Below are 144,179 nucleotides of genomic sequence, written 5' to 3'. Positions count from 1 at the left end.
AACACCTTAAACAGCAGTAGGGAATTAGCTCGCCAGTGGGACACGCACACAGCTTCAATTCACATGATAGTATTCAATCGAAGTATTCTGTTGGTATCAGTATCACTCTAAGGGTACTGGCATTAAAATGTCATTAAATAACGTTACATAGCCCTATGCTCGAGTTTGTTTTTAGAAATGAGTTTAAGATAAATGTGCCTCATCAACGCAATATAAAGTTAAATATTAAAGATCCTAAATCTAGATATTAAACTGGGACCCCTTTGTAATAAGACCTGCATGAAATGGTTGCCTTCAGGTCTGCATCACTAAGATGTATAATGTGCTTCCCTAGTAAATATATATATATACTAAAACATTTGAAATGAATGGTTGGTAATCCAGCTTTGCATCGCAGTGTGGAGAAATCTTTGAAATGTCATTTGGACCTCGATGTTTGGAAATAAAATGTAAATAAATATTGTGAAATGAGAAAAAGAAAATACAAAAAAAAGGTTATTCAGTTTTTTTTCAGGTCCATAATTCAAAAAGTTTCTTGGAAAGAATAATGAGGTTGTTTATATTGTAATTGAGAATTTCCTCGCGGAAACTTAATTATTGTATTGTCTGTACACCATGTTAAGGTGACCTGCTGTCCACTAACTAAAATACTTTCTAACTATTGATACGAATTGATGAATTCAGAGTGAACCAACTGAACACACTCTCTCACTTCTTTAGTATCAGAAGTACCAAAGTCCTTCCAGGAAACTTTCAGACCTGTAATATTAACTAAAAAGGAAAACTAAAGCAAAAATGTTATTTTCAGGTCCAAATATTGTTCATTAAGGGTGTGCACCTCAGTATTTCTACACCCCTGCCTGTGAACATCATGCAGTTTGAGCAGATAATTATATAATAATATATAACATTCTTGACAGCACCCTCTGCAGAAGTGATGTGCATCAAAGCAGACTTATATTTGAAAGCATCTAATATGAAGCTACCCATCAGGTGGAGGCTCAGAACTCTGTCTTGTCTTCCTTCCTCTCCAAAGAGGGGCAGTCTGCAGAGTCCTCGTAGCCCTCGTTGTGGTACGCCGTGGATCTGCCCCACGTCACCCGGCTGGCCTTGCGTCCAGGTGCGTCCACCTGTCCGGCCTCCTTCACCTCCTCCTCATCCTCCACGTACTTCAGCCGGGCCTCCGACTTCAGCTTCTGGCTGAGCCTCTCCGTCAGCTTCCTCGCCAGGCGCGCCACGCCGCTGCTCCCCTTGCTCATCCAGCCGTCTTCCTCTTCCGACACCCGGACGTTGCCCACGTACCACATGATCCAGAAGGCCAGGCTGGTGAAGACCACCAGGGAGCCCGTGTAGATCAAGAAGTCTCCATAGAAGCGGCCGCCGATGCGCACGTCGGCGAAGATGCCCACGAAGAGGAGGATGACACCGAGGAGGTCGAACAGGACGGCGGCGAGGAACAGCGGCACACATCCTCCTATGAACTTTAACCGGTCCATGGCGGGGACATTACAGCCGCTTAGAGCTGGTGTAACGGGGAGGATGGCGAGCCGAGAGCCGTGCAGCTACACCTGGAGAGAAACGCCACACCTTAAAAGTGAAGATAAACAAGGCATGTCCCCAGGCGGGTTCAGTGTACACACCACTTAAACACACACACACACACACACACACACACACACACACACACACACACACACACACACACACACACACACACACACACACACACACACACACAGACACAGACACACACACACTCGTTTCCTTATTGCGTTGTTCTTCAATAAAAACACATCTAAATGTCGTCTTATTTGCCATTGATGCAAAAGGACTTGCAGGACTTTTTAACATGTCATTTGACATTCAAATTGACATTCAGGGGTTAATGCATCCTGACTCGGGCCTTGGGGTCATTCCATTTTTATTACACATAACTTAATTTCTGAACTTATTTGTTTGGTTTTATTTGTATGTATGGATTACTTGGGTTGTTACCGACATCTGGTGAAAATTTCACGTCAATAGCATCTTTAGAAATATATTTACTGAGAAAAATGGTGACGTGTTCAATACTTATTTTACCCGCTGTATTTACTTTGTTTGTGCAGGATCATAAACCACTTTATCATTAAAGGGCCAGTGTGCAGCATTTATGTGGATGTGTTAGCAGAAATGTAATATAATATTCATAGCTATATTTTCATTAGTGCGTAACTGTATTGCTTTGTAATTGTTCATATCTACATAAGGAGCAGTTTGTCCTTAGTTGAGTTGCAGCGCCATGTTTTCTACAGTAGCCAAGAACGTGTGTTACTTTAGAGGCCACCGTAGTTCTCTGACACACTTGTGAAACTGTGGTTTTGTGAGCTGCATAATCGTGGTACCATTGCTGCTAAAATAGTTTCATTTTGGTGAGGATGGCATCTGAGGGAGGTAAGCAACACATTACAGGGGTTTTGCACTCGACGGCTTGGTTACCACAGTCTTGAAAATGTAGGAGTGAGCGGAGGATATTCAGTTGGTTGCAATCTAGATGCCACTAAATCCTACACACTGTCGGTTTATTTGATTAATATTTGGGCCATGAAATATTGGACCTCAACCAATTTTTTTATTTATTTAATTTTTTATTATGAGGCTATTTAAACTTTTGTCTTTTTTTGCATTTTTTGCATTTCGACTATTATGGGAAGTTTGACTGAGCAAATGTCTTAAAGACAAAACATTTTTTTTAACAATTAAAGGCTGTAAACTCAAGATTATTTTCATTATTAATTAATTGGTTGATTATTCTAACGAGATTAAGTTTGGTTTTAGGTTTAACATGACCATACCATTACAATAAAGGCATTTAAAGGTTTTTTTTATACTTTTCTTGTATCTTGTTTCTTCTTATCCTAAGAGCACCTAAAACAAACTCTTTTTGATGGCCACATTTAGTTAACCCAACTCAAACTTTACTTATTCGATACGCAAATTCTGTTGTTAAGTAATGTCACTTCTTTAGTTATTTAAACCCAAAAGTTTACTTATTTGTAATGTAACTTCCGTACTTAAGTAACACCAATAACATAGTTATTTTGACCAAACCCACGATCTTTTCCAAACCTGACCATGTCATTTTTTTGCCCAAATATTTGTAGGGAAAATAAAAAAGTGACTTTGGTAAGTTATATCACTCGTTGTAAGAGGATACTTTGAATACTGTCACATTTTCACCTTATAAGTTGATGACAGTTGCCTTATTATACATAAGGCAGATAGGGAGCAACATTTTCATTAACTTGTCATCATGCTTGTGTCCAACTGATAAATGTTATTTCAGTATTTTCTTATCTTTTAGATCTCTTTGGGTCCTTGTTCAACTCACATTATCTGACTTTTTAGCTGCTAAATGCTTCACTATGTTCACTAGCTAGTTGCTTACTTTGAAGTAGTCATGTGATCCATTACATATTGATTTTAGCTGCTTAAATACAAACAGTTTAGTTACTCGTCCAAAGTCTAATTTAAAGTGCATTTTCAATGGCATTGAATATTTCCTGAATATGATGGACGCTGGGTCAGAAAGGGTTGAATACAATTTCAAATTTAAATCTTATGAAAATGTGCTTTCAGGTCACAGCAGTCAAATATTTATCCTTTACATATATTTCAGGATGAATGCACACAGACTGAGGACGTCAGTGGATGCAACAAGACACAGTAAACCGGGAAGTGACAATTATAAGCTCTCATAACTTTAATTATTCATGAATCGGCATATTCTGTACCACACAGCAATAAGAAATCCCCCTTGTCCACTCTTCCCTCATGAATATTCATGGTGACAGTTTGCTTTCTAGTATCCTTCTCGCTAAATTGCGCGTGAACAATTGCATTTTGTACAGCACGTCGTCGTCCTTTCGCTTTCACCTTCTCTTTTTTTTTTTTGCCCACAGCCATGGTTATTAATGCAAAACGTTTTCATGCACACTCAAGATAAGCGCTTAGTGTTGTCAATCCCAGAGAAATAAAACATAAATGTCACCAAGCGGAGCCTTTTTAATTATGAGTTTCCACGGAGGCTCCCATGCTGGAAGAAAGGTTTATTTTGATCCAGCGTGTTCTGACAGTTTCACGCTTAAAACAGCGTTCAAGCGTGAAACTTTGTGACCGTCACAGGTTGAACACTGGAGGCCTGTAGTAACTGAGGGGCTTCTTCGTGCTCTTCCTTTTCCTGTTCTCCTTGGTGATGGGGATCAGAACCAGGCCCACTACGAACACCATCAGCCCAATGGACAGCAGGGCCGGTCCCAGGATGTTGGTCACCTTCTTGCAGTGGCCGGCGAACCACAGGCCGCTGATGATGATGCCGCACGCCAGGAAGCTGCCCCCGGTGGACATGAGGTGGAAGGCGTACCAGAACTCCTCACACTTGCTGCGGGAGGCCTCGGCGGTCCAGATGGACTCGCTGCGCGACAGGCTGAACACGGTGCTCTCGGTGCGGCTCGGGGGCGTCAGCTGGTCCCGGGACTGGGAGAGGGTGCACACTCCCAGGGGGATGTTCTCTGGGCTGCCTTGCATGGCCTCCTGGGTGACTCTGTGGAAGAAACGCAGAACAAGAACCACAACTGAGGTCTCCGTTTCTGATACAGAAAGTTATGACTATATAAGTAGAATCCTTTCTGTAAACGACATTACTTATTTTAAGGGTGTTTTTCATCATAAAAAGTGCAGATAACTGATCAGGAAGCCACTTTTGAGCACTTAAATCATACAAAAAATAGCATTCCTTAAGACCTTTACACATTGGGGGCATATAAACGAACAAAAAATGCAAAATACTCGGCTTCAAATATTTCGCAACAAAACTCTGCAGCGCTGCAAATTTACGGTGGTTGCAGCCCTTTTTCAATAAAAGCTTCAAATACATTTGTGCAAGCTGAGCAACGTCTGTCAGTCTGTGTGATGTAAACTGTAGTACAACTTAAAGCTACCTTAAGATATTCTATCGAGTTTCTTTTTAGCGAAATTGCTCTGAGTGAATTTAAGTTCCCACTGGTAAACAGTTACGCAGTTTATATGCTTTTATTGTGAAAGGTATTACACACCCTTTTGTTTTGGACTACACAGCATCCGTATTGTTTCCCATTGTAGTTTAGAGGCAATGTGATTGGTTGATGTAGCTATTAGTGGTTTGAAAGCTTAAAAAGACCCAACCCTTATTCCGTAAAAAATATGGCGACTTTTTGCCGCATAATAAAGTAAATAAGTAAAGTACTCTTGACAAAAACAGCAGTAATATATAAATATAGTGATAAATAATCTAATTGCACCAAGAGAGAAATACTCCCACTGTTAAAAGGCCTTTAATTGTTAAAATGTTGACTTTTCCCCCCAAATCAGCATTATGGATTAACACATATTCTATCTAATAAACTCACTTAGCTCCAACAGTTCAAAGCAGACAAAAAGAAGTAACCAAGTAGACAAACACCCACCTTTAGCTCTGGATCAAGCTTTCTTTGTCTGTTTTTTTTGAAGAATCAACAATAATTTTTAAATCTCTTAACTATCATAAGTATCCAGAAATGTGAAGGAGACGCTGACAAACCCCCCAAAAATGTCCGCCCACCGTTGCGACCATGACAAACCAGTAAAAACACGCACTGCTACAGATTCCCACTAAAAACAACCCATCCACCCACCCTTCCCTCGCTATCTCCACCTCCTCAAGAGGAATGCTGTGACCACCAACATCCCCTTACCATCATCTACCATCGCAGGCGGTCAGTCCATGATGGTGCATCCAGTGCGAGGAGCTCTCCGGTCCCCTGAGGATATCCATAGACCCCAAACCACTCAGGCTGACGCCTCCGTTGGTCCGTTAAAAAACGATTTCACAAACTTCTACCAAGCAGCTCGGATGTTTCTTTTTTTTTGTAGTTTAAGAAGTCAGAAAAGGACAATGAGAGGAAAAATATCTGCCTCAATTGGCTGGTTTACTCTTTCCACACAAAGAGGAGCAGGGTAGGGCAGCGACTACAGGAAATGGCTCTCGTAGACGGATTGATGGAGCAAGCAATCACCCATACAGAGACTTTCCAATACAGCCTGATATGTTGGCACAGTATTGATTCCAAAGTACCCTGAGGCAATTATCTGCAAGTTGTAGTTTTGTTCCACCAAACATGAGATCGATGACGTCAGTTTGGCATAATTAACTCTCAGAAAAAACGCAGGAAGTCATATAGAATTTTGGTCAAATTAAGCTTTCTTTTTTTTTTTTACCATCTTGTTATTCACCTTCTAAAATGTCTTGCTTCAGATTCACAGAGGTGGAGAACACAACAGGGATGTTCCTACAATATGACACCCCGGCTTCCATTAAACAGCCCTTATTTTACATTTGTGCCTTTGTGTGCTCTTTGGGGAAGACAAGTGTCCGTGTGTGTCGCCATTGATCTGAACACGATCCCTCCCTTTAACACAGTTAGGCTCCACAGAGAGCTGTAAACCGGCTCTTCAGGTCTGCTCCTTAATAAAACGCTGACGCTCTCCTGCATGAACTCCTTGAATTACTGCTGTGATGGGTTTAGAATGCACCACTGTACCATCCTGTGGTGCGACACTGATATGATGGATCCTGTCAATACATGCAATGAGCTGCTCGATCCAACAGAGGGCAGTACCTGCATGTGTGTTGAGTTAAGATTGATTTCAGTCTTGTGTCATTAACTTTTAGTGAAATAATTCATTGCAGGATTAGTTAATTAATCGGTTTAATCAGGGGAAACAACACAGATGAAAACATTAAACTCATAGATATCACTATGAAACTTATAGGTATTAAAATGTTGTATAAATCAGGCTATGAATGATGTAAAAACCTTCAGAATAGAGAGAGGAATGAAACTGTAAAGTTTGGTGTATGTAAGAGCTACTGAAGTGGAGATTTCTGGATCAGAGTCTGAGAAAAAACTAATTTGGAGAAAACTCCTTTAAAGATATGTTTTGTTAAATTACATACATTTTGAAGACACTACAGGTGAATAGGGTAATTTTTTAAAATAATAGATATCAACATGAAACTTCCCCACTTTATTATTGACAAAAATATTAATACTTTTTGTATTACAAGTTTTCTGAAATGTTAAGTTTAAATATGCAAATGAGACATTATCTAATGTTAACTTTTGCTGAATTTAGGAGAAATCTACAGACGCAAAAAGACAAAGTTGTAAAATAAATAACTAAATGTGTATTTTGGATGTTTTCTTTCCACTAGTCTGAAAGAAAAACTTATGGAAGCAAAACTGACCAGTGCATGAAAAACAATGTGTTTGTTTATAGTGTCTCATCCTTAATTCAGTATTTTTGTAATTACTTTATAGCCTCCATTTCCTTCTTACACACCTTATGGATCCAATTCTTTTTTTATTATGCAGCCACTCATGAGAAATTAATTAGCCATTCCATGTAATGTGCTACAGTATCTTGCGATTATGAGGTGGCTAATTCTCTTTAATGGTCCGTTTAAGTGGCTTGGATCCCATTCACTTGATCATTGTCATCTGAGGCTGTTGAGTAAACCTGCTGAAAGAATGAGATGGAGACCTCCATGTATACGCGTGGTTGATGATGATTACACATGAGATATGTGGTTAACACATCAGGGGGAAGGCTTGTTAACCTTTAAGCATTTGACAACTCAATTGTAAAGATTTGATGCATTTGTCTCCTTTATAGAATAATAAATTCAATACTTTCAAGTTTTGGACAGTTTGTCCAACAAGGCAAATATGTTTTTTAAGGCAAAAAAAGCAAAATTATTCAACTCTACTGTGGTGAAACACATCAATGTTGCTGGTAATATGGACATTTCTTAGCTAATTTATATGAACTTCTTGGTTGAAAATAGCTCAAACAGAGTGAAGCCAATGCAGAAGAGTCTTAAAACTTGCATTCTCTCTACTACTGGATACTGTATAAATAAAGTTTATAATTATTATACTATACATAACATTGGGTTTAAGGAAATTGTGACAAAAATCCAACAATTGCCAAAGCAATATCAAATGAATCGATAATAAAGAAAAACGTTATTGCAGCCTGAATTAGAAGACTATTATTGCATTGTTCATTGCATTCATGCTGGTCGCAGAAATCCGTAACAAGCACAAAGAAGGTTATGGTATGGACGGTTAAGGGTTTATAAAGCATCTATTACAAACTACTAAATGGTCGGGAACAATTTAAAATACATTAGGATGCTAAGAAAATATTTATTTTCGAATAACTTTGTTAAAACAATGTAAAAACGATGTTCAGTTCAAATATAATGACCCAGATAGTTTCCCAGATGTATGTTCCTATAGTCAAAGAGAACCCGTCGTATCACAGGAGGATTATTTGACTTGTTGGTGTTACTGAGTTAAAAGTTGAGCCAATATATTGGTAAACCTACATACAGGTATCCGTCTAATCCTATTTGATAATACAAACACAGAGGGTTGCAGGGGATTAGAGCTAATAAGCCTCGTCTTGAGTCAGCACGTGGAGTTTGTCGGGTTTAGGACTGGATTCAAATGAACTGTGGACTTTGAGGTGCACACGCTCACCCTCCGGTTAAAGCCACCAGAACTAAGATGCTCTAACAACTCAAACCATTGCGGTTTTTCGAGGCTGTGGATTAAACATAAATACTTTTTTTTGCCAAATGGAGCCTTGCACTGAGCCTCGTTAACTCCTGAGCAAATATCAATGCAATCCGTGCAGCAGCTCGTCTGAAGATATCCACCCGTCTGCAGACAAATCTCATATTAACGCATGGAGCCCTCTTCTGTACAGGTGACCTTGGGAAACTAATTAATCTGCTTTGCATATTTGCAGCTTTTTGTTGAATAATCCCAGGGGAAGAGGCATGCAAACAACCGTAGCATAAAGGTTCTTTCACCCATGGAAACACAGAGAGATGTGTGAAATTCATAGTTCTCTTCCAGCCATTAAACTAACTCTAAATGGAAAACATCAATACGTTTACTCTTGATATCATTGCTCTGTAAATGCTTTAGGTTCGTCTTGAAGTAAGAATCTACTTTGTATATGTTAAGGCGTTTCCACTTTCCCATACCTTTCTTCGCAATTTACTGTGTTTTCACTGGATTTGCTGATCATTTAATAAGAGACATCATCTTCTTTTCAAAGGGAATGGTGGCATTGTCTTGCCACTGTAGGTTTGGCAGGATGTCAATTCATTTCAATGGCAGAAACCCCCCAAAACTCTGCAACAATATGCTGATTCTGGCTCAGAATTTGCTGCAAGTGATCCAGCATTTCCCACGCCAACACATTTCTGATGTGACCTTTCAGACTGCCAACGATCAGTTGTAAGTTGTCATCAAGTCTTTTTTTTTGTGGCCCAGACTTAAACCCTCCTGGACTTTTGTATCATGTGTGCACCAACAGCAAAGTTAAAATATGCTTCTAGGCCCTGTTCACACATGAGTCTTGGTTGATTCGATCACAAGTTGGCAGATTTAAGTACAGGTGTGAACCCACCCAAAACACATTGAGGATGCCTTGACATCAGATCGCTCAGACCACATTGAGAGGTGGTTTGGGTATTTTCAAATATCAAAAACAATAATGCGAATTTCGTGCATGTAGTTTGGAGTGAATCAACTCAGTAACAGCCGTTTGGTCAGAAGTTGGCGCTATAGGCTAGTCTGTAAACTGCCATTAAACAGAGTAGAAGGAGTAGAGGTTGAGAACAGGAAACAAAACCATGTATGAAAGGAAAACAGAGAGGTCTTTTGGGATTTTTTCTTTTTTTTTTTTAAATGGGCAAGTTTAAATTGTTCTTTCATGTCAGCTTGTATTGCCCATGTTTCATGTCTAGAGAGGAAGACATTATAAATATATCCAGGAAGACTCTGACAGTAGAAACAGCTGATCAGTCAGGTGAGTTTAAGGTTCACTACATCATTCATGCACAAGGACCAGATTAACTGTGTTCAGTGTCTGTAATGAAAATACGGCCAGCTGTGAACTGACGTATTTAAAGATCTGATCGGCCAGTGATTGACTGGTTGAGAACGGGTTGACCAGGTGAGAACAGGGCCACAGTTTCAAACCTCTGAGCTTTAGTGAGTCGCAGCTACTGAGTCTAATTCCCTGCCGATGCTGAGTCTTTGCTTGTGCACACAGAGGAGATTATGCCTTTCAGAATAATCACATGAAGCCTTTGTTTTTCTGATTAATTCCTATTGGGTGGCAAAATACTGCATTTTAACAAACTCTCAGCATTTGTAATAACTTAAAGTGACTTTCATGGGGCTATATTATCAACATTAAGTTATGGTAAATTGTGTTAGTGTTTCTTGGTTTTTGACTTCGCCATCTCGGTTTTTGACATCACCATCTTGGTTTGTGATGTCACCATCTTGGTTTTTGACCGAAGTGTCACGAGAGCGTTAATCTAAGTACATCGGAACGCTGAATAAGACATTTTTAGGCGACTAAAATGTTACAATTAACTTTCATTAACTGAAAACACGTTGTAAGGAAAAAGGAAAAAACACGGACAACTCCCAGACCGGAAAACGCTGTGGTAGCGACCTGTCAATCACAAGATAGCCCTTAACTCTTAATGGACCACATTTACTAAATGAACATCATGTTGTATTGAAGAAGACTTGAAACTAGAGATTGAGACCATAAACTCATGTTTACAATGTTTACTGAGGGAATAAATCAAGAGAGAAGTAGAGTCATTTTCTCATAGACTTCTATACAACCAGAGGAGTCGCCCCCTGATGGACATTAGAGAGAATGCAGGTGTAAGACACTTCAGCTTCAGCTTCACTTTTCAGACCCAAAAGATGAAAATTAAAAGACAAAATAACGTAATTTTCCTTGTTGCTGAAACGTATAAATATTAGCACCCTGATTGTTAATTCTATAGTATTAAATAGTGTGTAAAAGGGAGATTATACATTTAAGACTAAGGCATCTCCTACTGCTTATAGATTTAAGTAAATATTGCCCAGTGTAGCTACAAAGGAAGGAGGCCGAGAACATATAATGAATAATGTTGCGTGAAAATGAGCCTTTCATGACGTACGAGAAATGTTGGTTTTAACGTATCTAGGTCATTGATTTGCCCAAGTGAGAGAATATTTTTCTGCAAATGATTCAAATATGTGTTCAAGCTGTTAAGGTGGATTTTGTTTCTAGGGAGGAAAAAGTGACGGCTCATGCATTTCCCCGCTTTGAAGATAATATATTAGCATACATGGCCACACTGGAATGAAAGTAGAGCATATAACACATGCAGTTTTAAAAGAAATGCTGATGACGGTATGGCTATGGCGACGTAAACGGCCTGCGCTGCTCCACCCTTGCTACAGCGAGTCAAAGACAGAGAAAAGGCAGTGCTAATAGATGCTGCTGGAGAGGAAAAGATGTGGGTTGTATAAACAGATCAATAGCTCAGCCACATCTCACTTCTGACAGATTTGCTTCCCCGGTCTGATAATTGGGTAAATAACAAAGTGTGCCACACTCCTGTTGATCTGATGGATTGTCTGGGCTCACTGCTGGATTTCTTTAGATAGACTTAAACTGACCAGGGGACAAACAGGTAGGGCTTTTAACAAATATTGCCCAGAATATATTGTATGGGGAACATATTTTTCTACACAGTTCTTCTCTCATACAGGCTGGCCACTTGCTAAATATGATTTTAGTCAAGCGGTTTCTCTGTGACATTTAGTCACAGAGAAACCACACAGTCGCTTCTTTTTCTCCCAAACTAAAGGATTTAAAAAATATATTATGCTCATAATTGTGTCCATTCTGACTGTGGGTCAAGCTAACTTTGCACTTGTCGCCTCCTCCGCAAAATCATCGTACATTAGGGGAAACTCTGTTCTTCGTCTTTCTTCCTTCCTTCTTGTTGTGAATCCTCATCTGTCTAATATGACTAGAATAAATATGGTCGCCCATCAAAGAGAAATGACTCACGATCGTCTCTTTAAAAGTCCACTGGATAACCAGCAGCTGCATTTCTTAAACTTTCTCTTCTTTTCTTTAACATCTCCATCATGTAGATATAAGTTTAATAGACCCGCAGCCTCTCTCATGTAAACTAAACCAATGTGTGCAGACAAACAGGCAGCTATATCTGACTCAAACACAAGCATCTTAAACTATTTAAGTAAAGTTGATTCGGAAAGGTTGAGAAGGTTGGTTTGGAGGAGTTTTGTTTATCACATGTCCGGAAGAGCATAGCAAGTTTAATGTTAGGATCCAGTTAGATTAGACACGTTTAGGACAATGAGACCCTGAAAATACAATCATCTCTTGGCCTATCACTTCTTGCTGTCTTGTCATCATTGTGGTCTGTGAGGTTGACGCGCAATTTGATGTCAGGAAGTTACTCCCACTCCTAAATGCATATTTTCCTATAAAACCGCAACTTCACGGTGATACTTTTGTGTTTTTGTACAGATTAAACATGTTAATTAATGATCTTCAGAGGTTTTGGTAGGTGGATTTTGTTGGACTAGTCTCACATAACCAATAATATTTCCATGGTAGCAACTTGATCTCATCCCTGCTTCAAATTTTGCCTTTTGGGAACTATATAATGATGCTGAATGCAGCCTTTTGTGTAGTATCTTGATGCAGAAGGCTCACGCATTAACATTGTGAAACTGAGGCAAAAGGTTTTTGCAATAATACTATTGTGTTGGGTTGTAGCCTTTTATTTACCACATAATGATATTTATCTTCTCATGTCACTCCCTGGAAGAAAGCTTATTTCCCAAAATCTCAGTCTTAAAGCTGGAGCAGTATCTAGAGGCCACACAACATGATTATTTTAGAAGAACTTGTAACATATATCTTGCAATCACCTGTGGCCTCTAAGGTGCAACAAAGCAGTGCGGCTTTTAAACAAAGGGCATTAACATTTTCCTCCATATCTGACCCACTGGACTGAGATATGATTGTTAATACTGAATGGATGCAGCGAGACATGAATCCTAATGCAAACCACAAAGAGGAAGCTTCAAATAATATATTTGTATTGAGCCAAGAGATTTTAGTAAAAAAACCCCAGGGATTTTCAAATAGCATAGTTAAAGGTAAACGTAGAGCAGGTGATCTGGAGGTGCTTTTAGGTGAGAAAGCAGCCAGAATGAACCGGCCTGTGATGACAGGGACTCAGAGTCTCAGTGGGTGAACCATGCTGGCCGGAAGAAGACACTCAAAGGGCGATTTTCACACTTAAAATGAATAATTTGATGGTTTCTCTACAACGTTACCTAATAATGAGTCTGTGATGAGTCATGTTTTTGGCCCATTTTGGAATAGAAAAACAGCACTGAAGAGAGGAGGCCAGCAGCCTTTTGACAGAAACACAACAGAGAGGAAAGCCTTGATTCAAGCCATGAGTAGTTGAGTGGGATCCAAAACCTTTTTGTAATTTTATTTTTGATGTTGGCAAGATTGATTTCTTCATATTACGATTTATGTAAAATGTAAGTGTATGAGGAAAGCTTGAGGAGGCTGGTGCTGCTCACCTGGTATCTATGTTTTATGCATTTATTAAAGGAGTTTTGTTTCCCAAATGTCCTGAAAAGGGTGGCAAGTTTAATAGACCCGGAAAATAAAATAATTTCTTGGCCTGTCACTTCCTGTCGGGCAATTTGACTGCAGGAAGTTGCTCCCACAGCTACAAAATACATAAATTCCTGTAAAACCACAATGTGACGTTTTTTACATTTCGGTACAGATTAAACAAGCAAGATATAATATGTTAATTAGTGATCTGCAGGGGTTTTTTTTGGTGGATTTTGTTATTTGATGCCTTTATTGAAGGTAAGTGTAGCTAAGGATGCTCAATGTGAACCAAACACCTTTTTGTAATTTTATTTTTGATGTTGTACAGCTTGATTTCTTAATTTTATAACTGCAGCCAACAGATCACTGAATGATAAAAAACTTTCAAAGAATAAAAGTTTTTTACGTTTCAATTCAGTCTTTAATATTAAACTTCATACAATTTTCATCAAAGAGCAGTAGAGGTGTTTTATGTTCTGAGGACCAGCACATACAGCATACTTATAGTGCTAGTCAGGAATATACAAAAGACTGTGTTGAGTATGGTGCACTTAAGGTGAATTAAGGGCTGTGTGAAAGGGTTTTCTGGTCCTCCTGTTAATATATACAGCCTGAACAATGTCTAAGAGAGTGCAAGTGTGGTATGAAATGTGTTGTTACTGTATGACGGCTTTAAACAGCCATACTGGAATATATATAAGAATCCCACTTGAAATTCCAAGTCTCAGAACTATCTACATTAAGGTAACACTTAACACTTGCACTTAAATGTGCAATCATGTACACTAAGTGACTAAAATATACCTAGAAATATATAAGATTTCAAAGCTGGCTGTTTTACAATTTTTTGTTCATTCTCAACACTCTCATGGTGTTGATGTTGGCCGCAGCAAGCAGCCGTTTTAAGTAAAGCATGTCAAAAATAACTGACTGTATTGTACCTTTCAGCAGCAAACAGCAATCAGACAAAGTTAGAGACTTACTGATGAACATTGTGGAGTATTAAGAAGCTAAAGAGAGATATTTCCCTCAGGTGGTGGTGGTGGAGACCAAAAACAGAGCTAAAGGGAGAGAATATTGGACTTTCATTCATCAGGTGACACAAACGCAAATACTCTTAACGAATGATGATGTTGTTTTGTAACTAAAACCTGTTTGCTTAGAAGTCGGTCATCCACTTAAAGATAATAAAATGTCAATGTTGTGTTCACACTGTTTATGCTTTCCAAATACATAATTTATTGATAGTTTAACTGAGCCTGTTTTCTATTTTCTATTCTTGCTCTTATTTTTATTTCATAATGTTACTCGGCATTGGTGTAAAATAAATGATCTACCTTGTAGACAAAAACAATACACTGTTTCACTAAAAGGCTATTATGTCTTTGTGATTGAACATCTGTGAAAGTACGTGTTTTAAATAAAAAATGTACATCTGTTTTTAACAGCAGGAAATTATGCGTTTTACATTTCAATGTTATTTGTAATATGAAAGTTTAGAATGAGGGAGACAGTAGTTGCACAGATTAAACATTGCGAATAAACGACACTAAATTGCAAAACACTCGCCTGTGAATATTATTGGTCTTGGGCTTTTACTATGAAAGGTAAGGAGTGGATCTGGTCGATACGGCTTTTTTCAAGGTTGAAAGGAGTATTTTGAAGTTTGCCAACTTGGTCTGAACTACATTACATTACATTACATTACAGTCATTTAGCAGACGCTTTTATCCAAGGCGACTTACAGGAAGTGTATTCAACATAGGTATTCAAGAGAACTACTAGTCACCAGAAGTCATAAGTGCATCTCCTTTCTTAAACAAGCATCTTAAAGCATAAACCAGAGCAAAAGTATAGTGCAGAGGCAAATTACTACGAAAACAATAATTGCAACAGACTAATACGAATATAATAAGTGCTACAAACTACTACGAATAGGATAAGTGCAGTAAACGAATACGAATTCAATAAGTGCAGCGAACTGATACGAATACAGTGAGTGCAACAACTAATACGAATACAATAAGTGCTACGAGGAAGGCTCCGGGTAGTGCTTCTTGAAGAGGTGAGTTTTCAGCCTGCGCCGAAAGATGGGCAGCGACTCTGCTGTCCTGACGTCAGTGGGGAGTTCATTCCACCACTGAGGGGCCAGGACAGAAAAAAGCTGTGACCGGGTGGATCGGCCGCAGGGACCTCTGAGCGACGGGGCAACCAATCGCCCCGAGGCAGCAGAGCGAAGTGGTCGGGCGGGGGTGTAGGGCTTGACCATGGCCTGGAGATAGGAAGGAGCTGTTCCTTTCACTGCCCTGTAGGCTAGCACCAGAGTCTTAAACTGGATGCGAGCTCTTACAAGGAGCCAGTGTAGAGAACGGAGAAGGGAAGTTGTGTGGGAGAACTTGGGGCGATTGAACACCAGACGTGCTGCAGCTTTCTGGACAAGATCCAGAGGTCTGATGGCCGACGCCGGGCTCCGGCAAGTAGTGAGTTGCAGTAGTCCAGGCGGGAGATGACCAGAGCCTGGATGAGCACCTGCGCCGTCTCCTCAGTGAGGAAGGGGCGAATCCTCCTGATGTTGTAGAGGAGGAATCTGCAGGAGCGTGTGACCGATGCAATGTTTGCTGAGAACGACAGTTGGTCGTCCAGGGTCACACCCAGATTCCTCACAGTCCGAGTTGGCGTCACCACGGCATCATCAATGGTGATGGACAGGTCTCGGTGCGGGCAGCCCTTCCCCGGGAGGAACAGTAGCTCGGTTTTGTCCAGGTTGAGCTTCAGGTGGTGTGTCGCCATCCACTTCGAGATGTCAGCCAAGCACGCAGCAATGCGTGCCTCCACTTGGGTGTCACCGGGAGGAAATGACAAGACCAGCTGGTGTCATCGGCATAACAATGGTAGGAGAAGTCATGCGAGCGAATAACAGAACCCAGAGATGTTGTGTAGAGCGAGAAGAGAAGGGGGCCCAGAACTGAACCTTGTGGAACCCCGTAGTCAGCATGCGTGGTTCCGACACGGCCCCCTCCATGTCACCTGGTAGGATCGGCCTGTCAGGTAGGATGCAAACAGGGAGAGTGCAGAGCCTGAGACGCCCATCCCCTCGAGGGTGGAGAGGAGGATCTGGTGGTTCACCGTGTCAAACGCCGCTGACAGGTCCAGGAGAATCAGGACAGAGGAGAGAGAGTTCGCTCTCGCGGCGTGAAGCGACTCTGTCACCGCAAGGAGGGCCGTCTCTGACGAGTGACCCACCTTGAACCCGGACTGGTGGGGGTCCAAGAGGTTGTTCTGGTGGAGGTAGGAAGACAGTTGTTTAGAGACAGCGCGTTCAAGTGTTTTGGATAGAAAGGGTAGAAGAGAAACCGGTCTGAAGTTCTTGACATCAGAGGGGTCAAGTGATGGTTTTTTCAGAAGGGGGGTGACTCTGGCAGTCTTGAAAGCCGAGGGAAAGCATCCCGAGACGAGAGATGTGTTGATGAGGTGGGTGAGGAAAGGAAGGAGTTCAGTGGCAATAGACTGAAGAAGAGGGGAGGGGATCGGGTCAAGAACTCACCAAGAGGGCCTGGTGGGCGACACACAACAGCAATGGCGAGCTTGACTGGATAAGTGACAGTAACAGCATGAAATTCAAAAGAGGAAGGGGAGAACTGTGGAACAGAGACAAGAGAGTATTTCCATTTTGGGGAAATTAGCAGGCCAGTGCCACCACCTCGCCTCGCAGCTCTGGGAGTGTGAGAGAAAGAGTTCACATCTGACAGAGCTGCGGGTGTGGTGGTGTTTTCTGGTGTGATCCAGGTCTCAGTTAGAGCAAGAAAGTTGAGGGAGAGCAAGGATGCGTAGCCTGAGATGAACTCAGCTTTCGGCACTGCCGACTGGCAGTTCCAAAGCCCCCCCGACACCACTTGTTCACCATGGGCTGAGAGAGTGGGATAGATGAGATTAGTGGGGTCACGGCACCTGGGAGTGACCCACTGTCTACGTGACCACCGGACAGAGGAACAGACAGAAATAGGATGCAGACACATGGTAGTCAATATAAACAAATTACTGACCCGTACAAGTACACGCTCGAGAAGTCATGCTTGACGAAGTCTGGCTTGAAAAAGTCGCCCTGTTGCCTTTGTTCGCCCTAGCCTTTCAAGTCTGGCTTGAAAAAGTCGCCCTGTTGCCTTTGTTCGCCCTAGCCTTTCAAGTCTGGCTTGAAAAAGTCGCCCTGTTGCCTTTGTTCGCCCTAGCCTTCGTTTGCCAGATGCTTGAAAGCTGACGCTTCCAGCCACCAGCAGTGGTTAAGGACCTACCTACTGATTGCTCATTGTCTGCCAGGAGTGTAAGCCACTCCCCCTAGCAGTTAAGAGGACAATTGACCTATTGAAACTAAAGCACACCTCTCAAAGCAGTTCCTGATTCCAGGAATGGCAGAAACAACAGAATCAGCATCAAACACTAACACTTTTAAGCAGGCTTGGTACAGTTAAGAGCAACTTAAGAAAGCAAAAACAATATACTTAGTCTATCCTAGCAGAATCAAGTAGTTCAGTATCCCTCCAGAAGTCAAATACACTGGAGTAAAGGTTTGTGTGGTCTGAGTATATATATCCTTGAGATGTGTAAGCCACTCCCCCTAGCAGTTAAGAGGACAATTGACCTATTGAAACTAAAGCACACCTCTCAAAGCAGTTCCTGATTACAGGAATGGCAGAACAACAGAATCAGCATCAAACACTAACACTTTTAAGCAGGCTTGGTACAGTTAAGAGCAAATTATGAAAGCAAGAACAATATACTTAGTCTATCCTAGCAGAATCAAGTAGTTCAGTATCCCTCCAGAAGTCAAATACACTGGGGAGCTTACATGGTGATTGATTTATAAATATAGACACAGCTTAACCTATTAAATGCAACAGGATTGGTGGATGCCAATTTTATTGCCCATGCAATAAAATATAGCAATAAAAAATAGACATTTTTCCAGATTTTTTTTGCTTTTTCGCCACGTCATATTCTTGTTGTGTGAAGGAACTCATGACAAAAAAAACCTGTAAGATGTCATGTAAAAGCCTCTGGAACAGCTGTAGCTCAATGGCTGACCAAGACAAAGTAGATGGGGTTAATGGATGAACAAGCTCCGCCCACATCAAGACAAATGTCCTGGAGAGTAAATCCAAGGACAGTGATGTCACAGGCCTGGACGGTAATCGATTGACAGAAGAGCTCGTTGAACTGGTGAGCCACCTTAGAGTATGTTAACAGTTTTAAATATGTATAGAAGACTGGATGTTTGTCAGAAATGAAAGAGAATGTCAGAGGACCTGTGAACCTGTGCTGTGAGAGACAAAGAAAGAAACTCCAGCTCTCAATCAAAAGTCTCAGAAACACTGATGAGATTAACCACCGTTTGCTGCTGTTCCAGCGATCCACCTCTCCGCTGCTGCACGATCCTCTCGGAAGCAATTAAACTCTAATGGTGTCGGCCCACAAAACAGAGTCGAGGTTACGAACCCGAGTGAAGCAATATAAGAGCGAGTTATGACTCTACTTCACAAGAGAGACTCTGACATCTAATTTCAGATATCAAGAGGGGCGCGGCTTCATGAACCATGGGAAATAAGAGCAATCTAGCCGGGGTCAAAAGTGATGAAGGCGTTGCAGCTATCCCTGCACAACCTGCACCTCCATAGTGCGGATGTATCCATGGCGACCATGCTGTTAAAGCTGCATTTTTTTTTTTTGGTCCAGTCAGTTTTTGCTGAAGCACAGAGTTCACAGGTCAAGGCTTAGACATGTTGATGGAGAAAACCCTCCGGTCGATGTCACTCATCAGTCGTGTCTGGAGTTCCTTTTGGAAAAATGCTAATTCCCCCTCAGAGCAGCGGGAAACAAAATCAATCATATTGATCCACACGGCCATCAGCAGAAAGGAGAGAGGATTCCCGCGGTCGTATGGATGAGTATTTTACATCCTCTATATTTCTGTGCGTACGCAGAGAGGACTCACCAGGAGTAACGTTCAATGACACTTTGATGGCTGATGCTGTGCAGATGTTCTGTGGCCTAATCAAGATGAATGGGAGCCTTTTGTCGAGTCGATACGGCGGTCCCGCTGAGCGATACCTGCAGCTCCCCGCGGAGCGCAGAGGCCTGGCAGACTTTAGATTACTCCGAGAGGAAAAACAGTTCGGGACTCTGGAAAGCAGACAGCAATTAGCAAGTTTCCCCCTCGACTGAACTCTGATTGTGCAGCTTCAGCTTAAAGCGCCTCGAAACTTTGGAGAGAGTTGAGGAGGCAATTCAACAACATATATTCACTCATAATTTAGATGTAACAATTGTTCATATGCAGATTTGTTCTTATTTTGTTAGAACCCATTGATTTCTGGGACTCACAAATGTTGTCTTTTTTTTCTTCTCTCTTAAAAGAGAACATTTTACAAGTTGGAGAGCAATCTTATCAAGAGTCAAAGTCCACATAATGTTTGTCCAATGCAAGGAAACATCATTTTAAATTTAAAGAACATGAATATCATTCAATCTAATTTTGTTTAGTAAATGATTAGAGTCATTAGATGATTGGATTATTAAAGATATTCTACTGGTCTTAACGTAACGAACTTAGATGATCCCTGCACCATGTCAGAATCTGTCTAACTTTTTGAGATTTCATACTAAATATATCCGATAACAGACTGTCTAGTTAGTACTTGTTGTCTAGTTGGTTAGTTCTGAGCATGAGTAAGTAAGTTTGGTATCAGGGTTAGCCAATCAGAGGCTGAATAGGGTGGGTTATGCCTATCCAAATTGGTGAAAAAACGCATTACAACGTACTAAAACGCACTACACTTATTTTGAAGTTTCTGTTGTTAAGGGTTTGTTTACAGCATTTATATGTGAAAAGAAAAGTGAAATGTGGTAGTATTCTTTCAAATTATTAATTTTAATATGATCAGCTTAGAAACTCAGACGTGCACATTTCTTTATCAGTTTGACGCCAAATATGTCAGTGGTTTACATGGTTAAAACAGTTATTGATTCCATTGGATAATAGCTGTAACCTTAAACTATGTTTATCAGCATCTTAGCCCCTGAGTTGGATGAAGAAACAGGATCTTTAGGACTCATGTTTCACAGAATATCACTGTATTCTGTGGTGTAAGATATCATTGCTGTTTGGGTTCATCTCACATATCGGGGATCACATTTGTTGGTGTGAACGCAAAGAAACCAGCTCTCACAAACACTCAGCGTGACGAGCGTCTCCAGCCTCTTGTGCCTTCATGAGGTCATCCCCTTAATTTCCCCACTCGGCCTGGAGACGGCCCAGCGGTGGATGAAGTTAGACCTCCCGTTCAACTCGCTCCAGTTATGTGTCAGTCTGAGGATAACACGCATTGATTTTATGCTCTTTTGCTGATTGTGTTGGTATTTCTGCATCACTTGTTATGCAAGGCAGCATTTAAACAAGGCAAAGAGATATTCAGTCACTTTGAGTGCTGCATCGTTGCATGATCATAATCACAAGTACTCTTATTTTTGCAACAATTTTCTCTCCAGAGAGGTTGTAAAGGGATGAGTTTATGAGATTTATATAAGCAGAGCTTTGCTTTAAATGTTAGTAGAGGACAAATGTATTGATTGTAATGTTATGCCGGCTTCTGAGAGTTCATTCTCGGCCTTAGATATAACATTCTTGGCAAAAAGAAGTGTCACTTAAAGTACAATATTTTATCGAACCCTGTCAGAGGAAGAAAAAATACTTTTTAGATCTTTTTTTTGAATTCATTAAGAGGAAAGCTCTGATAGAAAACTAGTAAGTGGACCTTGAGGTAATATTTTTGTCACAACTCAGAAAATGCAGGCTTGGACATGCACAATTCAAATTTGCTAAAGTGAAGGTATCTAAAGGGTTACATGCAGGTCCCAGAGACTCAAAAGAAACAACACAAAGTAAGAAAGCAACTTCCAGCAGCGAACAAATGGAACTGGGCCGGTAGATGAACTAAGAGGATGATGAGGGAACAAGATGCAGGTGGGGAAGGACGGGCAAGATGACTGAAGTGGGAACAGATGTGTGATGTCTGTAACTCTGCTGGGATTATGGTGTGTGTGTGTGTGTGTGTGTGTGTGTGTGTGTGTGTGTGTGTGTGTGTGTGTGTGTGTGTGTGTGTGTATTTTTACTTCCTAAACACTCACACACTCTGCTGGTAAACTGTTAAATTCAATAAAACTATTAATTTAGTTTCACTTTTCTTCTAATTTAAAACAAAACAAATTGCTGTCATTGTAAAAGTTTTGTCATCCATTTTGTCACAAATTATTATATGGCACCTGAACCATTAAAATAAATAATTTGCTGGACATGCTGCAAGTTTTTCTAATTTAAAAAGAACAACTTGATTTATAAAGCAATTTAAAAAAAAGAGTTTACAAAGTGCTTGACAGACAAAAGCAAAGCAATATGACGGAAAACAAAAGATACAATAAGAACAAACCAAAAAAGTGAGGTAAATAAATTAATAAACTAAACAGGTGTTAAAAAAGAGTTGGGGTCGTAAAACCGGCAAGTAACTCAATCTAATTTTACCCCTTTTTTTGGGGAATAGTTAGGTCAAATGCCTTCTTTTTTATAATAAAAACTAAAGAATAACAGAAGACTTATCCTTTAACATTTGTGTCCCGGTGTTTAAATGTCTTAACAAGACAGTCAATTGACTTTTGTCCACTTCTAAACCAACCAGAGCATGAGGTCGATGACCTTTGTGTCTTTTAAAACATAAAGCGGACCTCAATGTGAGCATTTTATCAATGAGCCGATCCACCTGATGATGCAATTTATCGATGAAATTCCTCCGTTATGATGGAACTCTCACTTCCTCCGTTTGAGCTTGAAAGATTTCATTCAGGTTTAAAGATTTTATTCAGCACTTCTCAGACGAACAAGCGGAGGAACACTAACTCCCTCAGATTACGTCGAAACAATTGATTTTTTTTTCTCTCCTTCATTTTCATCGAGACAGCCATTGATTTTTTTTTAGTTGCTTCATTTCAAAAGAGGAACAGGCACATAATTACAGCAACTTCTCTGTGTCTGAAGATTTCAAAACAAACCGGGTGAAAATGTTTTTCATGCAAAGTTACTCAAACTGTATCTCTGATTGTATTTGTCACCTCCTTTCTGCACGTTTGCGCTTCTTGTGTGTTTTGTAATTGACTGGAACATTGTCAGTATCAACACGTTCTTGGCAGCTTTACTTTCTTACACTCACAGTTCATTATAAAGCGGTGTTTGCTGAAAGACTAGCGCTTTGAATTATTCATGATTGTATACTCTTTTTCTCCCGAATCTGTTTTTTTGTTTGCTCCAAACTGTCATGCCGCATTTTAATTATTCTGCTGCCTCCTGAGTTCTAGAGGAAACACAAAGAGGTTTGACCTTAAAGGGGCAATCTTTTTGCCATTTGAGATCAAAACATTTATGAGTTTTTTTAACTTTTCTTTAGCAGACTACTCAGAGTGGACAGTGAAAGGCCAGATAAAGTGAATAAAAACAAAAAAACTAATTTCCTCACTGTTTCTTTCTCTCACCAAAGAGTTCTCACCAGTTAAGGTCAACAGTTTTTTTTTTATCAGGCTCAGTCAGCGCTGGCCCATAAATCCACATTTAAGAATTTCTTGATGTTATTCCTGCGCTCTCGTACGCTTAAAATCAATACATGTGAGTGTGAACGAAAGCCAGACAACCTGAGGCTCAAACTTGTGATAGAATCAGGTATAGGGCGCCTGGAACAGGTCCAGAGTCAGGGAATTAGAAAAGATAGTGGAGTTGAGTGGAGGAGTTATTTTCTTCAGATATAAGAGAAGAGCTGACAACGCAACTAAAGAATGAAGCAGAAGAAGTAAAAACCTGAAAAACAAAAAAACAACAGGTCACAAAGAGTCTATATAGACTTGATACTTGTAATTACCGCAGGATAAATTAACTACATAACACATCAGATGGCTATCATGTCAGGTGAGACGTTATGATTTCCCTTCAGCAGAACTAAGGGGGCTAACCATTTGGGTACATTTGGTCAGATAATGTAACTGCTGTCATTATATTGTTTAAGCTACACCATTTGCATGACTCATTTATTTGTTCCTAAAACCAATGTTGTCATAGAAAATGTTTTTAAGTTGCATTTCTTATTTACTCATTAATGAATTTAGTACCAATTGAATAGTGCTCTTATTTATTAAATCTCAGCTCAAGTGTCGTTAAGTTGCTCTTGCATGAGTTAGACTCGCAACGTCGGTGAGGAGGCTGCGAGACAGACTATTAAATACTCCGATTAAAGATTTATGCTGGTCGAATGGACTTTAAGTGGGTTTCAAGGACAAATAAGGAAGAAGCTTCAAATAAACAAGTTGCAGGAAAGCTACTTGTGTCTGCCTATGAGTGGATTATTATCAGCCCTGCCAGGAGATTATGTACTTGATTGTGTTTGTGCAAAACGGTCTCCGTCCAAACTTGTCAAATATCGACGCTAAGCTTTCCTTAGGTTCCACACTAGAATCAGTTTTGGACATTCCAGTTTCCACTCCTTACATGCATAGTGTCTTTTAATAATTATATTATAGGTTTACTAATGTACGACTCGCATCACAAAATAAGTCAATGAAACCATCCACTACGTCTCTAACTTGCCCATTAAGTGGACTGTCTCTCTCTTTATTCTACATCAGTTGATCTGAGTGTCTAATAATGACAGATCAATAATGGTTGAAAGCTCTGTGTTTTTGTATTAGAGGCCGAGGAGCACAGACCAACTGTCAGTATTTGAAGAGTTGTTAGTGATACTGGGTTGTTGTTATGTTTCGTCTGTCTGTCCAATCTAATCTCTCGTACTGCTGGAACCATTTATGCTCATTTATGACTGAATGCTCATTGACGGCTCTTGGTTGCTGTGATTTATACTTTTTGTAAACATATCTTTTTGAGACACATTTTATTCACTGTATTATAACCTCATTGACTCCTCACTCCTCTTAACCTGTCGGTAGGGGCCTCAAGTGTCTACTTGTCAGTAAGAAGAGAGCTAGTTAGCTGTTAGCAGCTGACGGGAGTCCTACAGTGTGTTTGGCTAAAAGAGCTAACGGCTAACGGAACTAAACACACAGCAGTACTTCTTCAGAGGAAGCTTTTAACTGTCAACAGGAAACATTAGCTTAATGTAGGCGCTGCAGACATCTGCATGGATTAAAATGAGTGCATGAGAAAAACGCTTCCGACACTATCTTGAATTTTTTTTATGCATTCAATGGAAATACACAGCTGTTGTTGTTGCAGACCCTCCATGGCGGACATCTAAACTCTAGTGTGTTTACTTTTCTAGACTGTGATTATAACTGTAAAAGCAACAAAACAAAAACTAGTTGAATCAACAAATCTCTGACAGTTTCAACATAAGTAGATGAAAAATGTTAGGATATACAAGACTGCTTACTGTTGCACAGGTGTTTAGTTTTGTGTTATTGTGTCCACCACTTTGAATCACAGTTATTATAACAAAATAAAATCCAGATTAATACTTAAAGACCTCTGAACCTCTGAATGAGCACACTGATCTGTAGAACTACTTGTGATTGTGAAACAGTCTTTTAAAGCTTTATGTTCTCAGTCCCTGGATTAAAAAATAAACTTTACACCCCTTAAATGGACTCTTATCTCCATCGTGCTTCTTTTTATCCAGACGCATCGTGCATCACCGGAGCATGTCAATAAACACGCAGAAGTTACTTGATAACAAACGGAGACACACTTTTTCTTTAGGTAGCTTGTGCAGCACTGGGTGAAATTAGCACTCCTCTGATTTGGCAAATCACAGGAGGGAAGACATGTTAATTAGGTTAGCAGTTAGCCTGGTTTCCCACAGCACAGGAATCAAATGTGGCACTTTTCATTTACAATTTCATGAAGTCATGATTTAGCACAGCTTTTATGGCATGTGACCCCGTTTTTAGGATCCAAAATCCTGATGACCCAAGCTGCAGGGATTTAAAGGAGGGTTGAGAAAGGCTTAACTTTAAGTATGTATCCTCTGTTGTTGTATGAAAACAGTTCCAACAACGTGTACCACAATAAAAAGAAGACAAAGAAGCTGTTCTGTAAGTTGGAAGCTAACTAAACAAGAAATGAATTACTTCCTCATGAGGAGTACGACAGGGATGTCCTGTTTTGCACTTCATTAATATCCAGGTCAATTAAAGACAGTGACTACTTTTACACGCTACAAATATTTCACTGTTTTTCCAAATATGACAATATTCCTAATTTTATATGGTTCATGTAAACATCATATACCGAAACTGGAGCATTTTCCGAAAAAGACGTGGGATAAGTTGATATAATTTGAGTTTTAGGAGCATTCTTTGGTCGGGAATACAGCTGATTCAAAATATGCGTCTCAATAAGGGATTTTTTGGCACTTTGTGACACACGGACTCTCTCCTGTTTACGACCAGCTCTGTGCTTCGAACACAAACCAACTAGCCAATAGTTTGTAAAGCTGGAATAGAGTTTCTCAGAATAAAAGCCCACATTCCTGGTTAGAAGGAGAAACACGACTACTTTTAAAAATTACGAAGGACTTGGATATCAAGCAAATATCACAACAACGACCTTTTCAAAAAGGTGGTTGAAGGAATGAAAGAGGTAGGCTGAGTTCTCATGGTTGAACAAGACCACCACCTAAGAAAAACATAATAAAAAAAGGTAAAAATCCTGCAATTCCACTTTTCAAGTGTTAAACTACATGTTAAGGCATCGACTCCGAATATGACAATATTCAGAATTTGATATGGTTCATGTAAATATCCATTTGGATATTCTGAAATAGGTATTTTTCCTAATGGAGCATTTTATGATTGAAACGTGTGTGATATGCCGATATTATTCTGCAGATTTGTACTGCAGTTTGCGACACTTGGCCTCTTTCCTGTTTTCAGAAAAAAGGAGCATGCATGCCCAAAAGAAAAGAAGGAGAAACAAACCTACTTTTAACCATTATGAAGGACTTGAAGGACTTTGATGTCTTGGACTTCCACGTTATAAACAACATGTTAGGGCATCGACTCGTCAAACACAGCCAATAACAGCATCAATGTTGGATTCACTGGGCCGAGTTATGAGGATGAGGCATGTTTTACGTTTATCAAAATATGCAGCGCTGCTTGTGAAAGGTAATGGGTGGTGGAATATTCATTTTCATTAGCCATGTAAACTGCTTATTAGGAATATTGTAATTTCCGGAGGGGCATAAACTGGAATATTTGTTTTATGTAAACGTAGTCAGTGTTAAAAATCTCTCCTCCCTCCTCAGCCTCCACACTAAAGTAGGCTGCACCCCCATCACACTGCTCAAACACAAGGTGCAGCTTCTCCTTTAGGCTTAAGGAAATAAAGGCGGTGCTCTGTAGGTTTCTCTCCTGGAGAAATCAAGGTCACACAGTGTCTTTTTAAATCTAGGACAGTTCTCCTCATGAGACAAGCTGTTCACCCACCTCACTTTAGGGCGGCAGAGTGATGTGGAAGTGAACACGAATGTGAGTCAAAAATGGCACTACAAGTGTATAAAATGAGTTGCGCAGGTTTATTTCACAGCTGTATAACTACTCACTTGAATCTTTTGTACTCATGTTTAGCACTAACAGGACCTGGTGATCCACTGGGAGTCACGTTGTGCTCTCTGCAGCGTCCGAGATGTTGATTGATGAATTTATGATGTGAACGGCCGACCTGCTGGAGGCCTCACAGAACTGTTTACTGCTGAGAAATTTACGGACCGTGGTGAGAATCTTCTTTTCCTTTTTTGTGCTGACTCTGGGCCCCTCCAGTAAATCCCTCTGGAGACTTCAGCCTAGTTGCCCAGATTAAATATCTCTGCCTGCAAGTGGTCGGTTTGAGCCGGCATGCAACTTTTTAGTGAACTAGAAGAGTGAGTTTGCCTCACTGCAAATAAATCTAAAGATGTTTTAAACCTCTCACTTACAAAGTCTAATGCATCCAACACTGGAAGAGTAGGAACTATAGTGTGATAAACACACCTTGACACGCTTCTACAGACAAATGAGCAAGTCGAACTCACACAAACACACCGCTGGTCTCTGTTGGTGGCTGCCTCTGTCAGATAGTTCTCAGCGGGACGCGGTCTGATCAGCAACATCTCGTCGCAAACATCCTCGTTTCATCATGTTCAAACAGTAGGAAGCCTCACACCTCACCTCAGCCCCCCACCCGCCGTCACACAGAGGAAACAGGAGGTACCCCATCATGTTCCTGTGCCGCCACCAGAAACCAGACTCCGACCAGTATAAGTATTCAAACATTAAGAAACACATGTTGTGCCATGAAGTTATAATATATACTTCACATTAAATATGCCATAAACTCACAACATTTTTAATTAGGTTCATAGCCTGCTAAATGTTTCTTTTGTTTTTCCAAGTCCTGGTGGTCTACGTTCTTGTACCTCACGGACAGTTGCAAGAAGTTGTCTGGGTGAATGATACGTGAACAATGTACAGAACTCTGTGGTTTGGGTCCTGAATCATGTTTAGGTCTCTCACAAAAGGGGGCGACTCCTCTGGTTGTATAGAAGTCTATGAGAAAATGACTCTACTTCTCTCTTGATTTATTCCTTCAGTAAACATTGTAAACATGAGTCTGTGGTCTCAATCTCTAGTTTCAAGTCTTCTTCAATACAGCATGATGTTCATTTAGTAAATTATGGTCTACAAACCAATGGGCAAAAAGCCTGTGACTTGGTCATGAAGAAAGTAAAATACATAAATGAAAAAGTCCCAAACCCACAATTGTAAGTAATATACTTTTGCGTTGTCAAGGTAATGTGATGCCTTTCTGCAAAGAGCCCCATGTTCCATTCCTACATTTCAAGCCCTTGCAGCCTGTCACACTCAGTTTACTCACTTTACCAGGTAACGTCAGTTAAGATTGTTAGGGTTTAGGCTTTAGGGTGAAGATTAGGTTTGGGCCATAAGAAGTTGTGATAGCTAACATTATCATCTCATCAGACTTGGAAACCCAATATTCTTCCTCCTTTTAGTTCTGCTTTTGTCTCCACCAGCTCCTAGAAATGATCTGTCTCGTCAGCTGCCACTTTCTTCACCTGCTAGTCTATGACTGTCCATCTGCTGTTTGCTGCTGAGCAGGTAAACACGTACAGTGGTTTTATCAGAGCTTGTTTTGCTGAAAACAGCTGCCTGCTGTGTCTGGAAACTGGGTTTTGAGAGCGGAAACTGAACCAAACTGCTGTAAAATCAAAACTAACGAGCTGCCGATTCGGTGATGATAAGTCATGAAAAACTTTTGTTCAGTTTAATTTCATCCCACAAGTTTTGCAGCATTCCCTCATCAGAGAAGTTGGAGTGAAAATTCAACAAGTTGACAGTTTTGTGCTGGCTTAACCTGAGAGGCAGATTGTCTGCTCAACATAGAGCTCATGTTGTTCCAGCCAGTAAACTGTGAGAAGTTGATAAACCCCTGAGCTCTTTCATTTTGTCACAAGTTGTTCTCTCAGATTGCTCTGTATATATATATATATATATATATATATATATATATATATATATATATATATATATATATATATATATATATTCTTCTTCTGGCATTTGATCAAATGGACACATGAGTTATATATGAGTTGGTCTCAGCCTCTGGAGACGGGCCTGATCTCTGGTTTGCTGCACATTGATCCGCTCTGTGGCTCAGACCCGTCTGAATTCTGGGATCTCTGCTCGGCTTCATTTCTTCAAGTCCAGACTGAGGGAAAGAGAGAAAAAAAGAAACCTCAAAGTGACATTGACCAGAAGACGAAAATACAACAAAGAAAAACCTCAAGGTGAAGAGAGGAAAGAATGAGGTGGAGAATGACAGAGAGGAGGAGGAAACCGGTGTGTGGAGAATGAAACAAACCACTGGCATTGTTATCTTGGCAGCAGATGGAGACTGAGTTGTGTGCATGTTCTGTGATTAATGAAGGAGCTATGTCAATAAGACGAAGCAGGCGGGATATTAATTCATCAGTCTGGCAGGAGGCTCTGGCTATAATCGAAGAATGTTTTCTCTGGATGTGGAGCACATAGAAATATAACTTTATATAGCTGGAAACAAAGCTGAGAGTTGTATTCAATGTCATAATGTGGAATAGTAGACTGTATTTGACATGAGAATCTTACCTCAAGCTCCATTGAGCAGCTTTCTATTGTACCACATGGTCTTCTGCTGTAGATGGAGTATGCATACTTACGCTTGGTCAAGAGTCTTGGCGCTCCACTACCGTCGCAGTAAAGGCGTTTTTAATGATGTGAATTCAAACAAAAACACTTGCTTAGGTTAAGGCAACGAATCCACTTAGTTAGGTTTGGGAAAAACATCATAGTCTGGCTTAAAATAAGTATTTAAACTATATGAAATGCTAACAACTTAACGTACGAATGTAAAATGCGTCCCAAACGTCACTAACGTAACTTCAAAATAAATGAACGAAACTTTGGGACACTAACACCGGTCTCCTGATTGAAAGTCCTGTGTTTGTTTGGGGTTAAACTTTTTTTTCTGAGCATTAAATCAAATATCTTAACTTCATTCTTTAAGATCCAATTATGGGTATATATCTGTTTTTATAAACATGCATAAAATATAGTTCTTCAATCATTTAACCAGTATCTTCAAGTGATTTATACATTACATTAATTTGGCAGATGCTTTTGACTCACATTTTGTTTTTACAATGTATTCATTTTGGGTAAACAATGGTACTTATGTCTTTATTATCCAATCAAACAGAATAGGTTTGAGGGCAAAAATTAAAGTTTTTATTGCAACTAAGAAATCCGCCAGTACACAGAGTAGAAGAAGAGGAGGTTGTGAACCCGGAACAAAAGAAGTCGCCATCTCACCATCTTCAACAGAAAAAAAGAGGTTTTCAGGAATTTGATTCAATTCTTTCATGTAAGCTATTATACGCCAATATGTTCCATGTTGTCTGGAGATGAAGAAGAGCGTTCAAACGTTATGGGAATATCTGAGAAGATGCTGACAGCAGAAACAGACGGAGTCATTTGAGTTAAATGTTGGCTAAGTCAGAATTTATTCAGCGAAGGTGTTTACATAATCCTTTTCAAACAAATGAGCGTAAAAACATTTTAGCGCAATTTAGGAAGATTTGTCATATCTTTCCATTCAGCTTATCTAATGCAATACTTCAAAAATGCGCATTAAAATATGTGAATAGAAACATGGCTAATGCTAAATGCTGATGTGATCATGTTAGCATGCTCAAATGAGCATTTAGCTCAAAGCACCACTCGTTAGTCTTGTTGCTTTATAAACAAACTAAAACAACTAAGTTCAAATTTGCTCAACTTGTACTTTACACTTTTACTTTTTTGTTTCAATTATTAATAGGCCTAACCTTTTTCCAGAATTTTCTGTGTAACTCATTCTTTTAATTATTATTTTTTTTTAATATAAAACCAGCGCTGCAGCCGCTGTAGTGAACATATCACTTCTTTTTGAACGCAGTGTTCCCTGATGAGGATGTTTTCATGATATTTGAGGAGGGATTTTAATAATGAATCCCATAATTGTTGTGATTGCAATTACGCTGCTAATCATCATCATCATTTTGCGGTCAGAGTCCTCGTCCCTGATGCTTCGGCGGCTCAGCGGGCTGGTAACTCCACTCGCCGGGTAAAACTGACCGAGCTGATGAAGCCTGAGATCATTCAGGGGGAAACGTCGGTGCTTCGCCGAGCCTCATTAGGAAAACTGCTCAAATCATATCCAAGTTGTGTATTATCACCTGCAGGTAGCCTCTTCATAGTCATTAACATCTTCATTTTTTAAAGATCTGAGTTATAAAAACAGGAGAGAGCTCATTGTTATTGTGAGGATACGGCCTCTGCAATTAGCCATTTTTAAAAAGAGTACAAATTGAAGTATTAATGTGAAGTTTTCTGTCCTAAACCTCCATCATCTGGTGGATGATGGAGGTTTAGGTAAGAAATCTCCTTGGAGGTTATGAGTTTATTGTTTCCAGTTGGAATAAAGTGAATCTGAAAGAATAAAAAGGCCTACTCCAATTTCAACTTTTTACCAGATTTAACAGATTGATTTCTCAATGTCAAGAGAACACACAACAATGCAAAATCTGATTTATTCTGGACATTTTCCTTTTGCCATTGATAAAAAAATGTTCAACCTGCAACAATATATATCACAACAATAAGAACACAATAAATGTAGATGAATATTCTTTCAAGGTCAAAGTCTTCCACTTTAAAACACTCATATAAAGTTTGAGGAGCTCATAAAACCAATAGGAGCATAAGAAGTCTTTCCTAAGAAAACGGACATTCAGATTGTCTGCGTTTACAGAATAGACACAGATATCGATTTTTTTGTGGATTTCTTTCCTCTTTAGGCTGTAGTTTTGATAAATCTTTCCTTCCTCATTCAACAACTATCCATTCCACTGCAGAGACACCCAGGGCCAGACAGCTCTGCTATTGACTGCTCTCATTTAAGCAGTGGTGAAGCAGTGTGTCGGGGGGGATCGATACCAGCCGCCTATGAGCACCATGTATGTGTGTGTGTGTGTGTGTGTGTGTGTGTGTTGTGCAATGTGAACACAGCCTTGGTCTATTAGCTGCATTCATCCTGTGGTGGCATGCATGGTCACCGGTGAACGCCCCGGTGTGAGGAACCGACTCTATTACCTCCCTGATTTTACATGATGCCCCCATCCATCGGCTTCTCCCCGGAGGCGAGGAGCTCGAGCTGCAGACCGTAACTAACAGGAAGTGGTCAATTTCTGCTCAGGTTGGATGCTGCTGGTTTAATTGCAGCTCAGTGAATTGTTTTCTATTTCTGCCCAGGTGGTTGGTCAGCAGTGGAAAGTAAACAAGGACATTTATTATTTGAGTAATTCCCTTTTAATGCAGAATGTTTTTCTACTTTTCAGTCCACTGAATTAATCTGAAAACTATAAGTTCTAGTTTATTTTATTATAGATTTTACATTCATGGGATCAGTTTGCAGTGTAGAATATCATGCATTTTATTGATTGATACTTTAAAGCCAGCGTTTAGTACATGTTATTTGTCTTCATATATTTCAATTATTTGATTATTTATAAATCATTTGAAATGATATAAAAATCAGGGAATATCAAATAAAAGTCTGACAATATTGAATCAAAAATATATGTAGATTTGATGAAATCTGAGGAGATGGAAGACAAATATGAGAAGACAGAATGAAAGACAGTATTAAATCAAAATATGAGCATACTGGCAAAAATCAAATAAATTCGGACTACAGGTGTAAACATTTGAGGAAATGTAACAAAGGTTTGAGTAAATTTAATGAAAAGCTGACATTAAACATTTAACAAATTAACATAAAACATAGTATAAGATAATGTGAGAACACTGAGTGAATACTTAAGAGTAATATTTAGTTTATATATGGTATATAATCAGTGGCGGCTCCTGACATTTTTTTCAGGTGGTGCAATTTCCCCCGTTATGTCCATAAGTACCATAAAAGTCCATAGGATTTGAGGAAATGTAACAAAGGTTTGAGTAAATTTAATGAAAAGCTGACATTAAACATTTAACAAATTAACATAAAACATAGTATAAGATAATGTGAGAACACTGAGTGAATACTTAAGAGTAATATTTAGTTTATATATGGTATATAATATAAACCTGAGGTTAATGCCCAATAAAACACAACTCCTTTTCTTATGTGTTTTCCTTTTTCTTCTTTTTTTTTTTTGCTGTTTATTGTATTGTGTTTACTATTCTATATTGTGTAACTCTTAAATGTCAATCAGTGTTGATGGATTATTGGATCAGGAAAACTTTGGGAGGAAAAACTGCACAGAAAGTTTGTCTGTTCCTTTGCAGCTCGATGCCCGGACCAGACGGAACCATTTAGACAGTAAATTGCGACTCTAAGTGTCTGTCCACTGTTTTCTGCTGAACAGGTTGTGAACATTAATTTCAATGTACACTGTGTTATTTGATTAACACTGTTAGAGTGAACCAAAACTTCCCATATGTAGGTGGTGAAACCAAAACAAGTATCTGATAGTATGAATATCTGAGGGGAAAAGCAGAGTCGGGTAATATTTCTCTGTGGGTTCATCACTACAATTTACCGCTGTCACATTACACATTTGATACTTTGTCAAAGTTAGCCTCCGACAGCTTTCCACGCTCAGTCCTGGTTCTGGTTCTCCTGTGCCTCCCTTCCCTCCAGCGGGCCCAGCCATATGGCATTGGTCTCCAGCAGCTTGATGTCGTTTTGGCTCCCAGGAAGCAGGAGGTGAGCTCCAGGTCCAGCAGCTGCAGACCGACCTTGCTGCCCTGATGCAGCGCTGCTTTGTTTGCCAGCCAGCGTCATACGCAATGGAATTTTCCGCCAAAATCAATGTGCAGGTCGTCTTGGACCACAAGAAAGATCCTCCCAAACACAAACTTGTCTTTGTCCGGTCCAATGTGAATCAGCGTGGACTGGAGGAGAAGGGAGGTAAGAAGCCGGATCTTGGTCTGGGCCCTGCTGGACTCTGAAATGACGGAGGTTCTGCCAATCATTATTAAAGATTGGCATCAGTATTACATTTAGATTGTATCATAACCAGTTCAAAGTTGAAGTAACTTTAACGTAACATTATTGATTTGAGATTTGAGACTCTGTTTGTTAGTGTTGGACGGCTTCCTCCTGTCCCGCAGTCCTTTGTTTGGCACATCAATCACTCCAAGCAGAACTTGTCCCTCGCCATTCCACCGCTTCTGATCGGATCAGGTCGCCGCTGATATAAAAGGTCAACTGCAGCCTTTTTTATTTTTTTATTTTAAATCCTTCACTCTGCCAGTCAATTCTGCTAACAAAATTTAAAGAATAATAGAATAAAGTGAAATAATGGCGTAAAGTTCAGACTTCATCCCAGAGCTCTGCATGTGTTTTCTTCCATTCAAAATGGAAAGGTCATCCCATCGGAGTAAGACTTCAGTGATGCACAACGACTGAACGGGAAGATTTATGGGCAAATGTGGATATTTTTCATTGTTGGCTGTGGCATTTAGTTTGAATAGACAGTATTTTTCCTGAAGGCACAGACAAACCTCTGATGGTTGAAATCCTGATAATAAGAGTGCACGTTACAATACAAAGGATCACCTTTTTGGATGGTAAATAGATAAAGAATGGTCATTTCCGACGACCAGGATCATTGAAGCAGCGTTCTGAATTAATTCACCTGATAAGTACAAGCTGAGGACAGAACTAAACTGTTTAATGGCAAAACATTTGACCGTTGCTCCTCCATTTGGGCCCCAGTTGTCCAAATAACCTTGTTCCTTTTTTTCCCATCTAAATGCAAATAGACGGGTGTTGAGGGAAGTGGAAACCACCTCCATTTGCTATCTGCCCATTTGTGTGTGCAGCGTTGTAACCATAAGTGGTTTTTTTGGTCTGGAATTGTGAGAAATGCATTGCCCGCTCACTCCTCTATGAATTTCAAAGAGGTTTCAGACGGCCCAGGACGTGATTGGAACAGTGGGTATTAATGCATGTGTCATAAATGAAGTAGGAATCTCAATGCTTTTTGTTGATGATGTCAGTGACCAGATCTACAAGAAAAGTTTTTAGCTTGTGAGGTGAAAGCAGGTTTGGACATCTAACAATAAAGCAAGGGGCGGCTGTGGCATAGTGGAGAGCAAGGTAGCAAGGTAGTTCTCCAATCAGAGGGTCGGTGGTTCGATACCCGGCTTCGGCAGTCGATGTGTCCTTGGGCAAGACACTTAACCCCAAGTTGCTCCCGAAGGCTTGCCATCGGTGTGGACTGGATGTTGCATGAATGTTAGTTAGAGTCTGATGGTGGCACCTTGCATGGTAGCCCAGTCATCAGTGTGTGAATGGGTGAATGATATGTAATATACTACTGATTGTAAGTCGCTTTGGATAAAAGCGTCTGCTAAATGACTGTAATGTAATGTAATGTAATGAATCTTTGTCTGTCTGTTTGTCCTTCGCATACCTCAAGAGCCGTCTGTCCGATCTACGTCACTTTGGATGGTTGTTTTGCTTGGGATCCCATGGAGTGCTATGTCGAATTTGGTGCAATTTGGACACATTAAATATTAATCTACTTTGACTAAATTAGCAAACCACGTTCTGTTTAGCAGCGAGGGCAGAGCTTAAGGGCTTTGCAGACTTGAGCAATTTGTCCTCAGTGATGCTTTACAGCCCAGAAGTTATTGTTTTCAGTACACTTTTGCAGCTGGATAAACTAATGTTAGAACCAAACTCTTCCCCCACATCCCCTGTCATCCCGCTCAGAGGTGGCCGGCGTTCCAAACGGCCATGTGCAGCGAATTGGAATGCTCCCCGACAACGCTGTAAGCAGCATTAGAGCCAAGCAATAGACGGCTTCCAACGGACACTTCACTAGTGTTTTATTTTTATTCATGCATTATTTTTTGTGCAGTTTTGAAAAATATTTTTGTTTTTGTAGGGAAAAAAGGCATGTGTTGGTTTAAAAATAATGCAGCAGAAGCCTGTTCTAAAGTTTTAAACATGTTCATTTCTTTTGTTTTTTCTTTTAAGGTTAAGGTTTGCATTTGAGAACTGCAAAATCTTCTCTGGATGCACATAACCCCCCCCTTCCACGTCCCCAAATTTTGTTTCATTACATATAAAACAAAAGAAAAAATCCCCAAAATGGTAGTTCAGTCTTAATATTCACTACACGGTTGACACATCATTTGGGAACAGTTCCATTGTGACCATCTAAGAAACTAAAGAGCTGTGTCTTTATTGATTGTGCACAATGACAAATACACAGTCTGTCTAAAAACTAGAAGAAAGTCGTCCTCTGCATAAAGCATTCCCTCCAAAGAGACTTGGTAAAAACTTTCTCCACAAGGTCGCAGGTATTGACTTTCATTCTTGGACATAATCATCACAGATGGAGCTGTGTGTCGAGAACAACAACGCAAAAGAAAATAGAAGTCGCCTTTCAACCTCATCTTTTAACCTACTACAAGATAAAGGGATTGGAGATAAAACCTTACAAAGACTGCCTTTAAGTAAATGGTTGTTCAATCACATCCTGAGATTGCTTTAACTCCGTTAGTCCTTTCATACTGTGAGAACTGAAAAGCATCACTTCTCGAGTGTCACAATCCATTAGGTTTACGGTTGCACCGCCGTTGAACCGTTAACAAAGAGTACTGCAAACATCCGTACAAGTGTTCCTTTCATGGTTAAATGTCCACAAGCTAAAATGTTAAGTATAATGAAAATATAAGACATAACATAAATAAACAAATTCCAGGGTTCTGTTTCAGAGTTAGGAGAACCTCATTCAAAAAATGATAACTATAAAAGAAAAACATTTTTCCTTCCCGATTACGATCCGATATGAATGTGGTAAAAACAAAAATATATAGATGTTATTCTTTCTAACAACTGTATATTACTAACCCTGTATGGGTATGATTGCGTTCATTGCTTTGGCCTGGCTTAGGTTAAACCCTTTATAAAACATAAACAAATAAATTCAGGGGATAAATGTCATAGAGCTTTCTTTTATTATCCAGTTATAAAACTGTTGCCAAATTGCTGACATTTTGCTTGCTCTTGCTTACTTTACACTCTACGATTGGTACTAAGCAAGGTTAGGGTGCAAGTCTCAACAGAGATGAGAAAGAAGTGAGACGGTTTGCTCGTTAGATAATTCAATCATCGATTTCAGATGCAGGGATCGTTTTTTTACCATATCTGACAGGATGTACGGATCGGGTAGCGACTGACACTTGTTGCTGTTGTTGTTCCCGTGAAGCTTAAATTATCACATTAATGATATGATAACATGGTAGCAGATCGGTGCAGAGGTTTGCATACTCGCCAGTAGCCGATCAGCTTTTTTAGGTGAATCGGAGCTATTTCTTATACTGGTATTGGTATAAAAACAACTCTTGTAACCGCTCTAATAACTTAAAACATACAGCCTTTCATGGTACCGGTCGTTTCTGTAGTCACAAGGTAATCTCTTTTTAACTTTGTAAAAAAATATAATCGTTTTATTTATTGCTGTAGTAGATGTAGAATTGTCTTATATAAGAGAAAGTGAAGGAAGACACAAGAAATAAATTCTAAGTTTGCAGTGAGTATCCAAAGCTGGTGGAACAGAAGCCATAACTTTAGTTCTCTATTCTGCTGACAGCTAATTTAGATTATTTAAAAGTACAAAAAAAATCAAGTTCAGTCAACAGTAGAATCATCATTGTGTAATGGCTTGAATACTAATCCTTCCAGCCTGTTTCATCTCACTGAAGAAATGTTCTCACTTTAAAACTTTTCACCACACTCCCTTTCAAAATGTAATTAATGTGGTCGACAGAGCACACAGTAAAAATATCAGCTCAACTCCAGGATTTATGACTCAAAAACTGGACCATATCATTTTTACATCTGCATTATTTTGCACACAATGTGGGGAAGTTATTTAAGATGGCACTTATACTTTTATGTAAGTGATTAAATGGATGTATACAACACACATGATGTGCTTTAATAGTTTGTAAACAAACAGAAAATGCACAAGAACAGTCGTATTTTGTTGTTTCGAAGCCTTTAAATTAGTCTCCAGTTATTTGTGCAATTACACAGACACCTGTTTCATTCATACCACATTTAGCTGTTTTATAAAACAAACCTCCTCTTTGACTATGAAAGACAACAGCCTAAATGGAAAAAAGGACAACAAAGCCTTTATGGCAGCAGGTGAACCTCACAACATTTTAGAAGTGGCTAAAGAGTTATGTGCATGACGAGCAGATATTGCACATAGATTAAAAAAGGCTCTTGGGATGACATCATTATTAATTAAGTGAAAAGAAGTTTGAGAAGATTAGTTGAGCGAGGTGGAAGGGTACACAGATATCTGTCTGAAGCAGTCTACTGAACAAATAACACCCCCTCATCCATAGCTATCAAATATACTTCATTACCCCAAGAAACAAAAACACTTTATATGTACAAAGACAATAATTTTTAGGAAAAAAAAACAATCTCTAATTGACATCATTTAATACAGTCCTGGCATAAAAAAAGAGAAATCAGCACATCAAAGTTAAAATGAATTAAATAAAATGAATTGGTTGAATTCCTTTGGCCAACTTTCCACATCCCTACAAGGTCGTCCATTATTTAAAACACAACAAAGACATTTGTGGAAAAAAGACATGAGCCTATTGCAACGTAACCATGGATTTATGTGTAATGAGACATTACCGTTAAGAAAAAGGCAGTTCCAATCATAAATTACTTATCTATTCAGATCTTTATATACAGTAGCGTACAAATTAAATATTTGATCATAGAAACAACAATGTTCCTGTTTTATTAGTACATTAAGATTCTCTAAGAGATACCAACAATTTCATAATTGTTCTTGGCATTTTCGGGAATGGACAGTGCAAGTCTACGGAAATACAAAAGATTATTGTTTACCCTCAAACTGTTTAACAGTACACAAACCTATTGTTAAGGCTTTTGGACTCTTTGGTAGAGGTCTTCATGGGTCCAAAACTCTGGACATGATTGGTATGGGGCCAGTGGAAAACCTCCAAAACCAGATAAATTAATTCACTAAAACTTTGGTTTGCTTAACTTGGATTATAATTGGATGGACATTTTTAGAATGTGGAACTGTAGCGTATTGATTTGGGACCTAAAGCTCAGGTAGGTAACATTGGTGAAACCTACAAGAGAACGCTAGATTTTAAACATTATCCAGCTAAAAATCAAACCCAATCGTGACAACTCTTTGCAATGAAAGTAGCTAGCAGCACAGGCTTCATATGTTACTAAATCTTGCCAAAAAAGTCATAGTCAGCAAGACCACGGACATAATAAAGAGAACTTGATACAGCATCGAAGGCGGGGCTACGTTCACTGCTATAAAAGTTGGTGGTGCATGAAGCAAAAGCACTTGACTTCCAAGAATAACATTGCCCTAATCTTCTGGCGTTCTGCCACATTTCTGGGACCGTAGAGCAAGCTCAGTAATCTTTCCTTAAGCCCCGCCTCTCAGCCCTCAATTCAGCCTTGTTATCGGAGGGAAAATAACTCAGCTATTAGTGCATTTTACACCTTTTAGTACCTAATCACATCAATGATATTCAAGCGTTTGTGTTGTGAAGTTTGATTCACTTAGAAAGAAATGATCTACAGACGTCTTTCCCAATGTAAAAAGTATTATTTTCTTATGGGCCCAATGGCTTCACGTGACTGACCGGGAAGTTGTAATACCAGCTTTTGACCACTTTGTCAAACTTTCATCAAATTCAGGTGCTTTTATTGAGGACCTGGATTATTATAAACATAAACAACGAACATGGTTAACAGGTAGACAGTTAGGTAGGGCTTTGGTTTATCAGAGCATAATATAACAAAAAATGTTGCTACAGTATATTACCTACCCTAGCTTTAAGTCTGTTTTTGTGGTCGCATGGTACTCTACCAATCATCTTGCAGTAGCGGTTGAAAATATGTGTTGCAAGTCATTGTTCTTGAACTTCACACAATTCATCAGCCTTAAAAATAAAAGTTAATCTCCTGCAATGATTATGAGCCACCGTTGGATGAGAGCCAATAAGAGTCCATTTGAATCAACTCAGGTATAAGTAAATTTGACAAAAAAATCAAAGACACTAACCCAACATGAACTCCAGGACCCAGTCCAACTCTTTTGTGAATTGATTACAAGGAATAGAGTGAACCCATGAAGACCTCTTCCCTCCTCTTCATCTGACAGAACTTCTGAAAACAAAAGCATCTATGAGCCCATGAACCTACAACAAAGCTGATTCAGTTAATTTAGAACAGAAATACCCTCTAGTACGTATTGATTGTTTTCCTCTTAAAGTTTGAGACTCCTTTAATTGAATTTAGTGTTTTTGAGGTAAGTATACTATATCATCTATCACTGTTCAGGCTTTTACTGCTGGTTCTGCTGGTAAACTATAATCAGTAATATTGCACAAAAAGCTAAGACAACGAGGCGACAAAAGCATGATTGTTCAATTAAGAGCACATGAGATTCCATACAATAAGGCATTGCTTTAATGAAAACATCTGGACAAACAGTTCACAGTTTTAATTAATGCTTGACTGACTAGCGATTATGACGTCCTCTTGATTGTTTCAGTCAAAACACAGTGACACAAATAAGCTACGAGCTATGCGCTCCTCGGCTCCGACACAACGGGTACCTGATCTGTAGACATGGAAGCAGCTGGCCGATCACAAACCGAGCAGCGTGGGCGGGGCATCCTCGTGGATGGCAAAAGCAAAGGAAATGTGTGAACAGAGATTAACCTAATTAAAACAACTGTTCGGGCTCCATTTTCAGATGTGGAGTTACGTCTGCAGACTGAAGCTGCCAGTCGGCGGTGGTGAAAGGTTGTTTCCGTAGAAATAGAATAAGAGTAGAACAGACATTTACATGCAAACAAACGTAGCTAGGTTGGGTGGCGGCCATTTTTGATCTGTATCATTGCCATTGCTAACAACTTCTGTACAAACTAAACCGACTTAAGGGAAGTCGCAGACTCATTTTAGAGCTTTGTTCAGCTCACTTTCTGTAACCTGAGTAGCATTAAAGCATGGTGGAGTTAAGCTAACGATAAGCTGGCTAGTTAGCGAGCTTGCTAATTACACCAAGCTTCAATGCTACACATTAAACCAGCGGCAGCCTTTGCTCTGAAAAAGGACGAGCTAACAAGCTAATTAGAGCTGCATCCGCTCTTTTCCCGGCAAGCATGTCCCTTTACAGGGCCACTGATATGTGTTGTTACCATAACAACAACAGCCATTTTCTATTCTACTTGTCAAATGACAGCTGAAAACAGTTCAATGTCCGTTCTACTCCTATTCTATTCCTATGAGTTTTTCATATGCATCATTCTATGCTACAAGCACAGTTAAAACAGAAAAATATACTCCCCATATACATATTACATCCACATACTTTGCAGACATCTGTGGAAATAATAGTCATTCGATTTTTGCCTTATCTAAAATTAAAATTATTAATTTCGGAATCCGTGACAGATTCCAGGTTGGAAAAAAACTAAAACAAAACAATAATATCAAAAAAGGCCAGCTTTTCTTGTTTTAATGCTGCTAATGTAGCCTATTTACAATCTTCTATTGTATGCAACAGAAATAACCTCTGTTTTCACTAATAAGCTGATATGTTCTGGCCGTTTACCAAAGAAGAAGAGTAAAATCAACCAAACGAGAAAAAGGGGAATTCATTAATTGTGCTTTTTAACCCACAAATCCACTTCATCGCTGAAATGGGACAATTTTAAGGGGCACCTCTTGAAGTGCTTACATCAGTCAATCTCTAAAGCTATAACAAGGACTGAAAATACAAATAGTAAATATAGTATATTTATATATTTATAAAGTTGATACAATTCCCTGCCAGTCCCCATGTCAAGTTTAAAAAATATTTTCTTCAGGCTGTCAAACGTCCGACATGAAGGATCCCATCTTTGTGTCAACGCGCAAAGCCCTTATGATGCTCTAAGAGAGAGAAGTCTTTGCCGGGGTTGATTCTGGATGACACAGGAAGCTTGTGCTAAAAAGCAGGAAGAGTTTTTCTTTAATGTAGGAGGTTGTTTTCATACGAAGACAGAAACGTATCTGCTCAGGAGACTTGCTGAAGATTTCCTCTTGACGTCTGTGGTGTGTCTCGGGAATCCTTCAGCCAACCACTCTGCGGTTAAACAGTTACCTCGTTCTTACTGGCAGTGCGGTATGTGTGGTGGTGGCCGGGAATGTACTGTAGGTGGTCCACCGTGTGAGTTCGTCGGGAGGCAAACGCCTGCCTCTTGGACGTGGGCGCCTGGTGGTTGACCGTCAGCGTGTTGTAGGAGTCGTTAGAGGCAGTGGGTTGCGAGTGCATCTTGGTCATCTTGTGGCGGTCCATGACGGGCGTGACGGGCATCAGCATGTCGGCGTGCGACATCGCCCTCGCCATCGCCTTCTCCCGGAACTTGTCGCGCCTCATCGCCGGGGACAGCAGGGGATCCTGGGAGTGGAGGCGCTCCGCCGACAGCAGCTGCTCGTCCGAGAGGTGGCGGCTGCTGCTGTGCACGCGGCGGCCGCCATGACGCCGTACGAGGACAGGCCATAGTCCCCGCGGCGCGGCGTCCTGGGTGGAGACAGGACGTGGTCCTGGGACATGGCCCTCTGGACCCGGCGGGGACGCTGACGCTGCTGCTGGTGCTGCTGGTGCTGGTGCTGCTGGTGTTGCTGGTGCTGCGGGGGATCCGCGTTCAGCTTCACCATGTGGGTCGGACCACGGCCACCGAAGTCAGGATGATGATGCTTCCTCGTGTAGTACTCCTCTACGTCCTTATCACCTGAGGAGCAAGAAGACGAAGGGTATCAGAGGGAGGCGACATTGTCAAGACTAGTGGCCTTGATATGAATAAATACACTCTTGGATACTTGTACGACATGAATTGCATTCCACTCTACTGAGTCCTACATTTCCTAGAAGGCCATCCAAGAACACTCACAACCCTGCTGCATTCAAGACAAATGTATACTTACAGAATATTCAGTCATTCATCATACACACTCAGGGAGGTTTTTTTTGTCACAGTGGGGCAGCAAGACCACAACATATTTTTAACTGAGAGAAATGAAACAGCACCTGGGGCCTGTTTCACCAACGTTTACATCATGCAAGTTGCAATTTGCAGCATGGAGACAATTCCCTCTCCTGTAAATTTTGACACATTTCAAAAATCAAAACAATATAATTATTAGAGATACCATTTTTTTCTTCCTGATTGGCTGATGTAAAATACTGATACAATACCAGTGTGTTGACAACAAATATATTTATTATAGTTTTGATTATGTATTAAAAGCTCCTTAGAGCTGAAACGAAAATTATTCCCTCTCTAATATCTATTTCATATTGCTGTGAAAAATATCTCCTTGTGGCATTTATTCAAGTTTCTTGACAAAAACTACATTTTACTCGATTACATTTGAACACATCATGATAGAGTTATAATTGACTTTCACCCAATACTCTTTTTACTAAAAGGAGCTTGAACGCATCAGAATGCAACCTCCGTCTACGTTAGCCGCAACCTCCGTCATTCAGCCAAGCAGGACTGTTTTGCCCACTGGCTGCTAACGGCTAATGTTAACCAGCTCTCCTCCAGCATTATCAGGGAAAAAATAGAGTGCACGTGAGTGTTTAACCACAGGTGTGTAGTAAGATCGCCCCCATAATCTTGTGTACTCGCTGACAGCAGATCCACCATTTTAGGACGTATGGGAGGCATTTACAATACTGTTGTCGGAATAATAATTACTGTAACCCATGCATAAGCATGCAAGAGCCTTGCAGGACTTGCAAAGTTGACTTCAAATGTACAAGCTCCAGTTATTTGTGATGCTGCAACTATTTGAAATCTGCATGTAAGCAGTGCTCACAAATAACTTTTGTGAAACAGGACCTTTGGACCACAAGGTGCATCTGTCCTGCACTTTCAGGCTGCTGTTGAAGGGGTGAGGTGATAACGGTAATCAGCATAGTTTGAGAGTCCAATTCAAACCGTTTTGAACAGTTTTCTTTGTGTAAAAACAGACCAGCAACAGACTCATCATTGCAGTTGACCTGTTCAGGACTCAACACTTCATGTTGTGCCTGAACAGGTCAACCAGTTGTTTTTATATCCTCTGCCAGAAAGCAGGTCGGTCTCTCCGCTGGGCGCTCTCCTAATGGTTAAGTCATTTACAGCTGTATTAACAGAGGCACAGGCGGCAATCAGCTCTCAGCAGACTTTTATCTACCTGTTTTTGGCAGCGCTGGCACACAGGGGGACGCTACCACGGAAGCTCTGTGATTAAGGGGTCGTTACCTCTGCAGTAGTTAATTATTGCAGAGGTTGAATGGCCGTTTTAGGGGTGCACCACGCTTCACAGAGTTGTGGTGAAGAGGGATGATGGGAATTGTTTATGCGAATGCTCGAATCTCTGGGAGAGATGTCATGCCTGGATGTAGAAGGTCACCTTATTGTCCGTCCATGAGGTCTTTGATGTCCACTGCTCTGTGCATTCCTAATGAAGAAGGCCCAACGTTGGCCCGTGGCGATGTACTCCAGCGTTTTTTTCCCTGAGGGCTCGGTTTAGATGTGACATTATGGCAGAAAATGTCAACCAAACTCAACCAGAGGCTACAAATATGCAGACAATGGAGACGCCGTGGCCCTGAGCTCCATTGATAGGTCAAACTGCAGTCAGTAGGAGAGATCTGTGGTGATTATACACTCAAATGTTGATGTGGAAGGAATGTATCAAGTCCTTCTATGCTAAGAAAAGCCGCCTAAGATCTCAAATAAAAAAGAAGTCTCAGATAATAGAAAACATAACGGGGGAAGGTGGGTCGTGTCACACTGATCGCCTGAAGCACTGACTCTTTTCAACTCAAACACTGTTTTTGTTTACTAACTATTTCCTGTGGCTTCTTTATCCTAAGACTTTTCTCAAAAGGGCTCAAACCTTTCAAAACATTTTTATTTAACATTTAGTGTGCAAATCGCCCACTATTTGGGTTTTGCTGCAGGTCATAAAAGGACAACATCATTTCAAACTTTACCAGCAACAGGAGGTAATATGCCTATTGATTTTCTTGGAAAACTTTTAATGTAAACAATTCTGTGCTCATAGCTTTTGCTTCCATTTATGGCCACTTTCCAGAGACTGCAAAACATAAACACCAGGAAATAATAAGTGAATTAAAAGTTATTTCTGTTAAAAGGAGAAACTCAGAGCCACAGAGTGGTGAGTCACTGCCACCCGCTCTCTTTCAAACTCTTCAAATACCGAAGCCTGATCAGTGGCCCCCCAGTGTCTGATACCAACAAACCAAGACTCCCTTTAGTGTCATTATGGGATGCAGTGTTTTTTTCTTAACTTACTCCATTGTAAACCCATCCATGTCATTGGTATACTGTCAGAGCATCTAACGTAGTATAAAGAGCAAGAGAGACTGTATAGGGGAACAAGAGGATAGATGGGTCAAACAAACACAGGACTTTAACCCAGGAGGCTGCTGTTCATGACCTGTATTAAACAAAAAGTCTTATGTTATTTAACTTAGTTTTGTTATGTAACCTATGTACTTTACTAATGCCAGTTATGTAACAAACAAAGTTATTTTGCGTAACAAACCTTTTATTAAACCTAACCAAGAAGTTTTGTTGTGCAAGTAAACCTAAAAACTAAGGAGCGAAAAAAACAACACGTAGACGCTATAAGGGAACATAGAGTGTCATAGTATAAAGCGTATGTCCGCTGATCAAGTGTCAGTATTTAACGAGTTGGGAATGAAAATGTGTTGTGGCGAGTAGGACAGGACTGTTAGAATTAGAGCTGTGGAAATATAATATATTCTAAATTTACTGTGATAAAATGTCAACACGGAGGTGATGAGTGGTGATTTTATCAGCATCAACAGCCAGTCAAAACAGGGGAGGTTTGTACTAAAAAATGAAGATATACTTATTAAATTGAGGAGAAATTATGCCTCTCTAAATAAAGAATTCAGCCACTATTTGAGGGAGAAAAGGTTTCTCCGCTACCTTGAAAATGCCAACTACAAATGCATTTCCTCTTCATCTATAACTGCCTCTTCCCGCCACTTGATTTAAGACTTGCTTTTTATGAGTGTACACATGTTACACCATTTACACTTTAAGTGACTGAAAAGATTTAAGAGGGGCGGTGCATAATACTCCATCTCATCTCTGCTGCGCCAATAAAATGCTGCACTTTTACAATTAACATGATTGCGAGACGGCCCAAAGGTCCCGAACGTGAGGCGGAGCTGCAAACACAGGAAACGGCTAATTAAACCCCAGCTCCCACTCTGCTAAATTACATTCAATATAAACAGTGTATTTATGTGTCAGCTATTGATCACAGAGGACTGTAATCATGTAATGCACTAACACTTGTGAAACTGGTGGAACATCAATTATAAAGTGATCTTTAGAGAGGTTTGGAGCGGTGAAATAAAAAAAGGGGGCAATTTTATTTAATTATTTTTCCTTTTTTAGAGGATTAAAGGTGGATGTTTGTTCCTTAAAGGTGTTTTAATCCCTTTTAGGGTGATTAAGGTGAAAGACGACAGAGACAAACAAGATTTTTTTGCAGCCTCCTCGGAACTGTGTCCTCTATCTCTGCCTCGTTGACATCACTGAAGGACGGCGGTCACACACACACATTGTTTGAAATAAACCATACTCATTTAACTTAGTCATCATCATCTCCCCAGATGGTTTAATTAAAATAATAACAAATTATATCACTTTAAGGCCTGTTTCCAAAGACTTCACTCATGCTTGAACCCCCCCTCTTTTTTTTCCCCTGAGTGGAAGTGCTTTGTTCAAGGGACGACTTTGCTTGCTCGTTTGACAAATTCTGCAGGGCTCCTGTCTCAAATTCGAAAAGCCTCTTTGTAGTTCAGCGTGATTCATCTCTGTGGTTTTTCTGTGTGTGTACAAGGCTCCGGCGAGATAAGAGCGAAGCCCGGAGCTGATAAGCGGGAGAGAGAGAAAGAGAGAGAGAGAAGGCAAACGTATAAAAGACGAATGTTGAATGCGCTATGGGAAGATTGCACCGATGCATGTTTTTCTATCGCACAACCAAAGACACATTTAAATGTTTTTCTTTAAGCGTGTAACGTCTCCTAAGATTCAAGGACAGCGCGCGGTGCATTCACGCGTGCTCGGTTCAACGGCGGAGCAATTTCAAAAAATCTGCTATGCATTGAATTCACTCCTGCAAATTATGCTTTGAAGGAAAACTCTGTAATGCTCTGCTGTGTTTTCACTGACGGATCACTGTAAACACAGAACGGCTTCTTAAGGCGAAATAAGGAAATGTTTTTCTTTTTAGAAAAGATTTTCTGTCAACACATCGGTTGGATGTGATAACTCACGACACAATACACCAGCAAGCGTACGCTGTGTTTCCACGACCTTGCTTGAATCACACGCCTGACAAATGACGGCCCCTTTAGCGGCACATATTCAATGACTGTTTACTTGAGTGTATTAAAAAAGGTCGGAAAAGTAAAAAGCTGTGAGAGGACCATCGTCCCTCATCGATTATCTCATCGCTCTGACTCTAAATTAAAGCGGTTCATCTCAAAAACGGAAGCATGAAAAATAGATGGTCTCCAGTGGAGGATCTGAAGTGCAAGTAGTCAACTAAAAATAGAAGAGTTTATAAAATATTTTAGTTCCTGGTGCTTTAAAGGTTCGTTTTGAACCGTGTTTCTGGAAATCCTCTAGAGAGACAGAAAAGAGATAAATAAACCAACAATTCTGCTTTTTATAAACCTCCTTATAATCTAAAAGATTCAGATTAAAGCAATGAGTTATACTATCTGCATATTACATGTTTTCACTCCATTAAACTGACTAAACCGGTATACAACAGAACACCAGGCCTACTGCTTCTGTTACCGATTTACAAACGTCAGTTATCATTTTAAATGGAACCTTGAATGCCACTTGTTAGTTCATCAGCATAGTTTTTGAATCCTTGCTAAGATCACATATCTAATTTCGTAAAATCCTTGAAGTGGTTAGTCTGTTTTCCTTTTCACTCAACTCAACGTATCTTCGTACATAAGTTCGTATGATATCTTACGAAAAGTTGTGCGTTTTCCTACGAAAGCAAGCAACACATGTCAATTTCCGCTCGTTACATGCATAAAGTCTTTTCAAAATAAACTTCCGTCTTCACAGGAAACTCACCAAACTACTTGTTAAGGTTTAGAAATAGATTGTCGTTTGGGTTCAAAATAACTACGGAGGTGTCGTTACTGAAGTATGCAAGTTACGTGACAAAAACATCAGAACTGACTACTCGTTTGACGTTGGGACATTTATGAATAACGGTGCATTATTTTTTCGTAGGTAACGAAACAAATGCAGGATGAGGCCAGCCTGTTCTACAATTGTCTTCAGACGGTCTCTGTCTGGTTGTTTTGTCCGTACCAGAGTTTGTTTGTGAGCTTTCACACCAGCCCAAACAAAACACCAAAAAGGGGTAAGTGCTGCCTCGGGGCGACTGGTTGTCCTGTCGCTCAGAGGTCCCTGCGGCCGATCCACCCGGTCACAGCTTTTTTCTGTCCTGGCCCCTCAGTGGTGGAATGAACTCCCCACTGACGTCAGGACAGCAGAGTCGCTGCCCATCTTTCGGCGCAGGCTGAAAACTCACCTCTTCAAGAAGTACTACCCTGAGCCTTCCTCGTAGCACTTATTGCATTCGTATTAGTTGCTGCACTTACTGTATTCGTATCAGTTCGCTGCACTTATTGAATTCGTATTCGTTTACTGCACTTATCCTATTCGTAGTAGTTTGTAGCACTTATTATATTCGTATTAGTCTGTTGCAATTATTGTTTTCCTAGTAATTTGCCTCTGCACTATACTTTTGCTCTGGCTTATGCTTTAAGATGCTTGTTTAAGAAAGGAGATGCACTTATGACTTCTGGTGACTAGTAGTTCTCTTGAATACCTATGTTGAATACACTTCCTGTAAGTCGCTTTGGATAAAAGCGTCTGCTAAATGACTGTAATGTAATGACCCAAAGTCCACTTGAACCGCACCAAACAGGTTTGATGTGAAATCATACTTAATCTTCATTATATATGTTGACTCACACAATAACTGGAAATGTGTAAAAAAGATGGACCTCACTAAAATTATAAAGACTGATTCATATGTATCTTTTTATTTTGAATGCCATTGTTTGGGAACGTCCTATCTACCGCCATAAAAACGCTTTCTGCTGTTTCAAACCAAAAGTTAGACAAAGTATGGTCTGAAAACTGGTATTTTAAATACTGAACACCATTAACTTAAATTGGAAATGTCCCACCTATCAGGCAACGATATTGAAAACATGTTTTATGAAAAATGAAACTCTTTTATGCTTCTACTGTGCCTTTTGTGTTAACCCTCTAAATCAATCGTATGTGATGGTTACTGTAATTGTTTTTTAAAAGAGGAAATGTATCTCAAGAGAAAATCTAGATCAACAACATGCAACCAACGTGAAGAACCCTGTCCATGCACTGAGGTCTCATCCACGTCATCATCCAGTCCAAAAATGTCACAGCGCAGATAATGAACTGTAGCATCGCTGAAACATTAAAGCGCCATCTTGTTGGCGAATAGAAGCCATTCAGCTCTTAATATGTCATTAAGAGACATTAGCAACATGACATGGGCTGCAGATGGAGCCAAATTACACGCCAATTAGATGTCAGCCAATGGGCCGATAGATGAGTCGATGGGAATGAGAGCGGAGGCTTTGGCACGCTGTCATGCATTTTAAGAAGTTAATTTCCCTAAAAAGGTGAGAAGATGATTTGCATGACGAGCTGCCAAACATCTGGAGATACTTATCATGATGCATGTCTCTGTAATGGACATTCAGATGTTTTTTTTTTTCTTTCCATCAGGCCAAAGTGGGGAATGTGGCGACCCTTTAATGCAGAGCATTTGGGTGACGTCATTCCCCGTCTCTCTCTTTTATTTTTATTTTTTTTACAAGTGCATCAGGCAGAAACACGACGGCGAAGGACGAATGAAGGACCACCTACTTAATCTGTGTAGAGAGGAGGAGTATTTACTTAAGTCAGACTTGAGGGCCAGCTCGTAGGAGGGCGGCAGATGGCTGAGGTTCTGGAAGGATCTGGACAGGGACAGGTCGTAGGGCTCCGTGGCCGAGGTCAGGATGTTGTTCATCCGCTGGGGTCTCTCTACAGGGGGACAGGGGGAGGAAGCGGTGCGGTGCAGTCAGAGCACAGTCAGAGCACAGTCAGTCAGAGAGATGGGTTTCACACTGGGGGGTCTCTGCTAGAGGAGAGAGAAGGGAGGCGGAAAGCGAGGTGGGATGTGGGGAGACGTGAGGATTGGGAATGACGGCTTTGATTTTGACCCATCTGCTCCAGAATCAGTGATAGCGCGTTGGGTTGTTGAAGCTACAGCTGCAGGTCGACACTTCATATCGTCAGCGTTTACTTTGAAGGTGCATTTAGAACAAGTGTGAAGTTAAGTTATGCGTCACTTTTTTTTCTTTCACTTTGTGTTTTATTTGGGACAAACAGCCAATGCATTGACACAACAGACACTGGCTGTAGCTGTAACTAGTGACTGTACATTATGTGCTATGACTTATTTAAATACTTTAAAAACAAGGGAATATGTTTTTTTTTCTGTTACTTTACGTCGGACACTGGCCTGTTTCCTCAATATCTTGAAGCAGTTTCACTCCAAGCATGGATTTTTATCAGAAACATTTCTACAGAAATTTGGGAAAACTGATTTTGCAGGTTTTTATGAATGCATAACATTTTTTCCTGCAGAGAAAATAATATAAGAAAACACCTATACTGCACAAATACCTTTGTTGTTTTGTTTTTGGAGTAATGTGCCCTTCCAAACAAATGGCAGTTACCTTTACAGCAACTTTTATTTTACAAAAAACACTGCAATGGCTAACTCAACTACCAAATTAAGGACACAATATATGGCTCCAGATTTCCTAGCACTTGATATACCATGAAGATGTTAATGTAGCTAAGATGCAACATTATATGTTGGTCTTGCAACGGGGCTAGCCACAACTCCTAACTTTAGCGTTAGCATCAAAATTGTAGTCTTATTAGTTTATGTGTTGCGTAGTTAATGTTAGTTGTCAAACTCTGGTCGGAGCTAGGCTATGATTGGCCAGTCTACGTTTGAGGGGCGGGAATTAACGAAGGGTCATTTTGCACCTAAAATCAGTAGGCTAATTGTCATGCTCATTTTCTGTATTCCTACATCGCTTTTCCTCATCGCACTGGGGAGAGACGGCTTTTACACTTGTTTTTTGTTGGGGGTCAACTACTCTTTGGAGCTTGGACTATCATAAAAAAAGTTAATATGAAGTGATGAAGGAGGCTAGAACAGTTAAGAACTGTTTACAGACACGTTTTAGAAACTGTATACTGTTTCTCCTCGTAAATTAAACTAAAGCCCTTATATTTTTGAAGGGAGTCTGGTGACTTTCCCTTGATCATTTCAAGGTTATTGCTTAAATAATGTGGACGAGTTGTAGCATCAATAAAATGCACTAATCCGTGAGTCTTTTCCTTCACACATTCTGAGCTGTAAAATGCATCTGTTATCTGCGCGTAAGCGGCTCAAGTTTGGTTCGCTGGGCTTATTAACAGTTCTGTCTGGCTGTCAGCGATACGTGTGGCAGGCTCCCCCGCACTGCGCGGAGCTCCTGTGGCTTCAGTATTTGGGACGCCCAGTCATCATGGGTCAGGAGGCGCAGCGGGCGGGCGGGGGGGGGGGGGGACTGGGACACGGGCAGGGTCTCTGGTGCTGGATTTTAAAAATAGGACGAGGGTGACTACTGCAGCAAGGAGGACAGGGACACACAACACCGAGGAAACATATGGTGCAGAGGAGAGACATCCACTGAATGTGTCGGTGTGTGTGTGTGTTGGGGGGGGGGGTGGTGGTGGTGGTGGTGGTGTATGGGAGATAGAGCCGGTTAGGTGGAGTGAAAGAGAAAAAAATAAAGTGTGAAGAAGAGAGTTTTGACATCGGACTAAAAGGTCATGGACTGTAATGCAGCAGCGTGAATTGTTGTGACAGCAAAAAAAAACAAAAAAAACACAAGCACTTAAAAGAAAAGAAGGGAATATAAAAAAAGACCCCCAGTGTGCAGGTTAAGATTTCTGATCTCTACGTGATTTATGTGGAGGGAATAAATACACATAAACACTGTGCGTATGTGTATTACTTACCGTGTCTCATTTGTCTGTGGGCTAACAAATCCAAGTGAGAAAGAAAGGATCAATAACAATCAATTTGTACACAATGTTTCAACCAAACCTCCCGCATACTGGAGGTTCAAAGCCAATATTGAAAGAACGTTACCACACAGTCCATATCCAGCAAAGTGTGGAATTATGCATAACAGCTACCGTCCCTCATCAGAGGCTAAATAGACTTCAAAAGCGCTGTTTGAAGAGTTTTATTTGGTGCCCAGAGTACTTTTGAAACCCATTTTCTCTGTGAAAAGGCCGTCCTGTTTAAGAGAATGTGGACCGCAGTGCTCCATTAACGGAGGAAAAGTTGGTCTAATGACGCAACAACACTGCAGCCTCTGCGGTTTTTAGAATATCATAGAGGAAGATCTTTATTTTAGGCCAGATTCTCTCTTTAATTCCACAGTGTTTCATTTCATCGCCTGTTTAGACGGTAACTCCACACTAAGAGCCGATCTCCCTTCACAGAAAATCACATTTAGAGAAATAGATGGGATGCAATAACAGTAAATGAGTTTTCAATAACTGCAGCAAATCGCACAGACGATCCCTTTGATTATCATACACGTTTAGCTTTTCATCCCCCCCCCCCCCCCGAGGACTTCTTTATCAGCTCCTCAGATTTTAATTTCCCCGTGAAAGATATATACTTTTGTCCTTGAAATTGGAAAAAAGTCCATCACAAGAATTGTTTGGCTCACTTTCATTTGGAGACGGATAATGAGGCAGATCATTTGGGAAAGTCAAGTCGGGTCAATCACCACCACTTAAAGTAAGAGCAGCCTAGAACTTTATTTGAGCATTTAAGAGCTGCAGCATCGTGCGGTTTATTGGTTTACTTTCCTGCATTCATCTCACATTTATCGTTTTCTATTTCAGGTTCACACAGTGACGTTTGGCTCCACATGTAAAGTCACCTCTACTGTGTTTTCTTACCCAGTTTAGGTGTGAGCGCGGTCAGATCCAGGTGGCTGTGCTGGTAGTCATGGTGATGGTTTCCTATTGTAGGAAGAACAGAGAGTTAACACTTCATTTCAGAATGGTAGGTTCAAGGGACGAGAAGAAAATCAGACATGTTATCAGACTATGGTTGATGATAAAGGGTCAGTTCAAGCAAAAAAAACAACAACCTTTGACCTTTTGTGGTAGCTGTTCATGTGTCTTTAAGATTTCTTCTGCTAATAAAAGACTAAGGGCTCCTCTCACTTCTACATTTTGTGCCTCCTCGTCTCCTTGTCTCCTCGCTATCTTAAAGGACGTCCCAATTCCGAAAAAATGCATCGAAAGGAGTGAGGAGTCTTGCCAGAGGAGCTAAAAGTGAGGATACACTAATGTTTCCTTTGTGGAAGTATTTTTTGCACCTGTGACGTATAAGATAGGCTGTTGCCTGGACTCCTCTTTCCTTCTGCCTCTTCCTTACCTCCTCGCTACCAAGGAAAGGAATTGAGGATGTACAAACTGGGAAATGCACGTTTAATACATTATACATTATGCAAACTCTTTGAAATGAACATTTGTAGGTACTATAATGTGCTTTAAAGATAACTATGTATTGCTTGTTTTACAGAGTGCATTATACAATTACAACCAGAGGGTCAAAGTCAGCTAGGACGGTCCGAGGGCATGCAACCTTTACAAAACCCAACTCTGACATCCTGCAGTACATTGCTTGTTTAACATAATGTTTGCAGACTGAAGATGATGGTAAATCAAATCCATTACAGTTTAGACATAATCTAATTCAGAAACTCTGAAGGTTAAAAAAGAATCTGAAGTGTATTATCTCGATAGTAGTAGTTACCACTTCAGGCAGGCAGACGAGACATTCAGCTAACATCAAGGTCAAGTCATAGTGGAATGAAAAATACATTTTCCAGTTTTTATGCTGTGTCCCTGTAGTAATTGTTCATTTATATGTTTTTATTTAAAAAAAACATTCAAACAAATGAGTCTTTGGGCGACTTGCTAAGAACACCATTTATATGGAACCATGTTTGTGGATGGAAGAAGCTAACGGAGCAATATGTAGAGAGACAAGAAGACACACGTGTTTGGATATCAGTTCAATCAGGAGAAGAAAATATAATTGTTTATTAATAACAGAAGATATATGATGGTAAAGTTTTGACAGAATCTTTGGCGCTTGGACTCTAATGGGAGATTTATTATCGAGGGGCGTCGTCTCTGAGCAGCATAAAGATAAATCCAGACGAGTGAGTCCAGACACTGGTGGTGGTGGCTGATGAGGCTGAAAGAATGATGAGTTGATGAAGCTGATGGATCAGAAAAGATTGGCAGAGATGGGGAGGTGGAGGGGCGCATAGCAGCAGCATGAACGTACTGAAGGTAGAGAGACAATCATATTTAAACAGAGACAGCAGCAAGATGAAGGCTAACGATGTAATTGTGTCGCTGAGCTATTGGATAGAAGAGACCATCTGATCTCATAATTGACAGCCCAGAGGAATGAAATTATGAGTGAGCATGCGTACGGCCCGAGGTAGAAGAGTATCGTCTTCCTAACTGAACTAACGCTAGAGCTTCATTAGACAAAGGTTTCTTCATATTTCCAAAACAATTCAACTGAGGTTTAGTTAATTCAAAGAAACAGTAAACGGTCCTCTGTAGCTCCGTCTTGCGCTAAACTCTAAGCCCGCCCACTTTTTAGCGGTCCAATCAAATGCGAAAGAATGATTTTAATTCCTCTTGTAACTGTACAGCGCTAAAATATTCTGTTGTTTCACTGGGACTAAGAAATGGTTTGGTCTAATTTAGGGGTGTCGGAAATCCAGGATTGAAAATGGGAAATAGTTGGGAAAAAACAATGTTTACAGCTAAGAAGGATACATATAAATGTTTCAACCACCTAACGTTTTGAAAAACATCTGGGATTAGCCTTTATAAAGAAGGTCCCTCTGTGAGTTCAGCACAACAAATGGTACATAGACTTGTACTTAGAGCTTTTCTAGTCTAACACTACATTCACCCATTCATACACTGATGTCACAGCCTATGGGAGCAATTTGGGATTAAGTGTCTTGCCTCGAGGACACATCAACATGGACTAGTGGAGCCGGGGAACCTGCTCTACCAGTAAGCCAGAGTTGCTGGGTGGTGCATTGAGTGTGTTATTTAACGGTTATTCTATGACATAAAGACCTTTACTGGGGCTGTATAGAACTCTCTTAGTGAGAATCAATCAACAATCAGTCTGACAGGTTTTACCGTCCTGTTCGACAGAGTATCAGTCGTCTTTTCCATCCAGTCAGGTCAGTGTTTGACGTTCCCCCTTCAGATATGAGAGCTTTGATTTGTTCAGCGCGTCTCAAGTGAGCGGTAAACTGTCACGGCTCAGTTATGGGATTGCGAGTGTTTCTTCATTTTCACAGAATCCACAGTGTGCCGCTGCTTCGCCCCAAATGATTGATCGCGGCCTCTTTATCGGGTACCACGGAGGCAGCTACTCCTCACGGTGATCCATCTTCTGCTGTAAGTGAGTCATTTGATGCTGCGCTAATATCGTTACGTGTTGTTTGAGTGGTTAAAGAACAAAGCAGCATCATCCGAGACCTCCATCACTGAGCAGCTATGGGAGTTTGAATAATTTCAGAGAGTGAAAATATTCCCTTTATTCAATTACGCTTTGTGTTTCTGAACAGCGGAGCAAACAAAACACGGATATGTGATAGTTGTGCCTTATTTGCATTTAAATATGATCATCTATCATCCTGTGAGAGCGCTAAAGACGATAAAAACACGTCTCTGATAGCTTAAACCTACACATATGAGCTCTTTAGCGAGCTTTAAACTGACTACAGGCGGCTTGTGTTCTGCTTTTGTTAAAGATCAGTGCCTGTGTTTCAGTGATAAAGCTCTCCCTGGTGTGCGGATGTGACATTTCTGACAAATGTTATTTAACTTTTGCTAAGATCTAAAGCCAGAGTAAAGATGAATCTTACAGTTTTAAATGTGGTGCTGGAATTTTGTATAAATCTCGACTGAAATTGATATTCATTTCAGGAAAGAGGAGGAATGTAAAGACTTGTGTTGAATGGATTTAAGTAGCTGTGTATCATAATTATAAAACAAGGCTTTAGTCTGTTCTCCTTGCAGCTGTTCTCTCCAATCACACAGGTTTGATCAAGGGACCAATTAAAGCTGCTACAGAAAGCTCAGCGAAATTACTCTGCTATGAAGTGAAAGCAGTTTTTGCACCAAATAAATAACAACCTTTTACTATCTGTGTAATTGCAGAAACTGCTTTTTTATTTATTTATTTTTTACACACAGCTGAGAAGCTGCCAGATAACTTCCACACATTTAAATGAACAGCGAGTGTTTAACCAAAGGTTCGAAAGTTTGTTGCACCCTGCGAGGATATATATATATATTTTTTTTCTTTCTTTTCTTCGAGATAATCTCTGGCTCAGGCTTTACATGTGTGCGATCCAATTATCCCCTTTATGTGAGGAATTTCACTGTTATTGCTACTTCTAAACTGAGCACACATTGTGAAAAACAAATGTATTACTTTGGTTATGAGGGAGGCAGAACTTCACAGAAAAAAAGTCTGGTTCCAGCAGTCAATAGATGAAGGGATGGATCACAAGACACAAAAGCAGTCAGAGGGGAACACATTCATACCAGACAGTTATTTCTGCATTTTTAAGCATCTTGCTGCAGTTTTCAGACGACATTGACGATGTTGGTGTTGTTTGAAAATGCAAACTAAACTGCCAGGATCAGAATTATAACTGCCGAGACAGGAGACGACAACAATAGACAATGAACGAGTTTGAACCTAATGTCACAGTCACCAGAATCTGATTCAATCAGACATCCTCTTCCACTAGAAATGATGGTTAGTCGATGAAATTGAGTCCACTGCTGTTGCAATAAACTGCAGACTGTTGCAACACACATAATGGATGGAGTTTCTTTCCAATGTTTGTCACCTTCTACAAACACCTGACTTGTCAGATATTCTGACACATTTATAGGGCATAGATATGGACAAATATCTGGACACTAAAAGATTACTGCCATTCCAAAACCAAGGGTGTTAATCCGCTGCCATTATTGGTTTCATTGTTTTCCACCAGATGTTTGAACCCGGCTGCAGGGATTTGCTCCCATTCAGCCAAGAGAGCATCAGTGCATCAACACTGATGTTGGGCGATCAGCTTTTGGCTCACAGTCGGCGATTCAGCTCATCCCAGAGGTGTTGGATTGGGGTTGAGCTCAGGGCTCAGCACAGGCCAGTCAATTTCAGGCTGTAAAAACATGTATTTTTCGCTTTTTTTCCAGAATGTTTTTTGGGGTATGTTTCACTTTATTGGATGGTTTAGAGAGGCACACAGAGACAGGGGAGAGGGGAATGACATGCAGCAGCCAGAGGAAACTATCTCTCTATGGACTTGGCTTTGTGCACAGAAACTTTGTGAACTGCTGCCACAAAGTTTGCAGCACACTGTGGTCAAAATAACATTTTATGCTGTAGCTTTAAGTTATGCTTTAAAATAGATAGTATAACTGGTAGAAATGGATTCAATGCAGACGTTAAGCTCTTGCTGTTGAATGAGGAGGAGGGAAAAGTTCTATAGTGCATCGTAATTAAAAAACGCTAATATCAATGTCCGTTCCTACCACATGTACCGGCATCAAAACAGGAAGTCAGTGGTAAAGTAGTAAATCCCACCATTTGCTCCAATTGGCTGGCTGCCTGGGCCAAGTGTGACATTGATGAGCAGGGCGACTCCGCAACTGGCGCTTAAAACTTGAGAATTTTTACTACTATTTTACAACTAATTTTTAATACTCCACTTTATGGTCTATTTGACTCTAAATGGAGCATCATTTACTAAATGAACATCATGCTGTATTGAAGAAGACTTGAAACTAGAGATTGAGACCATAAACTCATGTTTACAATGTTTACTGAGGGAATAAATCAAGAGAGAAGTAGAGTCATTTTCTCATAGACTTCTATACAACCAGAGGAGTCGCCCCCTGATGGTCAGTAGAGAGAATAAAGGTTTTAAGGTGTGTTCATGGTGATGAAGGAACAACACTGTGGCTCACTGATGTGATTTTAATTGTTCTTGGACAAAAAGAAAAGACTAATAGTATACTCGTAACAGGTTAGTGTTTTGTCAGTTCCAAATATTCAACTGCATAAAAATGTTGCCAGCCATCTTTAAATAATGTCAATACTGAACTACATACTCATCATTGTGCGGCATGACACATCTTGAAAAAGATAAAGTCCCTAATTCTTTTTCCAGCGGCTGAAAAAGATTCAAACTGTTCCTGTCGCATAAAAAACCCCACAACTGTCCGAGAAAGTATATATATGTCAGGAGATATATTCCTCATCCTCTAGATATCATTTTCATCATTCACACTGAGGAGTTGACATCCCGGATCCGGCCGAACACCCAGCTCTCAGCACTGTGTGAGGTGTATAGAGGAGGAGAATGTTCCTGCTCAGATTTAATACATAATGCAGCAGCTCTCAGCGCCGGTGAAGTGTGTCACATGGATTGTCACAAATGAATCGAACGCTTCCAGGTTCCAGCGGGTGGACGGAGGGGGATCCCGCTGTGACCCAGATCCATTTTAAACGGCTCGCTCTGGGGGAAGCTGACGGACAGACGCCGGCCACGGAGAGAGAGAGAGAGAGAGAGTGTGGAGCGCCATGTGGACCTGGTGGGACGCATCACCTCCTTTTGGCCTTGTGCATATTAGTGGAGTGTGTGATGGAGAGAGAATTGTCACCTTCGAACTACTCAGGACTTTAACCTCTCAGATGGAGAAAATTACGACTGAAGTACCAGAATATAAAGATGTTAATCAATGCCTTTTACAAAATAAAGAACTGAAGAAATTATATCGTTATCTGACAAATAGGCAGTTTAATCTGTCCAAATTCAGTGCATTTGGCTACAAAACTACAATTTTGTCATGATCTTTGGTTTTGTTTAGTACCCTTCCTCTTGTGTCCTGTGTTTGTTTGACTTCCTGTCTTTTTGGTCTTCCCTCCTATCCTCAGTGAATCACCTGTGTTGGATTATTCTCGTCAGCCTTGCTGTTTTTCCCGTGGGTCTTTCTCATTTCCAGATTGGGTGCCTCCTTGATTCCTTTCCTTGCCTCCTTGCAAAGAATCAACAGGCAACAGGCATTCAACAAATGAAAAATCTGGTCATTTTAAAGAGACGTCAATTAGATATGAGGTGCGTCACAGCTGATCAGCTGTCCTTTTTTTAGTTATACCGCTGTATTTTAGGATCTCTGTCAGATGAGCATAACTGTGATTGTGAAAACATATATATTCACTATTAATTCAATTAACATCGTGACCTAATGTGACAAGAACGATTGGATTTCTCACATATCTTATTCTTTATTATATGTAATAAATATGCTCATATATTTGATTGTGTGAAGCACAAATGTTTGCCTTACGAGGAGCTACACTGCAGAACGTTGGATCACCTTAAATTAATACAGATTATCAATACATAAAGGAACTGTTGCATTTCAGTCCAGCCTGGTTTGAGATCTTTTCAGCTGTTTGTCACGCCTCTTTTATTTGTTCAAGTGTGGCAGAAAAACCCGTCCTCAAAGTATTCACAGGTGTTTTCTCGCTCATAGCTCCTCCAGCAGGCTTCCTCGATCCTCGAGATCCATTTTAGGAATCGGGATGTGCTTCAAGACGGAGTGCCGAGATCAATTTCCAGGTCACAAGCCGGAGGATCGAGGAATCGAGGAGAAACAAAATCAGGAAATAGAAAACCCCTTGTGTTTTTTCCACCAATCAGCGTTCAGCCTTGCCTTGTGTCTATCCACATGTGTGCTGTTGTTTGATTAGTTTCTTGTGTATTTATAGTCCTGTCTTTTGTCGGTTCGTCTGCTGTGCTTCCTGGTTGTATTCCTTCTAGAGATGTCTTTCTTACCCAATCCTGTTAGTTCGACTTTTAGCCCGTTTGTGGATTTTTTGTTTCTGACTTTTGGACTAACCTGCCATGTGTGTTTTGTTGCAGAAGAAGACGACACGACAAGATGCACCAGACAAACCTCAATCAAATGGAAATGATGGAGAAAATGTGAATTCAATATTGCATTTCTGTTTGTTTCATGTGAGGATGGTTACAGTCTCCGCTGCTTTTTTTTTTATTGGCGGTATTTGTGCATAGAAAACCTCAGTGGAATTGCTGCATTTGTTGTAGATGTTTTTGTTACAAAAAGCTCCACTGCTGAAGCAAAACAAAAAGAGAAGTGAATGTAAGTCATGCATGCAGCAGATGCTTTCAACTACTCATCTTTAATGACATGTTAGCATCTTTTGGACTCCACATCCGCCCTCTTTTCATCAATGAAACACAGCAGTTTCCACTTTGTGCACTTAACTCAATAATGGTAGTTCTCTCTGCACATGAATGAATCCTAATTCTGTCTACAAGTGAACTTTCTGAAATCATCTTTTAAAGACGGGGCTTCTTTTTTTCATCCTTCACAGACGATGAAACACTTAATTTTCCGTCTCACAAGCTGCAGCTGTGACACAGACATCCATTGCCTGTTTCACTGCATTAAAGTAGATGTGGAACGGAAAGCTTCGGGTCTTACCCTCACAGAGCTGGACCCACGGCGTCTCGGGGAGTCTGTGAAATACTAACAAGGATAAGCACAGATTTATCTGATGTCTTCTCCGATATGTCAGAAGTAACATCATACAAAGCTGCCGTTATCCTTGCCGTGAAATATGGGACTCCGTGAAGCAAGATGCCAGAGAAAAAAACACGAACAAAGCTGAAGGATCCACGTTGATTCTGGAGTGATGCCGGGTCCACGGAGAAGAACCTGCACATTCTAAAACATGAAACACTGTATGGACAAAAGGTATGGATGCTAATGCTACAACATGAACTGGTAAATGGTTTTACCAGTAAGAACACCTTTGGGATGGACTGGAAAAGCAGCTTCAGAGGTGTTCAGACCAAAATAACAGCATTGTATTAATGTTGAGGTATATCGTCATGTTGCTTCAGGAACAGAAAATATATTTAAATAAAAGAGATTTTTTTATTTGTCTCACAGAGTGCAACTTATCCTCATGCAATGGTTCGTATGATATCTTTATTTATCTTTACTTTTTTCTCCTGATATTAAAATCTTTTTTCTTTTATTACCTTTTCCTTGAAAACTTTATTCTCATTAAATATGATTTATTCTATTAATATTAAAACTTTTTGCCTTGAAATATTATGACTTTATTCTCATTAAATCCAACTTTCTTATCTGAATATTGTATAATATATAGATTAAATATTTGACTTCAAGCATTATATTCCATTATATTTTTATATTTTGTATTATTCTTTACATAAATAAAGTCATCTCCATCCCAAAAAATGTCCCACCTCACTGAAACAACGTCACATATAAAAAACATGCACAATTTCAGGGCTTCTTGAAGTGATAAAAGAAACCTTTGCTCCTTTTCTTTACTTATATGGCAAAGAGTGGAATTAGTTTTCAGTTTAGCACATCTACAGAGCTCCTGATGGAAAGAGTTTTCTGATGAAACTTTGAGAGACTTGTGGCACAAACACAAAACAATATTATGTCAGAAGCAATTATGTGAAGACGTTTTAAAAGGAAAAGCAGCAGATTATTCCAAAAAATGAATTATCCACTAGGTTATTTTCCATAATTACGCTCCGTGTTTTCAACGTAATTACTTTGGTAGTATGGCACAAAGAAACTGTCGATGAGCGGGCTGCAGAAATGATTCAATGAAAGGGAGGAAAGTTAGACGCCACAAACTGGAAAATTACAACCGAGATCTTTTAACGACTTTTTGCCATTATGAGCTGGGCTGCTCGCCTGCATGTAACCGACTGTACACAGAATGCTGAATCTAATTGTTTACATCTTTCACTTTAATTTAGGGCCGTGTTTCAGATGAGACGCGGATCATTTGAGTTCAGGCGAGTTTACGCTTTGATCAGTCATGCACCACGAAATACCTCGGAGTGAACTGGAAAGTCACCCTGAACAAATGAGTGAAGAGCACTCGTTGGGTTTTTTCCGACGTGCACTTCAACACTTCCAGAACCGGAAGAGGGAGGAGGCTGTTCATACTTGAGAGTCTGTCGCCATTTTCTGTGCCGTCCTTTCAGCCCCTCTTCAATAATTCTGACAGATCAGTGTGTGTCTGTGTGGTTCAGACAGCCGTCCCTCCTCTCCGAGAAAGAACAGAGAGCCACCGGCTCGGGATGACGACTTCCCACTCGGGGGCCCCTCGAGGCAGAGGATCTTCGTTTCTCCTCTATTGATTGAGGATTGTGTGTCGCAGCTCCTGAGTGCAGCATGCGCTCCTGACATGTTTTTTTTTCTACTCAAAAGGAGACACAGCCTGTTGTTCCCCTCCTCCCTCTCTTCCTCCCCCCTTCAGGCTGACCTTGTGACTTCAGATTCCTGCAGAGAAACTCTGAAAGCTCTCCAGAGCGAAAAGGACCAAAAAATGAGCAGAGATAAATGAGCGAGGAAAGAAATCCAGGATGTCTCCATGTTATCCGACGCTTGAGATACCAGCTCATGTTCCTTTGTTTTTCTGTGGGTTTTAGTGACCTGGGGGAGTTTTGATTCCCCAGTTAAACACTTGCGAGGACTTTATGACCGCTCCGTCTCAAGGTCCTATTCACAGAAGATATTGCGCTAATGATACTGCAGCGCAAACACTGCCATAAAGTTTTGTGGCTTAGCGCTATTTTCCCTGTTTTGCATGAGGAGAGGGAAGAATCAATTAGTTTATTTGTTTGTATAATTGTTTTCCATTCATTTTAGTGTCATATCTTTCAAAAAATGACATTTATTTTTCAATTGTCTTTGGACCCTGCCACTGCAGCCCAAAATAAATGAGTTTGAGTGGAGCATGACGATGTCTTCTCCTGGCTTCAGTTCCCACCAGCTCTCTGAAAACGCTGATAATCTCAGGGTAACTGCGTGAGGCTATCAGTGTGGATTGGACTGTTTTTGCAATGAGGCTCATTTGCATAGAAAGGAGCCAAGTTTGAGTGGCAACTGTCTGAATGTTTAAAGAGGTGCAACTGGCACAGGGGGTAACTATCTTTTATTGGCAGTAAAGTTAAAAGGTGCATTTCACTCTTTGTGGGTGCTTCTAGAATAACATGGTTTCGTTCTGTATTATTTGTGCAGGATTATCGGCCGCAAGAGGCGCACAATCCTTCCATGAATTCATCCCTTGGTGAGTATTTTAAGGGATTCTTTTACTCTTTTATTTACACAAAAAAGTAAATAATTAAAATTTCTCTCCCCCAGCATTTTATTCCAGGCAGTTTGGAGCAGGCTTTAAACGAGTCCCATAACTTGATATATTGGACAACAAAAAAACAATATTTCAACCGTTTCCAACAGAAAACAACTCACCTGATTTATTACCTTAGTAAACATTGTAAACATGAGTTTATGGTCTCAATCTCTACTTTCAAGTCTTCTTCAATACAGCATGATGTTCATTTAGTAAATGATGGTCCATTTAGAGTCAAATAGACCATAAAGCAGGGTATGCTTTAGGGCGGGGCTACTGTGATTGACAGGTCTCTACCAGAGCTCTATAAATTGTCTCTATGTCACTTCTCCGCATTCCAAATATGGTCACTACGGTTCATCGGTTGCAAAAAAGATGGTGACGACCCCTTTCCAAGATTTCTACGGCGAATTTGGTGAACTCGAAGATTTAAACTCTCAGTCCACAAACCAACGGGTGACATCGCGACGACTACATCAACTTATTTTATACAGTCAATGCTATTGATACAGACATTTGTATTTTTTTCTACATGTTTGACATACAGGAGACGTTTCAGTTGTTTGCAATCTTCAGACTTGATGAGTCTGAAGATTGGTTACATGGCTGGGTGAGAAAAATACTGGAAACACGATATCAGAGTCTGTGACTCATGAAATCCTCGCAGGAGACTCTTTTCTGCAGATTTATTAGCATCTTTAAAAAAAAAGAAAACAGACTAACCTTGGTGTTCCTCGAGGAAAAGGCATCAGTGTCTCGCCATTTAGTGACTCTTGTTTCAGGAGGATTTCGAATAAGTGGGTGTTACTTTACAGCCGTTTGGAGCGTTTCTTGGCTCTGTGCTGAATGTCTTTGAGAGGCTTTGTCTCCTTCACACTTCTGCCACTTTCACAGAATCAAAGCGACGAGCCCTCTTCTCTCCCTTCTGCCTCGTGAGTAATGTGTGATGATTAGAACAGATAATTACATCTATTTACATATAAATGTGATTGATACTTGTCCTACGGAGTTAAGCTTCCTTAAGCCGCTGCAGGAGACGTTTGCTACTGATCTCGTTATGATCCATCCATAATATTTGGATCCTGCATCTGAAGTTACTTAATTAAATGATCATTCACCACGAGTAAACAATCGGGGGGATGATGATGCTAATTAACGATGGCTGAACACTGAGAGGCGGTACGTGTTGAGAGGTGTCTAATGATGTTTGTTAGGAGACTTAAGATTAATTCAGCTTCATAAAGACACAGAATAAGATATGTTTTCTCCCAGTAGCAGGGACGGATCTAACTGATTAGGTGCTGTCATCCACTACATCCAACTCCACCGCCCTCATCAGAATCTCAGATGAACTACTCCTCATTAAAATTTGGGCGCAGTGGGATTTTTGGAAATGTCAAGGCGAAACCCAAATGGTTTCTAAATAACAACAATGTCTTCATTGTGTATTCAGAGATTCAGAAAACAATCAGGTGTTTGTTCCGTCTCCCTGCTGTGCTTTTTAATTTTTTAACGGCCCTGCCTGAAGCCCCAGGGTGAGGATGTTAAGAACATTGTGTAGTCTCGTGTCAAAACGTGCCCTCCAGTCAGGTTGCGGCTCAACAGGTACACAGTCGGACTGCTTATTAAAACGTTGGCTTGGAGCCCAAAGAGCCTCTGGGCTCTGTTCTGAACCGCTGACGTGCCTGCAGCTTGCCGGGGGGCTGCAGGTGCAAAGTGTTCGCCAAAAGGTGTGTGGTTGGAGGTTTTTTGACCGCGGGGTCACGCTGAGCCTCCGTCCCCGTTGACAAGGTGCAATAACCATGACACACTTTCACTCAGGCTGCATGCCTCGAGAAGCACCGTGACCTTTTGTTCGAGATGTGTCGCATGTAGAAATGTTGATACTAAATTGTTTTACTAAACACGACGTGTAAACAAGTGTCATTGTCGTCTGGATTGTGTTCAGAGACGTTGTGACGCGATTAAAAGCGATTGTTGTCAGGGAAATAAATGTTTTAAGATTCTAAAACAAAGCTGAAATCGTGAGTGGAGCAGAATTCATTGGGACTAAACATCTGAAAAACAGCCGTTAAGCCCCACGGACCTGATACAAAATGCACCCCCTGGTCTGTTTATAGAGGACATGCATGCTATACTGTTTTGCAAAAATCTTCAGCAATAAGTCTCTGTTAACCAGCTGATTGCTTTGTCTTATTGTGAAGTTTTTCATCAATATCGTTCAATTAACCTTCATAAATGTACGAGCAAGTTTTATTCTCAAGATGTCTGATCAGTGTTGAAGCAATCGCTGCTGCCCTACTGACCAAAAAGCTGCAAAATCAGTCGTTTTTCCTGCATCCAGCGCCGTCACTTGACGTGACAATGACGTGACAGTGACGTAGTCTGATAAAAGGAAGAACTACAAACTGCTAATTCAGCTGGGATTTTTGGTCTCCGCCTCTGGGCAGCCATAAGGCACCGGGCTATAGATGCTGCTCAAAAGCAGAACCTACTTTTCTTCGCTTATTTCGCAAATTAGCTACATTTCCAACAGCACTGACAGAAAGAAATGCAGCAGAGAGAGGCCGAGGCTGCGGTTACTTCATCCATGCAATCGGATATGGTCAGTTGGGATCTTCGGGCATCAGAAGCTCGCCTGCAATGCACCCTGGTACATGAATGCACCGCCGGCATGGCTGCACCAGCAGGAGAACTCAGCTTTCTCTGTCAATATGGCTACACACTGAGGAATTTATTGCTTTAATTGACCACATTTACCACCAACCCTGATTGGACATCCACAGAAAAAGGTGGCGAATTTTTGCTTAGAGGCGACATACGTGTGACTGGCGTGAACTCTCAATAGGAAGCCGTTTCACACGAACCTTCATGACTCTCTCACCAGTAATTTTACCACTACTAAAGGTGACAATAACTCCATCCATAGTGACAAGAAATAAGCCCTTTTAGGATTCCAGTTAATTGACCTGTTTGTCAGAGAAGTCTTTATGTTCTCTTTTCTCCCATCATGGTTCTGACTGCAGGACTGACCACTAATTATACGACAGCAGGGAAGCAACTATGAAAATCTTCAAAAAAGTGCTTGTTTCTGTTTCCTATTTTGTCATGCACAATCTTCAGCTTGAAATATGATATTGACCAATGGCAGGTGTGTGTTTGAGATATGAAAGAAATTATCCGATGCGGTTTTGTTTCATGTTGCCTACCTGCAAAGAAGTGATGCGAGATCAGATTATAACGACAGGAGGTAAGGATTTAGTTTGATCACAACAAGTGAGAAAATGTTTTGCAGACATTCCTGAATACATGAAGAATAATACATAAAAATCTGAATAGTTGCTTCCTATCTGATCTAAAGCTTTCTGATTCAAAGGAAACAAGAGGAGATAAGCAGCAGGTGAGAGGCTGGGGATGAAAGGGAAGACTGAGAGAGAATGAGAATGTGTATGAAACAGTGAAATGATTGTCAGGCTTTTTGTTTGGGAGCTTTTGAAGAGCCGTCTGGTTTGTATAAAAGGAGAGGTCAGTGAAGAGATAAGGGTGGAATAGGTGGTCTGTCATACCAAGAAAATCCCTCACTGCTAAACAAAGAGAATGAGAAACACAGGTGAGAAGTAGAGGACGGATGAAGACATTTTCTGACCTTAGCAACATCAAAAAGGTGATGATGAAACAGGAAGAAAGAGGGAAACCTCTACTAGAAGATTAGGTCCTAACTCATGAATACTAGATGTTTCAAAAAGATACGTCTTACTTTGGAGGCGTAGCAGTGTGCAGTCTTTTTTTCCCCTTACTACGACTGGGGACGCCACAGTCAGAGGTTTTTAAAAAGTCTTCTCATTAAAGAGTCTTTGACACTACTCAGATATAAAAACTGTTCATAAAATAGTTTTATTATTCCTAAAAAAAATCTGTAATTTCTTAAATCAGCTGGTCCCTGTAGTTTCAAATCAAACCTTTAATCAAACAGGAAGAAAAAGATCATTTGTTGGGGACAATTTAATCCATGGTTCAATCCATAGTCAACGCGTGAATGACAGAATCGATTGTTTGCCAATGATTCCCAAAACCATTTGAGAGCACCAGAGCACCAGTGATGATAGGTTGTATAGAAGTCTATTAGAAAATGACTCTACTTCTCTCTTGATTTATTCCCTCAGTAAACATTGTAAACATGAGTTTATGGTCTCAATCTCTAGTTTCAAGTCTTCTTCAATACAGCATGATGTTCATTTAGTAAATGATGGTCCATTAAAGTCAAATAAACCATAAAGCAATGTATGCTTTAGGGCGGGCTACCAGAACCTAGCCATATCCAGCATTTTTGGGTCATTCCTCGGCATTCAAAATATCGTAACTTCCATTCATTGGTATGTAAAAAATATCATGGCGACGGCCATAATCCAAGATGGAGAAGGCGAAAATCACAGAACTTGAGGCTTCATAACATCAGTCCACAAACCAATGGTTGAAGTCACGATGACTATGTCCACTTCTTATTTACAGTCTATGGTTACGTACTATAAAGTATGTTCCCTACCTTAAAATAACTAAACAACGTTGTTGTTTTTCTTTGCTCCTGTCATGATTACTACGGCCACTAGTGGTCGTTACCTAACAGCAAATGTTAATATGGGCCGTAATAAACTGCATGCTTGCTATATAAAAAAATCTAACATTGATCAGTTTTTTTTTACATGTGTGATAAATCAAATATTTGCCCTTTTCCACCTCACAGAGATACATTTACTACCTGCTGAATCGACTCAAAACAGGCCTCGAGTCACTGTGTCAGATAGTAAATGTATCAGTTCCACTCTCTACTCATAACCAATAAAAACACTCACACGAATGGCTGCTTCTAAGGTCAACCTACTGGCTTCTCTGCAGCTTTACAGTTGTCATGGAGATTGCGAAACTGAAAGCTGCAAAAAAAATGCCCCTTAAATTAAGACTTTAATAGATAATCCAAATTCATGAACATTTTCTGCTGATAAAATTATAATTTCTTTATTGAAAGTCCACTTATTTACCTCAGATGGAGGCATTTGTTGATTACAAATAAATACAAAACATAAAATCAAAACTGTGGCTCTCTTTAATCTTTCTCAACACTGTTTTCATTTTTAGCCGCTGCAATGTCGTGCAATCGATCGCACACCAAAATCTCTCTGTGAAGGCTTGTTTTCCTGGGCAACATTTACACCTCCTGCTGTGATGACATTTGTAACACCATTAGCAACTTCTGCTACCTCCCCTCCTCTCACCTCAGAAAAAGAGCAGCTTTCTTTCTCCAATTTAAGTACCTCATGTGTGGATTCAATGGCAAAGCTTCAGCCTTAAAAAAGCACAAACAACACTCCTGATAGCTCCTGCTATCGCTGCACGGGACCAGGCATCCTGCAGGAATCACAAAAGCCTCACATTCAAACAAAAGGAAAAAAGAAAACAGCTACTCGTGTGATGCATTCCTCTATATGTAGATGAACGCTTGTAGACCTCAGGGCGTTCATTTACAGTCGGAGATGAAGAGAAGAAATCAAACGACAATTTGCAGGATTGACTCGTTCAGAGACGCGTTGTGCCTCCAAGAGAGCCACACGGTGGAGTAAATGAAGTTCCTGCTACCTCCTGAAGACTCCTGCTGACAGCGAGCCTCCACCAGTCACCATTTTGACTTTGCTTTCATGTCTCTCACTCTTTCTTCCCCCTCTAACCAAAACATCTCGCTTTTTAATTAGACCCAGGAAGAGACTGCATCACTTCTCATCATCTCACGTCTATTTTTTTTTTTTACTTGAACCTAAAATATATTATTCAATGTGAGAGATATTACATTAACTGAAGCAAGAATTCACAGAGCATCTACTGCGAATATGAGCCCCGTGGCTGATACACCGTGGTCGATCACACAGACAGCACTTCATATATATATATTGAAGAAAAAACAGGAAATTGCACTTCTTGGACCTGATAGATGAAAACTAAATAAAATCTGAGACTGAGCCAAAAGTGAGAGATGAAAATGCTGGAGGAATCGGTATGCAAGGGAGTTTAAACCCCCCCCCCCAAAAAAACCCCACACCTCTGCGATCTGCTGGAACAAACAACATCCAGGCACTTCGCACAAGACAGAGTGATGCTCTAACAAGCCCTCAGAGCGGCTCGTTTTTCCACCTCCCACCACGTCTGTTCATTTTGGGTGCCAGACACATCTGTCTGCCGGTTCGCAGAGGTTACGACTGCTTGGAGATGAAATCCTAGTGGGCATTGCATGATTGGAATCCATGTAGCGATTCGAGCGGCTGTCTGGCGTCGGCTGTTGCTCCTGACGGGGAAACGTGATGTCAAAACAGGAGCTCTTTTTTTTAAGGATTGTGAAGAGCAGCTGAAGATGAGCTCGCTGGTGTATTTTTTCAAATTGGACAGGAGGTGCCAATGTGCTGCTTCACAGAACAGAATATATAGACCGTAAATATGTGTATCTGGTACTAATGAATCCCTGCCAACGGCTTGCAATTTCAGCTGCTCTGTGATGAAGGGCAGCGCTATGAGTGAGCAGCAAGGTGCATGATTTCAGCCATAAAGATAAACTATACTACCAAAAGTATGCATAAAAAAACTCCTCTCCATATTCTTTCTTAAAGCTATTTTTTGCAGCTTGAAGGCAGATTGCAAACCGTTGAAGCGTCACGTTTTACAAATGACAAGTTGCAGATAAACTAGTAAAAATGCAAGTGTGATTTTCTGGAGAAGCGTGATGAAATGAGCAAAAGGGAATGATCTCCTTCTGCAAAAAAATACTAACTTTTAATAATAATAATTTGTTTTTTAATTAATTTACAATTATTTATTGTCTTTACTTGAGCTTCTTTCTGGATCTCTGCTGTTCAATAAAAGGTTAATTCATTTTTCTACGCTGGTAAAATATTCACACCCGTTTGCTCTGCTGTAATTAGTATTGTAGAGGTTGATGGAGGTCATAGATTCACTTTTTAAATTATCTGGTTGACAAATCATCAAGATCGAACATCTTCAAATAATTGAAAGAGGAGGATATTTAAAATTTAATTACAAAAAAGAGGTCTCCACCAACTTCCCCAGAAATGCTGATCCGGAGTCTGTGAAGTAATGAGCCCCCATTATGAAACTGGCGGGCGACTCCTTTACTGCTGACACGGTTAGAAACCTATCATCACCTTGGCAGATTAAAACAATGGAGCACAAACATTTCAAATGCATAATTCATCTCCAGCGCCGTGAATCAAACCAGACTGGAGATCTTCGTTTGAAAGAAGTCAGACTGAATTAAAAAAAAATAAAAAGCAGCATACGTTGTTACATCGGGTCATAAAGAGGAGCAGAAATAGCACAACGCAGCGGGAAAAGACTGTTTCAAAATAATATCCTGCTAATTAAATTTCTCCAAAGTTGGGCAAAAGTCATTAAAACGACTCCAGTGCTGTTTGACGGGAGCGTTATTGAAATTGCATTCATCTGAATCACATCAGAAGATAAAAATGGAGATATGAGAAAAAAAAACATTAACTGTGAGCCGCCGCTGGGTCACGTCATTAAATCAACGTGTCGCTGCTTCTCCTCCATAGAACTGAGTGCAGCACTTTTCACACAGAGCCGGGTCCAGACGCTTTTGTGTGAATAGGTGGCTATTCATAAAGTCTTCAAACATAACTTCATATAATCACAGACAAAGTCACTAATGCTCCAGATAAAAGACTAAATGTTCCGCAATTGGTAGTTGGCGTTAGTTTAAGTTGCTGTAAGGAACTTTTAAATGGTTCTGAACCAGTCTAAGTTTAGTCCTGATCCTCTATATGACCTCCATCAGTAAACGAGACCATCAAAGAGAAGATTGTCTGTTTCTATATAGATATTCTTAAAGCTCGTCATCGTAGCCACCGGGTCGGATTCTGGTGAAACCAGATGATTGCAAGTTCACCAGAAACTCCTTCAGAACAGACTCCAGCAGGGCCTCCAGCAGAGACCAGTCCACCGTGGACAGACCCAGATCCGGCAGAGACCAGTCCACCGTGGACAGACCCAGATCCGGCAGAGACCAGTCCACAGTGGACAGACCCAGATCCGGCAGAGACCAACCTTGTACCTTGGTATCAGACGCCCAACGCCACTAAGAATTGGTTGTCCTTGTTGTTCATCCTCTCCTGTCCTCTGATTCCCCATCAGAGGTCCAAAACTGGCATTAAATGTCCCCCAAAACACATTAAAATATAAAGAATGTGCAGCCAGCAGGTGGTCACCTCATGCTTATGATTGTAGACCATGTGGAGCCTCAGTTCTCTCCGTGTGATGGTGATGGTACAGTCCAAATGGTCAGAGACCAGATGTGCGTCTAGCCGTTTAAATTACGGTTGTCAAGCGTGCACAGTGAAGTAAATGTTTTATTATCAATTATGGGCTTAATTGTATAATACTTTTAATCTATTCTGCTTTTGCCATTTTACCTCATTATTTCCACAGTAATGTCATTTTAACTTTATCTTTTATTGCGAAGCACTTTGTCCATTTTAATAAGAGTTCTATAATATGAAATGATTCTCCACCAATGACGATAATTCATTTAATGCTTCACTAAGGTAAGTGAGGATAAAAAAAGCTATAGGTAATTGATGTACCAACACTTGGCTGCTCTGGGGCTGTTGGATGTAATCCAGTGAAATTACACTTCTTGCTCTTCTTTGCATTAGCAAACTGGAGTTTAAACAACCGATATGAGCTAAAAGATGTTGTTTGATGACTTGCTGGATGCGTTTTTTATTACAGTATACCTCATGTCATTTATTCTCTGCAACAGGAAGAGGGTGTAACAATCGTCTTGGGCTGCTCCTCTCTGGTCCGACACTCAAAAGGATGCTTCGGAAGGAAAAAAAGGCTGAATTTGAGAAGGAGACGAGGGCAAATGAACCCGTGTGGGAACTCTTAAAATACCCCTTAAACTAGGGCAGCACACCAGGCTCTGGGTGTAGCACGCCGCACAGAGAACCTGTTCGTTCAGGCGGGGACACGAGTTACATAAACCAACATGTGACACCGCGGGATCCCGTTAACTGAAGGCGTTCTGATGATAAAAAGGCGTGGCGAGGGGCCTGCAATGTGATCCGGATTGATCAGCTGCTGCACTTCGACTCCAAAAACTCCAACTTTGAATTTCCGCACTGCCAGCGAAAGCAACTTTCTTCAACTGGGGTGTTTTAAAACAACCGAAACGGAGCGGCGGTGGTTAAAGATTCATGGGCTGCATATTCACCGCCATCCGTTTCACTGATGAGGTCTATAGCGAGGGATTAAGGGGAGCGTTGCATATTGTTAAAAGTAAATTGGTGCCTTTCAATTCTCACAGCATCGCCCCAGTCTGTCCTGCACATATAATGAATTCCAGTAATGAACTGGCCTTATACAGGAGAGCACAATATAAGCTATAAAGTGTTGTACTATGCACACCACATTTGTCACCATTACAGTCAATATTTGGTGACTGCCACAAGATGAATGTGGCCCTGGGGACAATGAAAGAAGCCTGGTCTAATCTAATGTGAGTCATGATAGTCTCTGCGGCTCCTGTAATGGTCTGCATTATACAATGCAACACCAGCTATTCTCCATCACTTCAGCTTGATGCTCTTCTGCTAAAGCAATATTACTTTAACAATAAAAATGCAAAGATAAAGGAAAGAATACAACAAAACAACATGATTGTGCTAGAATTCAGTTCTTAGTAATAGTTATGTTTGATTTAATTTTGGGGCATGACTGACCCAAATACTTAGACACAATCACCTTCTTTTTCTCCATTTGTGCTGATTGTGTCTGGTGACTGAGCTCAACTTGGAATCAATTCAACTAACTGGAGACTTTAAATGGAATTGTTCTCGCCCAGAATCTCTGCCAAAACTGCAGCCTTGTTCAGCCACTGGAAAACAAATGATGTAGCTCCGTCTTCAATTAACTTCTTAAACTCTTGATTTTCTCTTTAAGTTCCCCAGTATCTTTAAATTAGAGGGCATTTGGTTACATTGTAACCTCAGTTCTCTGAGTGACGAGATCAAACCTCCAATTTTAGACCACCTGTTCCAGGGATGCCTGAGAATCTGCAGGTTTTTAAGATTTCTTAAAAGTATCAAATCAATCTGGTGATGGTGGTCTTTTCATGCATTGGTTCACTGCTAACAGAAACTGCTAAAAGCTTATATGGTATACGTTTAATGGTGCCAGTTCGCCAAATTTGTAAACAAAAACGAGCTAAAAAAGACAGGGCTCAAATTGTAGGCCAAAGCTATTCTTCACGTCTCATGCAACACTTTTTAAAAACCATTGCCGCGACATGAAGTCAGGCGTATTTTTTATCTTTGGAAAAACTGGGATCTCCACTAAAGTATGCGTTTGGAAAGATATTAAAGCGTTGGGATTTCTTTCCTCTAAAATTAACCCACTAGTCTTTAATTTGTTTTTGCAGCTAAAACTCTAATCACTTAATGTTGACAATGCACCACTTCCAGAGTACAGACATGTGTAAAGAGTTGGGCCAATGCCACATTTGGCAGCGTCATTTAGGGTGCACACTCTGGCCATTAATGGCAGAAAAGCAGCTCCAACGAGCAGCACTCAGAACAGGTTTTAGGCCAGTTTCAGAATCCAGATTCTCTCCGATTTTGATCATATATCACAAGTCTGGGAACCAAGTGCCAGATTCAGAGCTGTATTGAATCAAAAGGACTTGGGTCTTAGAAGTCAAGATCGTTTAATGCCCCTTTAACCCAGAGGTAATGAGAATGCTTTGGCCAGCTGGGCTCTCCTCAGAGGACAACAGCTTGCTCAGCGATTCACACTTTAAGCTTTGATTTTTTTTCTTCTCCCCCTTGACCAGGTAAATCCAGCCACAAACCACCTAAAACTATCTGACCGTGAAGGATTTATTTATTGCAGCAGTGTTAAGGGAACCTTTCCCACCTTGTTTTTGTTTATTTTTCCTTTCGGCTTTGTAGCAATCTGACAGCCGCTCCTGACAGGAAGCTTGTCTACAGCCTCAGGGCTGCTCGCCGTCTCCAGCCGGGCGCCCGGACATTAGCATGCACAGGGAGTACGAGGCTTATGTCCACATATGTGTGCATCATATCTAACCTCCCTCCAGCACTGCACACACTACAGGCAACTACATTTACAGAAAGTGTTGAAAATGTGTTGCCGTGGTGACAGCATACAGAACAGTATGCCGACCTTTTTTATAAAGTGTAAAGTTCCATTTGGTTATTCAACCTCTCAAATCTTTGCTGGTTTGATTCACTCTCAGTGCTCTTAATGTAACTTGCTCTGCTACAAACGGCAGACAGAAACACATAAGCGACGAGCTGGTGAACGTAGTGGAGTTTTTAGTCGCTTAAGAGACAGATATTTCCCTGCAGGACCTGGTGGAGACCAAATCGGAGCTAAAAAGTAGAATGAGTATTGTTGGTACTGTGCATAACACAACGCATAGACTGAGGTTCTATTTCAATCTTTTGTAACTCAAGAATCTTGAGTACAGGCTACGTTTGTAAATAATCCTATATAATACTGGAAAAGAAAACATCTAATAATAAGAGAAAGCAGAGAGAAGCGATATAATAAGTATTTGAGTTATTAATGCAGTGCCTCATCTTGACAGTTTGGATATCAGAGCAGAAAGTAGGCCATGATTCCCGACCACGGATCATGTCATTTTCTGAAATAACACAGTCAGTGTAAAGGCCAGCAAAGCAGAGACACACCTCTGTGCTCACTCTCCATAATGTCAAGGAGGTCAAGTGTTAAATACGTTGCCTCTCAGAGTGAATTTAATTTCCCTCTCCTCCCTCTGATCTGATCTGCATCGTTTTGCCTCTCTGTGTCCTCAATGCCTTTTCATTTCTGTGACACTCTAATTGCCACAGTATCTGAAATATGTCGCCAGTGCAACAGCACAACTCATTTTAATCGTGACACAACAACATCAAAGTCATCTGCAGACTAAACATGGATGAATAGTGACATTACAGCAGCAGAGGTTTTAACCCTGAAACAGTAAAAGACAATTATTTAATTCTGACAAATGCTCCCACGTGAGTCTCTTAAAACAAAGTGTTTGGCAGATATTGTGAAAGCCAGCGAAGCATCTGTTAACCTTCTCTAATCCCTATTCCAACATATTTTAATCACTCAAAGTCAGTTTTGTTTTGTGAAGCAGCATGTTCTGCGATTGTTTGTCGAAGGGTTCCTCCGTCGCCGCAGCGCTTTCCCCTGAAATCTAATGAACTCATCAGAAATGTGACTTTTCATTTGAGATCCCCGCTGATTTATCGGCTAATTGCATTTTTCCTCGATGAAAACACGTCTCCCACAAAAAGACTAGATATCTTGGAGTGACGCTTGTGCTAAGAAAACCTCTGACAAATGTAATTTTTGAATGACTCAAGGGTTTTGGAATACTGTAATAAAAATAGGACATAAAAAAACCCAACTTAAAATGGACACCAAGATACCAAAAAAAAGACAAAACTACAAAAAGACACAAAACCCAGCCAGCATATGGTTGACACTTGGTAGAAAGAAACTACGTACATTTAGACAAGTAATGTAGTTCTGAGGTACTTGGGTATTGTAGTATGATTAAGTATCACAAGAAAATTGTTCCCTCTGTTATATAATTTAAAATGAGGCTCAAACCTTAAACCTCAAGAGATAAGCAAACATTCTACAGATCTGATCTACTGCATTACTGGAAACAATAATTTTCTGAGACTAAAAATGTTTTACTATCCATAGGATACATTTAGGATCACAAAGGGTGGAGAGACTTCTAGTCTGTGAAAGCTTTCGACTTAAAAGCTCTTTTTCCTACAAAAAGTCTTCCAACTATTTATACAAGCAGCAACAGCTCAGAAAAACACTTTTTCGCCACCTAATATCTGCAATCCATGTGAAAGTATTCATAACAAAACAACAGTTCGAAAAACATATATTGACTTGTGAATTAACTGAAAAAAAAAAGGTGATAATCTCACACATAAATATACTTATTAACATAGTTGTCTTTGTTTTCAGCCCTCAACTTTCAAAAACAGCAGTATATACATAATATTCCAGTAGTTTAAACTAAAAGTTCCCACTGGTCACCAGCAAAAAGTTGGCTATAGTCCGACATCACGCCATTCTCCCCCTCACCACTGAAGATAATTTAATGTCTGAGGTCACATCTGAATCCTGCAGCAAAAAAATCAGGTGGAACTCAAAAATATTTTGCTGACTTGTCATTTAAGCAAACAAGGATCCCTGATGAGTCACAGAGAGGAAACAACATCTGTGCACAGCAGGCGAGACCGTCAAGACTTCTGCTGCGTTCAGAAAAAAGATCCTCAGGACATTAAAAGTCTTTAACAACGATAGACATAGATAGTGGTGGAAAAATCTGATTAACATATTAGAAGCAACCGTTGGTAGGAGGAACTGGAGAGAAGTGTAAAAACTCCTCTGCATTTTTATTTTAATTTCACATAAAAGAGGCGAAACTTGCTCGTGCTCTGAACCCGATGCTCTGTGGAAACTCAAGTCATGAAATGTTTTCATATTGGCAACAAAAAAAGGTTCCTACGACATCAAATACATTACCAAAACAATAACATCCTGCAGAAAAATAAAGCCACTTTTCATAGATATAATATACCCGCACAAAAACTAAAAATATATTTTTCAAAGCACAAATCAGATTTAATCTCACAGCTGAGTTATTGAACGATGTAATTCATGCTGTGGAGTAATATGACTGATTTAATGTGCTGCTTGACAGTTTTCTTAATAAATTAAAAAGTCTGAAATCTGTCAGAAATGGTTTTAGGATTGATCATGTTGTCCCGCACTAATAATGTGGTTTCCTTCTGAAAGCATAAAGACAAATGAAGTTTCATAAATATGTGAGCAGCTAGTTTTATGCCTCGAGTTATGCAGCGAAAGGTGAAGACGTATTTTTTGTGCTGTATTTTCATAAATGCCAGTAAAGAGCAGTGATTGGAAGGATGAAAAACAAAAGTAATATGCTGCTTCTTCAAGAACAGGTTGACAAAAATAAAAAAGGTAACTTGAGTTATTGCTGCGAGGAGCGAGGTAGGGACGACATCGGGAAATAAGAAAGACCCTATTTCTTTTTAAGTTATAACAATATGTTAATTTTGGGGAAAAAAATGCTTTTTTAGAGGGATTAAAATATTAACATCAGTTTTCACTTCCCACTCTTAAACTTGATGCACCTAAAGGACCCTGTGCAAAATAAAAATATTCTACATTTTGCATTTATAAAACAGAATAACAACATACTCAACGGCATTTTGCAATTCCGCTTCTACCTCTGTGTTCTTGATATAAACTACCGTTGTAAGAGATTGGTGAGTGCTATCCTCACAGTTCATGTAGCAAGGGAACGAAGGGACATAGACGCTTCAAATGCAGTTAGGACGGTGAAAATCAGCCTTTGTTGAGATATTAATGTATGAAGCCAAGAACCATCTTTGGCCGCAGTTTTGAGGGCGCATTTTTTCAAAGAGTACAACATCAGAAGGCTTGAAGCTTTAGGTGATTTCAACATATACTGACCCAGGGAAACATAAAAAAACCTTTGAGAGGTCTCTTTAATGCAACATTAAGAGGATATTTTGCTGGTGAACATAAAGAAGCTCACACTTCTGTTACATCTGCAGTTCAATCAGGAGAGACCATTGAAATGAGGAAAAGATAATCGTTTATTATTAACAGATGATATGTGATGATAAAGTCTTGACAGAGTCTTTGGAGCTTGGACTCTACGGGGAGATTTGTTATCGAGGGGTGTCTGCCCTGAGCAGCATAAAGATAAATCCCCCCCCGTGGAGTCCAGACACTGGTGGTGGTGCCTGGTGAGGCTGATAGAATGATGAGTTGATGAAGCTGATGAAGCTGATGAATCTGCGAAGCTTGGGCGGAGATGGGGAGGTGGAGGGGCGCGTAGCAGTAGCATGAGCGTACTGAAGGTAGAGAGACAGTCATATTTAAAAAGAAACCGCAGCAAGATGAAGGCTAACGATGTAATGATGTCGCTGTGCTATTGGATTGAGGAGACCAGCTGATCTAAACAGCTGATATCATGATTGACACCCCCGAACAATGACAGCGAGGAAAACATGAGTGAGCATGCGTGAGGAGAGAATGGCAGATGCATGAGAAATAAACGAGACTAAGCATACGAGAGTATTGTCTTCCTGTCTGAACTTGCGCTAGAGCTTAATTTCTTCATTGCATTCATTCAGCCCTATAATGTAGTACTGCATTTCTGTTTTGCTGCGTTGTAATTCTACTACTGGTACTTCTTCCTTTTACTCTACATCCAAAGAATCTTTGCCGTGTTTAACGTTTGTATCAAGAGTCACGTGACAGAAGGCGTCACAATCCCCTCTCAGGCTGAAGGTTTTTGGGTTGTCTAAATAAACTTGTCTTGACAAAAAGGAGTCCAGAACGGCGTTAAATGAGATTCATCTCAAACACCTGTGTTGGTTCTCGTTAGTGAGACTACCTGCACACGGCAGCTGTCGGCCTGAGGAAGCTCATAAAAGCTGGAGCGGATCACATAAAGAAAATCACTCAAGAATCAGAAGAGGAAAAACTTAAAAACAAAAGATAAGGGACAAAAAAAAGACATGTCGCAATCTTATTTACTGTTATCTATAGCAAAAAAATATGTGATTTGGCATGTTAAAGATATGCTTATTAATTGATTCTTTATTTTGCATTTGCTGTCATTTATAAATATTGAAAAATGTTCAACTGAGTTTCTTTTAGATTAGCACATAGTGGGCACGTCTTTTATTTCTATTTTTATTTTTCTCTCTCTTTCCTTTAAAAAATATAAAACAAACATCTCACGCTGGAAATTATTGCTGACATTTTTACATTTTAAATTACAACGCCCACAATACCTCCATCACGTTAATCAGACGGCTTTGGTCGTCTAAACTTAGTTGACACGAGAAGATTATAGAAGCAGAAAAAGTTGACAGTGGATATTATGCAGATATGTTTTATGTGATCCATTTGCAGATATGTTAAGTATGAACATTTTGTCTGATATATTGATATGAGGCATAATCCATAATGCCATTTCCCCATAATATTTCCAGAGTATTTCCCTATTTATGCCAATAAATGTTAATGACTGGAAATAAATGTAGGATCATTGGTTTAAGAGAAAAACAACAGCAAATAAAATAAATAAATTGTGTGAGCTTCTGTTTCTGAATGTGTTTTGCTCTTAAATGAAATTGTCTTCATAATCTAAGTTTCTATACTTAAACACAACATTACTCTGAATTTAGCTCTAATATTTCTTTAGTAAATCAAATACATCCTGGACATTTCAATATCTGTGAAAATATGTTTTTAAAGGGTACTTTAGGACTAAAGCTAACCGTCTCTTTATGATAACAGCAGGCTGGACTGACTAAAGAGCCGAGTTATTTTTCTTCCTCTTATCCACTCTGTTCTCAGTGCTTTTCACACCCCTGTTTGACATTCAGACAAGTCTGTTGGCTCGAGACAAATAACAAAAAAATCATGAATTATTAATCTGCAAAAATGCCACCAAATGCAAGGCACCCTCTATAGATTTCACAAGTAATTATTTCATGACACAGGGAGCTCATTCTGTAATGAAACTATTCATATTTTTAGTTTGAATCATTATGCTTGAAATCTGGATGCATTTATGTCTAATAAAGCCTGCACCTTGTCCAAGGCTCTGCTCAGGACAGAGAGCTATTCAATTATCAAATCAAAACAGGAATATTGTCCTTTAACAGATACACCTCCCACTGAAACAAGGTCTCTCTCTGACGTCTTTGGAAATGGGGCGAGTTGAAAGAGAACACGTCCAAGGTCTGGACTCTATTGAACAAAGGTTATCCTTTCTCTTTTCCTGTGGCAGCTGGCTTTTGTCACTGACATGTTTAATATGAAAAAAAAAAAGCGACTTTTCATACACCTTGCAGTCGACATGGGCAGACAATACAGATGCCACTGGAATGACTCAGACTGGTTTCAAATTTCCGCACCGTGTCTGGTTTCTCCACTGCAGCCGCCCAGTCTGCTCTCACTGTTTGTTTCTTTTTCTCCTCAACTGAAGGATAAATTACAAATGATTTAAAAAAAAAACTGTGTTTGCATCCAATCTCTCCAACACACAATGCACGACGCCTCCAGTAATGATGTCATTATTATGCATATCACAGATATCAAGAGGAATGAGCTTAAAAGCTTACGCGTCTAATTGATTAAGGCGGGCAGGCAGACATGGCGCTTTGGTCACAAAGAAGGTTGTTTGTTTTCTTAAAGGTTGTGATATCTGAACGCCAAAGAGTTCTAATTGAATATCAAGATACTTTCACTTCTAGCAGAAATTCATTGACGGTGTTTTGAAAAATAGTTTGCTTTTTAGACCTTGAGGGATTTCTAAGCTGTAGAGCTGACGACTTGAGACTCGAAATGGAGTCAGACAAACGTCTTCAGGGACTGACAGCTTGTATATTCAGAATATTAAGCATTTGTTTTGAATGGACAATCTTTGCAAAGCTTTACAAACAAATAGTTCCAATGTTGTGTCATTCTAATGGACTTGACTTGGACATGACTTATGACTGGTCCTCCTCAAGGACTTGAGACTTGACAGTACATGACTTGTGACATGTTTCCAAGGACTTGAGACTCCATTTGGAAATTGTTGGACAACACTTTTCTAGCTTCTTTAGACATGATTTGTGACTTTCTTCAAGGAGAATTGAATTGGACTTTGTTGGACAGGACTTGAGACATGACTGGACATGGCTTGAGACTTGTTTCCATTGACTTGAGACTTGATTTGTAATTTGTTGGACAGGACTTCAGACTTGACTGAATATCGATTGAGACTCGTTTCCAAGGACCTGAGATTTGATTTGTAATTTATAAGACAGGACTTGAGGCTTCAATGGAAATTACTTGTGACCTGATTCCAAGGACTTAAGACTTGATTTGGAATTCGTTGGACATGAATTGAGAGTTGATTTGGAACGTGTTAGACAGGGTTGAGACTTGAATGGAAATTATTTTGACTTGTTTCCAGGGACTTGAGACTTGGTTGAAATTTGTAGGACAAGACTTATGACTTGACTGGACGTGTCTTGTGACTTGCTTCCAAGGACTTGAGACTTGAGTTGGACTTTGTTGAATGGACTAACTTGTAAAGTGAACAAAAAGCAACATTCTATTGCAAATGCTGACGATATTTCTTCAGAAGTACTCAGGAGGAAACCTTCATCCCATCGGAGACGGACATCATGCCGGACTTCATTTTGATAAAATACATTTTTTTGAACAAACAAACCAGTGGATTCAGGTCTTGTGCAACTCAGCTGACCTGAAACACTTTAACCAACCGGCTCTTTGTCACGTACGCAGTGTTTCCTCCACCTGAGCAGCAGCAGAAGCAGCAGCAGAGTCCTGGAAGCCCCGCTGCACTCTGCGGTGCAATGTGACCTGGATGAGAGCTGGAGGATACTTATCTAATGTGGGGCAGCGCAGATTGCATTGTATCCACGGGGCCGCTGAAACTTCAGGGACCCAATCTGCTTAAAGCAGATAGAAGATGGCCTACTCTCTTCACTCTGAGAGCCTCCGGTCTGTTCGGCTCTGACTCTGGTCGCGGGCCAAAAAAGGAAAATGAGAGGAAAGTAATTGATTCGTTTACTCCCCACTGATTCAATTTCATCAGACGGACACTCGTGGATGACAACAGTTTGGAGCACGGAGGCAGATGTTGCTTAACCTGCATATTTGTTACGTTTCCTTTGATTTACTTTGCCCTCTTTGGCAATGACCACTACTGGGGACAAATTTAATTACGCTTTAACAGTAAATCCTGACTCAAAAGTGTCTTAAATTGTTTAAAAAAAGTGACCTTTTGTATTTGCTATTTCTTTACTCTGGAGTGCTGAACTGAGTCTAACGAGATTCATTACCTCCACCTGTGTTGGTGCTCGTTAGTGAGAGTACATGGCTCACAGCAATGTGCCCCGAGGCTGCTGATATGAGCTAAGGGGCAAAAAAATAAATAAAAGTATTAAGCATTAAAGCAAGTATGCGCTCCAGGAGCAGAAATTGTATCCACTACATTCTTTAAATGTGTTTAGACAGTCTGGTTTCTGTATGTGCTTATCCAAAAAGTCTTAATTAAAATAATACAAACAATCCAGGATGACTCAGCATTAATCTGAGGTTAAACCTGCCCGCGAGGAGAACGTCAGTGTGCTCCAGACTTGTATAAATGCAAACATGTTCATACCAGTCCTGACAGTCCATCCATGAAGCCGATCACAGTGTTTTTGTGCTCAAATAACGTGACAGAAGTTCAGTTGTGTGCAGGATTACAAAAGAGAGCTGGAGAGAGAAGTTATTATCCTCCCTTACTTCCACACCTCGCCACACTCGGCCAGTTGCAATTGGTGTGATTGATGGATTCTCTGTTTCAGACATAAGTCTGCCAGAGCCAATTCTGTTTTCAAAATTCATGTTTTGAAGCATCCTGGTCTCTTAAAACTACACCAGACCACATGTGAGGAAGCCAAAATGAGTTACTGGTTTTAAGGCTCAATCTCCTTGTAATGAAAACATTCAATTTGCTTTTAAAAACAACAGTTCAGTTTCCAGACTATCTAAATATCAATTGCTTATGGTTGCTGCTTACAGTGTTAATCCTGTAGTTTACCTGCCAGTATTATACTTTAATGTATACTGTTAACAGTGTTGCTATAGTAATCTCTATTTATGGTTTCTAACTGTTTAATTCCTTAAGTCATTTCGCTTGTTGTCGCTACACATTTTTAGCGTAAAAGGTCGTAAAAATGAGTGAGAAAGTATGTTGACGGGTGGGTCAAACAAACACATGACCTTCACCCAGGGGACCGCTGTTCATGTCCCATGTGAAAGCAAAAGTCAACTGTTTTTATGTTGACTACTAAACCTACGGACGGAACTTAATTGACATAACAAACATCCATATTTTAGTCCATATCACGATCTCTAACTAGCCTAACTAGTAGTTTTGCTTGAATTAACATCACTAACCACGGAAATACAACCTGTGCATCTATATTTGGCAAAATTGCATGAGAATGGGCCTTAAATTGCAAGCAAAAAGCTTAAAATGCATTGACATGACATGCAAAATGTCCTTAAAAGTTCTGTGCCATTTAAAACGCCTTCCCATGAGATCATGTCGGTCTAATTGCTCCTGCATCAATGAATTGCAATTTTATCATTTTGGATAGAAATGACGACCTGAACTACCAACTCCTAAAACAAATTAGATAATCCTTTAAACCCACTCTGGGTCTTGGCGGACCAGCCTTAATCCCAGGCCACCAAACCTGTCCGGAACACTGAATCATTATCACCAGAACGATTATCTGCTTGACAAGATGGATCTGTGAACAAATCCGAGGCTCTCTCCAAAATAATGCCCTCTAACCAGAGCCTGCAGCGTGACAGCACGTCTCCAATACTGCTGCCGCAATGTCCCGCAAGTCAGCGTTGCTCAGCCACGTCCGGAGACATCTTGTCGAGGAAAGTGACCGCGGATCCAGTCAGTGCCTCTGGGCTCGGCTGTTCCTCCGTCATGAGCTAATGTAAGGTGAAGATGCACCATCGCCTCCTCGGGCCGGATGCTGGTCTCTACCCCTCGGATCACAAGTTCAATTAATTTCACAGTTGGCGGCACCCACAGTCATTTCGCCGGAGCCTGTTGTCTGGAACTGGAGAGAAATGGGAAGAATATGATGCACCCCGAGCCGTAGCTGCTCCGTTTTTTTTTTTCATCCCCCTCCACCCATGAAAGGCTCCAATCGCCCGGAGCCACATCTGATCTGATAGGGCCACGGCTCTGCAGCATATTAAAGCTCACATCTCGACGATAAGGCAGAGACGAGACGGGCCGCATGCATCATTACTGCCTCCATACAGACATCTCTTCTCCATCTTGTTCGACAGAAGATTTCACAATTAATCTGAATTCATGAAGCAGTTGAGTTAATTGACAGATCATATCATGGACTTTGTCTCACACTGACTTACAATATGAACATGTCGACGTGTTCAACCACATAAACTGGAATGGCAGCACTCCGAAAACCCCGAAACAACTGAATACTCTGGCCTCCGTTTACCATTTTATTTTCAAGGGTGGATGTATTTTTCTCAGAGAAGACTGCAGACACCACAGGAGTGGTATCACCCTCTGATGATTAGGCAATCATCTGCAGGTGTGTGGGTGAGGTGATGACTTACGACTGATTAAATTCACTTTTTCAGTAAAAGGATAATTTAACTAAACATTGCAGCATTAATACTTCTGTATGCAAACAAACCACAATTTTAAGCACTGAAAAGGTATTTTGTCAGTATTCTTTTTATAGACATCAACCATAAATAGAGACTCTGTAGTATTAAATCTCGAGTTGAGGCTGTTTTTCACTCCTTTTCAGACAGGTCAAGCAGCTTTTTTCTATTTGTTTTAAATTGAATGCAGCTAAAATACAAATAACAAAAATGTAAATATGATGACATGACAATGTAACCACAAAACAGAGAAAAAATAAAGAAAACACTTCTACAAAAGGAAGAATAAATAACAAGAGACAAATAGGATCCCTTTAGTAATTAAAATAAGTAAGTTGGCAGTACTGATACATTTAGACTGGTAAAGCATATTTAATATTTCATGTTGTCCCACTGTTTCATGTTTCCCCATTCATGTTGTGTTTTGCTACTTTGTAATGGTTTGTATTGTTTCCAATAGAAATTAGGTTCTCAATGTATTTTTTAAGGAAACATAGATTCTGATTAGTTCTTGTTTGAGCTTTGAATATGATAAAATGTTGTATTCATGTCAGACTACTATGAAATACCATCATTGGGCATGTAAGGGGGGCTGTAAATGTTCTAGGATAGCTGGTCGCTAGTAATCTTTACAGTTGGTATTTTATGAAGTATGAAGTACTTACTTCTCACCTCAATATCTATCAACCTATCAATCCTTTTTTTCAATAGTGACCCTTCAGTGTCATCAAATCTGACAAGCCACAGATTTTTCAGTAACACCGTGTGCTCTGGCAGGATGTGGCACAAAAACCATGATGAAAAGTGCAGCAAAGGACATTTCTGAACAAGAAAAATGGATCAGAATTGTCCAGATACTCTTCTGAAATGCATTTGGACTTTGAGTGCACACTCAGTCACGGTCTACATTGTATTATATAACTCATACACTGGCAAAAAAGAGTTGTGTGCTCAGTCAACTGCAGACAAGAAAGGAGTCAGAATGTAAAATAGAGACCTCGACTGATGACTGGTTGGACCCCTATCTATCTACTTAGCTGCCAACACTGATTAGTTTATTTTGCCCAGTCACCACCATGTTGAGAATCTGAAAGCAAAAGAACTTAGTGAAGTGAGGTCTTATTCACAGATACAGGATTAACTCTGTTTTGTTTATAGGTATTATAGCCGAGCATCAGGTCACTCCAAAGATAAAGCAGTTGATGCATGTTGCAGGGTGCAAAAAAGTCTCAGACTGCATTTTGTAACCAGAGCCCTCATTTAAAGGGCAGCGGCTGTTTTTCTTCTGAAATGAGAATGACTAGACCAAAAATGCAGCTCTTTGGAACATTTTTTGCATGGTGTCATTTATGCAACACTTTTTTTGTCCAAAGAAGTCACAAAAACGTGAATCTACTCTCTACAAATGTGTTCCAAACTGCAGTTTGAAAGGACAGAGAATGTAATTAAGAGTTTCTAATGTTGAATCAAGATTACAACACAGCATGTGTAGAATAATATATTATTAATATATTATATTAATATAAAATATCCAGTGAATTATATATTAGAAAACTCTGCAAAGCAAGATAATTGCCAACATTAACAAGAAGTAGTATAGTAGCGAAGTAGTATTGTTTCATATTTATTTTCATTATTATCTACCCAAGGTCTTCCTTGTTGCCAGTGTTTTGGTACATTTTGTGAAAAAAAGAAGATTTAATGAAATCTTAAGTAAGTATGGTTTACATTTTGTACTACTTTGTCATTTGCAAGTGCCTTCATCATTTCAAGTGTTGATTGTCATGGCAAGATTTTTGTGGAAATAGCTAATAAAAAATAATTGCATGATAATTGTTCCTTCTTTCGACCTTCTTTACTGCACACCCGCGACTTGAGACCGACTTTGTTTCAAGTGTGACCTTCCACTTCTGATCTGCATACTTTTTTTTTATTGCTAAGTAGGGAAAAAAGGCAGACATGGCCTCTAAACCTCTGCTGTCCATACTGATTATCAATATGTCCATACTTTGAGGCCCATCCCATGCATGTATGCATTGGATGACGAGCAGGATGCACCTAGCTTAACATGGGGCCGAGTCTCCGATTCACCTTACCTGCATTGAGGCTATGGAAGGAAACTAAAGCACCCAGAGGAAATACAGAAAGAAGCCGGCTCTCCATCCGAAACCTTTTTTATACCATGAGGCACAAGAGTTGCTCTGCGGCACGCACTTATAATAATGCTGATGGCGCTCCGCGAACCACATTATACCCGGTGATGAATGAGAGCAAAATGGGTAAATATTATAATGAACCATCATGCATTCCTGCAAGCACTCGGCTGGTGTCGGCTCTTAATGAGCGCTAAAGGAAAGTGGCCACACTGCTTGTTGAAACATCTCTTGATAGATGTTTCACATTACGGGGCGGAACAAAAAAAAAAGGCCCCCTTTAGAAAATCCAAACCTCACAATTCAACCAGCTCCCTTTCTTTGCTACTCTGTCAGGCAGGGCAGTGCATGCTTGGAGCTTTACCAAGACAACACACAAAGGAAGGTGCTAATCAGAGCTCTTACACCTATGTCGTACTCCACAGATTTGCACAGTAGTGAGCCTACAATCCCTGCTGTCGTACGGATGCAGAATGTTTTATTGGTACAGGCGAGGGCTCCTCCACATCTGTGCTTCTTGTTTTAAGCAGCTAGATTTATGAATGAAGCCTAGTGTGTGTGTCTGTGTGTAGGATGCATCACTCGAGCGAGAGCGGGTAAGCCCCAAAGGGTCACAGGAAGCTGGTGGGCGGCGGCTGGTGTTGGCAGCTCTCGTCTTCTCCCATTCACAGAGAAAAACATTCCGAGGCAGTGACTAACGAAGGATTTAGAAGGGAAAGACTCCTGCGGTGTCGTCGACCTGCAGATGAGTTTGCTATTAGAATTTCCGATGCCGTTCTACATACAATTACCAGCCATTTGTGCCTGGAGTGAGAGCTCGCCGTCACTCGCAATTTGACACTCGAGCAGCAGCGGCAGCGCTGTGAGGAGAGGAGTGGGAGAGAGTGGGAGGTTTTGATGTGGAACAGAAATCACATCTCTGCCCAACTGGGCGCTGATTTGTTTGTGTCTCTCTGATGAGCTCATTGTGTCTTTACTGAGCTCTCTGAGTGTGGTGTGAGTGTGTGGAGTGTGTGTTCTGGTTGTAGATGTGTGGGCAATCCAGATAATTACATTGTCCTTGTGTTTAAAGTCAACAAAAGAAAAAAACATTTTAATTCACAATGTCATGGAGAAGTCTCCAATTGGTGGAGCTTGCTTTTAACATGGAAATGTTTATTGTATGTGCTGCTCCATATATGTCTGCTTCTGAATGTCAACATGGTGGCTTGTTTCGAAACTTATATAACTAAATACGTATAACTCTTTTTCTAAGGATTTTGTGAAACGAGTAAACAAATGGGAGATTCACCTTCTTAACATTAGTCGTTCAAAGTGTGGGCTGTCACTGTTGCGCTCTATTGGAAGCTTTAGCTCATATATTTATCCTTAAACCTGTTTTCACTGCAGATTAAGTTTGACATCTTTGATTTAAAGTTCAAACATATTCTAGACCTTTCTGTCTGCTTCTCTCTGAAATCACTTCTTAGTTTTTCCTAACTTTAGATATTAATTTAAGGAGTGCAGTTAGTGGCAGTGTGGGCTCCATGGTAACATAGCTTTGAGCTACCTAGCAGCGGGGGGCGAGGCTTAGTGAGAGGTTCTCGACAATTCTCCCCGAAACGACAAGGAAAAGTCAAATAAACACCCAAACATAAACTGTTAATACATCAATTAACTATAAGCATGGAAGTAAGAGTATCAGTAGTAGAAATACTACAGTTCTTCTATTTGTATGCTAGTAGTTCACAGTGTTTATCAGCTCTAATGCGTTGGTGGAAAATGAACACCTTCAGTACGACTCATTCGTATGATCCTAGCCTCTTCTACCTCTGAGGCCTCACTAAGATAACATTGAACACTTCCCGTTGTCTTTTCTCCTGTCGTAACCTTTTGCTTACAAACTATGAGCGTGCATGTGTGAGTCTTCTGCATTTATGCAATTGCAAGTGTTCTTTCCAAATGAGGGCATTGTCCTTCACAACACAGCCATTAACACTCAGCCTCTTCTCGCCACTCCAAGGCTTTTTTTTTTTTTTTTTTCGTCCTTGGGTGTCAGCTTCTTTTCTTGAATTATTCCATCCCCCTCCTTCTGGTAGCTTTCTGGTTCTAATGCAATCCCTTCCTCATTGTAAATGGAGAATACTTCCCCTGTGATAAAACAACGCTGCCTCAGGCTCGCCCGCCTACTGTATCAGAGCTAATTCCATGCATACCAACACAAGCCGTCCTCTTTTCAGTATTGGTATTCGGTTGTGGCGTCTGTGCTGACAGAAGCATTTCTGTGTCCGGCTCTGCCCCGTCCTTGCCCTCCTCTCATAATAGATATTGACAGGTGCGGCGCAGATAACGCTAATCTGCATCCTAACAGGATTTCAACATGTCATGTAGGGCTTTCTCACCGCTGCTGCATTCAATTTGAAACTTTTGTTATACCGCTAATAGCGTTTCACGGCGGCGCAGCCCCGCAGCCTTCAGAGGGAAGGATGTGAAAGAAGAGCCTGACTCGCTCACAGGTTTGCTGTCTGAGGTGAGCAGGTGAAGTAATGCTTATTGAAAATATATTATCACTAAAATGCAGTCGTAATAGATGCAGTCAATTAACAAGAAAGCTAATTTTCTATTGTAATGTCGCAGGACTTTAGATCTACACATTAAGATTATTTTTACAGTTTGGGTCTGGAGGCTGTATGTGTAATTAAAAGTCTCTTACAAACTGGGGGCATGGAGCTTAAAAAAATATGGGAATTCACCAGCCAGCAGCTCTTACAATAATACTCAGATTAATGGGTGCATTATGGGAAATGAAGGATCGAGTGTTTAGGAGCTGAATAGATACAAAGGGACTGACATTCAGGATATTTTTTGGCCTCTAATGCATGAATTCCAATAATTCCTGAGTCCCTTGTGAGGGCCACAAATGTATGGATTTTACAGCTTCAATTAATTAGTTCGTAAAAAATCAATACCTTTGAAGCTTTTTTGCTATTCTGCTTTAAGCAGCAACCTCTGGCGCTGGAAAATTAAGCAAAAGCAGAAGTGACAAATGCTAAAGTTTCTCAAATGGCCACTTGAGGCTGGCTTCGAAAGGGAGTCAATCCTCTTTGACCCCAATGTCAAAATGCCCAACTTTACAGCAGGAATAAACATGTTTAATGTATACTGCCTGGTACAAAACCAGTACGGTCTCTTTAGCTAATTTCCAGGCTTATGACAGTTAGCTATTACCATAGCGTTTCCAGCATTTGGTTGTGCTAAAAGACACTCTAAGGAGTCGGCTGGTCTTTTTTTTCGGCAAGTACATTTTGTTGAAAGACGGTTTTCAATCGCCAAAATCAGCATCCCAATGAATATCATAGTTATATGTAATGACAACATTTTTACATTACATATTCTAAGAGACCTTTTTCCACTTCAGTCCAGATTCATATCACATTCACCAACAACCGAGGCTGATATTTCGATTCACAGCAATATTCAAATATATTCTGAAACGCCTGACACAAATATATACAGACGCTATAAGTGGTAGCCTTGATATGAAAGTGGAAGGAAGATGAGATATTTATTTCCAATTTGAGATAAAGAATGTTTGGTGAAGGCTAGTGATGCTTTAATGTGCGATAGCGCCGGTTGACGTTCCATCCGGTCAGCTCTTGAGATGTGACTTCAGTGTACAAACATGCACTACATTATGCATGAGAAGCGGCTGGATCAGAAGAGGCGTTAGGAGGGTATCTGTGTGTTTGTGTCAGGACGCATTGTATGAATCTCAGTATTCACTCTCGGGCCATGTGGTACAAAGGCTTGTGGGATTCTGGAGAGTGTGAGTTTCATCTAACCGACCTAATCAGGTTCATTAGCCTCCTATTTAATGGACAGGCGAGATAAGGAGAGGAATCAATTCATATTGTGCATTTGGCGGCCGTAGATCTGTGCACCGCGAGGGGACGGTCTCCCCGCTGCTCTGAATCACGCTCATTGAGAAGGAAGCGGAAATTACCACTCCGCCGAATGCTGTGCTGACTCAAAATGACCTGATAAAGACCAATCAGAGTCTGGATGTTGCATGGAAACTGCCCGGCGACTGAACAGGGATTTTGAGTTCTCATGGTTTTTCAAAAATCAGGTGAAACTTACCTCAGACTCAAAACAAATATTGTATGTTTAACTTCTGATAGATAAAGCATAAATCATATTAATGTAAGTGTACACAATGATTGTGGGAGAAAAGCAAATTCTCTGAACCAGCTTAAAAAAATATTTTTTAGATGTGTTTAACCTCTTTGCATCCTGTTTGTCTCTTATTTTGTTTCCCTCCAAACACAGATTCTTAGTATCTCAGTATATGAATTCAAATTTTCAGTGGAATTACAGTGATTGTTGTTGTAAAGTATTTATGAAGATTTATGTTTCTAGCAAAGCTTAAAGGCTCGACACAGCAATAGTTCACCCACACAGCGTTTTTTGCTATCAGCAACAACAACTGAAAACACCTGTGCAGGTGTGCATGGCATACAAAAGTATAACACAGACGTGTTAATGGCGTTAACGAGAACTAAGACAAAATATGTTCTTCAATGACCTCTTCTTCCATGACTAAAACGAGACGATGATGAGACAGCACTGACGTCATTTACCACTTATTGTGACTCATCAACATGCATCATTAAAGAAAAAAGACGAGACTAAAATGTAGTTTAAAAAATAAAAACAACACCTTCCACCTTCTCTTCCTCACACACACCAAGCTGTGGAGCTCAGTACTTCGCTGTCGTCCTTGTCTCAGTCCTCACTATTGTGTTATTATAATGCAAAAAAAGTTTGACTCAAATGACAATTATGGGTTTTGGCTTGGCTAGATTGAAATATTCATAGGACATAGGAATAGCTAAAAATGAAGGGAGTTGACTAAAATGTAATGACTTTTGTGTCGTCTAAAACTTGACCACAAAGTTTTTAGCTTTTTTGGACTTAAATTACATTATGAATAAATATAACTGACATTTATCCAAAACTACAGTTTATTTCTTTGTAAATGTAATTTACAAATATTTCGTATCTTGTAAATATATCCTTATTAATATAATATTTTTCTTATTGAATCCTGCATCAACACGACCTTCTGAACTATCATTATTCTTGATCCAAAGGCGACGCCTGATTCACTGCAAATGATTGTGGCATGTATTTCATTACTTCATCCAACACTTAAAGGGAAGGGACGGATGCATTTATTCATTAAGTTCTTTGTCAGAGGAAACTCGCCAACATTTTCTGGCTAAATGTTGGCGAGGTGGGGGCAATGCTGCTAATATAGAAAGAAATGTTTTTAATGGGTTCTTTTATGTAAATGTAATTTCATAATTGGCCCAAAAACTTTATGCAAATCTGCCAATTAGTGTTTGGAATAAATATACATTGATTTTAGTACAGAGGCACAAAAAGTAATTCATTTAACCTTGGAGTCACCTATTATTTAAATATAAGTGAACCAAAAAAGGCAAACAAACGTGCCAATATCAATCTCTCCTGCTTGTTTTTCTACATTTTTAGAAAGAAAACTTCTACTGTAGTCACATCTGTGATTTCAAGTTGTCCTGTTTGGTCAAAATTCTGAGCTTTACTAGATTTATGTGAGTCTGGTTTCATATCTGGCCTGTCAAACGTCACTAGAGTGAAAAGTTCACAGTTGGTTGACAGGAGGCAGAGCGGGTAAAGCTTTCACTGCTGGTTCACTCACTCTGATGGCTTGTCTTTGAGTCCAGCCATGTGGGTGCTTTGATCGTCTCAAGACTTAAAGCTGTTTTCTTTGGTGTTTTTAGTTGTGCTACATGGATGTAGAAAGGACAGGACCGGTAGTCGATGGAAAAGCTTGAGGTGCAAAGTGAACGTAGTTCCAGAGAATACTGGGCTGTTAAATAGGACAGAGCTCTAACAGTCATTACTTCACTAGCTGGTTTGGTCTGTCTTGCAATCGAGAGTCTTGAAGTCGTTGTAGTTTTTACACAGGGCATAAAATGTGATGTATCTGGTCTCCAAACTACGTCTTGTCATGAAAAAACGTAAAAATGAAATAACAAAATGCCACGTTTATCGTCTGTAAAAACGTGAGACGCATATCATGGACATACAAGAGGTGCTAAGCAACGGAAAAGCAGTACGCAAAACGCTTCACTCTCATTAAAAAAAATTACAAAAAGACGCCCAGGCCTATCTGTTCGAAAAAAAGAGCCAGGATCGCAACTCCGACCCTGAGATTAGTGGACGACATGCTCTATCTCCTGAGCCACAGCAAACCCCATCAACACAAACCCTAAATCACCAACTACAATTTGGGCAAGACAATGATAGAACCATGATCAGATAGTAATCACAATTACATCTTATCAGCATCAGGAAAGAGAATCCACTCCATCCAGAAGTGAGCCTTGTGGTACCAGATCCAGAGGCTTCTGCGTACGCACAGAGTGATGAAACTGAAACTTTAGAGTGGATTTCAAGCAGCAGCGGTGAGCGAGCACTCAACCAAAGAAAAGGGCTCGACTCACCGCTGTTATGATCTCTTTGAATCAATAGAAAGCATCATAGTCCGGTCGGTAAACATGAGTATGCAGCGTGCCGATTATGTCACATTGCACGGTTGCATTGATCTGCGATTCTCAAGTTCAAAGTTTTCAGTTACCACCAGCAGCTTTAAAGACGGGGGACATATAAGGACTGGGTAATGGAGGCAAACTAGGCAAGTGATACCTACTTGGCGCACTATGGCTCCCCCTCCATTTGCACTCACGCTCAGCTACGATGGCGTGCACAGACGCACTGAGGGCCTGCAGGGATTACAGCGCGGGGAGGTGGGAGCACTGCAGCAGAGTGTCCCAAAAAAGCAAGGTCACCTTAAGTGAATTGGGATGAGGGGGAGGGGGGAGAAGCAATTCCCTCAGGACGAAAACAGGGAGCAACTCGTGAAAAAGTAATTAAGCAGGATGCACATCAGTGGACGCCACAGGCGGGGAAGGCGAGGGGAGAGATGAATAAACCCCGAGGACGAGGGGGAATGTTTGTGCCCAACTTATCTGGGAATCTGGGAGATATTTGCTAAACCCACACAACGGGATCTTCTCACCTCGGACATCTTTTTTGTAATGAACTAAATATTTCACATTATCTCCTTCTCAAACGTGAGGATTGGCTTTCCTCTGCTTTATGTGATTGTTAACTCAAGACCTTTTTTTGGTTTTACACTGCTGGTCAGGCAACAATTTATCATTTCAAGAATTAAAACACACACACGACTGAGAAAAATGGGATTTGGGGCTATTTAAATCAAATGGACTTCACCTTGATTAGCGTGCAGATTAGTGCAGATTAGTGTGAGCCTATGCAATACAAGTCCTTTGAAAGTTAATAAAGAAAGGATTTATAAAAGAAAGGATGATATAATGTGAGACTCAGACGTGCTGGTTCAACTGGAGAAGGTCACCTAGAGGACTGGGATGTTGTAATACCAGGTGGCAACCTACGGTTCTGAAGAGTGAACCCAATGCGGAAGTGTGCAAAACTTGAATTCTCTCTACTGTCCATCAGGGGGCGACTCCTCTGGTGGTATAGAAGTCTATGAGAAAATGACTCTACTTCTCTCTTGATTTATTCCCTCAGTAAACATTGTAAACATGAGTTTATGGTCTCAATCTCTAGTTTTAAGTCTTCTTCAATACAGCATGATGTTCATTTCATAAATTATGGTCCATTTAGAGTCAAATAGACCATAAAGCGGGGTATGCTTTAGGGCGGGGCTACTGTGATTGACAGGTCTCTACCAGAGACGTATATAGTGTCTCTACGTCACTCCTCCTCAGTCCAAATATGGTCACTTCTGTTAACTGGTTGCAAAAAACAACGAAGGCGAAGGCCAACACGCCGAATCGAGGGTTAAAAACTGCAGTACACAAATCAATGATTGACTTCAATACGACTACACCCAATTTTTATATACAGTCTATGTGTAATACATGCTTCTTTTTTAAAATTTCTTGACTAAAAGAAAATATTTCATGTTTGGCTCTGTTTCGACGAATAAAAACTCTCGGTTAACGTCAAGCGAACATCTTGGTCATGGGTAAAAGATGCAAAACATGCAGAGGTTTGTAGAAAATAGAATTCTTCCTTTCTTCCCCAAACCAGGCGAGATATGAAACTCAAACATTTCATCCACTTTCGATCACAGTTTTCTCATTCAGGTTTAGGATTCTCATTCTGTTTGAACATCTCCTGTGAGACTCCTTCTGTCAGAATAAACGAGCTGTGGTCCAGAGCTTCAACTACAGACCATCCATCACAGGAAACAGAGACGGACAGACAGGTCAGTGACACACCGCTCTCCCCCGACACTCACCGATATCAGACATATATTCACTGCCAGGGCCTCAAACACTGGAGCAGGTGGACCAGCGGCGTCTGCGTGGATCCACACAAAGCTCTCAGTGCCGTGTTATATCACAGATGCATGAATATTAATGACAACATTACTTGGAGCTTTGTTTAGCAGCTTGTTAGCTCTGACGTGCATTTTAATGGGTACTGTTTGTGCTGTTTCCTTTTCTCTACGGCGCTCCCACGCAAACATTGAAATGTTACACACGCAGTTGAGTTTGAGGTCAGAGCCGCTCACGCTCAGACGTGCTTTGTCTTAGAAAGCTGTGGATTTTGGAGTTATTGCAAATGTTTTGTTTGTCTAAAGCGCCTCTGAAATGCAAATAAGAGCAGCTGGAACAGGCTGCTACTCAAAGCTTTTAATGTATGTACATGTGCCACGAAATGAAAAATACCCTTTTACAAATCCAGGTCATGAATTCAAATATTTAATCAACAAATGTCAGAAGCAAAAGGCACTTCTGCAGAAAATGAACATGCTGATTATTCAGGGTTTGGTTTGGTTTTGCTATTATAAAAAAAACATATCTTCAGTCTGGGGAATATTTGCAGATAAAGAAGAAAAGCAAAGGAAAGAATGACAATAAAGAAAGCAGGGAGGACAGGAGGGAAATGAAGGGAAGATAGAAGAGAGGAAGAAAAGAGGTAGGAATGCATAGATGAAATAAGGAAAGTATGTGAGGGAAAAACAAGAAGGGAGGGCAAAAAGAAGGAACCATGCAAGGAAGGGAAGGGATGGAGAAGAAGGAAGTGATGAAGGAAAGAAAGGAGGGGAAGAAGCAAGATAATAAGAGAGGTGAGAAAGCAAAGAAAGGAATGAAGCAAAAAAAGATGGGACGGCATAAGATAAACGTTGTCAGACGTCAGATAAATGCAGTGAGGGGAAAGTATTTCAAAGGAATGAAGGAAGAACAAATGAGCAGAAGAAGAGAAATTAGCAGAGAAGTAAGTGAAGGAAAGAAATAAAGAAATAGGTAAAAATGGAACAAAGTGTCTACAACGTGCAATATTTCCCTTAAAATCATAAAAAAATGACCAGACAATAGTACTTTAAGACATTTTTTCAATTGTCCAGCAGTTAACTGTTTTCCAGCTCTTCAAATAAAAGCAGAGTGATGAAGCTTGAGAGGGCAAGTGAGTCACATGACCTGTGCAGATATAGATGTTATCTACACGAGACATAAGGCGTCCGTACAGCATGTTGTACGGTAGGTGCAGTCAGTGGTGACATGGTACACATCTCAGTCAGTCTGCTTCAACCCTAACAGGAGGTGTGTGAGTGTGTGTGTGTGTGTGTGTGTGTCGGCCAGCTGTTAAACTAAGACACGTACGACGGAGGCTGACAGGACCTCCGCTTTGAAGTGACAGCTCCCGCCTCCAGCACGCTAAAGCATGTCACCTAATAGGTGCAGCGAGAGGGCGACGGGTGGAGTCAGGAGAGGGTCGCTGCCTCGGGCGTCCTTTTTGAAATATTAGTCTTAGCTTGAAGCCGTTTAAACGCCCATTCAGTCCTCATGAATACTTGTTATAACCCAAATCTCACCACAGACAATTCATCGACTGGTTTTACTTGCTGCTTTTGAAAAATGGTAAATTTTGTTTATTTCATTCTTTGAGATTAATCCCGCAAGCACGAGTTAGATATGTATTCCTATTTTTTCAGTTGAAATGTTTTGCGCATGGGGATAAAACACAGTTCTGCCTGTCTTCAGTGTGTGATAGTCATTAATTTATTCAGGGTTGAGTCATTTTAACATGTCACCAACAGTAAATGTCAGTCAATTCATCACCAGCAGTGAGAAGGGTATTTTTAGGAAGATAGGTGTCCTCAGATTTGTACAGTCTCAAAGGGCCACTTAACAACTTTAAATCTTGACAAATAGTTAATTATACAAAAGTTTATTATACACCCTCTGTTTCTTGGTGTGTGTGTGTGTGTTTTCTTTGGTCCTCTATTAAAATGGTCCATCATATTGAAAAATATAAATATATTTAGACTATATATGAGTCAAAATATTTTAATCTTCAATGTAGAACACACTTATTTTGTGTCTTGAGGTGGAAATATGCAGTTTTTGTGCGTTAGAAGGTTAAAGAACAAAGCAACAAAGCCGACACACTTTGTGTTTGGTCAGTTTGAGCTGCTTGTGTTAACTACTACAAGTTACATGTGCTGACAGAGATTATTGATGGTTGAAACCACATGGAGAACGTTGAACAAAGGCTTCTTTCCTTTCAGCAACACACACAAACCCATTTCCCCCGCAAAACTTCTACTCGCAGTGATGGTCGCTGTAAATCACAAAATAAAGCTGTCTGGTTACAATCAGCGGTTCAATGAAACATTTGAGGAGGAACACCTTTTGGCACAGTGTTCTCTGGATATTTAATGTCATTTACAGCAGCAACAGTACATTAACTAAAGAAACTAGAGGTCTTCATGGGTCCAAAAATATTGGACCTTCTCTGAAACAGACCCATGGAGAAGCTTTTGTTTTGTTTCCTGTAAAAGACCCGAGATATGTCAGAACCAGTTAGAAATGCTTATGGTTTTATCTCTTCAATTGCAGAAGGATTACATGTTTTCGAAGTTCTACAAAGACTACAAAGTGATGATACTTCTCTGAAAAAAACGTGTCACTTAAGTTGATGAAAATATTAATTCATATTATATCAGTAATATCAGGGGGCGACTCCTCTGGTTGTATAGAAGTCTATGAGAAAATGACTCTCCTTCTCACTTGATTTATTCCCTCAGTAAACATTGTAAACATGAGTTTATGGTCTCAATCTCTAGTTTCAAGTCTTCTTCAATACAGCATGATGTTCATTTAGTAAATTATGGTCCATTTAGAGTCAAATAGACCATAAAGCAGGGTATGCTTTAGGGCGGGGCTACCTTGTGATTGACAGGTCACTACCACGGAGTTGTCTGTGTTATGCGTCATAAACTATACCCCTCTCAAATTGTGTTTATACTACATGACAGTTAATTCTAACATTTTGCTTGCCGAAAATGTCTTGTTTAGAGTTTAATTGTACTTGCTTCCACCTTTTCATGTCACTTCTGGTTGCAAAAAAAACAAGATAGCAGCGATCAAAAAAGAAGATTGCAACAGCCGAAATGCCGAACTTAAGGCTTCAAAACCTTAATCCACAAACCAATTGGTGACGTCACATTGACTACGTCCATTTCCTAAATGCAGTCTATAGTTTCGATTCAGGACCTCAAGCATTTGGATCAATCGGCTTATGTATATTCAGATTTAATAGGATAATTTCAAACCCTCATGAAGACTTCTACAACAGACACACATAAGCTGCCTGTCACACCCGGCTGAGCAGAAACTATTTAAGCTCAATTATCATCAAGGAAATAGACATCAACATCAAACTAATACTGTGATTGATGATTTCTGCAAAAAACAGGGCAAAACCACCACGAATTAATAAATAAGTGCTTCGAGTTGAGTGTTTGAATCAAACTTTCACTTACCTTGCATACACCTGAGAAAAGTTGCATCAGGTACAAAGATTCACAGTGTTAATGACCGCAGCCACGTTAATGTCTGACACCCTCACCTGTCACTGAAAGCCATATAGATAAACTGTATGGCATTCATTCAAACCTGCTGTCAAACAACCACCGGTGGAAATATTTTGGCTCACAAAACCAATCAAGAGGAGAAAAAAAAGGAAAAAATATATATTACGACTTTTGGCACTCTGCGCCAAATGACTGCTCTGTGATTATCAGCCGAGGGCGCTCTGCTGGTCCGTGTGTGTTGAAGTGTGAGTGACTTTTCTTATCAGGTTCGAGCAGAGAGAAAGCAGAACATTTATTGAACGTACCGTAGGAGAGGGGGATGTCCAGATCGCCCTGCCAGGACATCTGCCCCGATTCGTCTATGGAGTGTTGCGCTGTAAAAAAAAACAACAACAACGGGCCGCTTGTTTACAGCTCATTCTCACTCCAACACTGCCTCGGATTCATTAAAACTCCAAAGGAGGACAATAGCGGGGAAATCTACTACTGTGCCATGCTGCGTTCACACTGGCAGGAAGTGTTAGTTTGTCATTGGAAGTGTGGATTTAATCACAGATAATAAATGTGTGTGTGGACTTTTGCAAAATGTCACTTCAAGCCATTATGTGTTGTCATGTCCAACTTCCAACAAAAGTCACAGTCACTTTATTATTTGGCAGAAAGAGAATGACAGCATGACACAGTGGCTTTGTGAGTGAAATGATTGTTATTCTGAACGTCAGGATAACACATAATCCTGACGGGCTTTACCTTTCAGGTGGCCGCGTCCGAGTGTCACGAACCCAGAGGAGATGAAGTTGTGCATGTCTTGGCCTCCGCCACGCAGGTTTTCTTTCCCATAGTGCCCTGGTAAGACAAACAAATTGTGGAAAATAAATATTTCAGCAAAAAGTGGCGCTTGGTGTTCTCTTTGGTCACATCAGAAAGTGGTGCAGTAAAATTCATCCGTGTGTAATAGGTGTTACTCGTCGGTGATATAGAATACTAGCAGGGACTAGTTACTGAATGACTTTAGCTAGCGAGCCAATGGCTAATAAGCTAACAACATAACAGGAACATGTTCAAAAAGCTTTGAAATTCTTTTAATTTTCTCTTTCGTGGACCGTTTCCTACAACTCCCAAGGTACATTTCAGCACATCAGAAAATATATATTAAAATTCTGTAACGTGCTGCTAACGGTGGGTCAACGCTTACGATTTTTCACGTTGAAAAGACGAACCAAACAATCTGCATCTTAGAACGAATTAGATTTTGGATTCTGGTTCAATTTTGGATGAATTCATCAACTATCGTACAATGTTTTGTTCTCAAATTCAAGAAAGAAACGTAAAATTGTTAAAGCTGACGCCACAGTTTCAAGCCTGTTATCCTCTTTATGGCATTGATGGTATGCTATTGTTGTATTAGATTATTTTTGTCATGTCTAAGTAAACAAAAAAACCTGATTTCTCATGAAAAAAAAGTTGAGGTCATTTAAACTGATGGCTATAACATAGGCCTATATCATCGAAACCTACATGTTTGTAATTTGGGTTCAGAAACAATGAGATTCAACTTATCTGTGGTTTGCAAAAACGTACAATGCACTCCAGCAAATCCATTGAACATGGCCGTTCCATGGACTTTAATACTGACAAGTATACTTCACTCAATTCCCCAGTCATATCTGCCATTTTATAACGGAGTAGCAGTAGGTGAGAAGAATACTAAACAGGGCTAAAATGGCACAACTGCGTAACCAACTCTCAAGTGGGATCATCACCTCGTCAATATCGCTTTAAGATGCCAAAGATGCAGTCTGCAGGTCTCAGGGCTTTCATATCAAACACTCCACAGTGAGTGAAATATTACATTTAATTGTAAAATATAATGAAACACCTTTAGCTTCTCCGAGGCAGGATAATGGAGTTGGATACACTTGATTTTAGAGGGGATTTACGCCCCCCTTCTCTGAGGATACTAACACACCTCAGGTATACACCCTTTTGGATTTCCCCAGTGTTAAAAGACCACTCCGTAATGCAATTTGTACCACATCACTGTTAACTCACCTCCGCACCAGTGCTGTAATTGAGAGTCTCGGCCTGAACACAAAGCAGCAAGACAAGGTGCCTTCTAGCACCCGACAACTTTCAATTGTCCTGTCACTCACAGACAAGTCTTGAGAAGAAATAAAAGAATGTAGCGTCGACCAAAACAGCAAAAAGAACAGAAAACATAACGACAAAAACAATGATTTATCAAACCACTTTCCTCTCTCCCTCTCTGCATTAACTGGCGAACAGTTAAATGCCTCTTTCTCCAAGGGAACCACTTCAAAGTCAATAACATCACTCAGACCTTTGGGCCTCGGGAAGCCGATATCGAACGGCATTTCAAATTATCATAATGAAAAGAAACACCTGGGACCTTTAGGCCTGGTCTTCATCACAACAAAGTTCGGCAATCAAGCCTGAGCACCACGGCTCTTTTTTTTCTTTTTCATCAAACCCAGAGGAAGACTATAAACTGGTTACTGACGCACACGCGCTCTTAATATGGGACCTTGGAAGAAATCCGTAAATATGAGAGGAAAAGGAATAAACGTATTTCCCTGCATCTTGTGATTTTTAACGGCCCTCTGTTGTGTCTATGCAGATGATACAGTGGAGTATATCTGTGTGATGTCTCCCAGGGTGAAATGCTGATGATACATAACCTCCATATGCTACAAGGACAGCACCGTGGAGCTGAAATCAGGTACCTTGAGACGCTGACTATGATATGAATTGCTCCCATGTGGCAGTACAAACCTATAGACCCTCATTATCTCTGGAAATGTTCCTCAAAATTGCGTTATCTACACTGCATAAGGAAAACAGATCTAACATTTTCTTTTAGGGAATAACCAAACTATTTAAGTTTTCATCACACATTCATAAATTAAGAGTGAAGTGTTTTATTTCAGAGATAGAATCTCATTAAATTAGTGACTGAAGAGTGCCCATTCTGCACACAAGTTTATGTCAAAGGGGGTCATGTGTAAAACATGGGTAAATCCTCAATGACTTTACTGTTTACTCAAGGTCTTCTCACAAGCACATTTCATAGTCTTCATCAGAAGATGGAATGGTAAAACTACATTCAGACTGTTGAAATCTATTTTTTTTGTGCATATTTGACTCAGATGTGAACGGTACAAATCAAGCTCGTACAACAAAACTGCATTGTGAATTAACCAGGCCTGATTCTGACCAATGGGAACAAAGTTCTGCAATGCATCATCTATAATCATATTTTAGAAAATGTGTTCTTACTTATTGGCAAAAAATTGGGCAAGTTACTTTCCTGTTTCAAAATAAAAATGAATCCATGCATGAAGCCATGTCCATAAAGAAATGTCTTTTACACAGTTATTGTTTGGTTTTTACATTATTTCACTGGCCTGCAGAAGCTCCTGACCGCATTCCATGGATTTGTGATATTTATTTTCGTCATTTACTTTTGCCAGTATATCAGTGCCTTAACGGTTACAGTTAGAGGTATAGCCAATGAGCCACTGTTGAATGTTTAATTTATTTAAATTAACTAAATAAATGTATTCATCATTATTGAAGTTATTGTTAGCTTTCCCTGCAGACTCCAAATTGGAGGTACATTTCAAACCGTGAATTTTGTGTACCGTTCCAGCCCTTAATAAAATACTAATTGACAGTCTGTAATCGTGACTCTACAGGAAGACTGAGACTCACTATCATCAGCGACCTGATGTCATTCTTTCAAAATATAATTCCAAAGTTTGCCTCCTGCTATTTTATAGTCAGTCAACTTCTGCAGGGTTTTAAAACTCAAAATGAACCCAGCTGCTGTGAGTGTCCTACAAAGATGAGTCCATTCTCTGTCTGCAAAGTGTGGAAAGACATTTGTCGCCTATTTTTTACAGCACCATAGAAACTTTAGAGCAGACAAAATGAGAGAACAGAACTATTGGAAATTGAAGAAATAATGCCCACTCAAGGACAGTCTTGGAAAAGTACCATCCACAACCAAAGACACTCTTCCTCAGCATCTCATCTCGGTATAATAACGCTTCTGGAACATCGAGTGGGAAAAGTTCACATCATATAATGCTGATGTTTTCGATATTAAATCCAGATAACCACGATTGAATTTCAATAGCTTATTTTTTATTGTTTCCCCACCTAGGTTAATGCTTTCCTATTTGGAAGAAATGCCATAAAATTCTTATATTTTTTGAATTATTATTTTAAGGACACTTTTTTTTATAGCGAGGGTATATAAAAGCAGTAATAAAAATGATTGAGGAAATAAGCAACACAGTATACAGGACACCATCAACTGAGTTTGGGTTCTGACAGCACCCATATATTTATACTCCTTAATGCTGCGACATAAAAAAAATCTATTCAAATCCATCATTATCCTCTTCATCCATTAACTCTGATATGTGACCCAGGAGATGGTTTCAGACCAAATTATCTCTTTAGTTGCTGGCTTCCCTCATAAAGGCCATCTTATAAACAAGATGTTGATCACAGACCATTCTTGTTTCTCAACTCAGTGGGTAACATCAATAAGTGGGAATTTGTGCAGAAAACATGGCCGCTGTATCCAGTGTGGTGACCTCACAAATGGATTAAACACAATATTGATTGGAAATGTGTTTTTTTAATACAACCCCTTTTACTTTACCTAACCTTTATATTTATTGAAATCCTTATTGGAAAAGTAAATACTATAGGTGGGAAAACTGGATCCCTACATATACAACAAGTCATACTACAAAGCATATAGTAAATATTTAATTTCAACACTGTTATGTTTAACTAAAAGAAGCCATGTACCATTTTTATGTGGACAGAATCTTTTCAATAGTAACCACAAGGCTTTTATTAAGAAATATTTATAAGACAACGCTGTGGTAAATGGAGTGACTGGCACAACTCCATAATTTAATAGAGTACCGATGCCATTCATATTTATTTTGCTTTTACAATAAAATAACCTATACAAACAGACACATCATCATCCTTTAACCTAAACTTTATTATAACTTTAACCCTTAACCCAATACTTAACCCTCAAACAGCCATTTAAAGAAGTGAGAACTTGAGAAAATGTTAAAAACTGCCCTCATTCTTGTCGTTCTTGCCGTTGTAACGTAGACCTTTTTCAAATGAAATGTCATACATGATTACATGTGCATGTGCACAGAACAACAGGGACATACTGTACTTAAGTAGTAACAGAATGTTCCAGCGCAAAGAGTTCATCCTGGAATATTTTAGTACTAACATTAAAATCTACTAAAGAAGCCCAACAACGGCTTTAACAATATCCAGAAGTAGCCTTAAAGATATAATGAGCTTTGACCATTTCCACACAGAAAAACGGAGCCATCTTCTTTTTTTAAATTCACATCACTGTCATGAATTTGTCATAAATCTGAGTCACGTCTTCCCTGGAGTGCTTCTATCCGTGCTTGGACACCCACCCTTCAAAAGCCACTCACCCGAGCAGTGTCACGTCCTGCTAACACTGCAAACAATAGCAGGCTGACATGACACAGGTTGAACAATCAAGACATCTTTTCTGTGGGCGCTATGTACAAAATAACAATGTGTGGCTTTGTGAATCACAGAGAGTTGCTTACGCTCAAGGCACTGCAGCCTACAATAAGCAATATATCACATGTAAAAAATATGATTACACAGACATTTGTACCAGGCCAAAGTACTATTAACAAAAATCCAAAAGGCCATAGGATAAGTTTGTATACCTCATACCTCCTAAGATATGTGCTCAACGTTCAGACACTTTGCTGATGCTGATACAAATGCTGCAGCACTTCAGAAACATGAGCCAGTATCAGTGAATATTGTAGACACATTCAACACTGGACATGGTTTTATGTGGATGAATTGGAGAGGTAGGAATTCAAAACTAGTTGCATTTTAATTGATATTTGTTATTTATATGTTTTGTTGCTGAACATTCACTGCTTTTGCCTTTTTCAGAAATGCAGGCGAGGGCTGAACGATCTTGAAATTGATTTGGGCAGGAATGATCATTTTTACATTATTATTTTCGTTTTCATTGAAAAATATTGACATGATTAAGGTGTAATATTTGCTGTGATCTGTACCGAACAAGTATGTTTCCTTAAGTCTGTAGAATATAATGTTTAGTCCAGGACATCTGTGCAGAATCAAAATGGTATTGTGATGCACATTTATTCAATATTGTGCCTCCTGGGATTTTAATATAGCAGTAGGCCGTATTGCATTTTCGATAAAGGTTGATTGTTCTACCCTAATGCTGACATTGTCTTTCTTCTTTAGGTGTCGCTCAGGGTCAAATTGACACACTAAAAAGCCCCAGGAGGAGATATTAGATGATGGTTCCCATTGACTCGCAGGATTGTCTGACAAATTTGATATTACTTAAATTAGCACAGACTTAATGGTGATTGGTGGACCTGGATGGTTTGGGACCCGGGTGCGGTGGTCCCTTTGTCCAGTTGGTAATCAATTCTCGGTTGCTCCTTTGTATGTTCAGCTTTGGTGGTTATCCTTCTCTGGCTACCTTTCTCTTCTATTCCTTTGATTCCTGGACTTTCTTAACTGTTTTAAATCCCATTTAATTATAGTATGAAAGGCAAAACTGAGCTTGACCTTGACGATTACATTGTGTTTTGTTTAAGATTAACTCGCTCGTTTGGTTATAACGTCCAATAGCACCCCAAATTCTCAGAATGTCCTCCCAGTTTTCATTGTTTTTTTTTAACTTGGCAAAGATTAAAGTCTGAAAACATCAGCGGTACGATTTACTACTAGAGAGTAGAAAAGCACAAATGAGTTATATAAAAATGATGATACTTTAAATATAGCAGATATAATACGAACAGAAGATTATTTAAAACTGGATTACTAACCAAGCGTGGAGTAATCTTCTTGTCTTTGGTTGAACAAGAATTTCTATAGGCAAAAGCAGCTCCTAATGTCTGGGCAGCTTGTTTACATAACTTTTTAAAAGTTATTTTGCCGCAGAAACGTTGCTCCCATCCTGCAGTTCAGTACAGTCTGTATCAGCTCTCTTCTCACACATTCCCTCCATGTTGGGTGGTGGTGGTGGAGAGGAGGGTGGAGGCAGTGTGACACAAGAGTGAAACACAACACTGTTGAATCTGGGACACCATACTAGGGCACTTAGCAAACGAGCTGATCCCTGGAGCATGGATCTGGAGACCGACCAGATAAAAGTAGGAGGAACGGCGTTGCGCGACAGAATTATCTCTGGACAAAAAGATTGCGTCTCCCGCAGAAGATGATAATTTGCATCTCAATTATTGAGCCAATGCTGAGTAGGCTTATGGGAAGCGCGGCGTATGGAGCATTTAATTCTATATATATATTTCCTTATGGGTTTCGTCTCAGAAAGATTGAGTGGAAAAGCTTCAAGGATTCCATCTATTTCAGTGGATGTCACTCAAAGAATGTTGTGGTAGATTAAGCAAAGCGAAGACGGTCTTTCTTTACGATATTTAAGCTTTACCATCGAAGTATCATAAAGTTGGATTTTATTTTTAAATGGACATGCAGTGGAAGCAACACATAAGACAAATCATTTGGACTTTGATATTGCTCTATCTCACAGTCAGAGCTATTGATCTGTTTAAAAGCAGAGCAGTGTCACCTACCGTGGTTTGATGCCTTGGTGTGAACGGGTGTGTAATGATTCTTCGAGGTCCTGACCGGCGTTTCGTCTTTGGGTGATCCATCAATCGCTGCAATGTTTTCATGTTCATACTGAGATATTGGAACTGGTCCTTGTTGCCTCAGAATGTCTGCCAGGGCTCTAGAAAGAAATCACACAAATGAAAAAAGAGCAATTACTAACATTTTCTATATTTTCTCTCCTCGCCATCCCCCTGAAGGTCTTCCTAATTTATTTAGCTACAGCTCCAATTTGAATCATAGAGGCAGAGAGGAAATCCTAATTACACCCAGAGTCACAAGGGAGTTGGATTTTCAATTGTGTGGAACACAAGGTACAGACAAGTCCTATTATGCTTGCTGGACTCGAGCTCAAGGCCCATTTATAAAGAGTTAAGTCAGTGTCTCTTCTTTGAAGCCCAAAATAAAAGCAATATTTCACCAACACCATTTCCAACTTTTGGTGGCAGAGTGTCAGCCTGTGAGATGGAGTGCCCGCTCCGAGTTTTTCCTTAAAGGAAATGAAAGGGCAATTTAACTGTGTCAATGTCAACCTAAAGCAACCACGCATTCTACTTTTCTATAACTCTCTGACTTTGGGAGATATACTGTATATTAATAGCATTTCCCTTCCAGGATGAGAACACTTTAGCCATTTCTTTTTCGCAGACAGAGGCGACCTGATTTTGCATTGTCCCAGTTGGCTGCTTTGTCGTGTGCAGCAGGAGCTACAGTAGTTTGCAGGAACTGACCCGACTTTTAATGTTTCAATGAGAAAGATAAACTTTTGGTCCAAAACCAAAATTGTAAAAGACACTTTTGATTGTTGTCAAGTCGCAAGTCAGTCAAGTCAGTAAACTGAAAACAACAGTGGTCCAACAATGGGCCCTTGGGGAACGCCACAATTTAACTGATTTACAGAGAAACAGGAGTCTGCATAAAGTTCTGTCCTCTGAGAGCTATGAACATAACAGAGTAACACATTTCAACAAAGCAAATGAAAAGACCAAAGCTAGCAATAAGTTGAACCTTTTTCTAGTATTGTGTGTTTCCAAGGCAGAATGTATCTTCTTCCTCTGCGCCATAGAGCTCAATTAAAAACACATCAAGCGCTGGCTGCCACAAATACTCACTAGTGCAGCAAAGTTGACTTTGCAGCTGAAATTAGTCCCCAAACAATTGCACTTTTCCTTCTGTTTCTTTAACATTCACTTAAAGTGACAGTACCCAGCTATTTTAGCAAAAATATTAAGCATGAAAAATGTAGATCTCCAGTAGAAACCTATGGGCTTGAGTCTGAGGGTGGGGAACTCACACATTCTTGGTTTCGTTTTTTCCTTGGGATTTGTTGAAAGTACTAAATGCAGAATACCACCAGCATTATCATTTTAAGATAAGGCCAACAGGGAGATCAGTCTACTCAAAAGTAGAACAAAACATTCATCGTTCTATGGTGGAAAAACTATGTAATGACTTCGATAGTCTAGAACATATCTTTTGCTCTGCAATCTGTTGTGATTTATCTTCCAACATTTTTGCTGATACCAGTATTTCTCTGATAAGATAAAATCATCTGATAATAAATTCCGAGGGCTGACTTCTCAAACAAACTTTGAACTTTTTCTGTCCATTTTGCATTTAACTTCAATCCCCTGCTGCTATTTTTGCCCATTCAGTTGTTTTTGCTTTTAACTCAGTTTCTCAATCTTTTATTTTCACCACCTAGCCGGCATGAAATGCCTCTCAGTTTAGCCTGCAGAATCAATACAGCTCGTTCAAACCACTGGCTTTAGCTCTCACTCTACATTTCTTGTGTTTCGGTGAAGGTCACGGACCAAACAGCAAAGGTCTGCCAACAGCTCAGTATTCTGCTCACAGTCCTCCCTCAGTCGCAGAGGTAAGAGATGAAATTGCATTAGAGAAGCACCCACTTTTTAGCAGCAGACCCGTGCCAAATATATAGCTAATCCCATGTTCCACTGCTTCTTTTTGGTCACGGCTGTCGGCGTGAATGCCTGCTGCCAGCCTCCCAGGTCTATTCCAGCAGACATCATTATGACAGCACTATGTGCCAAATGGTCGGTGAAAATAAACAAATCATAAAAAGGAATAAACAAAAAAATAACATCATTGAGCACCCAGCAAGCAATGCCTCCTCATTTAATCGACCTCCCTCTCCACTCTCATGGCTCCTGCTCACACTGGAGTGGAGGCATTAAGCAGATCCACTTGAAAGTACGCCCCATGGCGAGGATAGAAGTGCAGTAAGGAGACACAAACTTCACCATCTCTTCATTTTCTCCGCGCAGAGATGGAAAAAGCGCTGCATCATGAGCTTTGTTGTTCTTTTTTGTTGTTTCAAATGAAATACTGTATTATAAAGTCTCATGAGTCCATCTGGATATTAAAGAGCTGACTGTGCCAACTTTTGAAAAGACACTTACAGCAATCACTGGAGCTTAAATTTAATCTATAACAGAGCTCCTTTGTGCTGTTGTCAGGGATAGATTTTTTATTTTTTTTTTATCAATAAGAACTTCTCAATGTGTTTCTCAGAAAGTAATTGTCTTTGACATTTTCAAAGCAGCGGGTGCCAAAGTTTCATGAACGAGGGATAACAATGCTTAATTGTCTTCATATTGTTAAGTCAACGCATACGTCCTCCTCTGCTTCGTCCAGAACGTCCTCTGCTTAATGGCAGCTGACTCAAGTGACTCTTGGATAAGAGCAATGACTAAGTGATTTTTTTCCTAAATCAGTGGGTGGAAAACAGGCAATTTTATTGAGATCTAACCCTAATTAAAAACCCATTTATACTTCATTTATAGATTTTCAAAACCTGTTTCAGTGTGGCTTAAGAGTATCCCAGCATGCATCACATAAAAGATAGCCTGGACAATTATAAAGTATTATATGCCATAGAGAGACAGCTGAATGTTTTTGAACTGTGGGAGGAAACCTGAGTTAAAAAGAGGACGAAAACATGTATCCTGACTAAAATGTATTAATCCCTCACAAATTACAAAAATGAAGTTAAAAAAATATATAACTTTGTCTCAGGCTTCTCCACACAATACAGTAACCTTAACTCTATGCCAAACGTTGAACTGGTTGGGATGCAACCAATTACTTTTTTTTAGTGATTATTAATCTGGTATATAAAATGCTAGAAAAGCTGCCCATAACAGGCACCTATACAGCTCAAGCTGACATAACTAAATGGCTTGTTTTGTCCAATCAGCATTCAAAAAACACCAAGATATTCATTTTACTATAAAGAAAGACAGGAAAAGCATCAAATCTGCATATTTGAGAGGCTTTTAGCTGAAGAATGATAACAAATCAATAGTTTGGAAGACATTCTCTGCCGACCAAATAATCTTTGAATCATTCACCCACTTTTAAAGGCCCTGATTGCATATATTCATTTATTATTGTATTTTTTGGAACAGTTCAAAGTGGGCGGGGCTCAGTGGGAAAAGGATGACGTCACATCCTTCGGCACACCAATCAGAATTTAGCATCATTTACATCATAAATCAGTTATGGGGTTGTTTGCTTACGTTATTGTCAATCAAACCGCAGCCAAGCAGTCCTAAAGAAACTCTGATTGTCACGAATATTTAACGTCATCAAGAAAAAAACCAAGCTGTCTAAATGGAACACCAACTGATGTCTCCCTTCAGTTTATGAAAAGAGCAGGAGGCTTTCAAAAATATATAATCTGATAAAAGATGTGATGCTCTGATTACGGTGGAATAACGTTGCGTTTCTTCTGCTTCCTGACATCATAGCGATATGTTCAGCTGGAGACTGAAATTACCACAGGAGGATTTTTTATGTTGCCTTAATGCTCATCGAGCAATTCAGTGACCACCACTGGTGCCTTCAGGATTTGAACATATAGTCATTGTAGAAGAGACCACTCCCATCAGAATATGAATGTGATCATAATGGCTTTCAGTGGCATTTGCTTTTTTCCCTCTGGGGTTGAACGGACGCCAAATACCACCATCTCCCCCTCCTGAGATTGACACAGAAGGGGATGTGTACCGTATAAATGTATACAATCTTGACATTTTTTTGGACAGGGAGGCTCTGGGGAGGAGTGTAATGGCACTGTGTTAAAGGCCATGAGCTTGTGATACTCGTGAGCTTGTTTGAACTCGTGATATTGAGGTTGTGAGTAAAGTAGGCCAATGTAAGTCAGTTGAGATGTGTCGGACATGATTTTACACTTTATGATGTGTTAAAAATGTGTTTATCTGAACGCTCAAAAAAAGTGTCAACCAGTAGATACATGCAGTGTTACGTGACAGTCATTTTTGACACTTTATACAAGTCTGACTTTGGGAAAACTGAAGATCAATTCAACATGTTTTCTTGCTAAAATGGTAAGCAATGCAGTGACCACATTTGACACAAAGCTCCATATAATGTAGGTGTATCCATATTTGCCACTTAAAGGCACAGTTCACCCCCCAAAAAAATGTAATATACATACGTTTGCTCTGACCTGATGTGCTATTAATTAATCTATCGTGTTGGTGTGAGATGCCTAGTTTTGGAGATATTGGCTGTATAGATGTCTCCCTGCCCTTGAATATAATGGGACTATATAACACTTTGCTTGTGGTGCTATAAGCGCATAAAAAACATGTATTAGAAAAACTCAACAGCAATGTCTCGTTTGAGGAATCACCACTCGGTTACTCAAGATACCCCACAAACCTTGTTGTGAGCAGTTTCATGTGGGAACTATATGAACATGGGGTGAACTGTCCATTTAAGGCTAACATACTGAAATGCAGAGATGTAGAAATCTATGCTCTATAGAGATTTTATCATACTTTTTCCTGCTTTTTTTTCCATTATCTATGAGTAAAACAAGGACAGACTCACCTGTGCACGTTCATTTCCTGAGGGGGCTTGGTGGCTTTGTCATAGGCAACTTTAACAGAAATCCCAATGGCGATGACGAGCGCCACGACCCCGCAGGTGATGTACACCGTGGTGTTGGTCTGGTCCAGCTCCGGGTCGTACGTGTCCCCTGTGGGCGCCGGCGACGGGGGCTGGGTCTTGATCCAGTCCGGGGTGTTGTAGTTGGTGCAGCTCTTCTGCTCCAGCCGCTTCCCCCGGTCCGCGCAGCAGAAGCGCAGGAAGCAGCTGCCGCAGCAGAAGCGGTGGTCGGTGTTGTTGCAGCTGAACTCCTTGTCGTACTGGCCGCTCACGTCGTAGTAGCCCAGGCAGGTGTCGTGCTGGACCGTGGGCGCCTGGACCTGGGTGATCCTGCCCGGGACGGCCGCGGCCAGCGGGACCGCGGTGGTGCTGCCGTTGACCTCCTTCACCTTTGTGTTCCTCCTCGGCGGGGGTTTGCTCTTTTTGGTGGCGGTGGCGGCGGCGCACAGGACATTCAGCGGGTCTAAGTAAATCAAAAGAAGCAGAAGGTGCTTTATCCCCATCATTTGAGGACGCGCTGGTGTTTTGTTCTCTGGCCTCCACTCTCTCTCTCTCTCTCTCTCTCTCTCTCTCTCTCTCTCTGTCCCTCTCACTGTCTCTCTTCCACTTCTTACCGCTTGGAGCTTCTTGCGGGTTTCTTCATCGCAGGTATACGCTACTCCTTTCCCTGTGCCAAGCTCTCACTGACGGACTTTAACTGGCAGATTTGGCGCTCACCGGACACGCAAAGCATCTTCTGACTTTGCTGTCATCCAGCACTAATCTTGTTTTCTTATAAAAGTTCTGCTCTGACCAAAAAAAGGTCCTCTTTAATTTCTTCTGCGGAGACGCGATGAAGACGCGATGAAGTCCTCCAGAGAAGTCTTCACCATGAGTGTGTGATGGAGGCTCTGTGGAGAAGAGAGGCAGAGGGGTTTAGTCGGTCATGTATGACTTGATACCAAGGTCAAGTATCCACGAGGACCCTGAGTAATAAGCAGATATGATAGAGAGATGAATCTGGGTCGGTAATTGGGGGGAAACTAGATTTTTAGACTTTCAGCACCACGGACAGCGCCCAAGTTTCCATTTGGGTTTTTGGAGCGCTTCGGCATTAAAAAGTAAAAAGATTTAACCTTTTTTCCCCCCAAAAAAAATCCCTTCAAACATAAAACGGGTTATTTTACTCAAAAAAATAGACACAAGTCGTGTTCCTGAATTGCCCAAGGATGAAATAATGCCGCCGTGGAGCGTTGTGCGCTTTTGTCTCTATTTTACGCATGAACTTTCTTCTATCCGACTTGTAGAAACGGAGCTTTAACTTCTATTGTTTTCTCTGAGAATGAATGAACACTGTTAGAATAAAAAAAGGGAAGATGAGGAGGACTTACCGGGTGAACGGTGGCCGGTAACGGGGTTGTCTCAGCCACTGCCACTGAATCAAAGAGCCTCAGCAAGACAAGAGGCGAGACCTCTCTCTCTCTCCTCTCCGGCCCGCCTCCCTCCCCCTTTCTCTCTCTCTCTCTCTCTCTCTCTCTCTCTCCCCTCGTCACCCCTACCCTCCACACACACGTCACCGATTCAGGTACCTCAGTTAATTATCAATCGGCATCATCCCCCCCCTCCCCCCCCTCCTCCCCCCTTGCTATGGTCATTTGCCTCCAGGCTTCACTGGATAACTCGCGGAGGAGGAGAAAAAGAGAAACGGAAAGATAACAGTGTGTTAGAAGTTGTCTGTGAGAGGCGAGGCGCTGCTGTTGGTGTACATTTACGCATCAGTGCGCACACAAGCTGCATCCACTCACAAGTCACCAATCACGTCCTCTCCCTGTGTGTGTGTGTGTGTGTGTGCGTGTGTGTGTGTGTGTGTGTGTGTGTGTGTGTGTGTGTGTGTGTGTGTGTGTGTGTGTGTGTGTGTGTGTTGTTCAGGGAAATGTGAAAACCTGCCTGCGCTGGTTTACTTTAGAATTATAAATCAAAAGCCACGCAAGTGCTGAGGGGGAGGTGGAAAAGGATTTGGTTGCTTAAAAAAAATGACTAGTGGCATTTGGAATTTTTTTATTCTGACTTTTAAGGTAAAATTAGTTGTGATTGGATGTATGTAAAGGGCTACGAGGGGAAAACAGTGACTTTTGTCAGAATTTTTTTTTTTTTCTGTGATTTTACTTTGAAGTTTCTCTACAGAATATTCAGAAAAAAACATCTGCTGCTATAATAAAGCTTTATTATAGCAGCAAATATTTTTTGTCTATGTAAATAGCTGATCATTTTTACATTTGCAAATGTAAACACTCTCCAGCTCCAGGTTAACACTGTTACCTATGTCAGCACTGTTGCTGTTGTTTTCACTGTACATATGAATAGATATATAGATATGCTTTGATTATAGACTGTATATAAGAAGTGGACGTCGTCATCGAGACATCACCCATTGGTTTGTGGACTGCAGTTGGCATAATTCTCAATATCACGAGTTTGATTTCAGAATTCAAACACCTGACCCCAAATATTCAGCCTTCTGTGATTTCATGTTGCCTTTATCTTCCTCCAAAGACTGAGAAGCACATTAAACACGTCTTCTTGTTTCATCCAACATCAACATTCATTTAATTTATCAATCAATCAACGTATTAGTTCCTTCCATGTTCCATGACGCACCTGTCCATCTCCACAAAGGCATTACAAGGAGAAAACTGGAAGTAGAAGACAGTTATAAAAAGGTCGAGTATTTTTAATTTTGATGGAGGTTTAATCGTATTCACAAATGTGTTTGAAACTGGTAAATCTGGTTGTACCAGATGGTGAAAATGACCACATTAAAACATCCCAGACAGGTAATTTGACAACGAGAGGAAGCCATATCGAATTGACTTTCAAATACTTTGCTGTCATTGCCTCAACTCCACTGTCCTCATTCACTCAGTTATTATCCGGTGTGTCAAAGCTCATCCATCTGGTGTCCAGACTAAAACCACTGCCACGATTTATTTGTCTTAGCCGGCTTGAGTGCTATTTGATCAAGGTGAATGCTGTTTGACCAAGGTCTGCTGTCATTACTTTTATAGCAGAGCGGATCCATGTAACCCCAGAAGGCAAGGTGATTATACATACTGTTCTCTGCAACATTTAACTACACTGAAGTTATTACACTGATAAATGTAAAAATAATTACACAAAGCCCGACTTTTTACTTGCACGATGACATAACAAGCCAAACCTAACAATGACTTCTAGCAGCTGCTGAGCTGAGGCCGAAAGAAGAAGTGTCATCACTGTTTACACCTTAACATATACTGTAGAACATAACGTGTCTCCTTCAGTAGCTTTGCAGGTGTTTAAACCATATTTTTCCCAAATCCCCACTGTCTGAAAGTGTCAAATATATTCAGTTGTATCTAGTTTCAGCTCCTTTTTGAAGCTACATGATGTTAACAAAGGGAACGATTCAAACAGAGACTTCATGTTGTTTTAAGCCTGCACCTTTCCAACGTTGGACATGTTCTAGATGTATTGTGCATCGTTTTAGACACATTTTCTGTCTTTGGAAGCTTTATTATGGTCTGATTAATGCTAGGATTCACAGCACAAGCTTATACTGGCTTTTCCTCCCGCAGGTTGTGTTGAATATCCTGTTGCTTCAAAGATAGATATTACAATCTAATGACAGAGGCCATGTTCGACCCCCTTCAACATCTGTTATCACATGAATGAAGTTCCAGATCTCGATGACAGATGGGCCAGTTTAATTTGCTAACGAGGTGTGATGAAAAGCTCAGAAAAAGACTATAATTCTGCATTTTATCAGTGATGATGGGTGACAATGTGGATGGTGATGATAATGGCGACAATCTTGACGATAGCAGTGACGACAATGATCAATCATATAGATGATCAATAAATTAGGGAAGAAGAAGAAAAGAAAATATTTCTGCTCCATGAACTTAGGCGATTTATCTCTTTTTTTGCTGCTGTTAAATATTGGATAGTTTTACCTCCTCGGGTTTTTAAAACTTATTAAAACAATCCATTAAAAAGCCCTCTTTTCTAGCTTAAAGTACTCGGCTCACAGAAATATGTAACCTTTGATAATAGGTTGTGAGTTGATGTTGTATATCTGTGTTAAAGAGTCATCTTTTTCCCAAAACATTGTCCGAGTATCTCTGGATATCTAATATATCTGTAGATAAAATACTGTAGTTTAGAGGATTTTTAATTTTGAGTAGGTCATGAAAACACATCATATCACCGGTGTCTGCATTCTATCATGGCAAATTGTTACATAGTCACAAAAGGCAATTTACAGAGACACAAAATGTTTTTTTTTTCTCTTGTCGCTCTGGACGGAAACATGTTAATGGAAATGGACTACGCAATGGTCAGAGATAGTGACGTAGTATTAAATAATGCCAAAAAGACAACTTATTGTGGGACGGGAGATGGATTGGCCAACCAAACACTGGACTTTCAAAAACAGATCTGTGTTTAACACCATGTGTCCCAAAGTGTTGTTGTGATTATGTCAACTCAACCTGACGATAGTGACGGTTTTCCTGAACTGCACATGCTTATTTTTAACCCAACACTGATGTCTTTCCTAAACTAAGTGTATTTTGTGCTTGAACCCAACTTTTTTTTTGTTGCCTTAACCCCAATTTTGTTTTGTAACGAATTTGTGTCCCTGTACAGGAAACAATAGATTACATTTTGTTGCTATTTCACAAACTGCTGTGAGACTGTGTTGAAGTGTCGGCATTGTAGACTACGTCAACGCACCACAGATATGTTGAAAGCCAAGGTTATTGCAATCCAGCAGAGAGAGGAACCTAGTATATTGAGGGGCCGTTATTAAAGGAAGGAGGGGTGTTTGGATGGGTAAAACAAACATAGGACATTCACCTAGGAGACCGATGTTTGAGTCCCATGTGAAATCAAGCCATTGTTGTTACGTGACATTCCACTAAGGGCAGTTGCGATTTATTTAGACTAGTTACATTGTTACAGTTGTTATATTCAATTGTTTTCTTATTATTTGAACACAAATTATATTTTTTTCCAACCATAACCAATTAGTTTTACTGCCCTGGATTGCTTTTCATTGTTACAGGTGGATTGAAAAGTAATAATGATTCCTGGCTGATTTATACTTTTACTTCTGAACTTTAGTTGTACTTCATCTCACACTGCTAATTTCACATCCCAGACAGAGGAGGAAGTGGACTTTAATTGCCTAGCCATACTTTACAACAGTCATGCGACCCACTCGGGCGAGCCTTAGAAATAAAGTGTGATCAACTCCGCGGCGCCCCCTGACAGCATTGTACAGATAATATGACAAGGAGACATGAAAAAGGGCACGAAGCTTTTGATGAATGTCTTTCCACACTGGATGCTCCGGAAGTCAGCATTTGCAAATTGGCCCCTCCATTCCTCTGTCAGTCAAAATGGCACATCAGACGGCATGTTGAGCACAAAGGGAAGAGCGATTGTCCATTAGCGTTAAACAGCTCTGAGTGCGCAAAGCTGGCCTCAGCAAAAAAGCGCTGACAAGTAACGACGGGGTCGACATTGGCTGAAGAATAATGAGACCGTATTTCTACCAGAAGAATGAAATAATGAATGACGAGAGATCTCGAGTTCGGGGGTGGCTTTCCACGCCAACAGCACAAAACAATCACACAGGGAAAGTAATACAGCTCTTTAAACTCACTGTGGGAAGGCTCTTGAAAGCACTCGCCTTGTAATTGTCAGGTTGATTAGCATCACGGATATTTGCCCCACATTCTCTCTCTAGTATCTAGTCGGTCTATATTTTGTCTTTCAATCAGGGATTTTATGTGGGTCTTGATTTGGCTTAGCTCAGAGCACCAACCAAAATGTCTGCCCCAGTTCTGGTGCAGAGGGGAATTGCTCTCCTCTGACACCGGCCCTGTTCAAGGGTCCGCTCCGGTGCCTCTGTTAATGAGCCAGGCAGTCTCGACACGTTTCAAAAGCTCAACACTCGATGCAAAGTGAATCTTAACACCATTTGGTACGAATGTGTATCACTAAAGGGGCCACGCTGCTCATATCGACCTTGTAGGTGTCTGATGCTCCATACTGGGCCTCTTGACTTAAAGTGGTACCATTTAAATCTTAACTTTACATCAAGCACATAGGCCTGAAGACATAACTTTAAGTTATCATAACTTTAAGTTATGGAGCCCAAAGGTGTAACTAAGATATAGAAAATCAGTCAAAAATAAATTGTGTAAAATAGAGAAACACTTCTCTTCCATACCACTTTGTATTTCATAATATCACTTTTTATGACAGTGGTATTGTCACCAGCCTCTCACCTCTCAGCCAATCATGTGCTGCTACCAGGTTTTCCACCCAATTACTACTTTTGATTTAACTGTTAAAAATGAGTTTTGTGCTAGTTGCTAGGCGGCAACCTCCGGCTTTGAAGGAAGTGTCTTAAAACCTGCATTCTCTCTACTGGCCGGCAGGGGGCGACTCCTCTGGGTGCAAAAAGAAGTCTGATTGTATGGAAGTCTATGAGAAAATTACCCTTCTATTCACTTGATTTATTCCCTCAGTAAAACTTGTAAACATGAGTTTATGGTCTCAATCTCTAGTTTCAAGTCTTCTTCAATACAGCATGATGTTCATTTAGTAAATTATGGTCCATTTAGAGTCAACTAGCCCATAAAGCAGGGTATGCTTTAGGGCACGCTTACTGTGATTGACAGGTCGCTGCTGTTACCAGACACGTATCCGGTGTCACTAAATCACACCTCTTCATTCCAAATATGGTAACTTCTGTTCATTCTTTCCAAAAAAACATCATGACGACGGCCGTATTCCAAGATGGCGACGGCGAAATGGCCAAACTAGAGGCTTCAAAACAGCAGTCCACAAACCACTTGGTGACGATACGATGACTACGTCCACTTCTTATACAATTACTAGGGATTCCAAGGCTTTTGCTGAGCAGGACAATTTTGAGATTACTTGGTAATTATTTAAATCCCTAGGATCACAAACAAATAATAAAGAGTTGAAAATATTTGGTAAAAAACCACCAGATGGCGAGCCAGCAATGAAGGTAGTAGTAATGAACTGTTTGGTGAATATGCTGCCAGAATAAATTAAATTATGATTTAAAGCTTCACACATATTTGATTTGTTTGATATGCAAGGCAGAGATTTGATAATATTCCAAAACTCCAATGCAGACTTATTTGCAACAATCAGATTTGGCATTTTTAATTAAGTCTCAGACAGTTATTCTGGTGTTGCCTGAAATTCTGCCAGTCAGTCAGATGATTGATAGTCTTGGCTGTCTTCCAAGCAGCATCTCTTACAATATGAGCTTTGGAAATGTTTGGGGAGAACCGGAGAGAAAGGTGTTTCACTCAAAATGTTGAGTTTATTGAGTATGTTGTTAAAAGTTGTGTAAAAATGATTAATGGCTAGGTTGGAGTCGGAAATGTTTTCAGCTATTTCAAGGTCAGAGTGATGCAATCCTTTAAAGATTTTGCTCGATAAAATGTTTAAAATATATTTTCTTTACTATTCAAGGATTCTTGTTTCCAGGATTTCTAACATATGTCATTAGCACTAAATGCACAAGCTGTGTACTTATGTGGATTGTTTGTTAATATAAATTATATCGTGGTTGACTTAAAAGGATTGGATTTGTGTGGCTGTGTAGGAATGGAAATCTACTGAAGCAGATTGAGCTCTAAATTCAGTTATTGTAGTTGGCAGAGTTTTTTGATAGCCAAATTAAATTAAAATACCTACAACAATGCTAATATAACAGCTTGTAAAATGTAAAGTTAAGCTTATTTTCAGTTCAGTGTGTCTTTAACAGGGCTAAACATTATACCTATCTAGCTAACTAGCTAGGCGGGATTGCAAGCTTGGTTCAATACTCAGTCAAAGTAAAGATAGCAGCAGCTAACTATATCAGGTTAATTCAAAGTTAGCTGTGTTTTGTTTCTAAAGATGTTCCAAAGAGAAAGAAAAGTCTTCCCTCTCACTAGTAGCCAAAAGGAGCTAGACACGACATAAAAGTGGCATTATGGATTTTGAATAGCTCTATTGTCACATAGTAACATTAATGATTTGAGTGTCTTTTTCTATTCTTCAATTGTTTCACAAATCTTTGGTTCCATCTATTCATTTTACACAAATTATCCATATGTTTATTTATTTCATAATTAATTGTTCTACACTTTGGGGTTACATAAAAAGGGTCTGTAAAAACATTTCTACATCAGTGATGCCTTCCTCCATGAAATATTCAAGAGTTACAACAGCTTTTTATTCAGTGGTGAGAGAAAAAAAACATGTTTTTTGATTGACAATTTTACTTGCAAAATGTTATTTATTAATTACAAGACTCTCTTGAGGCAGAACCAAAATATTGCAGTTAATAGATGAAATGTAAAGTTATAACAGGGTGCCAGTGAACTCTGACTGAGCTTGTTCAACTCTAGCAACTCACCTGTCACCACAAGTTTATTCCCATGTGGAAGAAATGATGGCCTGATGAATTATTTACCAAATATTATGTAAATTAGGAAAAATCTCAGATTTGTTGGGTTTTTTTCATAGAGAGTGCTTCTCACACCCTAGAGGGGAATGTCAATTTGAGATAACTAATGGTGAAGTTTTCTTGCTGGTCTTGATGCAGCTTGCGTTCATGCTATATGAAGAGGAAAATGAACCATGTGTTTATTTTATTTAGTACAGCACATAGACGTGTACATTTAGAGCTTCACCTCCAGGATCAGCTTTTCCTTAACCTCCACAGTCCACTGCACATAACACTGCTGACACCAAACCAATCCCCTTGTTATTCTCATGCTCCAGTCTGATCTGTTATAGCAGTCTCTACAACAAGTACCACCTTTAAAATTTAAAAAATACGTATCTTATTTACATTGATTTTAATTGATTTTAATTTACAAACATTATATTGTTTTAAACTACATACTCAATGCAACATGCAACCTGTTCTCCCTCCCAAAGGTTTGTGGACTGTCGTTATGAAGCCTTGAGTTTGGCAATGTTATTTTTAGGCAGCCAATGAACATAAGTCACCATATTTGGAATGCTGAGGAGGGATGCTGTATCTGGCTCCGGCAGCGGCACCAACTTGTCAATCACTGTGTAGCCCCGCCCTAAAGCGTACTCCACTTTATGGTCTATTTGACTCAAAATGGACCATCATTTACAAAATGAACATCAGGCTGTATTGAAGAAGACTTGAAACTAGAGATTGAGACCATAAACTCATGTTTACAATGTTTACTGAGGGAATATATCAAGTGAGAAGAAGAAGAATTTTCTCATAGACTTCCATACAATCAGACTTCTTTTTGAAACCAGAGGAGTCGCCTCCTGCTGGTCAGTAGAGAGAATGCAAGTTGAAGACACTTTTGCATTGGTTTCACTCGGCAGAACCGGAGGTTGTCGCTTGCTCCTAACTCGGTGAACACAACGGTTGGTCAGTGCCCCTCTGTGTCTGTGTGGGACGCACAGGGCTTTCAACATACTACATAATACATCCACGTCATTCGGGTCAAACAAACACAGGACTTTCACACAGTGTGTCTTGTGTGAAATCAAGTCAACATTAACTTATTCTACCTCTTGTAGCTATTGCCAGTTAGGTAACCCATTTTTTTCCTGTTACTTTGTGTGAACAATCAAGTGCAACTGTATGAATGTCTTCAGAAACTTTCTGAAAATATGTGCTGTTTCCTCACTGTTAAACAAAATGACCCCCATCTCTCTCCATAATGGCCAGCTTTCCACACCACCTTCCTTGATTGTCAAAAGCAGTATTTTTTAAAATTTTAATATGATGCCTAATCAAAAAATAAAGTCCCTTTATCTCACTAAAATGTTAGTGGTAAGGTGATTGTGACTCAGATTAAATAATACAAGGTATGTTGACGAGACTGAACAAATATTCTTAGTGATATAATGATTCGGCATTGATAAGCATTAAGTAAGCCTTTTTAAGCCCATCCAACTTTAGAAGTGTTCCATGAAACAAATACAGTATTGTTGATCATTTGATCATTGCAATGATTTGGGCCTAAAATAAATATTACAATGTTGGAAGGCCACATATCTTAGAAGATACAGGTTCACCATGTTCTTAAGGTTTTTTCTTTGGCTATTTTTTAAGGTTGGGCATTCTTTATTTTAAATAACCTCAATGACCAAAATGACATAGGGTCTAATCTTTGATAAATATATTACTGGATCAGTTTCACAGTACTTGTAAAACTTCTCGCATTGTGTGGGTTAATGGTTTTGTTATGATGTGGACAAACTTAATTAAAGGAATAAAAGATCCACGTTTGAATAAACGTCTCTAAAGATGTTCAGTCTGAGGGGATCAGGAGCAGCCTTCAGACCGGATACATAATAGGAAAGCTTTGCTTACCATCAAACTGAAAGCAGCCAGAGAGACCGGTTGAATCCTATAATATTCTGTCTTTATTTGACACACCTCACTACTCTTTGACGCATAGAAAGGAATTATAAAATACCCCGCTAATTTGGACCTGAGTGACCGGATGAGTCGCACCTTAAAGAATGCATAATGAATTCCTAAAGAATGCAAAAGAGGGCCGGAGGAAATTAAAACTTTCTGCATCTTTGTTTGTTTAAATATCTGTTTTTGAGATGTTGCATAAAAGCTGAACTTAAGTAGGTGGGAAAGAGGGAAAAAATGCTCAGATTTTCTCAGAGGTAAATATCATAACAGAAGCTGAGGATTGAGTGTGTGTGTGTGTGTGTGTGTGTGTGTGTGTGTGTGTGTGTGTGTGTGTGTGTGTGTGTGTGTGTGTGTGTGTGTGTGTGTGTGTGTGCATCACACCGTCGCAGGTGTGTTGTGGTATATTTATGAGAAGACATCTGGCTGTCAGAGTTAGTGAAGTGCCGTTTAAAGAGTGAACACTCCAGTCTTTAGGAGGGACATTGCAGCAGACTGATATACTTCTGCTCTACATGACAAATCAAATGACAATAAAAAGGGTCATTACTGCAGAGGAGGAGAGACTTCTCTTGCATCCTTATCATGCTGGTTTGCTAGATTCTGAGAGAAAATGGAGTGTGATGAAAGAAGCCAAAGGGAAGCAGAGGCCTTACAACGGAGAGAGCTGATGATTTCCTCCTTTTCATCACTTGGGCAACACTAATGATCAGGGGGAGGGGAGACTAGATTAAAGGGTGTAAACTGTAGAAAACACTGCATTTGTCTTGTTTAGCTTAGATTGTGGTGCTAAACTCATTTCACCTCCTGCTCCAGTCCCAACTCCAAAATTGCATGCTGGGGCGATTGTTTGGTTCAAGAGGAGCCTTGGATCGCTGTAATGAACGGAATGATCCTTGGGCACAAGGATTGCTCTTTTTTTTTCTCTGTTTGGGCTTTTGGGGTGTTTTTTTAATAGCAGGCTTTCATGATAAGTGATTACTGTTGTGAGCAGCTGCTGAATGAAAAAAACGCACTCTGAGGACACACAATGAACCCCCCTCATGGCAGCAGCCAGAGGTCACACTATGTGGCCAATCATCGCTTCATTTGTTCTCCTTAAGTGTGTCATAATTGTAACATTTGTGCTCACAAGTGCTAATCATGAGTGACAACTCTGGAAAATGTTGTGCGGCCTTCATGCTGGATGTGATGCCATTATTTCTGTCCAGCCGGCCTGTCAGTATCTGGGGAGGATTACTGCTGCCTGTCGGTCCCTCATGTTGTTGTTGTTGTTGTTGTCGTCGTCGTCCGTTCTGGTGTTGATGCCTGGACTTCGCAGGTAGGACGCACCAGTAAACACAGCCTGCAGCCCGGGTGGAGAGCACTGCCTGTGACAAAGTCCATTCTGTCAGTGGCTTCCAATCAATAACGGCCTTGGCAGCATCCCACTGCACAAGCTGTGAGTGAGTGTGTGTGTGTGTGTGTGTGTGTGTGTGTGTGTGTGTGTGTGTGTGTGTGTGTGTGTGTGTGTGTGTGTGTGTGTGTGTGTGTGTGTGTGTGTGTGTGGAGCAGGGAAGCAAAACGTGGAAAAACAAGCCACCTCTCTTTTTCCAATCTTTTCTCCCATCTCGTAGGGCGGTGTACCTAAAACACAGAAAACAACAACAGCAACAAAATAAATAAATCTTGTCTCTCCTTTTCCCAGCTTTAATCCCTCCCCCACCCCCAAGAGGACACTTGTTAGATTGTAGCTGCATACTAACAGCTTCCTCTGAATCAATTACCATTTGGAAATAAATGTCACAGCTTTGGAAACTGTCACCGGGCAGAGACTGAGAGGAACCAGTGCTTTATTAAGGACGGAATTGATGCTGAAGGTTTTGTAAACACACACATTCTTGATGCAAAAAATTCATCTTTCACTTGGAAATGCATTGCAGAGAAAATAGGAAATGTAAAATCCACTGCCCCACGATGTTGTGTTAAATTCTGCAGGAAACTCTCCCAAGAGACTCTCAAGTGTAAATTCTATAAGTTATCATAAAAACCTAATTATGCAGCGCAAAGGCAGACACTATAAAGACTCTATAGATGACCTTTGCTCTGGCAATGTAAGCTTTGCATGTAACAGATAAAAACAGAAGTCCAAAGAAAGTGTCCTCAGATAAAAGCGTTCACTGTCAGTGTCTTGGAGAAAGCAATAAGGCAGAGTGATTGAAATGTCAATATAACATTTACTTTTAATAACCTGGAGGCAATAAGGACTTGATGTGTATTATGAGAAGAGGAATCTCTTCAGCATTCTTCCTCCTCACATGGTTAGCGGACAGTGTTTGTAAAAGAGAGAATAAAGGGTCCGATGCTCAGTCCAAACCAGACTGGAGTCATTGCCTTGACTTCATACAGAGATATTGTATCCGGTCGTGAAGCTGTGTAACTTGTTATTTTGTGATATGGTCTCGCCATGATGAGCGTCTAGATGCAGGCGGGTGTAGTGTAGTGTGAGTTTCATACCTGCGACCTCAGATCAGTTTTTCTCTTTGATACCAGCTCATACTCACTCCCAGTTCTTCAAAATATAGTTGCTTTGTCATTTCCCCTTTAGGGTCTGTATGAGGCGCTCTGAGAAAATCCTGTGATGACGTAGTATAAACACTGAAAAGAAATCGGTGTTCATTTCACAAAAGTGTAGATGAGTTATTTAACATATGTGAATTCATATGATTACGTTTTAATTAGATTACTACACATTTTAATCCCCACCATGATGTTTTTCCTAAACCTAACAAAGTGGATTTGTTGTATAAACCTAAGCAGGTGTTTTTTGTTTGAATTCAAAACTTTAACAACGTGTTTAATGCGACCGTAGAGTAGCGTCATAGTATGATACGCTGGGCTACACAGTGCGTTACAAAGTGACTCTAAGTCTACTGAAAGCGTCAGTAGACTGACTGTTATATGGAATGTTTAGTTCCTGTGGGTGCACATGACAGACAACCTCAGTTTATTTGGCAAAAAAAAAAAAATGGCATTAAGATTTAAATGTGAGTCCTCCTCCCAAGTTTGGGCTCTAATGCTATTTAATTCCAAAGCCTGCATTTTATACCAGTATAACTGATACTGATACCAGTCCCAACTGAAGTGTGTAGCTGGATCAGAACCTATAGACATCTAATATGAATAAACATTTGTAGTCCCATTATAAGCAAAAAATAAATCAAACAAATCAAACTCAATATTCAGCTAAAAAACAACAAACAAACACATGCAGATGAGATGGTTTGATGAGAGCACATTCTTTATCTGTGATTTTATAAGTGCATTGTTGCATCTACTGCTGTCACTCCCATTAGTGTATACTGATAAATCCAGTTTTATGCAGTTAGGATTAGCATTAATAGAGAACAATATTCTCTTTTCGCGATGCCTCCTCCTTACTCGACACAAACAACCTAATTCCTTATCAAGAGTCGTGTCCCAAAATGACACTGCAATGCTGACACTGCTCAGACATTAGCTCTTGGCCCAAAAAAAAAAAATGCCGCTTGCCCAATGTGCACATCTGAGCTTATTTTTCATATTTAGTGTTCAGTGCAGCGCGCCACGAGTGTTGACAGTTGTGCAGTGAGTGAACTTTGAACACGCTGGGACACATCGGTCAAAGCTATAGAACACGAAACAGAAACAGGAAGAAAAGAGCCACTTTTTGGTCTCCTCTTGGTTAACTCAGTTATGTCACACGCCCTGCAGAGCTGCATGGGCATCAATGCTTTCTCCTCTCCCCAGTTATTGTTTTTAAACTGAATTTCAACTTGCTGGTGTGTCGCCACAGGAAAATGAAATCAAAGCTGCTTATTATATATATATATATATATATATATATATAAGTACAAATATTGAATTGTGCATATTGCAGAATGTTTGTGTACAACAGCATAAACACACAAAAGAATGAAAAAGAACAAGCCGAGCTGAGGAGGAAAATGTGAAAACCCTCTAAGCAGAAATGTTCCTCTGCCCTTGCGTTTAAGTTCACACTTTTGAGCATGTGTCAGTCTCTGAGTGGCTGCAGCAGGGCGATGCACGGAGCCGGCGCTGGCGTAAGATGATGACTGATACGGTCCCGTCTCACTGCTCACAGAGGATGAAATATAAGACAAAGTTCACTCCTCGCTGGCTGGAGATCCAGCTTCATTTTGCCCACTTAATGGTCCAGCGCCACCTGCCAGTCGGCCTTTATCGCCTCCATCACTCCACTTAATCAGAAGTGCTGGCTTAGGAATCCCTCTAATCAGACCAATTAGACTTTAAGGCCCTGTCTTTCTGGCAGGATGTCCTCTTACTTCAGGAAACTCTTCGGCGCAGAGCCAGCCAAGCTTTCAGAGAACAACCTTGAGCAATTCTTTTTACATTTTTATTTTCTCCATAACCTTTATTTAACAAGGGAGGTCAATTTGGAACAGATTGTTTCTCACTATGACAGAGATAAATGCCTCTTGAGGGTCTAAAAGGAACGAGGGTTAAAACACAACAACACAAAGCGGAGGTTTACGCCAATACGATTATTAAATAACTAACAGAAAATGGCAATACTTTATCCATTTTTCTCCATTTTGTTTCTTCCGCAGACACTGACAGAAGACTCGCTTGATTTTCATCACGTCTATAAAGCATCAGTCGCCGCTCTGGCAGCCTTCAGTCATTCAGACAGGCCTGTGAAACCTGTCGGTCTAAACATCAAATGTGTGTTTCCTCTGCAGCGTGACAGCCATGCTGAGACATTCAATCATCAAAAACAGGGCACACAAGTCACATACCGTCAGATGTCGTGGCACGTGGGGAATTGCTTTTTCAACGCTATTCTAAATCGTTTTTAACATTAAAGAGAACTTCATATACTCATGCAGTCATATTTCATATAAATTATAATGTGATAAACCGCCGAACCAACTCCTCCTGTGACCTTGTAATATTTTTTGACATTTGGGGATTTCTGAAACATGTTTAATCTCGGGATAATCATGGTAAATCGGACAGCACTATCCATCATAGCCAATTGTAATTACCTGTATATAGATCACTGTCACATGAAAAGGGCCATTAAAGAGGAGCTCTGTGTGTGAATAGAAAACATTCAATCAAAATGCCACAGGCGACACCAATGGCAGCCGAGAGCAGTGATTGAACAAGAAACCTAAGCGGGACATCCCACGCCGATGGCATCGCTCCCGGTGGGCTGGCTCCGTGTGACAGTCACATAAACAGGTCTGTCAGCATGGTGCAGCTGAGCTAACAGTCCTGGTGGACAAACACCATGCCTCATTATTAAAAGAACACTCAGATTCAACAACATATTTTATCAGACTGGTGTCACCAAATGAAAAACACGGCAATTTCTCATTGTAACACATTTATTGCTTTTTGTGTGTCATTGCATACCGCAGCAATATAAGACATTATTAGACGCTGGAAAATCTGCATATGGATGGTGGATGGTGGATGGATTGGTCTTAAAACATGACTTTCCCACAGGAGACCGCTGTTCAAGTCAACCAAAGACTACTTCAAGGTACTAAATACGAGATTCGAAACATTTTGATTGCCTCTAAATGGCTCTCAGCATGACGATGCCTGAGCCGACAGCTTCCAGCTAACACCGCTAACAGTGCTAACAATGGCCACAGTGTTTATCTGGGGAACCCAAAGGTGGCGGCTATGTTTCCTTTGGTTGGGAAGGCATTATCAGCTGTAACAGAGAGCAGTGAGCTAACCAGTGGAGAACACTTACATGCACTTACATGCACGAAAACCTTGCAAGGCCAGCTCGGCTATGTCAACAAAGAACAGAGAAGCTTAGATAATAACACTCACAGATGGAGAGTGACTTCATTCTCTGCTCAGGTAGCAGTACTCCACTATATCTTTATATATATTACAATAATAATTGTTTGCTGCTATATCAATGCTCTGAATTTTAAAATAAAGCTCCCTTCAACTGATTTACGTAACCCTAAACATACTATTTTGGCCAAAACAAGGATATTTTCCTAGACATAACCAAGTAGTTTGTTATAAATCTTTAACCGCGTGTTTAATGCTGCGATTGTGCATCCGTATGTGACAAGTTTGGAATGAGAAAGGGACGTTACTGACATGCAAAAAGCTTAAAATGCTTCGACATGAAATGCAAAATGTCCTTGAAAGGGGAGTGCTATAAATAAGCTTTGCCATGAGATCCCATTGATTCCCTTTATGATAACATTGTGGTTTCATCTCTGATATCTGATCAGCATGATGTTTATCAGCAACCAACACTGACAATCAGAAAGGGTTTAAAATTAAACCCAGCTGAGTATACATACAACCTCAACTCAAAAACCCTAATTAACCCTTTCAGTTGTTTCAAAGCATAGCACAGCTAATGTTGATTAGTGCTAGCGTTCACATTATTTATAACCATATTGATTAGCTTACTGTGATTAATTATGTCACAGCTTTTTGCTACCAGCTGAGTGGTTCCATTTAAAAACCTTTTAATAAGGTTAGAAACTGCTTTAGATCATACCATTAAAATAGAGACTTGATGAATGATGCCACTTCAAACTGTGTGTGTTGCTTGCTGGATCTTTGTTGATTTCCTCTCAGTAAAGATTGAAGGTTATTGTGCAGGTTGAATAGATAAAGCTGTGAATAAGATCAGTTAATAAAAAGCCATTTCACAGCTATTTCAGAGACACTGTGGATCATACATTAGTGATGTGAATGCCTAAAGAGGGAGTGAAAGTGAGAGAGTTTAAACCCAGGAGAGTAAAAAAGACCCACTGCTTAAAAAAAAGAGTTAAAAAGTAATTGATTTAGATCGTATGATAGCAGGGGATTATGATGGCTATCAGCCGCTGCCATTAAGTCAACCTGAAGTGTAACATTTTTGGTCAAGTTGTAAAATGAGTAGAATGAGGTTTGGCAGAAGGGAATCTTATTCATTTATTTTACCAGAGTGGATCAATGTAATAAGCATGAAAACAGAAAGAGATATTGTTTCATATGAATATTCATGTAAAGGTCATGTAATTTTATTCCGGTCTCATTATGTGTCTTTGAAGAGAAGCCTGTCACTCTGCAGCTAATCGCTGCCTCTCCAATGAAATAACATGTAATTCAAGTGAAAGCGTGACGGACAGGAATATATGTGGCATGCATAGAGCAGATATTGAAGCATAAATATGGCATGTTGGACGAAGGCGAGACAGAGATATATACACACATATATATTTATATATAACTATATATATTCGCCATATCTCTGCAGATGCACACACTTTTTTCTTCTTTGCGTGCCTGACAGGCAAATAAGTGGTGTAAACTCAAACTGTATTGATTATGAGTTTTGTTATTGCCTCCAGCAAAAATACCCAGGAGGATGTTCTTCCCTGGGATTATGGCTATGATGTTGGTGCAGCACCAAAGCGCCCATAATCACCGAGAACATCCTGAAGGTTATTGCAGCTATAATACAATGGCTGCTCAAGTCTGGGTGCAACTCTTGAGAAGTTTTCTCCTGAGTAGTAAACACTTTTTTAAAGTAAATCTCTTATAAATAAAGGTTAGCTTGCAAGGAGTCAGAGAGCATGTTCAAAATGTGTTTATGTGAGTTTAATGGTTTAAAAATGAGAAATGTTTTGGATTTGAATCTGATCAGCATCAAAATATGCACTTTAAAAATCATGCAGATTTACCTTCTGTGAATATAACAATTATATTTAAGTATGAACAGCAAAACATTTTAGTTTTTTCCCCCAACAAACGGTGGGATCTCAGAAGTTGTTTTGAAGATGCACCCTGCTGCCGGATTACAGGTTAGAAAAGTATTGATTCTGAAGTTTGCATTGGAAACATGATGTCTCCAAATCATGGCGTAACATGAGGAGTGCTGAGGTCACAAACTATTGGGTGATCCAACTCAAACATCATTACAGTGCAATTAAGTTTCTCCAAAGTCCTTTTTCTTGAAGTATTTACATTATTTTGTCCACCCAAAGTGTGCATCAGCATGTTGTTTACATTGCACAGTGATACGGAGAGGAGCTGAGGTTTTGGAGCAGTGTGCAGAGCCAGTTGTGCCCGTCGGGTTTGGTTTTTCTTGCTGGATCTCGCTGCTCCCCGCTGAGGCTGTTCTGGTGAAAAAGAAGTCTCTGAACTGGGTCACAGCTGTGCTGCACACAGTGGCACCGTGGCACATTTCTCTGTGAGTGAGGACTATCTGAAGGCCGGGGGGAAGAAAATGAGCGTGCTTGTTAAACTGCCCCCCCTCCAAGTAAGATGAGAAGAGCGAGAAGCCAGAGCAATAAATCATTAATCCACCATAAAGGGGCCGAGGGAAGGAGAGGAAACGTCTCTCTGTCTTTTAATGCTGCTTGTACCTCTGCCACCTCGGTATGGCCCTCTGGAGATACAGAGAGGCTGCAGATAAACAAGAATACACAGTCTGGAAACAAGGAATAAAAACAAAACTAAACTAGTCTTTGAAACGTCCTAGATGGCTCTCCAGGAGAGGGGCAAAGGTAAAGCTCAGCTCAGTGAGTCCTAACCCTGCTGTGTCTTCTCATTCATCACTTGGAGCAGCAATCGGAACTTCTGCTGCACATCAACTCAGTATTTTGAATTGAGCTGTATGGTAAAAAACATCAAAATACATAATGCAAACTAAAACGTTACAAAGTGAATTCAAAATTTTATAATTTATATATGCAAAGCTAATAAATTTATTTCCCTCCCGGACATGGCATTAGATGACTTTGTCTTAACCTCAATTACCATCGGGAACAAAGATCACCGAGTCAGAGCCGAAGTGACGCAGAAGCCCAGGTTATGAATTTGTATAATCTATAACTCTGTTGGCCTAGATTGTCATTAAGACACGCTCTTATGCACTCATTGTATTAATGGCTAAATCCAAAGCGTGACCACGTACCCGCAAAGGTTTTTAAGCAATCTTCACGATCAGCATTAATGTGGGGTCTGAGGAGGTCAGGTCTTAAAGGTCTTAAAAGCCAAGTTGAAGGTTTGAGTGGAAGGGAATCAGTTTCACTTCCTGCTGAGAGGAAGTAGCAGACATCTTTGATTCACAAAAAGGAAGAACAATGGCTCGTGCTCATGTTTTCTTTTTGAACTGCTTTTTCACTGGTTACTCTTTTTTAAATGTATTCATGCGCTATTTTTATTTTTCTGTTGGACCCGGGAAGAGTAGGTATAACAGGCCGACTAGCCACTGTGGTTCTTAATAAACAAAGACACAAAAGATCAACAGGTTTCTATCAGCAGGGAGCAATGTTAGTGTGGAGACGGAGAAATGCTGATGTGGATTCACAGGTAGTTCTTGGTATGAGCAAAAAGCCAGCCACTGCTGTGAAACATGACATTAACATGACAAGACTGAGCTAAATGCTACATCAACCTGCTAAGATGCGATAATAAAAATGCTAAGACTGTGTTGTTTAGCAGGATTAATGTTTGCCATTTTTATTAACCTAGTTTAGCATGTTAGCATGCTAACATTTGCTAATTACATTACATTACATTTACATTACAGTCATTTAGCAGACGCTTTTATCCAAAGCGACTTACAATAAGTGTATTCAACATAGGTATTCAAGAGAACTACTAGTCACCAGAAGTCATAAGTGCATCTCCTTTCTTAAACAAGCATCTTAAAGCATAAACCAGAGCAAAAGTATAGTGCAGAGGCAAAGGTAATTAGCACTGAATATTAAGCTGATGAGATTCCTATTTGATCCTATTTAATCATAAACCAAAGTATAATATGATTGTACATTTGCACCAAATTTCATGTCAATCAATATGATAGTTGACATTGCATTAAAAAAAAACTAAACTATCAACCTCATGGTGGTGTGACAGGAAAAGTCAGAGGATCACCAAAAAGTCTGTAGAATTCGTCCTCTGGGGACCATGACTATCTGGACTTAATTTCATAATAAAACATTAAAACAGTTGTTGAGATAACTTTTTTTGCTAATTGAAAATGCAGTTTTGTTGGGAAGACTAAGCTTAGTGGTGGCCACTGACCTGATCAACTGGCATCCGAACATCAATTCAGTATTATTTTGGGTTCTGAATGCCTATATCACATTAAACAACAGCTTTTTGGGGCCACAGTGACATCTGCTTCGTTTATTCTTTTTCTCCATCACTCACTAACTAGTTAGCACAGAAATGTTGGAGAAACGCAGCAAAGTGAGATGAGTTAGGAGGACCAGAAGGCTGCTATTTTTATACGCTGTTCTATTGCAAGGGCTTATGATGTCCCCTTTGAATGGAGGTCAGGTCCTCTGCTCACAGACGGCCTCTTTGTTTAACTGCTGTATTAAAAAAGCTGGATGGGCTGGAGTTATGGGACAGGTCTTGTAATGAACAGCCTTTTCTTTATTGCTAAATATACAAAAAAACAAACAAACTTGAGATCATAGAAGACTTGGCGTTCAGTCTTTGTTTGCTGTTTTTTTCTGCAGGAAGGACTCTTGGTTTTCTTATTGCTTGAGTGATAAAGTTATTTATGTGGAGGTATCCAGAATTCACAGGTGTACTATATGCAAATATTATCATGGGCTGCATTTTGCTCACAAATTGGGGACAGCATTATATTTTAAACTAAATAATCCTTAGTAATGGTTTCTCATTATGGCCTCTCTATCCTCCTTCTCCTCCGATGTCTCAGCTGTCGCCTGAAATCGCCAGCTAATTGTAGCACAACCTCACCGCTATTAGTCCTCCCTGGCCTGGCTTGCCATTAGCTGATTACTGCACACCCACTATCTTATTAATGTAAATCCTTGAAAGAAAAATATGGCCGAAGCACAATATTTATTTTGCAGCCTATTCACACGGCACACAGTCTCAGTTGGCTCCAGTGCTTTATAGAGATTTTTAATGAGTCTTAACCAACCACCAAAGATGACGATTTATTATTCCATCCTGCTGCCTACTTGAATGCAAATAAATAAGCAAATAAATGAAAAAAAGAAGAAAAAAAGAAGTTCTTGCAGCAGGAAGAGGCGCCTGCTGAGGTGAATATGCTGCATTTTAATTTACTGTTCAGGCAACAGAGGTAATCCATCTGCGTTTGTATCTCAACAGATATATTTTAAACCCCATGCTGCACAAGGTGACATACAATGCTCTTTTCCTTTGTTGACTCTTTTTTTATAAATTAATCTGGGAGCTTGTCCCATCTCTCATCATGTGGCCTAGGCCATATTGTGTGACTGCCACAATACTGCATGCTTAGCAAAAATAATTATAATTGATAACAGGCCAACGTTATTGATTTATACATGAGAAATGTCTTGTTATCATATTTGAACAGGCAGCCTGTGACATATTACTACGTGACAGTCCTTGTTTATCATTTGTATTTCTCCAGCGCCCCATTATAATTAAAATGCATTCAGCGTGCAGTATTGCAACAATGCAGTGAATGCAAATTTCTGCAAGCAAACATTTAGCAGAATTTGTGTTTTTAGCCACAAATGCTCCGTTCTTCTTTCCCCCCATTAAAACCAGAGAAGATGTCACCTCTTGGCTGCAGCCGAAGTGAAGCCCTCATCCCGCCTCGTGCTGCTTGGGCGCCTGCCAATATCGTCCTCATTTAAGGAATCGCCTGGGTTGATGAATGGCCGCGCTCTCTATCACCATAACTAGCAGATTGCCTGCCGCACATAAGGCCGGCGGAGAGGTGCTCAATCTGGTGTGACAAACTTAGGCCTTGTTTTGGCCTGTGGGATGAGAGCCAAATCCCAGCATCACCAGTGTTAAATCCCTCCCTGCTGCATCCTAACTGGGTTCCTTCTCACTCTATAACAATGTTACCTGATTTGCTGCAATGCCCCCCCCCCAAAAAAAAGTATGGAGTTATAAGGAGCGTGGATCTTTCCATGTCTTGAACCTTGAATCGATACTGAATCAATACAGTGATCTCCATTGTCTCCCCGTATGAAAACTGTCTGTGTTCTGCAGAGGTGTCTGGGCTTCGTCAGCCTGCAGCAATCAGCCAGTCAAACGAGGAGAGATGTCCGTTTAATTAGCTTTTCGTAATAAATTAATTTGACCTTCCTAAAATAGAACATGCTCAGCAATATATCTCATGTTTAACATAATCCAAAACAATTCCAGTGCTAGAGTCCAATTATTTTTCATATTACCTTAACCTTTAGCATTGATGAAGGATTTTTTTTCACTTCGGATGGAGCCAGAGTGAAATATTTGGGCCAGGGTATTCCTGCGGAGGGGGGGTAGTAACCTCTGTCGTCAAAATGGGCTAAATTTGGTGACATGTTAATTTTGGACTCTCCCCTTGTCTACTGGATGGGGTTGATTAATGTGGCTCCTTGTCACAGTGGGCTGGTAGAACCAGGACAGAGTTCCAAGCTGTTCTCCATTCTCCCATCCACTGCTAGTTTATGCCTCTGCAGTCACCATGACAACACAAACACAATGACGATGACAACAATGGAATTGTTGAAGGGATTTGTATTTAAACACTTTGCACCTCGTCATGCTGCTAGTGTTTGTAGCATAGCAAAATACACAACGCTCCTATTGGAAATAACTCTGAAAATAACCTGGCCTCTGGAAAAAACTCTTTGGTGGACATGGCACCTCAATACTCCACCAAAGAAAGAGCTGGAGATGATGAAAGTTGGCAAATTAAAAATAAATCATTGTAATATTGTGAAAATCATACATACATTTGAAGACAAAAATGATTATATAAGGCATTCAGATACATTTAATAATCTAGGTAGGTAGCTCAGAACAGCCTGGTCTCCTAAAAGTAACTTTCACATAGAATTAAACTGCATTGTCATTTAAGTTGTTGAAATATGTTACAATCAAAAGTTTCGGAAGTCGGCATAGGCAAGAGGTCATCCTGCCTGAAACCAAAAGTCAACGTTGACTTATTTTTATCTACGGCCCTAACTTTAATAGTGTAACTTATTTTAAGGCAAACCATGATATATTACTCAACACATCCAAGTAGTTTTGTTGCGTTTAGCAATGTTAAGCACGTTTCAAACTGCGACTGTAACAAGGGAAGAAATATGTTTCACTCGAAACGTAATTGAGAGTGTAGTTTATTTGTCATTTTGTAGAAGACAGTGTTGCTCAGAAAGCCCTGATAGCTCAATTAGCTAAGAAGCAGAAGATAAAGGTTTAGTATCAGAGAAAAGAGAAGTTATTGGTAAAATGTCTAAATCCTTAAATGTGCATCTTTTAATAATACATTCTTTATGCCAATCTGTTTTGATTCACAGTTCTTCTAGAAGTTGAAACAGACTAGTTTTACACCAAGATTAAAGCAAAAAACATATTTTAGAATTTACCACTCAACTGTCTTGGTTGCTGAAAAAACCCGAAAAACAATAAGGTTTCCTTTTTATTTCGGAACCGGCTAACTTTCTGAACTCCGTACTATATGATTATTCCCTGTGTAAGAGCTGATATAGCTTAGAACAGTGGTTCTCAACCTTTTTTCAGTGATGTACCCCCTGTGAAATACTTTTTTAGCCAAGTACCCCCAAACCAGCGCAAAGCATTTTTGGTTGAAAAAAATATGTAATACACAGCGCTCTGCCATCAGTGTCTGATTTATTACACTGTCAACACTGACGATTGCATTGTTGCATTAAATTCAGTTTATGAACTTACACTTATATTTTATTGAATATTTATTGAATAACAATTTTTAAAGGATTTTTGAATGGATGCTAATTTTAAATATATTTTTTAAAAATCTCACGTATCCCCTGGAGTGCCTTCACGTACCCCCAGGGGTACACGTACCCCCATTTGAGAACCACTGGCTTAGAAAGACCTATTGATACCTCAGCTATTAAAGATAGACCTTAAGAAACAAAGGTTGTGGGTTCATCTGCACTCTTCTTGTAAACACAACCCTGTTTGTAGGCAGCAGTACTACACACTTAAATATGCCAAGAATGACTCATCTTCTAAAAAGGTTCAGAATTAATGACTTTATTATAAGATCCTTTAGCCGAGAAGCCAAACATCCATCCATCTGTTGATGGAACAAAACACTGAAGAAGGACCTCTTCACTTTTTTTTATCACTGATGAAATAAAGACATTCATTAAATTATCTTAATGTACTTTAACATCAAATGTAATGTATGACCTGAAAATAGTATGACTTAAAATAGACTAGTGTGCAGGTACATGTACTGCAAAGAGGAACGAAATGTCTTGTGTTACCTTCCCTTATCTGACTCAAATATTGGTCTGTAATTCTGCTTGCTCCACAGAGCCACGGTGCAGCTTACACAGTGTATTATGTGAGGAGAATAAACAGTGCAACCCCAAGACAGCAGTTAGATGACTAGCACAATGCTAACAAACCACAGGTAAACACGGGCCTGCCTGTGTGAGCACCTGCTCATAGAGATTAATTTGGGCACCGGGGCCAGTGAAAACATCATTATCATTCAGTCTTATTTAGTTGGCTCTGCAATACAAGGTCAGGCCAGATGTTCTGGACAGAAAGCAGCTCATCAAAAGTGCTGCATTCTCATTACCAGAAAGGAATGTGTAATATATACACAGATATACACGTATACACAGCCACCCTCAGCTGTTAGCTGTTTTGATGAATCATCTAAATCCAATTAGCAAACTTGAGTCCTGGTTTGAGAGGAAACAGCTGCTCAGGTCATTGTGGATGATTGCTTTTGTCAAAACAATGTGAGACCAATCATTTAACTAATTTGTTAATTAAAAAATAAAAAAACAATTTAGCTTTTTTTGCCTGTTCCAAATTCACATCATATAACAGTAACAATGTCTGGTTTTAGTTTGGAATGCACAACAGAGTCTGTGACCAGTGTGAGAAATAGTCCCAAAATAGTCAATAAATAGTTTCATGTACAGGGACACAAATTGTCTGTATATTTCGTGTCACTTTGAACAACTTCTTTTTGGGACAACATTAAGTTAAAAATGAAAGTTGTAGGTCTTTTAGCATCAAAACCACTTTGTTTGGTTTGGAAAAACATCATGGTTGGGCATAAAATAACTATGTACCATCAGGCTTATGCAACAAAACCACAATGCAGTGTCGAACATAGGTCCTGTGATTGAAAGTGTGATTATCGGACCCATCCACCTCCCATGACGCCCACTAAAACTGGTCTTTATGGATATTAAATACTAAATCACTCGCTCTGACTGTTGCTTTGTCACGTGGATGCATTTCATTTGTGTGTCCACCACAAATAAGGATCCTTATTGACTTCCCATTGGCGACAAGAAAACCATGATAATTTGTGTCCATGAACACAAAACCAATATATGTCATGTCTATATGCAATCTGCCATGATACTGGGCTGGACTGACTTCAGTCCTGATACTGATACTAATACCTGGGCTTTGGGTATTGGCTGATAAAATATGATCTAAAATTGTATTTTAATGGCCTATAAAAGAACAAATTTTTGCTCCCTCAAAGGCTACTGCTTGTTCCTCTGGGCCGGTCGTGCTTTGAGTTAAAAATATGATAATTCAGCCCCATGCTATTATTATAAACAGCATGAAAAAACAAGTATTACAGATTGTGACTGTGATGAAGTGGTAAATTACTGCCAGTTGTACATCTGAGTTAATCAACTCACTGACTGACATGTTAATTTAGAGGCTGATGAAGAGTTACAGTGGGTTTTCTGTGTGGAATGAAAGTCAGTTATTGCAGAGTCAATTCATCCAAAACACAAATAAATAAAGTGCTGTTAATTAAAGACGTTCCTCTTGAAGTTTTTGTTTAATTTAGCACCACAAATGACATTTCCTTCATTGTACTGAGGTGGAACGTGACGTCTCATTGACAGATATCTTAAAACCAAAGCAAATAAAAATGAACCCATCAGCGTGGCTAAATGTCTGTCAAATCTTCAAAACCAGCTTCCAGGAAAGCAATTAAAAGTTCAGATGATGATGTTCATTGTGATATATTACCATTTTCACCCGAGTGTTTTGTCTCCTCATGAGTGACATATCGTAGCAAAATTAATGGAAAACAATGGTTGTCTAATGGGACAAAACACACTTTCAAAAATCTAAACCTAATGTTTTTAAAATAGTTTGGTCAATTACAGGTGCAAAAGGCACAATGTTTATGTGTAATCTCATTTCTTTTACTGGGGATTGTGTAGATTTCATTATTTTACACAGATGAACCTTTGGTGCCTCTCTAAAAAAGGGACATGTGTAAATAACCTTTACTGCTATCCATTGTGGTAAATAAGAATTTACCAGCACACCAAACATTACGACCCTCTGCACCAAAGAGCTGCTGCAAACCAAGTAGTGATGTCATGATGCATACAGAACAAAGGGAGTGAATACACCTGTATGAGACGGACAGCCCTCCTATCTACCTCAACGAGCTCTCCATCAGCGTCATTCTGACTTGTGATTTGGCTGGTTGGGATCTTGCATGGCAACCTCATCCATCTTTATCGCCGCTCAAGGAAGTAGCGCTCTTTGACGGGCGTTTGATGACAGGTGCAGTAGAGCTGCCGGCTTTAGCTGCCGGCTTTATCTACCGGCGCGTCTTCTCAGCTTCACCTCCTGAGAGCTTTGAAGGGCGACTTCCTCAGACTGATAGCAGAGAGATGAACGCCGGGATGAGTCCCGGAGGATGTTCCCTTGATCCTCCTACACCGTTACTCCATTACTCCACTCCCAACTTCATTCATAGTATTCATGTGGAGGGCCGCTGCTGCCTTCGATGGGTCTCGAGCTGCCAGGCTGAGGACGAGCCTGTTCGGTGTGACTTTGCAGGCAGATGCACAAACAAGCATTGGATCCATTTTTAATCAGAGGGAAATAATGGGGGAGGTTGCAAACATCTTCTTATTAACAATGGAGGTTTAGCTTTAGACCTCAGAGCACCAGGCAGGAAAACAGAGATTTTATGAGAACTCTTTGTTTTTTGAATAACCAGGAAGATTTATTCGAGTCAAGTCCTGGCATGCTCGTTTTCTTTTCATTTCATCAACCTTTTGTCTTTTTATTTTCATGACATTTTGTTAAACAGCATAATTCTTCGCCCCGTGTTCAAGCTACTAGAAGTCATCAAATGTGCAAATATTAATGAAACATAAAGGAAGACCCACTCAACCTCCACCCCCACTCCCATAAAAAAATTCACAAAGTAAAGTGAGACAAATCAACTGGAGCTATTAAGATACGCAGCTTAATTATGAATGAGCTATGTGTGGGCGTAATAACCATGGCTAATACAATGGCCCCGTGCACAATATGTGCCTCAGTGTATAAATTAGAGCCAGTTTAAAAAGAAAAGGGGAAACACACCACATTACACTTTAATTATGAAGCAATAATTACATTATACAGCTGCAGGTCACAGGTTGCTCTGTCATTGGTTTAAGCAATGAAAACAGACGTGCAGTTGAAAAGTACAAGCTACTGTTGCCACTGAGGGAGTCGAAGAGTCTCCAGTCAAATTAGTTTGTCAAGTAACAACCTTATTAATAATTATATGCTCATGAACTAAAACTCTGAGACTGACATTTAAAAAAAATGGAAATTCTTTGTTAGTTAGAAAAATAGGAATAAAATATTCAATATGCGATTTGTTAGACTTGTAACTGAATAAGAAGCAGCTATAAAGAACTCTAAAGCGAATCTGAACTGAGAGCATTGAGGGGAACAAATCTAAGCAGTTTGATTTAAACAAAGACTGAATTAGCAAGTAAAAACACATTTACACTGTCAATCCAAGCGCACCAACAAGCCCTCGATTAATACGCAACAATGTGCTGGAGAACCTTCAACATAAGTTTATGTGTCACGTTGCAGACAGAGAACTGCACAAGATGTTGACGCCAGGAGGCTGAAATGCTTCATAACATCAAATGTTGAAGACGTGATTAGAAAAAGTGATTATATGCAGAGAATGTGGTAAGAGGCCATTATTCTAGCTTCCCCCCACCACCATTAGCTCAATTAAAAACTGAATCCAACATGTGTTGGAATAAGGGCAACCTTCAAAAGGCCCCATTACCATGTTTGTTTACGTCTTTCTCTGATTTGGTTGTTTGTTTAAAGGAATAGTCCGGCAGTTTGGGATTTTTTCTTTTGTGGTTTGCCATAAAACAAGATCAGATGGGAAACTCCTCTGGTTGTACATAAATCTATGAAAAAATGACTCTACTTCTCTCTTGATTTATTCCCTCAGCAAACATTGTAAACATGAGTTCATGTTCTCAATCTCTAGTTTCAAGTCTTCTTCAATACAGCATGATGTTCATTTAGTAAATTATGCCCTTACAATGTTTAGTCAACAAGACCATTTGGATAGGTTTAAGAAAAGATAGTGGTTGCAGTTAAAACAACCACTGAACCGTTGTTACTTAAGTAAGAAAGTTATATAAAAAATCAAAGTCAACATTTGGGTTAAAATAACTACAGAAGTGGCGTTGTTTAAGTACAGAAGTTATGTGATAAATATTTCAATCTTTGGTTTGAAATAATTATAGGAGTGACTTAACTTAAGTAGAGGAGTTACGTTTCTTTACTCCAAACGTTTTGTAAAAAATAAGTCAACATTTGGGTAAAAACAACTATGGAAGTGGCGAGACGTTAATACGAAAGTTACGGGACAACAACAAATGTCTCCTGGGTGAAAGTCCTGTGTTTTTCACCAGTCCACCTCAACATCATCCCCACAGAGTGTGTCGTTCTTCGTACTATGTCACCCATCCTGGTTCATAATTACGTAGAGCTTACTATGGAAAAAGGCTTTCTTAAGTGCTTGACCAATACTATTTTATTTTTATGAGAAAAGTTATACCAAAAGGTAAATAACTAAAAGGGAATCTTCTGAGTTTTGTTCATGGTAGATTTATGACGGGAACATAAAGGTAAATGTCCAATATGTCACAAAAACACACACTTTGAGCTCCTGTTTCCACATTTACTCATGAACAGCTATTATCTGTGTCCTAATATTTGCACTAAAGTGGTTGGGATGCCTGAAGGGGACAAATACTGTGCAGCGATGTTCCATTAACTTGTATTATTTTCAAAATGCTCGGGGCCTATTAAGAAATTCACCGGGTTAATTTTCTAAGCCATTTCACGCCAGCTATCTGTATGCTTGTCAGCAAGAATTAATGTGCAAATTAAGCTTTGAGAAGTAGCTGTAGGCCTCTTTCACAGGTCTAATGCATCATGGTCTTGGGTGCATTGTAACAGAGGCTCTCTGTCCGTAAGGAGAATGATCACACTGCAGCTGGAGCCCATCACACCTTCAGTATAAACCGCTCTGTTATCACAGCCAGCCTGCGGAGGATTTACAGAAGATTACAGCTGTGTCAAAATAAATGCCCTTTTTATCACTCTGGTAAACATAGTTTGTTTACTTGTTGTTATGCTTTTGGTTTTCAACAACTCGACATTTTGATGACTTTGCCATTTGATAACTAGAAACGTGTTATCACATGTAAGGTATAAGAAACTTAGCTGTTGTACTCTAAGTAATTCATTTTACTTCCCTTTATTAACGCTTCAGTCCACTGATCGGCTCAACAGTGTTCCCTAATTTTGGGGTTCTTTCCTTTCAGGCTATTTGATCTGACGCAACCGTCTGTAAAACTTTCTGATGTATAAGAACTGTGTACTATTTGTTGTTTTACTGAATTTACTTCGATTTTAACAACTGACTATTACTACATTTAGTTAAGTACTACACTTAATTACATGTTTGAGGTGCTTGTCCTTCAATTTTTCGCTATATTACACTACATTTCATGGGTTAATATTGCCTTTTATGCTGTAATATTTTTGACATTAAGATTTAAAAAAATATATATATATTATAAAATATAACATTGTTAAATATCAATCCAGTTGTTCCCAACATGTTGTTGACCTCTATAAGAAAAACGATGTCTAGTAGAGGCCTCATGTCTTATGTAAGTTGTTAGCAGTTCCACATTTTGTTGGTACTTTTGTTCAAGTAAAAGATATGAATCCTTCTTCCACCATTGTTCAATATATATACTTTTATTTAAAAGATGACTGATATCCATGCATCTTCTTCAAAGTAAAGTAAGAACATATATTAAGAAACAAGAGATAAAATGTAGCCTGCAACCAGAAAATAAAACACCTCTGGAGGAAAATCCAAATGACACTTGACAGTTTGCAGGATATTCAATGTTCCGGATAGGATTTGCCATCATTTGTCTTCCACGCCTTACTGAGACATCCATCCCTGACAAAACTATGAACAACAAGGAAAACATAACTTGTGGGCCATGATAAACTGTCAGCCGTGGTCATCTGGACGTAGTGCACTGTCTGAGAATTCTTCTGCCCTGCTACAAAATCGAAGTGTCGAGGGAGATTATTTGGGAAGCAATTAGTCACATAACGTCAACGGGAATCGCATCGAGGCGGCTTTATGTGTGAGAAACCCCAGGATGCTGGAAACCTGCTGGGTGTTACAAACAGGCTGCTGGTGAACATATGAAACTCAAAAAATCCAGACGGCTCCGGTGGTGGCATCGATGACAGCTCGGGTTCGAACACTGACCTCCTCTCAGAGTCTTGAGAAAAAAGTACAACTTTCCCTGCAAAGTTTTCTAATTTCCTCTCCATCCAGGTTTGACTGAAGAGAGAGAGGCGTCTCCTGACTGCTTTTCTTTGCCCTTTATGGGGGGGAAACAATTCCATCAGTAATTCCATTTTCCTCTTCACAAACTGCATATTGCTCATTAAATATTAACTGACAGGCCTGAGCCTCCTTGCATTTTGATTATTGTTTTTTATATAATTATTTATGGCTGGCGGCTTTAGACTGTCAATAAGACCTTTCAATTGAAGCAAATTGAGGAAGCAGGAAAACAACCAATTAGGTGTTTCCTGAACCATAATTGCTTTATAATTCACCTGAAATTAGAGATTTTTGACTCTCAGTGCTATTTGGGCCAGAACTAGGCTTTAGACAACAGGGATGAACGGTCGCTATAGGTTATATGGAGGCCAAAATGTGAAACTAATAGGCATTCTGATTAGTCAAGCTTATAATTGAATAAATAAATAGTGAAGTTAATAAGTAATAAGAGTGAATTTAATAATTTATGTGGTGCGTAGAATTATCAAGTTTTATGTTTTCTTCTTTTATCTTTTATTTTCCACACAACATTTTCAGTTCCCTCTTCATTATTATGACGAGAAATGTTTTTCTTTCATGTGCCAAGATTTTTTTTTTGTGTCGATGTCAACATTATCATTCTTTTTGAGTCCTTTTGTATTTAAGTCAAATATCTTCTCCCTTTTAGCTCTGTTTTTGGTCCCTACCAACTCCACAACCAAACACAGTACTTAGGCAATCGCTGTTTGTGTACCATGCTAAACTTAAAGTAAACTTTGACAATTAGTCAAATGTTGTTTGTATCGTTAGTCACACTTGAG

At 40.0% G+C, this 144,179-nt stretch overlaps 2 protein-coding genes across 2 annotated transcripts; both read right to left on the bottom strand.

Annotated features, from left to right (window-relative positions):
• Window positions 1-1,001: 1,001 nt before the first annotated feature.
• On the bottom strand, window positions 1,002-2,001 carry LOC129098275 (transmembrane protein 238-like). Its single transcript, XM_054607258.1, has 2 exons — window positions 1,996-2,001; window positions 1,002-1,562 (listed from the first exon to the last, which is right to left on the bottom strand). The coding sequence occupies exons 1-2, from the start codon at window positions 1,999-2,001 to the stop codon at window positions 1,002-1,004; spliced, it is 567 nt and encodes a 188-aa protein (XP_054463233.1).
• Window positions 2,002-42,473: 40,472 nt separating this feature from the next.
• LOC129099120 (protein shisa-6-like) lies at window positions 42,474-112,692 on the bottom strand. The gene is given in 9 exon segments (XM_054608292.1): window positions 42,474-42,845; window positions 42,848-43,116; window positions 50,401-50,559; window positions 52,600-52,620; window positions 53,560-53,622; window positions 99,817-99,885; window positions 100,262-100,357; window positions 107,212-107,369; window positions 112,130-112,692. Coding segments are annotated over 9 exon segments (1,770 nt in total).
• Between the last annotated feature and the right edge of the window lie 31,487 nt (window positions 112,693-144,179).

The sequence above is a fragment of the Anoplopoma fimbria genome, chromosome 11 (genome assembly GCF_027596085.1).
Source record: "Anoplopoma fimbria isolate UVic2021 breed Golden Eagle Sablefish chromosome 11, Afim_UVic_2022, whole genome shotgun sequence".
Taxonomy (NCBI): Eukaryota; Metazoa; Chordata; class Actinopteri; order Perciformes; family Anoplopomatidae; genus Anoplopoma; species Anoplopoma fimbria.
The sequence above is the reverse complement of the archived record's forward strand: the minus strand, read 5'-3'. Positions and strand labels throughout refer to the sequence as shown.